The following is a 144,179-nucleotide window of genomic DNA, read 5'->3' on the forward strand; positions in this document are numbered from 1 at the left end:
CTGGGGGGCTAAATCTGGCCTGTCATTTCATTCTATGTGGCCGGCTGAATGGTTGACTCAAATTAAAAGCAGATTATTGTTCATGTTATTATGTCGACCTATAAAAATGCCAGTAATTAAGATAAGATAAGAAAGAGATATGATGTATGTCAACAATTATATAGAGACTTTCAATACAAGTAAAATTGTTGTTGAAGAGAAGGCAAATACAGTATAAAAATCACACTAGTATTTCTACTTTTGTATTAACACATTTTGTTCGTCCTGTAGGCTAAACAGCTAAAGGATTTTGGCCCCTTTTGTGATTGAGTTTAACACATGAAGATTATGAATGTAAGTTCAGGAGCCGACGACTGGTGAGAACGTGACATAAATACCTGATAGATTCCACTTTCTCACCACACATAATGATATTTAGATTCTATTCTCTGCATACAAAAGGTAGTCAGTGAAAGCCAGTCTCTGGAAATATGGGTATCCGTCTTAGTTTCAGCACCGGCATAAACATCCATTGGACCAGCAAGTCAAGAACATTTATTGTTTGAAACTCCAAGATAAGTCGTGTTGTCTAAAAGTGTCTGTTACATCACCTAAAGCTAGCTTCATCTGTGATCATCAGAGACATTTGATTCCAAGTAGAGACTCATTCCCGAGGCATTCCTTATCTTAAAAGTTGAGAACCATCCCATTAAATTATAAAGATCCCCGATCTACTGGAATTTTAAGACACAGTGAATTTCTGTTGTGAAACATTTTGATGATGAATCATTGTTTGAAAAAATAAACATCATTTCCAGAGTAATCTATTCACTAACTGACATTGAAATGCTTCCTTCAGCACACATGGAAACCACAGCAAATATAATAAACACATTGGTTGCTGTTTGTTCTAAGCGTGTTTCTTAAATGTAGCACACCTTTCATCTCCGACTCAGCGAGGCCGCCTTAGATGTGCGTTCAAATTTAGGTATGTAACTATTTATAAAACAGTCAGTCTGAGTGATCCGAGTTCCACAGTTACACAACCGTGAGCGCCTTTTGCTTCTTGACTTTTTGTCTTTCATTCACATGGATGTTTGTGTTAAGGGCTTGTTTGTATCAGCAACAACCCTCTCAGCTTCAAGTGTGCGATTTGTAAACCGACGAAAGAGTTTCGTCATTAATTAAGACAAATTCCGTGTTGATGTTAGTGTCTGGCGTGTGATGAGGACATGGTGGCAGGCGAGGCAATATTGAGGGTGTTGAAAAGTCCAAATAAACAGATATTTTCCAGCCAGTGGTTTACTGCTTGTGTCCCAGCTGTTTTAGCACATGTCAGCATATCACAGCAGCACTGCAGGGGATTTTAATGATAGCCTGCTGATGATTTAATGATCACGGTGTGGTTTCTGACAAATAGACAAAACATCTGAGTCTGATTCGTGAGTCTTTCTATAGGAGACTCAGTTGTGCGTTTTCTAACGGTGGAAAGAAAAGAAGTTAGCAGCAGCATATTTCAGGATTAATGTGCGCGGCGTGCGTCTGGTGGCGTGGGTTTATGATCAATGACAGCAGGTTTCCCCGAATATGCATCACAATTTCCTCTACGTGGCGGGGATGAGACCGACTTAAACCGATTCAGCTCCACATGATCCATTTCCGTGGCTCTCCGTACACTCAGGTACTCAGCATGGTGAGATTAGAAAACCTGCTTCAATAAAACCCGCGTGTGGTCCCCTCATCCCCACTAAATCATTGGACAAGCGTGTCAATATTGATCACGCTAAGCTACAAAGGCTAATTGATCCTCAAATAGTTTAAAAAGCTTGACTTGTTTTAGGCTTAAAATTATAAATATGATACTTAAATTGTACTATATCCACACAAGACACAAGACAGGAAGCAAAAAAATATGTTTGCTTTTTCAGATTAAGATTCAAAAGCATGTTTTCATTAGTCATAAAGTATCATGGCTAGGATTAGATTTGGTCAGGAGTTTGAGAAGTTCATAGTGTTGTAATGTTGTCAGTTTTTTTTATTTTTGGTCTCGACTTTCTATTGAAGTGGTGGGCAATGACATTTTCTCAGGGGCCTTATTTTATACAGTGAGTGGCCATCAAACAAAAATAGCTTGAAAAGTATAAAATCAAGTAATAAATTCAAGTTAAATATGCTTGAATTATAATAAGTTTATAACCACAATGGAAAAATCTGAAAAAAAATAAAATAATAATCCCCAAACAAAAACATAATTAATAAAAATAAAACAATTGTTTGTTTCTACATCATCTTCGATCTCATGAGGGCCATTTAAGACAAAGGTGACACATCCGGTCGTAATGTCAGTAAAACTGACTATTTTACAGACTACAGTTGCTTATAACACAGAGGAGGGTTGTTTACAATACACATAGGTCCCCAGGTAATACATATCCTGTGTGAATGCACTTAAAATAACACAGAGGAGGGGGTTTAATTCACAATACACCGAGGTCCCAAGGTAATAATTATCCCATGCGAATAGGGCTTTAGTCTTGTTTTGGTATTGACAGTCCATGGTCTTGGTCTTGTCTTGTCTCATAAGACATATGTCATGTTCGTCAAAGGTACACTTCAACTATCGAAAAAATCCTTAATTATCTTTAAACAAATGATTAGTATAATGGTGCAGAAATTAAGAAATGGATGAATAACATCCGGAAATACTATAACAGAGGAAAAGAAAAAGGTCATTAATATTTCCTTTTAACCAGGTTTGAAAACACTTTAGCTGGTGTTTGAGCCCATTCTTCCATGCAGGGTTTCTCAAGAGCTGTGATGTTTTTGGGGGCTGTTGCTGGGCAACCAGTACTTTCAACTCCACAAATCCTGTATTGGATTGAGGTCCGGAGAATAGGAAGACCACTCCAGAACCTTAAGATTCTTTTTACATGGCCACTCTTTGTCTCATTGTTGGGGCGGATGGTTTGAGATAATGTTCATGCTGGAAGATACAGCCTGGTTTCATGGTCAATCCTCTCTCTGATGGAAGGAGGTGTTTGTCCAAAATATCAGGACACATGGTCACATTCATTCTTTCATCCATAAGGATCAGTCGTTCTTTCCTCTTTGCAAAAAAATACCCCTCAAAGCATGATGTATCAACCCCCCACAAGGGTACTGGTGTTTATACAAACAAGTTCCATCTGACCAGTCCACCTCTGGATCATCCAGATGTTCTCTGGCAAACTCAGGATGGGCATTGCCAGGTTTTTAAATCATGACGACAGAGTGTGTTACTAATAGTAACCTCTGTTTATGTGGTCCCAGTTTTAGACCTTGGTCCGAACCCGGTCTGTCTTGGACTGGACACTCTCGGATCTTGGTAGTGTCTTGTTCTGAGGTGGTCTAGAAGTTTCCAAAGAGTGGTCTGAAAAAAAGTTGGGACAAATAACTGTGAGCTCAGTGGTTTTCATGAGTGATTATTACAATATTTAATATTATATAATCTGTGCTAAAGAATAAATGACATGCAGTGAAGTTAAGATAAATGAAGACTCGTGGACCAGACGACGTGTCCTTGCTTCTTTATTGCACCCGGAACGACAATCAATACGTGGCAGAACTGAAACCATTCATCTTTCTCGCTTCAAATAATTACATCCCCATATCTTTGAGCAATTTCAACAACTGAAATCGTTTTCCCTGGATCCTCGTGTTCCTTCTATTGTCAGTCGAGCAAGCATTTTTCCAAATCAGTAATTACACAGGGCTATATTTGGATACACTTAACCTTTTCCTGGAATGTGTTTTCTCATCATGCCTGAGACAAGGGAAGTCGTTAAATACAATTAGTTATAATGTAACCCGCTGTCAAACCCATTTTAGTGTACGGCTGTAGAAATGAGGGGCGGCACCGCTTAATAATTCTCATTCAAAAGGCGATTTTGTGTTTTCATCATATTTCTGCATCTTGTGTTTTTTAATGATACATTTGTGTTCTTAAAAAGAGAGAGTTAGTTGTTGCTCAGTCTACCACCAGTTACTATGAGTACTGTGTGTGTAATTATCTCTTAGTTCAAAAGACAGGCTGTTTAAGAATCTAAAAAAACTAGCATGGTGTCTCCTCTGGATCTTTTTAACTCTTGCTAGCAATGTCAGGGTCAGACCAAGATCCAAATATCACATCAGATCTCCTCTGATGCCTTGTCATCTCTCGTTCCAGTCACAACTGTCTGTAGTGGTTTGGTTTTCCTCACCAACACATGGCAATGAATGAATTTAAATCTGCCTCGTTTCATCGTACTGTCTGTCTGTCCGCCTGCTCCCTGTCCACCTGTCTGTCTGTTCAACCGTTCGCCTAGCCATCGGTCCACTTACTGTCTTCCCATCTGTCCGTCTGTCTACCTGTCTCTACATCTGTCAGTTCACCTGCTCTTCTGACCGTCTTTGTGTCTGTCTGCCATTCTGTCTGTCCATCTGTCTGTCTGTCCATCTGTCTGTCTGTTCACCTGTTTGCCTAGCCGCCTGTACTACTGTTCACCTGTCTGTCCGTCTGTTCGTCTGTCCACTTGCTCGCCTGGCCGTCTTTGCGTCTGTCTGTCTGTCCGTCTATCTCCCGTTCACCAGTCAGCCTGTCCTTCTGTTTACCTATCCGTCCATCCGACTGCCTATTCCTCTGCCCATCTGTTCGTTTGACCGCCTATCTGTCTGTCTGTTTTTGTTTTTCTCCCACACTCCAAAAACAAATTGTCTGTAGGGTGTATAAGTGTTTTTTTTGTTTCTGTGTGCCCTGTGAGAGGTTGTCAACCTTTTCAGGGTGTCCCTTATTCCATTCCCAAATGGTTCAATGTGACCCTGGTCTGGTCGTCCAACAAGATGCTCCATGCTTTATATCCTGAGCCTATATTCTTCTGCTACAGGATTTATAATCAGAGACCTTCCTCTTCCTATAATTGTTTGATGATTTAAATGGTTAACCCTTGGCCCGAGAACAAATGTGTTTGAGGTATCCCTTGTGCTGCTTCTGGGTCAAGGGGACCAACTTCCACAACTGGATATTTATTTATGGAAGCCAAGGGGTCAGGTCACCTTCGCCTTTAGATGACACAGAGTTAATAATTGAATTTACTTTGACACTGTTTTTCAAATTATATCCGTTTATTTCATCACATTTCTTGTATTTTATTTACATTGTAGGACGAGCATCATTTCTACCGATCATTTTCTTGTATAATGACTTTCTTCAACCCTTTTTTTTTCAAGGATCAATTCTTTCATTTCTTCTTTTTTTTCTTTGCTTTGACGTAGCATCTCGTTAATTTGTCTTAGCAGAGTTTCATTATGTTCTATTAAGCTCTGTATTAGTCATTATTTTTAATGATTTCTTTCTTAGCTCTCGTCTGGCTATTGGAGCGTAGATGCTTCCTGATGCGAATCAATCGACAACCCATTGTTTTTTCTTTCCTTTTTCCCTGGCTTTTAAAAGAAATGAGTTTGTGTTCAACACTATCGCAATTTCAAACAAATAGAAAATATAATTAATTAATTTTTATTCAATGATGAGGCATTATTTATAATTATGCGATAGTCATAGGAAGATAAATTATTTTCTCTTGTTTTTTTTTAATTTTTATTTAGTCATTATTTATATTCTTAAATAATAGATAGAGTTTATTCTGAAGAAAGTGAGTACGTCTAAGATGTATTAGACTAGAAGAGAGATAATAAACTATGTTTTTTATTTTAAAAAAGAACTTCAGACCATAATGTTTCGGAGGAGATTTTTTGCTGATCATTGTGTTGTGCAATGCTTTAAACAAATTAGCATTTGTATTTCTTTTACTAAATTATATTCTCAAGTAAATTACTTTTTTAGAATTCAAAATATGATTTTAAGGTGGTAGTTCACCCAAAATTAAAATTACACCTTAAAGTCAATCATCATTGAAACACATTGCAAATGTCAGTGCGCATGTGCAAGATCTACAACGATAACCTAGTAGCTTCCTATTAGCTAGTAATAAAAAAAATGTTGAGGCTTCAATACAAGATGGACATCACAGACGAGTACCATGGAGGTGTTTGGATATTTTTAAGTGTTTTTTTGGACAAGATGAAGAAGAAGACAACTGAGCTCCAGTCCTACAATAAAATAACCTTTTTTTTTTTTTTAATTTTTTTTAACTATAACTCTAAAAAGGAACGTATTACTCTGAAGATAATCCAAACCCTTAGTCGACTTAAGTGTGAGTAGAAAATTAAATTTAAATTTTTGGTGAACTCTCACTTTAAAAGCATATTCTGAATTCCTAAAAAGTCACTTAATGTGGCAACTTGGAGAAGAGTGGTTTGTCAAAAACAAAACAAACAAACAATAGGTTAGGTTAGGTAGAACTTTATTGAAAATTGTTTTTTTCCCAAATTATCCACAGCAAATACAGCAATTTTTCATAAAAAATAATCAAAATAAAATAAGAAATAAAATAAGAACAAGAACAAAGAGAAATAGAAATAAAGGTTAATTTATCTAAAGTATATCACAACACAATTATAAGCAAAAAAATATATTCGCAACTCGAACTGACTCGAAAAACCTTCAACAAATTTTGAAACAACCTTGGGAAGGTCAGAAAATGCTCAACCTACTTTTACCATGTTCTTAACAGCTACTATTACATTTTTGGTGGATTCCAATTTAAGAGAAGAAATATCTCCACTCTAATCACCAGAGAATATAAGGAAATAAATGTGTGATCTGAATTAAATAAAAATAAAAATTGTAAGTGTGGTAAAGTATGCTGAGATTGACGTATATTTATTCGGTTCAAACTGTGCGTAACGGGGTCGTGAGGGTCAAAAAGTGAGCGAGCGCGCGTGAGATCAGCATCTGTCTGAGAACACAGTCGTGTGACCGGAGCCAAAACAAAGAGCCGCTTCTGTCTGGATCTGGATCTCCTCTCCAGATCTGGTCCTCGGTCCTCCGGTCCAGCATCCACGTCACTCCCTGACGGCGGACCCACGCGACGGACGAACCGAGCGACACCGAGTCGCTCCCGGAACTCGGCGGAGGAACACGAAGACGGACCAGAGGACTATCCGAGGACAAAAAAACCTGCGTCTTTTCCGCGCCTCGATCTCCGGTAAATATGTTCACCCTTTGACTATTCGTTCTTTTATTATATTTTCCCCGCGATATTGCGAGTTGAAGTGTCAAATAAAAGCAGCGTGGGAACTAGTCCAGCGCAATGACTCGCTTCGAGCGGTGGTGCTCCGGTCATAAACTGTGTGTTGCTATGGCATTGCCAAGCAACATCCCACCTGCTGCCCATAAAATTATATCACATTATTTCCTCTCTTGTGTACTCATAAAGTCAGGATTTATACTCTACCTCAGTTAATAATTTCTGATATTAAAAAAACAAAAACAGTACACAATTCTATAACCACAATTACATTATATTTAAAGTGCACTTTTCCTTTTTTATTGAATGCCTACCTGCTTCATACTTTTGTCTTTTACGATCCACTTTCTATTCTAATCTGTCTCAAGCAAAGGTACAACATAACATTTCTCCTATTTTTCTTTCTTCTAGATAAACTTTTCAATCCCCGAGGTGCACATGATGGCGATCTCCGGGCTGCTCGGAAGAACATTCCTGGACTTGAAGGACAAATGTCACCAGTGAAGGTGCGTATCCATTGTGTTCTTTTCTCTTTTGTATCCGTGACAGCTCTTGTTATCGCAGCCATCAATGCATGCCAACGCCGGGATACAAAGAAATTCCATTATCCCTCATCTCTGTGTGCGCCGCCTGGGAGAGAAAAAAAGAAAATCACCACACCATGCCGTCCTCGGGACTGGAATTATGACTCAGGAATAAGGAGGGAAAAATGTCTGCCTACGAGCGTTCATTTTGAGATCATGTGTAGCCCCCTTGATGTCTCCTCAAGTAAACGTAATTCCTCTAATTGTGGATGATCACTGTACCCTCTCACTTCCACTCAGATTAATTTCAGGGAAGGCAGAGCAGAAAAGCTCTCGTGGGTGCATCCAAAACATGGTCCGTTCTTTGTGTTTTACTTAAACACCTCCTTATCTCAGCTGTCAGGAGGCAGGGGGGGGGGGATTCTTCACTACAGTAACTTATCCAGTCTAATAGAGATAGCGGTGGGAAAAAGGAGCGATGGGAGGAGTGAGAAGAAAGGAGATTGACTGAGAGAGGGAGCGTACTTAACCCCACCACTGAGTGACTCTTGTAACCAAGGGACAAAGGTAGCAATGCATCTAACGCCACTCTTCGCCCACGGACCGCTGTGAAGAAATGAGGCCGGCACTCAGCACGTATTCTGACTTCTTCCATCGCAGGCACCCTGGGGTGTCCTTCGCCCCGGCTCGGATGACTGTCTTCTCCGGCTTTAATGAGAATCTTCTGTGATTTTTTTCCTGTAAAAACAAAACATGTTTTTTTTATCTCAAGGGTGACATTGCACCTCAACTGGCGTTCATATGTCTGTGTTTTTGGCAGAGGAGAGACCCACGGAGGAGGTAGTAACAGGTGCGGCGAGTCAAGTTGGATTTAAAAGTGTGGCGTGACGCTAAAGATCATGGGGAAATCGAACAGCAAGCTCAAGCCGGAGGTGGTGGAGGAGCTGACAAGGAAAACATATTGTGAGTATTACTGATAATTATTCTTTCAACCAGCATGCTCACTCAACCATACTATTACCCGTCTCTCTTTAGCAAACATCCCTCTACCTCCTCTGGGTTCAGCAACAACTGAGCTGGAAACCCTTCCTCCACCCACTGTCATTTACATTCAAATTGTGATTATCTTGTGTTTGCCAAAGTTGTTGATCAGCATCTTTACCTCATGCAGAGACTACTCATGAATATGGAGATGCAATGCTCGCTAAGCTAGACGCACACATTTGTTTTCAGATATACTCAGTAATGTGTAATTATAGTGTGTACAAAAGATATATATCATTGTCCAAAACGTTATTTTACTTATTTATTGTGGTATGAAAAGTCATCAAATATGCATTAGTTTGTAGACTTATCACTGCATTTCATTGATGAAAAAAACACTAAGCGGATACAAATGGAATTAATTGCATCTTCCACTTAGTATGTCAGTAACATCATATTCCACCCGCTGAGTCTGCAACATTTTATTTTATTTTTCTCTATTATTATCGACTGGATAAGCCAAACAAGAATGACTGAATAAAATATGTTTTAAAATGCACCTCTTGCTTGTTTGGTTAGCCTTATGCAGTTTGTGGCCAGTGATGTGATTTTATTCGGCCCAACATCAAGTTCTTTCTGACTTAAAGACCCCAATATTTAAACATTATCAGATGGTCAAAGACGAAATCTCATTATAGCATATGGTTCCATGTATGTGTAATAATATTATGGTGGAAAAGATAAAAAATACAATGAAAAAATAGCTCAAATGGAGTAAAAAAAAAATCCATAAAACATTGATTAACAAAGTATAAATCTAATTTTGATCTTATAATTTGCATAAAACAACAACTATAAAACAATTTAAACAGGCTCCTCCACAATTTGTACTTGAAAGTCCTCAAAGCCTTGATTAATGTAAATCTCAGTTTAAGCTACGCATTGAATTTAAAACCTTTAAATGTTATTGTGGTCAATTTAGGACCTGATGAAAAACCTTTTATTTCATTACAGCAATAAACTCTTAAGTTTGGCTGTTTATCATTGCGTCGGCGCAATATGAGTCATTCCTTTATTAGTCCTGCACTGAATATTGTTATTGTGTTGAGCGTGCAGGTGTGAGGGGGTGTTAATGTCTCCTGACTGCCTAATGACAGTGTTATTTGAATAGTGGGGTTCTCCACAGTCCAAACCAAGGAAAGCAGTTGCAGCAGGAAATTGCTGAGGAGGAAGATTGGGCTACTGCTGGCTTCGTTTCCCTGCTCTCTCTTTCTTTCTCCTTCACCCTTTCAACCAGTATCTCCTTATCCTCTAATAGGGAATTGACTATTATAATTAGGATGTATTTCCTAAAGGCACACCAAGCTTACCGTCTCTCTGTGTGATTATTCTTCTAGTCTGCGGACGTACATCACTTCTACTTCATCCTGAGGTGTTTTTTTTCTTTTCGGTCTTTGCTGTCTGTCATTTCATCCCTCCCTTTCTTGGGCTCCTGACAGATTGGGGACTTTCTATGTCTGTTGGTTCTATGGCAGTAGATGAAAAGTCTTTTTTTAGAAATATGAAAGGGTGTCAACAAGTCGCTACATAGTGAGCTTGAATCAAAAAAGCAGATATATCCTCCAAAATGGCCTTTAATGCCAATTAAAAAGCTTAAGAAAAGTAAAGACTAAGATATAAATTATTCAACACGTATCTGACCATGCTGTACCATGTATGACTTTGAAGTATTTGCTCTACATTAAATAACTCGCTTTGTAGCTGATTCAAACATATTTTATAATTATTTTTTTTTCAGGAAATACTGTATTAGACAGCGAGATGTTCATTAGGGGCCTCTAATCTTCGGCAACCCCATATGGGACTGGACGAGTCAGTGTTCAGGAACATTCAATTATTTACTTTAACTATAAAAGAGAATGACAGAAGGGGCGCAAACATAAAAAAAGTAAAAGCGTAACTGTTTTCTTTCAGAGACACATCTAAAATACAGTATGTCAGTGTGTCAGCTCAGTGAGCTTTTATTTTGAAATTCTTATACGAATTAGTAAAATTCTTCCATTAAAAGCCCATTTACTTAAAACACAATATGCATATATTTGAGATGACTATACCAAGAAAACAACTTGGATATAGAACAAGAGCTACACAAGAATGCCTCACAGCCTTTTGTGAAAAAATTATTGACTAATTGAATCTTGTAATTGTGCCCAAAGTAACATGTTTCCTATTTAGGACTCCGCTTGTGGCGTCCCTCTGGTTACAGTGCATCATGTTTTCATTCTGTGAGAATATGCGTGACACCCTTATTCTTAGGGTTTGATTTTGGATTTTATATTTTGCACTCTGATAAACTGCCAGTACGATCAGGATGTCTTCCCCCCAATGTGGTCATGATAAACTTCCGTCCCCTCACGGCCAGTCAGTGAGGGGACGGAAGTTTATCATGAATATATAAAGAATAAAGATAGATGGATGAACACAATACCAATACTCAATATCAGTTTCAGTATTTCTTTACATTATATTAGCTCCATTTAGCAATGCAAAATCTCTTTGGCTGTTTGCTGGAGAAAATATAGTTTTTCCTTAGAGAGTCTGATAACTTTAAAATAAAAAATAAAAAATAGCTTCTTGATAAACAATGGTCACTGCCACTAACCCATATTTGGATTTTCGTAGCCCAAATTATATTGTTATTAATACTTAATTTTTCCAAAGAATCAAGCAAATTAAAATAATTAAAAAAAAAGATGTTGTTTTGGAGACAAAAGTAATGTATGATTTTGCTATTGCTGATGGAATTCCTTGTAAAATACATCCTTTAAAATGATTTTTCTTCCATGGAAAATCTTTTTTAGCTTTGGCTATTATTCCAAGATATATTTCCGTAATAATGCAACGGTATATCTGTGTTTGCATTGAAAGGATTCCACTGCATTGAGCTTTATTGCATAGTACATTTGTTACGACCCTCTTCCAGCCATTACAAACAAACTGTACTAGTACTTTACTTAGAGTGAGTTCATTCAAATAATTTTTATGATCCGCTTATGTCGTCTTCGTTGTACTCAGTATTTTATGATTAGTTTAAAATGACTAAATAGTCATTTCACAACACAGGTGGGGGTGGGTTGTGGGCGTGTTTTCTGGTGCAGAACCTCCCCATTTTGAGTGAAATCAGAGTTTTTAGAGCGTCAAACTGTGCTTCATCCCCGTCTCTTCGCGTCCCAGAAATGGTTTTCCAAACGAGTGCACTTGTATCACATGGAAACACCAGCACTCTTGCTGAAATGTCTGCAGGATGTAGGCTGCGCACGTGAATAGGAACGGTGCTTTTGTAAGATGTCAGAGCAATGAGGGCTCTCGCAGTGACAGAGTACAAGCTGGACGTGTTCGAGCAAAACCCTGGAGGGGAAAAAGCCATCCAGCACTCTCAGGATTATTATATTATTGCCTTTGTCCGGGCTATACAATGTATTTTTTCATTATCAAATCATTGCAAGGGAAAATGTCCACACTTTCCAACTGCACAGGGTCGGTGGCACAATAATGGTTGTCTGGCTGCTTTTATAAGATTGACCTTGTGTTTCTTTTTGTCAGAGTTATAATAAAACACAATTCCAGCAACATTTGAAAAGGTCCTGATATATCTAGAAGTGAAATTATTTGAAAAAGAAATGTATTTTGAAGTCAAGACAATGCATTCGGCATGTGTTCAGCCAACTGCAGATCCGTATGTATATGCTTCATCCATTTTGAACTGCGGTCAAGGCAATTATTGACTGACTATGTCACCAGCGCAGCCTTGGCCGTGGCGGCGTTGTACATTCAGAGTGTCCTTCATTCAATTAGAAAGTCTCTCAAAAGATCGACTGGTTAAAGATATTGATTTCCAGCCACTGGTTTCATTAACCGTCTCTGGAGGTGTGAATCTGGAGACTGCTCTGGTTATTCCAGAAGGAGAAAAGGAGATCCTCAATGGATCGGCCAATACCGTTCCGACAGGTAATTCGGCCTGTGTATGGGATGATAACACGAGTCCTTCCTGGTAAAGCCTTGGACCTAAAAATATGTCTGACCTTCATCGTTTCACTTCGGTATTTTCCAAACTTCTGCTTAATGCCATAATGACATAAGTGGTAATCATGTCGTCCTGAAGAAAACATTTTACTACTCATGCTTTCGGGTGTTGTTAGCCTTTATCTAGCTTGTAAACTTTGTAACTTGCTTTATTTATAAACAGAGATTTTAAGGCATTGCAGTTACATGTTTCTGTCACATAGCGTCGCCAGAAACTACATCTCTAAACCTACATATTGTTACTTTACAGCAATTTTGAATAGAATTGCTTTTTTAACATTATTTACATAAATAAAGTAGAGTAAAGCCAGGTGAAACTAACATAACAATACTAAAATGATATTGTATCAACCAATCCTGGACCATATATTAAAAAAATGTCATCTATTTCATAGTTATTCTCTTTTAAAAACGAACAAATGTGACAGATACTGTACGTTCCGCCAAGGTGTCAAAAGAAAAAAGGGGGTATTTAATAGAATAATCAAAGACAACTGAGTTTCACTATTTATTCCAACTGTATTCCATCTACACCTTCTAATGTATTGAGTTCTTCACAATACTTTGCAAATGCAAATATTCACAGCAGCGAGTGGTCAATCACATCCACCTGCCAGTGCCAACAATAAAACATACACACAGTTAATACAATGTCAATCAGGCATTGAAAACCAAGACACTTTGGAGTGTGTTGAGTGAAAGGAGAATAGAAAATAACACTTTTTTATAATGCATCTATTTTTCTGTCCTATTAGAGAAATGGCTGGGAAGATAATTGACACATGTTTTGGGTTAACAATGCTTCTTGATAATCTATAATTTGCTCTATTTTTTTTATTTTCTCTCTTGCAGTTACAGAGAAAGAGGTTCAACAGTGGTAAGTGTTTTTTTCCTTATTCTTTTATAGTCAAGGGATTTCATAAATTCTTGGATTTCTTCTTTACTTTGTTCATTCACTCAATTTTGCTAAAAGTGGCACAGAAAATGTAGAAAAAGAGATATGAGATAGCATATGAGGACATCATTTTACATTGTGTGTATTTATTTAACCATTGTGTTGTCTCTGGGTTAAGGTAGCCAGAAAAAAAATGTGTTTGAGGTATCCCTTGTGTTGTGTGTGGGTCAGGGGGAACGATAACACAAGGGTTAACTGTGTGACCATTTTAAATAACTGTTATTTTTGATCATTTAATTTGTCTGGACACCGCACATGGATTATCACCAGTGCAATTACAAGGTCAACAACAGGAATGAAAAAAAGCGGAGTGAAAAATAATACTCATTATTTATCCCCCGTTTACTTTCTTTTCCGAAATGGATAATTCTGCTTTTTCTCATTTGTTTAGAGTTATTTTCTCAAGGCATGACAAAAGAGATTTAATTATTTTTCTTTTCATTTTCTTTTTCCCCCTGTTATGGACAAGTATTGGCAAGAACCTCATAATACTATACGCGTCACGATACCTGTTTCACAATGAGGGAAATAATTGTTTTAATTACAATTTTTTTTAAGCATGCAGTGTAACACACGGACATTTTTTGTGCAATTTTTACTTTTTGTACTTACTTACAATTTTGAATACCGCTACAGGAAATGCATCGGTGACATATAGACGAGTAGGTATTTCGCGCCATCTACTGTAATGTTGGTGCAGAATTCGTATTTAAATTCCAACTGGGCTAAAATATAATCTTGTTTTTACAAAAAAAAAAAACAATATTAAAGGGCAACTAATATGCTGATTTAAGTGTGTCTTAAACAGTTCTTGGACCTGTATTGTGCTCATCAGTATGTGTCTGTTTGTACAAAACTCTCTTTTCATTGAAATATTTACATTACGTAGAAAATATGCTTAAAAACGCTTTGAATCTTGTTTACCATAATCACACCCACTCTGCTATGATTGGTCAAGCACAGAGGTTTGTCACCTCTTGTCATCTATCTTGGAAGTCTCCACCTTCAAGGGAAAGCAGGCCATGATTACAGCTGGCTGGAGGAGTGAAGCCATTATTGCATCATAATGGGCTCCTCTCTTGTAACCTCTCGTTCGCTGAGATTTCAGTCGGTGGAGAACTTTATAAAGTTATAAGTTCAAAACATGGTCATGATGAGAGACTTACTGCATCTTGGAGAAGAAGACTTCAACATTTGAAACATGATTATTTTCTGTATCAAAATTTATTTCCACGTCCATCTACTTCATATGAAGGAGTTTGTCATTTTAAATATCTACAAAATAGACTGAAAGAGCTAATAAAAAATGTTGCATTCATTTCTTTTATTTCAAGGGCACAAGCTTAAGATGACATACATAAGAGTGACTGTAACCAATGGAGATGGAAGCGTGGTGGTCGTGTTTTGACCTTTCAGGCAAAGTGAAGGCATAGACATTTGGAGCACTGAAACAAAGCAATCAGTCATCCATGTTCACACTTCAGTTGTCCTGCTTTGGTTTTGTGTTTCACATTTTAATTCTGCATGCATGAGGAGAGCTTTGTCTGGATGTGCTATTCACTGTCCAGTCCACAGTCAAAAAATGAAGAGATGAAAGGACACAGCAGCGAAAGGTGCACTTGAGTCTTCAATGGCAGGTCCAGAGCGTGGAAGCCTGGCTGTCAACAGCACCGCCTGAGTGCACTGGGGCGGACGGACACCCGCTGACCTCCATCTCTTGGTTCTGCAGCCCGCCTCTACTGTCGCTGTCGTTCACAGCAAAGTTTGCACGAGTCCTCTCTTGAAGATCACAGGCAATTGGCACCAGTGGGTGTGAGGGATAAGAGGGAATTTCACCAGGGGAAATGCCAGATGGCGTGTAATTAGATCACAAACACGGACACAGAAATTAGCTGGGTTAGATAAACGTGTCTCATTTTCCTCCATCTCCTCTAAAGGAATACCATTAGTATTCTCTGGCCTCACCTGAAATCAATATCAGAATGCCATAGTGCGGCCATTTCTCCTGCCAGCTTGGCAGGGACAACCGTGTCCCACACAACACTTTAGAAAGACACCATGGACGCTGCCAAGAAGCCGGAGTAAATGCCAGTAATAAATACTTCATCTAGCTGCTCTGGCTTGACTGTGTGGTCTGATGCTCAGTCTGCTATGGGAATGCAAGAACATATCCTGGTTTTACACATCCTCACGCACTTGATGGCTCTATTTGTGCTGGTGTTGGTTTCATTGGCTAAATTTGTTCCTGGAAAACGAGGGTGGAAGCTATTAAAACTGCTGGTTTTCTGACACTGATCTTTTGATTTGGAAAGAGCTCTTGTGGAAATTAAATGACTTAAATTAAATTATAACAATAATTAAATCTGGGTATTTTAACTACCAACAATTAAAGAGTAGAAGCGTGATCAGTGTCAACAACTGAAATCGAGTATTCATGTTCATGCATAATTCCCTAGACCCCTGGTGGGAAATAACATTTCTTCAGGGACCACTTCTATAGAGTGACTGTTGTGAGGGGTCATCAAACAAAAAATAATGAAATATGATGAATGATAACAAATCTAATTAAATCAAGCTAAATACGCAGAAAATCTAACTTTTGATCTGAATGTAAAAGCATTTTAAAGATATTTTTGAATAATTACTTCAATACTTTCGATTAGATAGAATTATAAATCCCTTTATTTAATTAGATTACCCAATTTACCCAATTTCCCGAAGGACATCCCCTTCTAATGAAGTCTATCTAATCTAAAATAATCTACATTTCCAGTACACAGTAGAGAATACTGTAGAAGGTACCAAAGTTTCATAAAAGCAAGAATAAGAACAAATTGCAAATAAAAAGAACAAAGTGCAAATATAAAGAGAATAAAATCAAAGGAAATAACACAAAGACATAAAAGCATAAAACATTTACATTTTAAATAGTTTTAGTCCTAAAACGCATATTTAGAGTTGAACAACAGATTAACTAAATATAAATAAATTCTAAATAAAATTGACATTTTATACAGTTTCTACATGATTTGTCTACTGAGTTTTCCTTCAGCTTCATGAGGTCATAAGGGCCACATAAATGTATTCAATAGGCCGCACGTGACCCCGGGCCGCACTTTGCCTATGCCTGCCCTAGACTAGTACACATTTAGTTTTAAGTGCACTTCTAAATTATGGCTGCCAGGCTTGCCAGTATGAGAGACAGAATGAACAAAAACATTGTATATTCATTCTGTGTTTATCTTATCTAACATAATGATTTTTTTCCCCAAAATGCATCTCATCTGAAATGTTAAAGCTGGTCAAAGCACATCACACTGTTCAAAATTAGAATCATAATTAAATATATATTCCAACACTGTAGTGTTATATAACTATATTCAGGCAGGACTAAAAATAGATGTTTCAACATTGGTTGATCTTACAGTAAGAGCAGAATAACCAGAGCCAAGAATACAGCTGTACATTTTAAATAAAGCTTCTTCTGTCATCTCCATTTCATCTGCCTCCTCCTCCTCCTCTCCCTTAAGGACTATTAGCAGCTTTTACTTTCCTAAAAGGGTCTCCATGCTTTGTTTTTCCCCATTAGGTTTGGCGATTCTTTCTGCATTTTATTTTGCTAAGGCATTGTCCTGCATGTCTAGCTGTCTGGGTTTATTATAACAGGGATCAAGCAAAGCAAGCGTCTGCACCTGTCGTTACAGACGAGTCCAAATGCATGCAGCGTGTTCCAGGACATTTTGAAGCATTTGTTCTGTATGTCAATACAATTTCTGCCTCCCACACCGGCTGTCGCCACTCAAAGCAAAACAAATCAGCCTCATTAAACTGTAAACATTAAAGTCTGTAGACGATTATGCAACGTTTTGTCATAGGTGAATATTTGATATATTATCTTTTCATAAATGTGAGGTTATTCTAAAAATGATTGCAGACAGGCTGACGGACGAGTCTCCATGAACGATGGAGTTTGCTGATGACATAGTGATTTCTACTGAGACTCGAGAGGAGGAGAAGTAGAAGAATAGATGTGTGAATTACAGTATCAGTATTCTTAGTACAGTGCGGTCAAAAATGAGAGATTTTAAGGCATTGCAGTTACATGTTTCTGTCACATAGGGTCGCCAGAAACTACATCTTTAAACCTACATATTGTTACTTTACAGCAATTTTGAATAGAATTCCTTTTTTAACATTATTTACATAAATAAAGTAGAGTAAAGCCAGATGAAACTAACATAACAATACTAAAATGATATTGTATCAACCAATCCTGGACAGTATATTGAAATCTTTTCATCTATTTCATAGTTATTCTGTTTTAAAAACGAACTTATTAAAAAATTGGCAGACTCTCAAGATAGATTAAGGTGGAAGAGGATGCTTTTGTTTTGACTCCAGGAAACAAGCAAGAATAACAGAAAACAAAGAAAGCAGATGGAGTGCATGAATGCTATTCCCTAGATGCAACAATAATAGATTCAGGGACTCATTCATTCCTCCTGCTATTAGACTTTATAATTCTGAATTTTTGGGCAGGCGCAGACAGAAGGGGTGATTCTATTCTATGCTAATCCTTGTATCCTTTTCTTTGTGTTATTTATTTTGATCTATTATCTTTATATTTGCACTTTGTCGTTCCTTTTAACTTTCATTTGTCCTTTGTGCTTTTTCTTGTTTTTTTGAAACCATCGTCTGCTGTGTACTGAAAACCCAATTTCCCAAAGGAGATCTCCAGAGGGATTAATAAAGTCTATCTAGGAAGTACACTGACTCCATTGTAATAAAGGACTAGTATTGTTTGGGTATTGTTTAATCCAACAACTGTGCCAAAGTGTTACTTTTGATATTGAGTTCGTGCTGAAAACGGTGCCTAAAATGAAGCTAAAAGAATGTAAAAATGCAATATTATTATTTTGTATTATTTAATTTCAAAATAAAACCAATGCTTATAAAATTACAGTTATGTGTTCTGCCAATGGTGTATGATGCAACTGTGTAAATAATATTATTAGGGTGAAAATTGGGACACTTTTGGAACATAATCCCTGAAATATATGACATACACAATATGGCTTAATGTTATCCAGACACAAGAAGCAGATGAAAAGGGTAATGATAGTAACATTTAAAAAGAAACATCAATTTTGACCAAGCATTTTGTCAGCAACGTTTGATCCATTATATAATTATTGTGCAAAATAATATTCTAATTGACTAAACTTGGGGCACTCGGAAGAAAACATGGAAATTTGCAACTTGGAATATCTTCATCTAGGTTCACTCCCTGGTGTGAAGCAACCCAAATAATTTGGTTCAGCTTCAATTTATTTGTTGTTCCTCTGTAGTTCTTTTAATAGTGAAGATGAATCATATGGTAAATTCCTCATTTGATGTCGAAACCCAAATTACGACTGCAGGCTGCTGTTGGTTTGGTCATTGACTCGATCTATCGTCACATTCCGTTAACTTCTCACCATAAATCCTGGTAATTTCAATGTGACATTTACAGTACATCCTCTCAATTCATTTGTCCTGTGAGGAACGTTTCCCTCTGATAGTTTTCTTTTTACGGCTGTATAGCCTGCCTATTATCTCCGAGGAAATATTAATCATAAAGCATTTAAGTTGAGCACTGTAGGCGAGAGGAGGCAGTAAAATGTCTGCCTTTTATTCTTCCATACCTCTAAATTATATGCTGCTCTCTTTTTTTTCATCACAATCTTTACTGATGAACATATGCTGTCATTTTACTGTTGATCACTTGCTCACACTTCACCTGCTAAAAAGCCGATGTGTTTCTAACATACAGCACTGGATGACGACCAGTAACGTGATCAGTTACCTAAAGACTTTGTGGGTTTATCACTGAGTGACTGAACTTGAAATTGCTTATGAAGTGTTTCTATATTTAGGCTAATAGAGCTGTTAAGGATCGCTCAAGATATGTCACTTCCTTGGGCGAGAGGAAGCTCTCCGACTTATCTTTGTGCCATGCATATTATCAGAAGAGAAGTGGAGTGTAATTTGATTAAAGTTAACCACCCCGAGCTGGCTATTGGATTAGGCTGATTGTCTTATCTTAAATGATACAAATAGCCTTGCACTTTACCTTTTTTTCATCTCTGTTAAACACACCACATCCATCAGTGACATGCACTTGGTTTCACCTTTAAGATTTAAAATGTGTTTCACTATATTGGTTGATATTTATTAATCGATGCCACAACTCTTTTCAGGTACAAAGGATTCATTAAAGACTGTCCAAGTGGGCAGCTCGATGCTTTGGGCTTTCAGAAGATTTACAAGCAATTCTTTCCTTTTGGAGATCCCACAAAGTTTGCATCCTTCGTCTTCAATGTGTTTGATGAAAATAAGGTTCGTAAATCCAGTTATCAAGGCAATCTTGTTCAGACAAAAAAAACATGTTTAGTTAAATAATTGTGCCATAATTTCTGGACTACAAGAGGTTACCTTCTGTGTGTATATGGTTTTAATGCTATGACCCAGATGCAACACTAATAGACTCAGGGACTCATTCATTCCTCACGCTATTAGACTTTCTTTTAAGCATTAACCTCCAAGAGGCGCTGTAGCAGGTAGCACAAGAACAAGACAGAAATAATAAATAATAATGTGCAGCCCAAAACTACAGTTGGTTATAAGTGAATTTGATGGAAAACACACAGAGAAAAATTAAAATAATGCAACTTTTAAAAATTTAAAGGTGATCAACCTTGTTAATGAAGAAGAAAATAGGGATGATGAATGTTTGAAATTCATATAAATAAACCGATGTTGAGACTTTGGAGAAGACAGTGTAAATAACTGACTCAATGGAAACAGGAAATAAAAGTTTATGTCCATAACCAAAGTTAATGTTCTGGTAGGTTGTTGATGTTTTTTCTAGAAAAGCACTGTATTTAAGAGACATTTAAAAAATGATTTAGGTGTAAATATTTGATGTCACAATGTGGACACCTGCAGATTATAGATAGGTCTGGCCTAGATATGAACAAATTATTTTTTATTTTCAATTTATTTGGTGATGCTTTTGTGATCAGATGCCCGACAGTAATAATATTTGAATAGAAAATGAATGTATTCATTAATTTATCTTTAAAGTTTACTTGTCATGATTCACCTTTGTTCCTTTCTGTCTTTGGTTGACATATACAAAAGTAATATCAAGATAATAAGTTTACTTTTGTTTGAGTTTTGTGTCTAGAATTCAGAGAATAGTGTGTAGAACACATACGAATCATACTAGCGATGGGTTTGTTGAGGCCTCACGATGCAGCATCAGTTGTTGGAGCTGAATCCTGATTCAGTCTCATCATTTTGAAAGGCAATATTTTTCACTTTCATATTACAACTTCGAGCTCAGGGCTGGCTATAGCAGAAAAACCAAGGTCTTTATAGATCTGCGAGACTGCCAGATTTAGCCAATAAAAACACAAATGTGGAACTGTGCTGTTTCTGAAGAATGTTTCTGAAGAATAATTGATGTAAAATGGGATGAAGATCACATGATGCCTATTGACACAATATTCATATCTTGAGACGGATCGATGTGAGACAATATGTTGAGGTTAATGGGATTATTTGATCAATAATGCATGAATGCAGCATTGTTAGCCAGATGTGATGTCTGGCTGAGATAAAGTCTCACCAGCCTAAAGCCATGGGCGACACTTGGCTATTCATTTGAAGGGAGAAATCTGGACTGAAAGGGCCCGCAGGTAAATGCAGGCAAATCTCTCAAGCAAGAAAGCTGCTGTTTTCTCTCATAGAAACACCACATAGAGTCACAAAGGGAATCTGTGTTAGTCTGAGGATGAGCAGTAGAATCAGGATCAAGGTTAAAAACATCCCGAGTAAATGAGAATTAGGTGAAACCGCTCACTGTGAGTCTATTCTCTATTAAGACCCTGCTGAGCAGATGTCTAATCTGCCGCCCAATGAAATCATTAGCATAATTATCCGTCCATGATGTCAAATAGTTGTGAAAGATTACGTCTCTGTCCAGTGAGAAATATGAGCCAGATGCATCCATCTCACTAATGACCAGAGGTGGCATATTTGAGCCTCGGGAGAGAGGTAGAAGCGGCCAGGTGTACGGCAAAAATAGCAGCCGACCTAGAGCCAACGTCTGGCCCTGTTTTCAAGGCAAGGACATCGTGGAGGGAAGAGTGAGTGTTGCAAAAGACAGAGTGTGAAGTCATGCTCTCCTTATTTCTGTCCTCCACTTTTCCTAAACCCTGCAGGATGGAAGAATTGAGTTCTCTGAGTTCATCCAGGCGTTGTCGGTGACGTCTCGAGGAACTTTGGACGAGAAGCTGAGATGTAAGACAACTATTGTGTTTTTCTCTTAACCATAAGTATCACACGTTATTCGATTAAAAAGTTATATGATTGGTTCTCAAATTTGAACCTACTCTCCAGTTTCCCAATGCTGAGTCGAAGGATTTAGCAAAGAGTAAGAGTTTGAAAAAGTCAAGGAATTTTGCTGACTGTAATCGGTTTTCACATTAAAAACATATATCAAAGCTTTTTTTTTTCATCTGCACAAATGTAAGATTCAATTAAATTTAAATTTCTGAGCTGAAGGAATCTTTTAGATCTCAGCATGTGTTCACTAAGATTTTTGTCAATGCAGGGGCTTTTAAATTATATGACCTTGACAACGATGGATACATCACCCGTGATGAGATGTTGAACATTGTTGATGCCATATATCAGATGGTGGTAAGTTTCATTGGCTATGTGTGGCTTTAAGAAACATTGTTTTAATGTTTAACGTTTTTTTTTTGTTCAAGGGGAACACAGTCGAACTACCAGAAGAAGAAAACACCCCGGAGAAAAGAGTGGACCGTATTTTTGCAATGATGGACAAGGTATGTGCTTTTAGATAATCACATTATCAATTAATATCAGTATTTTAATAAGTCTATTTTCTCAAATGAAATAGTCCATGACATGAACGGAAAAATCATAAATATTTGTTAGATAGAGCACAATACATTTACAGTGATGTAGGTGATTGCAATGTTCGGTTGTACTTAGTGAGTCAAACGATTATATTTTTTTTGTTATCTATTAAAGTATTTATTACAAATCTTGAGAATAGCTCAGTACAGTGAATTATAACATAAAATATCTGTGAAGATTTGAGCGATTTGATTATATTCCGAGGAAGAAGCAAAACATTCAGAAAGCGATAATGACATTTTATAGAGGATGATAAATCCAAGAGGGATACAACATACATCATATTATATATCATTCTAATCCTTCCAAATCAAATCTTAAATCAAAGAATGTGAGGTTTCACAGGTTAAAGAAAAGATATAGCAATGACAAAAAAAATAGAAAAATATTTCCATAATTAGATTCTTGTTTTAAGCTAAAGACGTCATCTATATGATGTGCACATGATAGCGGTGTGCTGATGAAGCTTCATGAAACAGTGCCCACTGATCAGTAGGTGGCGCCCTCAAGTTAAAAACGATGTGAGGTTTCAATATAATAGCTGTTCAAAAGCCATAGATTAGTGAATGGAGAGTGACATCTGGTGCTCTCTAAAAAAATAAACTTCTTCATACAGCTTCATCAATCTATCGCTGGCTATTGCATAACTTAATTTTAAATTAATTTCTCAAAACTTGTTTCAGTAACAACGTATTCAATTTCAAAATAAACAACTTTTTGGATAATATAAAATAATCATATACTAAGTCTTAATAATGATTAAGTTACTGATAAGATAGATACAATTTTATGAGGTCCATATTTACAATCAGTGAATATTTACTCAAAAGTTGTTGTGTCACGTACAATATACTCTAGGATACATGTTTTAAAGTGCTCTTTGTTCTCCCTAAACAAAAGGAGGCTCTGAATATGTTTGCTGCCACCCTTGTGACCTTGCAGTGAGTGGCACAGTGGCTGCCCTCCAAGTCAGTCTGGCCAAGATAATCGAGCAGCACCGAAGCAATTCTGCTCAAAACCCTCTTTTGCCCCCTGGTGGCGATCCTTTGGAGGCTTGTCATGTCTGTTATTTTGCCCTCGATTCCAGAATGCTGATGGGAAACTGACCCTGCAGGAGTTCCAGGAAGGTTCCAAAGCAGACCCGTCTATTGTCCAAGCACTGTCACTGTATGATGGACTTGTGTAGGATGTTGAGGTGAGTATAAAAAAAAGTGGTTTCTTGTACAAAAATAGAACATGTTTTTAAATGATATTTTTATAACACTATCTTAAAAGTGCCAGAGGAACATTTAAAAATGTGTTCGAGAGAGATCTGGTAGTAGGATAATACAAAACAAATTATGTGTGCTGGTAATGAAGCGCCTTTAGATCTCAGTTTGTTCTCATGAATTATTCACTCGCAATCAAAACATCTTGTGGAGCTGAAGGAGCGTAACAATCTCTCTCTAATGCGGTTCGTCGTTTACCACCAAATGTTGCCGACACGACGCCCAGTATTGTGTCAACTGTGAAGTCAGAATTGTCACTAAAAGAATCGCTTTTATTCTCAGCTGGTGGGTTATTTGTGCAGGCGTCACACTGACAGTCCAGATTTACCTGCTCAGTCGTGTTTGTTCTCCGAATTTCCCAGACGGATCCATCCACCCCTTCTGCGCCAAACTTGCTAATCGAGCACCATTTGCACCCGCGTCGAGAGGAAGCACTCTTGCCATCCACTCACTCACCCGGACTTGGACTGCCAACTTCAACCGCATGGCCGCCGCACAAGCACTTTTGTCAGTATTTGTCTGTCTGCCCTTTCACTCCAGGACTGTGAGGAACTGGTGTATTTATCACCTGACGTGACGGACTGGTGGCTCACTCCTGCTTCATCTCCACCTGGACTTAAGGATCTGGAAAGTTGTACATTGTATATAGGATTATTTATTTTCCACTCATGAATAATGGAATGAAGTTTTATTTTAAGTAGTACTGCACTGTTTTTTTTTTTCCGTTCTTACTGTGGGATTGCTTCGTCACGTTTCCTTATTTGTATTTGTCAAAGACTGTCGAAAAGGATCGGGGAATGACTTGTTTTACTATCTTTGCCGTCTGTTTGTCCTATTGTGTTTTTACCTCCCTGCAAGCATGAGTGACCACTGTCTGCAGTACTGCATGACTGCATCCTGAATGACACGAGCAAGTGGCAGGTCCCCCAGTTTTCTATAGAGAGCACCGTTCTCCACCCTCAGCAGACACAAAGACCTGAACGTCGAGAGACCCAAACATCAACTCTGGCTGTAAAACCTATTTTTTGTAAGCTCTGTGGTGATGATTGTCCACTTGTCCACAGCATGTGATGATGCCTCCCTTTTTTTCGCATAGTTTCTTTGGAATATTTAGAATGTTTTATTACATGATCTGATGCCTTATGCAAAGGATTGTTTGCTAAATGAGAAATGCCATTTTACCTGTACACCAACAGCATATGAGCACAGAATAAAATGCATTTAAAGCTGCCGTCGAACCCTTCACTACTTCTGAGTCCCTGCACTGAATTAGGATCTAAACTACAAATCCAAACTTGTTGTTTCAAAAAAGAAAGTTCACCTAGAACAAGCTGTTTTTATCACATTAACATATGACCTACAGTAAAAAATACATAAATGTCTATTAATATGATATTTTGTTACAGGTTTTCAAGCTGAGCTAGCTCGTATAGCATTAAGATTAAAAAATATTTTCCTTATTCTATAAAAAAAAAAAACTAATCGATACATTATCTCTTTTCTATGGGTTTCAAGTTGGTTAAGATAAAGCAAATAGATTATTTGGAATTACTTTATATATTTTCACCTTAGAACTAAGGCTCCCACAAAGTTCAAGTGAAGTCACATTATGTACGGTGGCCCAGATGTGCAAAAGAAATTTACAAACTCGGAAACATTATTTTCCTGTAACACATATACACACTGTGAAACAAAATTACACTTTCCTACAATCGTACATTTGTTTAAGCCTTGTGTTACCTCAGGGTCAAGGTGACCCGGAGGCCTGAAAAGAAATGTTCTTATGGTATCCCTTGATTTGTCTCTGGGTCAAGGTGAACGACCTCCCTGACTTCCATAAATACATATGCAGTGGTGGAGTTTGCTCACCTTGACCCAGAGACAACACAAGGGATACCACAAAAACATTTGTTTTCTGGACTTTGGGTCACTTTGACCCTGAGATAACACAAGGGTCTATGAGTTTTTTGTTTTGTTTCAGTGAATTCTAATTTGGTTTCAGTGTTTGAAAATGGGTTTCAGGAAAGGGCCACAATAGTTATCCCTTAAAGAAACGATGACATAAATAAACTGTAAGATTGGTATACATTTGGATATATTTTTTAATAATATATCCTTTTAACAGTATTTTAATGATATAAATAATGTTGTCTGTATCTATAATTGGCTAAAATGTGAATATGAAAATAATTCATTATGTAGTCGTCACTGTTTAACTTAAAACATGTTGATGCTTTCATGAACATGTTTGACGTTTAAACATGTTTTTTTTGTTGTTGTTGTTTTTAAGAGCTGGCAGAAATGAACTGGACCAAAAAAAGACACCAGTCGCGATATAATATTTATTAGTTCTGGAATAGAAGGTCATTTCCATTTTCAGCTTTGTCTTCCTTAAAATACCCCAGCAAATGAAAATAAATTCAACGTGAACGTCCTGATCAGTTACAACATCCGAGTGTGTGGCTGCTCCTCTTATTTATACATCTCTGGCTGTTTAAATTTAGATTGTTGCCGGCGGAACATAAACTGTCTATTTATACAAATCAGGCCAAAGACAATGTTGGGGTCAAGTCCAAACCCCCCGACTGTGTCGCTAATATGGGGGCAATTGCTGTTTGAATGGACCCTCAAAGGAGCGCAAATCGAATTGGGAGGGAATGTTGAATAGGGTTAATGTCTGGGAGTCACAGCGGGGTCGAGTTACACACACACTCACGGAGACAAACGCACACACACACACATTCAAATCAGGTTGGGGACCTTTTAATACCATCTCCGCCCCCGTCTGAAGCCCCAGACTAGCGTCTCTCCAGGGTCTCACAAGTCTCTCGAAACTTTTACGCACGGATGTTCCTTCTCACTCTGGATTTACTTTACGCCCGAACCGGATTAAGAGTTTGAAACTCTTGTATTGATTCAACTTTTTGAACAGATGCAGTGAAGATCCATGTCAGAAGCATGAGATCTTTCCTGTTGAAGTGGACGGTACTGGCGCTGTGGGTCAGCGCGCACACGCTGCTGGCTGCTCCCCCGGTTCCGGAGGAGGATGAGGCGGCTGACAGCGCCTCCACGCTCGCCTTCGTGTTCGATGTCACCGGTTCCATGTACGACGATCTGAAGCAGGTGATCGAGGGAGCCTCTCGGATCCTGGAGAAGACCCTCAGCAGGAGAACCAGACCCATCAAGAATTTTGTTCTGGTGCCGTTTCATGACCCAGGTACTTCCCATCAGAGAAAATACAATGACCAGAAAGGTTGGCCTTTCAGAGATAACTTTTAATCTAACATAAAAAGATGAAGTTTTAAAAAGTGAATAAAAGAAAAATAAAGTCACCATTTTCTTCTTAAATAGCCAAAAACAAAATATTGTTTCAATAACAGCTGGTTGTTTGAAATTATCCATAGATAATTATACGATAATGAACAAAATGATAATCATGGGAAATAAAGGAAAATTAATAAAATTTTGGAAGCATACCGATTTACCATCTGGATCGATTGATTTATCTGAAGTTTCACCACAATTTCTTGATGAGCCGCTCTTGCTGTTCTTGTGCAGTACATTGTGCAAGTGAGTTCCAGGACATTACTAGGTTCAACCTGTCGTTGATAAAAAGGGGAATCAAAATATGATGGTTAAATATATGAGGGCAACATAATTGTTGCAGATTTCTTTTCTTTCCCAAAGTTATTGAGAAGACCCAACAACAGGTTACAGGTTAACCTGTTTGTTAAACTGAATAAACTGTCTAAATTTCTTATCTGAAGAACACAATGACAAGCTAAAAATGTCAATGTTGGTCAGTAAAGTCAAGATGTTTAATTTTCTCAAAGCCAATATACAGCACATAATTTACTATTAGTGGGTCTTATTTGAACTATTTTGCATTATGTGATGTATAGATCAGTGTTTTCAACCACTGTGCCGTGGTGTGCCTTGAGAGATCGTCAGGTGTGCCGTGGAAAAATATCAAATTCACCTAATTTGTCAAAATTGATCTGCAAATAAAAGAGAAGAGAGCTAAGATTGGCTGCTCTGTATGTCAATCAAATGGCTATTGGATCGATTGGTTGATGTGCAGTCGTAAAAAAGAGATCAACATAGTACCATTTTTTAACATTTTGGGTGGTTGTGTGCCTCATGAAAAAGGTTGAAAAACACTGGTATAGATCATGGGTTAGAAACCTACTATGAAGTTGGTTGTCTTTAGTGGTCAACTATTTTTTATGTTAAAGTAGCACATCGTCAGCATCACAAGAAGCCTGATGGAGATTGTACTTGTAAGTATTACAAAACCCAAGTTTTGTTTCGGGGTATTATCAGCGATATTCAGTCAGCAGGTGAATTGTTTTATATCTTGCAAAACAATGAAACAAATGTTTCCTGTCAATTCAAATGCAACACGTTACCATTGAAGGAAGCCCAGGATTCATCCCAATCATTGAAAGTTAACATTTAATAAAAAAAAAAGATTTGTATTCATGAAGATTTTCACGGTGAGACTCGCTCTTAAAGGAGTCTTGAGAGGAGGAAAGAAAAGAGGGTCAAGAGAACCATTAAGGTCTCCACAGGGACAGGTAGCTCTTCTGTCAAACCTTATGAAAGGTTAAGCTTGAAAATAAAAGTGCTCTAATGGGGGAGGGTGTTGGGCACTGATGAGAAGCATATGCTGTCTGCTTGTGTGTAATTACCCCAATCACCCTGTCCGCCCCTCCCCTCTCCCCAATTCTAACCCCCGGAACACCCTCACAGCCCCCCGGTTTTTTTTTTTGGGCCAGCCATGGGGGTTGGTGAAGGTGGTGGTCTGAGCTCGCACCACACATTCTGTCTGTGTTTAATGCGCCCTGCCCCTGGGGACCTTGTAAACTTTCAGGATTGCAGAGAAGCTGTGTAAGAGGCGTGACGGTCCTGTCAGGGCTTTACAGGAAACCATGAGGAGATGAGGACATGAAAGACTGGAAAGATTGAAAGGAACCAGTCAATGAAATGTCAGCTCACCAGATGTTTCAATTCCCTGTTTTATTTCTCGAGAAAAGATGTTTAAATCAAGTGTTTGACATGTGAGAGATGTCTCCGCTCCCCCCCACCCTCCCGCCTGGTGGGGTCTCGTCATTTAATTGAGACGTCTGCGTTGACACTTCAACAATGTAATCTCATTTTTTTTGTTTTGGTCTTCACTGTCACAATGTTGGAATGTGAGACCCTTATCATTAAGACTTGCCTTTGCACTGTACCACTGCATTATTTTTCAAGATATTTATGTTTTAAGATCTGTCATTTAAGCTATTTAACAGGTGACAAATAAATGTGATATCTAAGTCATAATAAGCATTTGATTATACCATATTTCATTTACTCATTGATGGTTTCAATTAAGTATACACTCTTTAAAACTAATATAAACCCTAAACATGTTTTAAAGATGAATCCTTCCCAGGAACAATTTCTACTTTATGTAATGTCTCACTATTCATTCATTTCATTGAGCTTCTATTCATCTCCACTTCTCTCTTTGCAGAAATTGGTCCTGTCTCCATCACAACTGACCCGTTAAAGTTTCAGCAGGATCTTCAAGATCTTTTCGTCCAGGTTTGAATTGAAACACATGTGAACCAAAACACCCTAAACTTCTTCATTACTCCTTTATTATTGACATATTTTAATACCTTTGAGTAAAGCACTTGAACAATCGGAAGCAATACACAGGAGAAGAAAAAAATACATACAGATTTAAAAACTCTTAATGGCCAAGACAATATAAGACAAACACAGGAGTCCCAGAAAAAGCCTGCTCAAATAAAAATATTTTAAGATGCTTCTTTAAGGAGTCAGTGTCAGGAACATATAGACAAATACCTATTTTGCTTTGGTGTTTGTTGAAGTTCAAAGACATTTTTCAAGGGTCACCCGTGACCGTGAACTCTGGCTCTAAAAAGGAATCTCAAACTCATGGTCAGTGAGCCATTAGCGACCCCCCTGGGATGATCTCCAGTGATCCGCCCCTAGGAGTCTAAATATAGTTATTTGTAGGATGTCAGGAAACACAAATCATAAATATCTTTACATCACTTTCACTTCTGATTCAAAGAAAAACAATGTCATATTTAAACACCATAGAATCCTTGTTGCTGCTTTGATAAGACGTCATGGATACATTGGAATATTATTAGTTGACTCAACCCCTTCTTGGGAATCCCATACTGTTCCCATCAAGTCAAGCCCACTCTGTTCTCTGACACTCTCCTCAAGTCTAAATAAATCCTGACACCCCTGATGGCTCTACTTTTTTTCAGAGAAATATCAGTGACTCAAATGTTATTTCAAACTGTTTCCCTGATAGAAATATGCAACTGTGTCTCGCAGGGTGGCGGTGACTGCCCGGAGATGAGTATAGGCGCCATAAAGAAAGCCTTGGAAGTTTCTCTGCCTGGATCATTCATCTACGTCTTCACTGATGCCAGAGCCAAAGACTACCGCCTGAAGAGAGACGTTCTCCAGCTGGTGCAGCTCCGACAGTCACAGGTAAAGATCAAAATGAAAAGTCGTGCTGTTGTAACCGCCTGCTGAATCTCAATGTTGACATTTCCCGACACAGTCTTCAAATAAGAGAAATCACTTGTTGGAAGATTTCGATGGCAGGCAGAAACGTTAATTAAAGGGATATGTTAAAAATGACCTAAGTGATCAATGTCTTTCCGGGAAGGATTAACATTCAGTCTCACCTGTGTTTAGGAAAAGGTTTAGTCGTTTGTGACGATGACCATAACCACCTTAAAGCAAATAGTGTAGACAAAAGGATTCCTTTTAACGCTTCTGCACTGCTCATTCCTCAGGTGGTCTTTGTGTTGACGGGGGACTGTGGGGACCGCACTCAGCCTGGCTACAGAGCGTACGAGGAGATTGCAGCCACTTCATCAGGACAAATCTTTCACTTGGATAAGCAGCAAGTTAATGAGGTGAGTGATAGACATGGTTGTAGTTTCAGACTGTGAGGCAGGTAAGTAAGTAAGTATGTAATTATTTGCAAAGCGCCTTTTTAGACCAGGGTCACAAGTGCTTTGAAAATCAAAAACAATACACGGTTAAAATAAATGCTTTAAAAGGCCAAGATAACATAGAGACAAACACAACACCCCTAAGAAAATAAAGAAAATGCCTGCTCAAATAAAAAGGTCTTAAGGTGTTTCTTGAAGGAGTCAGTAGGAGGAAGATTGTTCCAAAGCTTCAGAGAAGCTGATGTAAGTTGGAGCCATGGATAGCTCTGAAAGTAAGAACCAGAATTTTAAAATGGATCCTGAAAGAAACTGGCGGCCAATGTAGAGTTTTAAGGATCGGGGAAATGTGAGTTCTTCTACTAGAGCAGGTCAGAATTCCAACAGCAGAGTTTTATATTAACTGCAGAAGAGACAGCTCCTTCTTGTTTAGACACGAAAATAAACTGTTACAATAGTCTAAACAAGAAGACACAAATACACAGATTATAAACTCCACATTGTGTTGTGACACCATTTTTCTAAATTTAGAGATCTTTCTCAGTTGAAGGTGAGTAAATGTATTAGTCCTTTGTTCCATGGAGCTAATACTGATCTCCTGATAACATACAGTCAAGAGATAGTTTCATACAGACATGTAAACACTAGCTCTGGCCAAGACGCAGAAGACAGCAGGGTTCTCGTCAGGCGGACGTACAAGAAGACATCGTTTCCTCTGGGAGAGACACTGGTATCCTGTATGTCAGCACAGGAGATTCCTGGGCAGTGCTGAGTCCAGAGCTCTGTGTACTGGTGGCCCACTGAACCTATGAACCCAAGTTTGTTGGTGTTAGGTCTGTTTCCTGTCAACCATGTGTAGCAAAATATTTAAAGACTGTTTGCCTAGTAACTTGCTTCATTATCACTCAATAATCCTGATGTATTTATGGAGTGTTTTTTAACTCTAATTATGAGCCTAAATTTAGCCTAAAGATTGACACGTTAACCCTGGGTGGTTTTCAGCAGTCAAGAATTCATTGTCTTAAGAGGTTGATACAGCTTTTGGGTGGCATTGCTTTTATAATGATTAATACAAATCATTTAATCCTTTAAAAACTTTTCAAAGTCCTTGCTATCTTGCTTAAATATACCCCCTAAATAGCAGTTTAATAAAGTCCTGCCAAATCAAATAAACAGTCTTATTTTGTTGTCTCCAGGGAGAGTGGACAGAAAACAGACCACTGATTTCACTCTCTAATCCCAGGATATGATCTGTCATGGTTTCCCTCCTTCCAACACAGCTGCCTGGTCTAGTTGGCTCCTTGTCCTCACACTGCAGTGAAACATTCACTATTATTTATGCGTCTCAAATGTGAGCGGTTGTAATGATGGATGGGATTTGCAAACATAATTGTGAAACAGAAAGAAATATTTTGATTATGATGTGTTTCAGACTTTGATGTGAAGAAACAATCTGCTGTAGAGAATTTTGCAACTAATGTCCTTGGAAAGTGCTGGAGAGAAAACAAAATGTCTAATATGCGGTTTTCTGTTCGGAGATTGAAGCGGATAGACATGTCATCGGTTCACTAAATCAAATTACGCTTGAAAAATATGGCATTTTTATCCTTTGACTTATCGCATTAATGTAAGTACATTTACAAAGTTATTGACACAACACGGTCTCAGAAGCTATTTTTGTGAAGGTCTAGCTGATGAGATCGGACATCTAAAAGTAAGAAAATTAACCAATGGAATGCTTTATTTGACATAACGTCCGCCTATTAAGTCGAAGCACCTACAGATTTTCTTTTCAATAGCTGATTTGGTGTTTCAAATCCAGGTATGAAGTAATGTTAAACCTTGTGTTACTTCAGGGTCAAGGTGACCCGAAGGCCTGAATAACACAAGGGATACCTCAAACACATTTGTTTTTGGGCATTCGGATCACGTTGACCCTTAGATAACACAAGGGGTTAAGAATTTCAAGCTTTATTTTACATCTTAACGTATATATATTTTTTAATTCCCTAGCTGAGAAAATAGGGCCTCTACTTCCCATTTGAGTCGTCTGTGGGATTCGCAATAGCTCTATTTTCCATGTGGCTAAAATAACACAAGGCCATGACCACTTTTAGTGTGAGTCTGGGGTCACATCTTGTCCTCCTATACTTTTTGTTTCCATTTGGTGAAAAGAGAGTCTGCAATGCTCAAATTACCTTTCTTTATGCACAGTAGCGGAAAGTTCTCTTACATACTGTTTAATAGCAAAATGACAGGTGCACCCTGCATCTTCACTGCTTCTATCATATCTCTAGAATGGCAATGATAGGTCTTTTTGGTATATATATTTGGTATATATTGGTATTGAGTCGGACACCAGACAAGTTTGAAGACTAAGAAGGAGCAATTAGGACACCGCTCTGCCCTACGAGCATTTACAAACAGAGGGTTAAGGGCTATGGGTGAAGGGGTAGTTTTGTTAGTTCTTGGACACAACCTTAGTGGCCAAAAAGAGTAGAAGCTAAAATGAACTGGCAAAAGATATGCAAAAATGTTCCATCACAACTTTTGCTTCTAGTATATTATTCATGCAGACTTGATTTTCCTTGGGTGAAAACACAAAGAGATTCTGCAAAGCTCACACACCCATTCCTCACAGTAGCAGTGCCTGTGGTAAACATTTTCTTTTGACATACTCAAAGAACAAAAGTACAAATATACCGTACATCTCCAATGTCTCTTATCTTCCGATATACCCAGCTATATGTCTCTGAGTAGATCTGCAAAAGCAGATTTGAAAAGATAATCAATCAGACATTGTTTTTCTGTCACCAGCCACATTTGTCCCCTACTGCATAAAATAAATTAACAAACTATCACCCATCGACCAAATTTGCGACACAGAAACTACCCTTTTTAACGCCCAACATTATCCTACAGATGTGGGTTGGAGGTGTTTATGCTTAAGGGGCGGATACCTAGTTGACCTCAACCCCATCCGAAGTACCTAGTTACGCAGTAAATTATCATTTTTTCCTAAAGAATAAGGAGTAGGTAATCAGCATCTGAAGGATGGAAATCACAGCCTCAGTTAACAGCTTGAATTTCGTCCATTTGACATACATCTTAGAATAGCAGAGGGGGGTCTTCCTGTTGCAGTTCTGTAAGCTCAATTCAACTGAAACACCCAGGATGATGTTTCACTTTAGGTCCTCAACATTCCCAGTATCTGAAACAGGGAGTGGCTGTTGAGCTCAGCAGGCTTCACAAGAGCCCTGTTGCTCAGACAGCAGTGGTCTCTTGACTCGCTTTCATCCAAGGTCCGGTGTCCTCTTCCCCCTCTCCTGTGTAGGCAGTAGACACTTATGTTGGCCAGAGAGGGTTAGCAGTGCAGACATTACAGCTGTTTCCAGTTGTAAAACGGCAAGAGAAACCAGCTGCTGTCAGCACCAAGTACACCGACAGACAGAAAGATGAGGTCTGATAACTGAATCATTGAAGGCTTTCGTCAAAAAGCTCTTTTTACCCGTCTTTTAATGTGTTGTTTTTGGCTTGATCACAACAATCTGTTTCTTAAATAACAAGCTAAAAAACGCCTAAAATTTGGTTATTAAAGCTTCAGTGGTGCTCTGTGGTAGTTGCAAAATTCTTTTGAAACATTTTTTGCTGTCTGCTCTGATCTGCGCCCCTTAAAATAAGCTTTGGTTGAATTATGAACATTTAAGTCAAATCAGAGATTGCTAATCTATTATTCATATTTTATAAACCATAGTTAAATCTGAAATCTTTTTTGTTGGTCTTTTCTCAATCTGTCTTTGAACAGCAAAACATTAACATCCATACATATCACGTTCGGTTCCCTCCTGCTCTTCTTAGATATGACATAAGACACAAGTATCATTGTGATTTAGGCCAATAATTCTACTTTTGTGTCCTCAGTGTCACAGCATTACTATAATATGAAACATTTGAGTCATATATTCTTTAAAGGCATAGCTCACCCAAAATTCAAACTTAAATCATTTTCTAAATTAAAAAATGTATGTACATGTTTGCATATAAATCTAAAAAGGAACAGATAACCCTGAAAATAATCCCTTAGTCGACATGAGGGTCAGTAGAAAATAATTGAAGTTTGAATTTTGTGTGAACCTTACTTACTTTGGTCAGATTGGTATCCCCTTTGACTATGTATATTTGTGTGAAATTATTATTATCATCTATTTATTCGTTTGAAAAAAATAAACAAGTAGCCATCCATGGATACAAAATGCAACAGCAGAAACCTTACAGAACATTCCCAGTTTTTGACTTAATAACCTTCAATGAAATTATTAAATTGTTAGTGTTTGTAGCGTCATTTACCTTGTGTGTTGTGCAAGCGCATTACCAAATGCTACTATCCAATTGAGAAGGGATATCCCCTTTGGCTATTAGTGATAATAATAATATTTAAAAAATACTGTAACAACGAATGAACAATTGCAAATCTCTAAGTACTTTTTATTTGCCTCATTTTATCTCAGCTGATTTGTAAGACTTGGTAGTTCAAACAAAGGTTGGCAGGAGAACATTAAATATAAACAAGATTTTGTTCAGGCCTGGCTATCGGAGGCTTAGAAGAAAGCCATTTCCGTCCTGGACTAATCCTGAATACATGCATGGTTGAGATTGTGTAATAAAAAGCTTAAGTGGTGTTCGGCAAGCAAATTAGATCCTACGTATCCTTTGCTCTTTAGATAGAAGGCTCAAGATTGTATAAAGCTGAGAAGCACAGCTTGTATCCTGACAGTCCTCCACTGTGCAGAGCACTCATGGGAAAACGTGCTTGAGAGTGCAGAAAACTGTATGTTATCAGTTTGACAGTAGAGCTGTTTCACCTTTCTTCTGTTTACCCAAATCCCTCCGAGAAATACTTATGTGATGAAAGGATATTCCAAATACAAAAAGCAGAATGTTGCCTTGGCAGGGAGGCAAAAAAAAGAAAGGTCACATCTTTTCTGTCTTCTTGAGTTGAAGGAGAATCCTAAAAACCATAAAAGTTTTTTATTTGACGTCTAATCTACTAACAAACATGTGACCTCTATCGTAAACTATCGGTGACAAAGTTTTTCCCCTTCTCTTGCTAGGTTTTAAAGTGGGTTGAGGAAACAGTTCAGGCCCTAAAAGTCCACCTGCTCTCCTCCAATCATGACGGCGCCCAAGAGAACAAGTGGGAAGTGCCCTTTGACCCCAGTCTGCGAGAGGTCACGGTGTCGCTAAGTGGAACAGCTCCAGAGATTGAGCTCAGTGATCCCCTTGGTACCCAATATCCTTGACTTAATGAAAACTCTTTACTTCGACAATGTGTCAAAACTCATTATTTACAACAACACTTCCCGCCAGGTCGCATAATGGGAGCAGAGCACGGCCTTAAGGAGCTTTTAAGCATTCCCAACTCGGCCCGTGTTGTCAATATGAAATTCCCCAGACCTGGAACTTGGACACTGAAGGTATTGCCATTTGGCACCGTGATTATTGAACCCTAATTGATATAATATACCTAATTAAGGCGAGCTGCAGTGGGCGCCACACTCTGAGAGTCACTGGGGTCAGCAACCTGGATTTCCGTGCTGGCTTTTCAAGTATTCCGGTTTCAGAGTTCAACCAAACCAGAGAGAGGCCAATTAAAGGTTTGCTTATTCCTTGTTTGTGTTAAGGATTCTTCTAATAAAACTTGTTTCAATTGAAGGTCAGCCATCGCATGTTTTGCTGAAATGCGCCGGCCTGAAGCCCCCTGGACAAATTAGCCATGTGGAGCTAGTATCCGGTTCCGGACGCTCTCTCCGGACGATCCCAGTACCCATGCCCTCTGATCTCGGACGACAGGGATTGTGGAGCCTCCCGGAGTTCCGCACTCCATCCCAGAGCTTCTTTATCAAGGTCACGGGCAAAGATGAAGACGGTTACCGCTTCCAGCGACTGTCCAGTGTCTCGTACACCAACATTGTTCCACGCAAGTCAAAATTCCTCTTCCGCAGCCCCCTGTGGTTTCTCTGACATGTCGTTCTCACTCCATAAATCTCCAGTTTGACCTTTAACCTTTGTTTTTCTCTCATGTACAGATCCCCCAGCTGTGAGCATGCCTGATGAAGTGAGGGGGTTCTATATGCAACCAACCGTCATTAGCTGCGCGGTCCAGAGCGACGTTCCCTATAGAGTCCGACTTGCTAGAAGTGGGATAACATTGGGAGACGAAAAGTTCTTTCAGTGAGTGCAAACCATGGATTTTTATTTTTAGATGCTTATTCACTAATTAGGTCATTCATTAGGAACTTCGCTCTCCGCAGGGAAAGTGTCTGTAAAGCATTACACTTTTATAGTTTCATGTCAGGAAGGAAATAAACAATCAATTATATGAAGATCACAGGATTGATTCTGTCATCCCGGAGCTTTTAAAGTGGCTAATCTTTTTAATATTAAGGCTCTGCTTTGAATTAAACTCATGATGTGTAGCTTACTTGTGATGAAAACTATTCCCGGAGCTTATGCAGTTAGGCGTTAATCGAATATGATGTAACCAAGTAGTTGCTATTTTTAATGCAGTGTAGCTAAACCAACTATTTCATTAACAGGAACTCTGCCAGATCATCATGGGGGATCGCTCATGCGTCAGCAGAGGACGAAGGCCTTTATGAGTGTATTGCACAGAGCAACGCCGGGCAGGGTCGAGCCATCACCCAATTGACTGTTCGAGGTGCGTCACACTCAAGTTATAACTGATTTAAATGATATATTATTAATATTTGACCACCAAAAACCCTTACCCTAACCCTAACCCTAACCCTAAACCTAGCCCTAGCCCTAGCCCTAACCCTAAACCTAACCCTAACCCTAACCCTAACCCTAACCCTAACCCTAACCCTAACCCTAACCCTAGCCCTAGCCCTAGCCCTTACCCTAATCCTAATCCTAACCCTAACCGTACTTCAATTTACTGTTCTTTATTGTCTTTCAAACAACAGAGCCTCCACCAGTCCTAAAGCCAGCAGTAAATGTGACTTCCCCTGTGGGTGATGTAGCTGTGCTCTCTTGCCATGTGGAAGGATCCATGCGCCATAACTTAACATGGCATCGGGGAGGTCAAGCCATCCGCGTGGGCAATAGCCATCTCCGGCTTTTGTCCGACTCGTCTCTGCAGATTAACGGTGTTAATCCCCAGGATGCGGGAGCGTACCACTGCACGGCCACCAACGCTCACGGCGACACCAGAATCACCGTCTGGCTTTTTGTTCCAGGTAGAACTTCTCTAGAAGTCCTCTGCTCAAGTACTTAACATGACGGGCCTCATCGGTTCACTTCCATCATCTGTTTTCCATTATTTGTTTAACCTCCCGACAGTCAGATTTAGCCACTTCCTCGTCAGTAGATGTTTCCTATCAGTTCCCAATTGATGCGTGTTAAGAATTCTGGCACAAGGCGTTTGTGATGAGATTCAAAAATAGCACGAACACGGTGGAAATTGTTGCTAATAATGTATCATCCATGATGTCAGCATCCCAGTGATTTTTAGTAAATTGTTTACTTCTGTCTCGATTGACATCACGCTGCAGTGACAAAGCACTGAGTCATTGTAAGCCTTCTACATGTGTTTGTTCTAATTCCAGAGGCTCCTTCTGTGGTACTACAAACCCATAGTCGGGCCTTTTCCCGAGGGGACACGGTCCGCCTCGTCTGCTCAGCGTCTGGATCCCCCCCTCCTCAGCTCTTCTGGAGCCATGGAAATGTGTTCCTCACTAATCGGCCGAGGTAAGAGCACTCTCAGCCCTCTCAACACCTCCGGAACAGACTACTCTGAGAGTCATTACGTCGCACTTAACCACATGCTGGAGTGGCTCTTCATTTCTGCATCATCACAAAACACACATTCGAACAACACATTTCTCCTCACAAAACTGATTTCATACATGAATAAAGACATTTCAGAGTTGCTGAGGTCTTTGGGGCATTTCTCAACCATTCTGTTTATTAATATATGTAGATTAAGCATCAGTCAAGATGGTGTTCTCACCATCCACGGTGCTCAACCAGAGGATGCTGGAAACTACACTTGTTTGGCAACCAACACAGCTGGGTCTGCTCTACAGTCAGTGGTGATCACTTATGCAGGTGAGTCAACGTGTTCTTGGACATTCTTTCTTTCTTCTTCTACTATTGAATGACCACAAATCCCACAACTACTGCTACTTCTACATCTACTACTACTACTGATAGTACTACTACTACTCCCACAGCTACTGCTACTTCTACATCTACTACAACTAGTGATAGTTCTACTACTGCTTTCGCAACCACTGCTACTTCCTATATAATGGCTAATACTACATCTACTACTACTACTGATAGTACTACTACTGCTTTCACAGCAATTACTATTTCCTATATTACTGCAACTACTAAAACTTCTTCTTCTTCTTCAACTACCGCTAGTGTAACTTTTGTTTATTAACATTTATTTTCACTACTGATACTACTATAACTACTGCTACTTCTACTACTACTTTCACTACTGATAGTATTTACTATCACTACCACTACTTTCACTACTAACAATGATTTTACTACTAGTTCTTTCACTACTTCTAATATTAATACCACTACTCACTATTCACTTCTAGTACTACAACTACTTCAACTACTATTATACCAAATATAACTATTACTACCACAGCTACTTTCAAATGTATTACTCTTACTTAATACTCTTAACAAAAGTAATCTTACTACCACTACTACTGCTGCTGCTATAACTGACAGTACAACTACTTCTACTTCCTACTTTACTGCTACTACTAACACTACTACTTCTTCATCTGCTGCTAGAACTACAACTGTTACTTCTACTTTCACAACTACTTTTTATTTCACTACTACTATCATTTCCTATCACTACTACTAATTTCACTATTTCTTCCGATATTAATACTACTTATTTTACCACTACTTTTTTAATATTCTACTATTGCTACTATTAACACCACTACACGCAATGCTTTTTGTGCGGCTACAGAAAAGTACGGGTAGAAGTACAGGTATTTAAATAAAATACGGAATAACCGTGAAACAAAAGAAAGAAAGTATTTATTGTTTTTGCAAGTTCGTTTGTCATCTTCAAAGTTAAATTAGTGTGGCATATACTCAAATCCTGACAACATCAGGTCCAAGTTTGTCCCACCATCTTGAGCTCTTTTATGAGGCTTTCGCGAGTCTTCAAATAATACCAAACAATACTTCCATATAATACTTTGTATGAAGAACCGGCAGCAAACAATTTAGGTTCATTCTCTCTGTGTCTGTGCTGACAGAAAATGTTCTTAAGTTTCAACTGAAGTTGTCAGTTAGTGGTCAGAGAATAACCCCATGTCTTGTGTGCAGTGAAGCAGCTTCTTCTTAGCTTGTGCCAATAACATATATTTTTTTTCTCTGGCTGTGATTTATATAAATAGTCATTCTATACTCTTTGGACAGACTTCTTACAAAACCTGCTCTGTTGGTTTGAAACGTGGGCGATCCATTTATGTGTTCAAGAGGTCTTTCTGTTGATTTTTCCAAAACATTTGACAGATTTTATGACAAGTATCTCCTGACTTTCTTGAAGGAGAATTCAAAGACTGATAAATGGTTTCTGTCCATAGAGGGACCTCGTGTAACTGTGCTGCAGCCTGTTGTGCTTGTGTCCCTCGGGGATGACGCTCTTCTGGAGTGCAAGGCCACCGGAACTCCAGCTCCCGTTGTACACTGGTTCAAAGGTAGAATTGCATAACATTAGAATGAAAGGTTAAGTTTTTAAATTTGACATTTTGTCTTCAGACGAACTTGAGGTCGGTTCAGCGCCGTTTGTGGAGCAGGATGTTCGGCAAGGCACTCTGAACATTAGAGGAGTGCAGGAGGTGGATTCCGGTCTGTACAGCTGTGTGGCCACCAGCTCAGCCGGAACTACGTCTGGAACTGTTCGTCTTCAGGTCGGAGGTGAGACGCTCTGCCAACGAAAATGTCAGACCTTTTCCACTTGAATATAAACTCCATAAACGTTGTCTATCCTCCTGCAACCACAGCCGGCCCGGTGTTTTCAGAAGAACCATTTGACGTGACGGCCAGCGTGGGGGAAAATGTCACCTTGCCTTGTGCTGCTCGTGGGTTTCCACAGCCGACAGTCACCTGGCACAGACAGGATGGCAGACAAGATTTTACCAAAGCAGACACCCACAGTAGCAAGAGGCAGCTGGAGAATGGATTTCTATTCATACAGAGTGAGTTCAAAGTTTTTTTTTTCACAATTTTATAACTGAATATTAAGTTTTCTTAAGGGAGCATTCTATAAAAAATGAAACGTTTATACTCAGAAACATCTAAAATGGAACCTAAAATCAAAGTAATACACTGAAAATGTCCTTTTTAAAATGATTTACTCATATTAGTGACCTGTCCAACTTTTTTTTTTCTTGCTTGCTTTTAAACACACAACTTAACTTGGATCTCAGGTGTGTGGCTGGACGACGAAGGCGTCTATGTTTGTGAGGCAAAGAACCAGTTCGGAATAATCAGAGCAGAAGCGCGAGTCGGTGTCACCGGACTGGGTAGGCATCTTACACATCGTGTTTATTTCCATCCATTGTCATGCTAGCATGTGTCTTGATTTGATTGATGTGTTATGCAGAGCCCCCTCTTCTGGCTCATGGTGCCCCAATAATCACTGCTGGTGTCGGTCAATCCCTGAGTATCCCGTGTATGCTGCTGGATGGAATTCCCCTCCCAGAAAGACACTGGTCACACAATGGCAAACCCGTGAGACCAATATTCCTGATATCCATCGTATATAGAAAAGAATAACATAAAAATATTACTACTGTTTTTTCTGTCAAGATTATTTTCAACACGCGTACTTTCGAGAGGAGTGATGGCAGTTTGTACATTGAAAGAGCTCTACCAGAGGATGCTGGGACGTACGTCTGCACAGCGGTGAATGTAGCTGGTTCCACGAACACCACAGTGAGCCTGGAGGTCAACGGTAAGAGAACGAGTGAACTCCCCGTCTTCGTCGTCCGACCCCGGGCAGGTTTTACACAGCTAAGGCAACAATGTGCTGACTCAGCGCGGCAATATGTCAGTGACTTGACCACCTGCTGTCATCGTAGTGAGAGGCTTGCATTCACTGCCGACTTTGATGAATGGGGTGGTTTTGTTCATGGGCGCGTAATGACAGACGGACCAGATTATAGTTCATCATGTTGGGTAATGAACAAATGCCTTGAGCGCCGATACAGTTAGGCGGGAGAGAAAGGACAGGGTGAGCTTTTTGTTTTGCATGGACACTCAGACAGCTGCGCATCTGACCTACTTATCTTCACAGTGCCCCCGGAGATCAATTCTGGGCCCTACAGATACATTGCCAATGAAGGAGTGCCCATCACGCTGACCTGTGAAGCGAAGGGAGTTCCTAAGCCGACTATTGTCTGGACCAAAGTAAGTCTGATCATATTTCAAATTACTTAAATAGGTATGCTTTATATCATTTCAAGATTAAAGAGTAGCTTTATTCGCCTGTACATTTTGGTATGTATACATTGAATTTTCATGGCTGCCTTTGGAATTGGTTGTAACAAAATTAGAAGAGGAAACCGACGTAGATTTGCTCTTTTGTATTTGTTAAGGGTCTAAAGAGAAGGGGAAATCATACTTTAACAGAAATGAGTACAATATAAATGACAAACGAGGATATTAAAATACATTTAACAAATAAATAAGAAAGTAAATTATGGGACTTACAATTGCCATAAGGATCTAAAATGCATGCTCTTTCATTGAATATGTATTAAATGTGGTATTAAATTCAATCGAAATTGGTCCCATTTGGATTTTCATGGGGTCTTCTGTCACCCTTTCGACCCCTTCCATTATCGAACTTAGCAAATCTGCAAATCTGCCTTACATAGTATGTGGTTTAAATTCCATCAAAATTGGACACATTTGAATTTCCAAAAGAGGTCTTCTGCCTCCTTTTTCTCCCTTTGCCTTAACTCCATTGAGTGTCCATGCTCTTTAAAACCTTCTATCAAGTCGGTAGTCTAAATGATAATTTCAAAGCAATTTTCTCAAGCAGTCGGGGGTCTATAAGACATTCAAATAAGGCTCTATCTCATTTTGGAGAAGGACTGTTTTATGCTGGTTCTTCCTCTTGCTCAGTATTTCTACGCACAGTTGTTGTTGTTGTTTTTTTAAATAATAATGCTTCTACCATGACTAATAGACTATTTAATCTACTTTATTAATAACATTTGTGATAAAAAAAAAATGTATTCCTTCAATATATCCTATAATCAGCGAGTCTGATTACCAGCTACATCAATCCACAACCCGTCCTCCCAGGCCGAATCATCTTTTTGTACTATTCTCCTGCGAGTTATATCTAAAGTCATGACCCCAAGGAATATCCACTCATCATGGAGCTCCTCAAATCATAGCCAACATCCCAGTGCTTTCTTTAATATTCCTTCTGATGTTTCATATAATGGAAAAATACAACTACTCATGATGACATCAATTTGAAAATGGAATCATGGAGCATGATTACGATACAAAGTGAAAAGTTCTGGCTCTTTTTTTTTTCCAAAATTCCTTTTAAGATAGCTGAAAAATGCTTCTAATTATTTTCCTGATTCAAGCCATTTTTATACTTGACCATGTTTTAATCCCCAAATTATTTTCATACCACTGAGTGGTTTAATGTCGGTATTATTGTCACACATGCTTTAAGATAAGAAGAGAACAAATAAAATAGCACAACTGGCAAAAACAACACCTCATGATAATGCTAAATAAGCAGGAGTTTTGGGATTCCCCACAACAAGAAAGTCCCCATGGAGTTCATGTTTTACTCATTTTTACTGGTTTACCTGCTTATTTTATTTTATTAGTAAACTAAACCAAAACAAGCATCTTAACATGCCATGATTCACAGGCTAATGGTGCTATTGAAAAAAATAAAATCCTGTCTTTTAGAAAGTTTTAATCCATCAAACCAATTATATAAAGATTCTGTCCCAGTCTTTGTTTCCTACATACCTGTAGAGAAAAAGGCATAAAAGAGGAGTAACAGTCAGTGAGTCGTTGAGAACCATTTAGCAAGTTTGGAATGTTTTCACAGGGAGGAAGAGCGTAATGACCAAAGCAAACAACATTGTGTTTGATGAGCCATTCTGTCAATTTCACACTTACAGTTTTACTGCTAGGATGTCTTTACTCCCCCACTATTTGCAAGGAACAAGTTACAATGGCCCCAAAGCATGTCTATTAACAAGCAGCGTTGGTGGCCGGTGAATACTCAATTTAATTATGTTATATGGGGATTATATGTGTTCAGCTGGTTAAGGGATAGACTTTATATTATATATTAGTTTAGTCAACATGATGATAGAATTTATGATTAGAAAAACTGCTCAATAATATTGATATAGTATTCCCCATTGAGCTTATTGTTGATACATTTTAATTCCAGTTTTTCTTGAAGGTTGATTGTTATGTCAAAATGTTGCGTTTTTTACTTAAACTGAGCCTCTAGAAGCAGCCATAACAATAATTGTAATAGTTTTAGTATCCATTATGTGTTACGGGTTGGTAAACTTATGCTTAAGGGAACCTTTCTAAATCCCACAAAGAGCAAATAAATCTATCAATCTGTGTGAACTTTCTTGCTTCAGGCCATGGCTCCTGCGAGAGTTTAAGTGATTTAACTATCTAGAAGAAAAAGTGTATTTGTTAAAGCCTCAACATGTAATTGTTATGGATGGTTCATTCCAGGTGAAAGTATATCTGTCTAAACATATATTGATATAAGGAATTATAATGTTATTTCCACATTATTATTTTTTCTACAAAAGGAATCATATTAATAAATATGTTATTTAAGTTTCATTGAAGGATCCAACAACCCTCAGCACACAAAGGCAACGATACAAATGATGTTACAAAAAGTATCCAGGCAGCTTTCACAGACAAAGCGGCATTTTTCGAGAGCATTGAACTTAACGCTCTTGCTGTAAAGGACGTATGTTATACAGTCCCATGGTCACTGGCACGAAAGACCATCGTAAATCTTCCAGTCTTATTAATGACCTGAGCAGGTCGTGATGCTCTCAGTTTTCTAAGTAAGTAAAGGTTTTTTGTAAAGCGCCAAGGTGAGTTAGAACCGCTCCTGGAGTTACAATAAAAGGACTTAAGAGCAGAGGTCCATTAAGGGCCTGAGGGCCATTTGCAGCATCTGACATGATATGCTGTGTACCTACATTTAATGTCCATGTTAAGTGAAATGTAACATTAACATTGAAGTCAGATTGTTAAAAGAATACAGATAATCAATTGTTGTCATTAATAATGTCATTCAACATTGAGTGCAAGATTCCTGCTTTAGAGAATCAATCTTGGAAGAGACTTCTCGCAAATAGCATCAATGTGATACAAGCAGTTCAGTTGACGGTTGGGGAGAACACCCGGCTCTTAAAAGGATCTTCTGCCTGATAGTGATGTGGGTTGGAGAACTACCAACTCCACCACAAGCTCAATGGTCTTACGCCAGCTGGTGATGCTCTCCTCAACTCCTCTGTCAGATGCAGCCCACATTCGGAGCCATCTGAGATTTTGCCAGAAATCAGAAGTGTAGGCAGTGAAACATAACGGAGCGAGAGCGGTGCCCTGATGCACCGTTTCATATGAAGGCAGCTTTAATCATTCAGTTGTTCATTGTCAAAGAAGAAAGACACACAAAATAGAGTAAACTCACTTTTAAAAGATGCTTAAGATTGTTATCAGGAACACCGTGTAAAACATTTTTATATAAAATCCTCAATAAAAAGGGTTTATGACCGTACAAGGAGTTAGAAAAATTCTTCAGAATTACATGTGGATCCAGTGGTCACGGTGCTGTGAGAGCTCCACATACGCTCGTGAAGCTGTCAGTCTCAAAAACATGCAAAATGTTCCCCATATAGGACGTTATAACTAATTACCAAGTCTGAACGAGTGAATGGTGATTAACTTTGCCGGCGAGGAATTTCTGGACAAAACCCCACTCCGGCCTGAATAAACATTTGAGTACATTGTCAGCACTCCTGACTTCGATCAGCAGGTTTCCTACCTTCTTTTTTATTTTTTTTCACATCCTAGATTTCCTCTGCTTTTTCCTGTTCTGTTTAACAGCCGTGCTCCAGGGTCATGTAAATTTATTTGTCATGTCAGATTAGAACAAATCTGTAAAAGCAATTGAACGTTCAAAGCAAGTGAATTGGAGATTGAAGTTGGGGATATAGAGAGAGCGAAGGTCTGTAATTATATTAAACATCAAAGGGTGGGGTTTTGTAAACCTGCTTCAGATCCTCTTTTGTGTGGGAAGCTTTTATCTACATTTTTGATTTCCTGCCCGGCGGTTCCACAGGGAAGGCGGCCTCTACCCAAGAACGATGCCTTTTTCCAGTCCGACACCGATGGACACCTTCACATCCCCTCCCCCTCGCCCGAAGACGCCGGCATCTACGTCTGCACGGCCAACAGCTCCGTGGGCTACGCCAGCCGGGAGATCCAGCTCAGTGTCAACAGTAAGACGCACACGTGGTTAACCACACGCACCCAAACACATCCTCTTTGAAGTCTACACACCATGTAAATAATCTGAGATCAAGGGAGGCTGTTTATGAAAACGTGTCGTGTGCTTGCATCTCCAGCTATGCCCAGAATTGTGGGCGTGAGCGGCCATGACAACACGGTGAAAATGGAAGCGGAGATTGGCACAGAGGTTGTTCTACCATGTGAGGTTCGGGGGAGTCCCTCCCCTCTCGTAACATGGAGCAGGAACGGATATCCCATCCCCCCCGTCACGTCTGGGTGAGTTGGAGAAGCCGACGAGTCCCATTTGACTTCAGAGCTAGTTATTATCTCGTCCGGTTACTTCCCTGAAACAAGCGCTCTGAGCAAAAGCTGCTGCACAATTATAAACAAACCCTTTAAATGCTAAGAAGTGATTCATATGTAATTAATTTTTAAAAGATCTCCAGAACCATTATGTAGAAGAGAATGAAAGACCATCTTAAAATGCCAGATATGATTTGATATCTTACCACTTACCATTTAATGACTTTAATGACATATTTTTGTTGATTTTTCGATTTATAAATTATAGTGTTTGGTTTTATATTCTTTAAAACTGTATAATAGGAAAAAGAAAAAGCAGAATTTAAATAAGTTGACTAGAAAAGCACTAAAATATCCCTGCCAAGTTTATGATTTACCATTTATTTCATCTAAATATTTACATACTTTTTCTAGCATTAAGAATGTTTTTTTTTATTATTTTTAATTTGAACAGTAAGAGGATTTAGTATTATGCACTTAACTTGAAAAACACAATGACTAAAAGGAAAAAAACATTATCATCCCTAGTGTAAAACAAGAGTGACGCTTTTTTTTAGAGAGAGATTGCTGGTAATTTCGGAACAACAACAAAACATAATAATTTGATCTGTTACAATCATCTTTTGTAGAAACTGACTGAGCAGCAAGTTTTAAGAGTTAAACTCGAGACCCTGGGGCCCACTATGATCAACCAAAGTCATTTTACATCTACTGTTGGATGATCTGCTAAAATCGAAGTAGATGAAAGGGTAACTCATGTAAAAACCCAACTTTCCTGACTCACTCACATGTTTCAAATGTTGAAGTCTTCCTCTCCATGATGCAGTAAGTCTCTCATCATCCCCTTGTCCATTATGACATAATGATGGTCTTCACTCCTGCTCCAGCCAGCTGTAATCCTGCCCCCTTTGTTTATACAACGAGTCCCTTGGAGGTGGAGACTTCCTTGATTGATTAATAAGGTGACAAACCTTTACCAGCAGAGCGGCTTTGGTTATGGGGATGCGTTTTCATTTCACATTTTTAATGTAAATATTTCAATAAAAACAGAGTTTTGTACAAACAGACACATGCTGATGAGTACAATAGAGGTCCAAGATCAATTTAAGAGACACTAAAATAAACAAGGAATGTAATAATGGAAGACAGTTTGGTAAATATCCATTTTGACAACCCTGGTTTAGACCCTCTCTGGAAAGACACGAATCTGTGAATCAACTTGAAGCATTAATGAGATTTAATGAAACGATATATATAGAAATAATGCAAGTTTTATCGTCAGCCTGAAACTGGTTCCAAGCAGACTATTGGCATAAACCTTCTAGCTTCTGTCTTGGCTGCGAAGTCAGACGTGGCCTAAGAAATTGAATTTCCGAGTCAAATGGAGTCCGTAAATCATTTCAAATTTTGCTTTGGTGCTGCTTCAAAAACATGCCAAATGTGTCACCACTGGCCACGTACTGGTCGCCTTTTTTTTTTGTCTTAGACTATGACTCACCCTCATGGCTGGCTGACACTTTTTTTTTTTGCTACAGCTAATGTTTGGAACTTGTTCAAACAGATAGTCAGCAGTGGAAAGCTGATTTTTTTGGTAGGAACATCTGGTCTCACCATGTGCCATCTGTGTGGTCACTTTTGGGTGCAGACGATGAAGAAAGACAACAGAGAAACTCCAGTCAGACACCGCACTTCTGGTTTCTGGTAGAGGGGGAATGACAGCGGGGATCAAAACTGGAACGGTGACTCAGGTTGTCTGGGGCGAGGAGGAGGAGGAGGTGAATGTAACTGACAGAGGAAGAGATACAAACTCCGTCTGCCCCGTTCCCCGAGGAGCCCCGGCAGTAAAACAACACTTTACTGGTGGTGTCTGATGAGTATAGCACATCCCTGTGAACAACCCCCACGTAAGTTTTTACATATGCAGCGACAAGCTGTGCGAGCGGGATCTCCAGCTCCACTTCCACAGTGGGTTCTTTCAACCCTCATGCCTGGAACTCAACATACACATCACCGATGCGATGTTGAGAGGAAACAGGTTGTTGGATCAGTTTAGCGATACAATGAAGAGCCGCTACGAGGGGCCGACCTCGGCAGAGACATCGTCTGTTCCGATGTTGAATGCTTCACCTCAGGCTGTTTGAGGAGGTGGGAGCTCCGCGTTACTCCATATGTGCAGCTGAAATAGAGAATCCTTTGTGCTTCCAGATCATTTGCACTCACACGAACATGTTTGGATTCATTTCCTAAACAGACTGGGTTATCTCACTCAAATAACTGGGGTGAGTTTTCATCGACTCAAATTGATGATTAACACATGAATAGCTGGAGGTTATTTCCTCCGTGCAGACAAACAAGAGGCAAGATGCGTCGTTTGAAGAAGATCTACGACGTGCTCGGGACAGATGTCAAATCAATAGTTACCGACTCCTTGGTGATAAACACACAGTAGTCATTGACGCAGGGTATCCGGGCCACGGCCTTTGCCAGGGTGACATCACCGTGTCAGACCTCATCTGCCCTTTCGCACAGAATAATTAACCCGGACAATGATAATTGCTGAAGCAACAACTCTCCGAGGAGGTTACTCAACTTAAGCAGAAGTTGGAGAGCTTTAATCCTTCCCAGATCCATTACGACAAAACATTTTTGTTCAATGAAACAGAATAGTTCTCTTTGGAAGACACATGGGTAGATCTTGAATGCAATCCAGCGAGTGATTTTCTCTGCCAAGGATGATGTTTTTGTGTGTCTGTTATCGTTCCATCCGCAAAACAACTCCAAAATTAATGATCGGTCTTTAATGACATTTTTGAGGATGCGTCGATCATAGAACAAAGACTTAATCTTTCAACTTATGAAGGTTTTTACGGGTTGTTTTCACGCCAAACTGCAGTAGGGTTTCTAAAGAAGATTCTTCAAGGCTACTAATTTGGTAACTTAAATATTGCCCTGGCATTCTGCAACTAACAATCCCATTGGAGGCCAATAGCCTATCAAAAATAAGCTTTAAATGTAAAACAATTGACTTTAAAATTATGAGTATAAAAAAGATGCTTGGGGGAGGTCTGCGCTCCCTGTAATTTTGAATTATTGTGAATGTTTTATACTTACTCCGCATTTATCGGCACACATTATCTTTATTTGTTAGTTGTATATTTTGTGTTTTTTCTTACCTTTTTAATACATTTTTTTAACCCTAATTTTATATTTTTACTTGAAAATCGTAATTTGCACCGTCAGGATGATGCACTTTAATTTTGTTGTACTATGTGCAATGACTGAATAAACATAAACAGTTTCTGATTCTGATTCTATAAACCACTTATTGATAACAAAATATAATGATATGCATCATATTGTGATGCTAAAAATGTATTATTTATAATTCCTAAAATATTTCTTCTAAAAGTGCAACTCATTTTAAAATGACATAAAAATCAGGTTTTATTCTTGTTTCTTGAGAAAAAAGTATATATTAATTACAATATTGTAAACATTTATTTAAATGAATCAAAGACTGGATGATTGGACGACACAAAGGATGTCATTGGTTATATATACTTCCGAACCAAAACAGCGTACTTCCTGGAACACTTAAGCCCAATATCTCCAGTGACTCATAAACCATTCTCTCCATTTCTCTGCTTTTTCTCCGTCACGACTCCCCAGGTTCACTATTTTGCCATCAGGCTCTCTGAAGATCACCGACGCCCGACTGATTGATAGCAAACTGTACACCTGCACGGCAGAGAACCCAGCAGGGAACGCGTCACTCAACTACAATCTACACATACAAGGTAACAGCGTGAGGCTTCTGCAACGTGATGATGAAACCTCCTGATTGTAAATGATCGGATGTTTTTTTTGTTCCTCAGCAAAGCCAAGAATCCAACCAGCGGCTCCACTGCTCAAAGCCCTCCTCGGCCAAACGGTGACGCTGCCTTGTGTGGTCCAGGGAGAGCCAAGCCCGGAGGTCAACTGGTTTCACAACGGACTTCCTGTGGGGGTCAAGAACACGTCACCCCTCAATATCCAAAAGGTCAGCCATGCTGACCGAGGCACCTACCAGTGTGTCGCCACAAACAGCGCCGGTCAAGAGACACTCGAGATCACGCTGGAAATCCTTGGTGAGAATTTAATTGACTAAGAACATTAAGCAGATATTGGTAAATAAAACAAAATGTGAAAAAAAACATGTCTTATCTCCACAGAGGCTCCATCCTTCACTGAAACAGGAGAAACCATCTTGGAGAGAATTGCAAACACCAAAGTTGTCATCCCCTGTCCTGCTCAAGGTAAAACCCACATTATATATATGAATAAAACGTTATTATTGCTTATATAATGCCCAATTTATCAATGTTTTAAATGAAATGCTTATCTGACGTCATGTGAACAACTAACTGTTGCTCTCTTAACCACTCATGGGAGTTTGAGGGAGATGGTTGAAGCTTTTAAATGTAGGATTAATATTAATATATTTCAATAATCATGAAACTACTGAGACTCTTTCCTTTTTGTTTTGTCAGCTGTATCTCTTGTTTTTGTAAGACTGGCACAATTGATCGAATTTTGCACCTTATTTAAGTCCCTTTAAAAAACTGTTTTAATATTTAGAATACAATATAGCAAGTTACTCATAAACACCACAATTCTATAACCATGAAGCAAGGCCATGGTGTGGAGATGGGAAAACCCCTAATTAACTGATAACATCTTAATTGAAAAACCAAACTGATAAAGGTCATTGAATCATGTATGTACAAGTTACGCTAATAGGTTCACATTTTCAGTTTATATTCATATTATTTACTGTAAAAGGACTGTTTTGTTAATTTCTTCAAATATAATTTACTTACTTACTTAAATTGAAGAAAAATTAATGTAGAAATGTGGGATTCATAGCTTATACAACATCACATCATCCACTGTACATTTATCGATCCAAATATTTACATACATATAATAACCTCTTATTAAAATCCTAAAGATATAAATCAGATGAATTGTATAGCAGGGCAGCATTGTATTTATGCAACTTGCTAGCATAACACATAAAACAAGGATGAAAGTAAGGGGAACTTGTGCTGTGGCTGTCTTGCTAGAGAGCAACAAATCCTTCAGAGGATTTATGGGTCCAGATTGCACAAAGTAGTTCCTCATGAAAGACCAACAGATAAACACTTGATCACGTAACCTCCTTGGTGGAAGTTATTATTATCGGCACACTCCACTAACACAATACATAATAAAAGCTTTCCAAAGTGTCACAGACGGTCTTGCTCGTCATGAAGTGCTTCGTAGCGATGAAGGCGCCGAGAGCTCCTCACCTTCTGTCCCCACATGTTTGACACGTGTGTGACGAGTTCCGGTTCCAGTGACAGCACAGTGTTTGTGTGGCTCGGTGCCATGGAAACCAGCTCACGCCGACAAGGTGAGGGCTGCGCCTAATGTGGAGCAACAGCTGGAACATCCGTCGGCGCCGCCTCAGCGTTGCCACATCTGCTTTCCCCTCAGTCTGGACCTGCTGGGAGAGGAATCCTAATTACAGGCTGCTGCGAGCAGATAAAGGACAGGGATGTCTGAGGTGCACCGTGACGCACAGGGAGATGAAGCCATGCTAGCTCCCCTCCTCCTCCTCCTCCTCCTCCTCCTCCTCCTCCTCCCCTCCTCCTCTTCCTCCTCTTGTCTAAGTCATGATGGCGGAAGCAGGTCCGGGATGACTCACGGAAATATTACATTCTCAAGACACCCTGGAGAGGGCGGTGAGGAAACAAGGAGATCCTCCGTGTTCTCCTGAGATAGGAGGCCGTGTCTTACGGCGGAGCGTCACGCGTGCTGGGGGTATTAATTGGGCAAACACATGGAGGATATGACAGACTCTGTCGACCCCCACAAATAAATTCAAAGCCAACTAATGAGATCTTTTAACGGCTAAAACAGAACATCTGCATGTACTTCCTGTCAGCAGTGAGATAATGAATATGCGTTAGAGTTGCTTAAGTATAAACATGTGTGGAGTTGAGCGGGAGATGATAGCATTGCTTTAGGTTCGGAATCCACGGATGTTTGATATCCGTGTGTGTATGTGAGGAGCTTTAGAGTTGACCCTCCAGGATCCACCTCCACCTTTTCTCCTAATTCCACCGTTGCGGCTCCGTCCAGCCCAGTAATCTACGGCGCACATCTGTTTCAAAGGAGAGTCCAGACTTTTCCCACCGCTCCAGACCTCTCTTTAGCAGTGAATATTGACGGATATTTGAATTGATTTATTGATGGACCTTTAATTTTCCCACATGGGGGGACATTTAAGTAGTCACAGCAGTTCACAAAAAAAACTAAACAAACATGCACATCATAATAAAACATATAGTATACCTATTAAAAATAATAATAGTAAAAAAAAATTACAGGAATAAATTGATAATTTTAGTATAATAATAATACAATAAAAATAAGATAAAATAAACAACATAATTAAAACAAATAATTATAAATATATTAGTAAAAGAAAATGTTCATAAAATGCACACACTACATAAATACAAAAATGTGGGGAGGGAGTTATAAACACTAAATAAAACATTTTTAAAATAAATAGATAATCCGACAAAAAGTGGGGGAATCTCTCCTTCCTGCAGTGCAGGTGAAAAAGTCTGGCTCCGAACATAATAATCCTACTTATTAAATCATATAAACTTTTGATTAGCTTGGTATTTCTAGCAGTTAATCCATAATTGGCTCAATTCCTTGTGCTGACCTTACGTTCAGAAGATAAATCAGAGCTTCCAGTCTGGGCCTGGAGCCCATTACGTTCCCCCTGTAGAGACGGAATGAACTTTTCTTTTTTTTTTTTTTTTGGACAGACAGAATCAATAAATTTCATTTTATATCCTTCTGTGAATGGTTTTCTTGTTGTGTCCCTGTAGGTTCACCACATCCCAAAGTACGCTGGTTCAAGAACGGCCTGGAGATATATCCGGAACAATCTGGGTTTTCCGTGAGCAGAGATGGCGCTCTTGAGATTAGTCAAGCGTCTGCGGGCCACAGCGGGGACTACAAGTGCGTGGCCACCAATCAGGCCGGTTCCGTGGACAGGAAGACCAGGCTCAAAGTGAATGGTGAGAACTTGTTAAATCATAGTTTCAGATCTTTATTTTTTCAAATATATCTTTGTCGACTACAGTTCCTCCTGAGATCCAAGACGACGGACAACCCCTGAACCTCACTGTCAGCCTGAGGCAGCCTCTCACTTTGGGCTGTGACTCCTTTGGTATCCCCTCTCCTACAATCACCTGGACTAAAGACGGTCATCATGTAAGTACAAATTACCTTATTACAGGGTACAGGCTAATATAGCTGTACAGTGCCCCCAAGCGGACAGCATGTTCACTACATAATTGGGTTCATGACTGGTCAGACTTGTGCTCACTCAGGTGGACACTCCTGGTGTGTATCTGCAAAATGGAAACCGACTGCTCAGAATCTACAGAGTGCAGCCGGAACATGCCGGACAGTTTTCTTGCTTTGCTCAAAACACGGCAGGAGAAGCCCGGAGGGATTATAACATAGTCGTTCAAGGTGAGTCCATCCATCTTCTGCTTATGTTAAATATAATCCAAGAACATGTCAATATGAAAATAAATATGAAAAATTATTAAAAAAAAAAAACGTTATAATAATGCACTGTATTATTATTAATATTATTGTTGTTTATTGTTTTTTGCACTATTTTATTGAATATATTGTATTTTTTATTTATTAAAAAATATATATAACAATACACTTTACAAATACGTGTAAAAGTATAAAATGAAAAAAGAACTGATAAATAAATAAACCACAATTAAAACATGAAAGATTGTTGAAAGAGTTTTTATGTAATAGTATAAATATCCCCCCGAAAAATGACGAAATTACTGGATATAGATCCTCTTCTTTATTTACCCATTTGGCAAGAAATGCTGCACTCCCAATATTGTGATTGAAAATCCCCAAATCAGAAATATTTTCGATAGTTTAAGTTTTGTTTGACATCTTTGACATCAAACCATAGTAATTGAATGATGTTCTTTTGGTTCTCCTAGTAGAACCCCCGGAACTTTTGGCTCTGTAGCTTTAATATAAATTGATGTGTGATAAAATGTGTAATATTAAAACTAATGTTTCACTACATTTCTCAGCACCACCAGTCATTTCTGGAGCTTCCAGAATGCAGGAGATGAGCGTAGTTTTGGGACAGGAGGTGGAGTTTCAGTGCCGGGTCAGTGGGAGTCCAGCACCGAGAGTGGAATGGAGCCGTGACGGAGAGTAAGATCCCCACTTATAATTTACTGACGTGACTCTGAGAGCCCCGAGCATGTCATCCATCGACATCATCTCTTGTTTCCCCTTCTTCATCTAGGGTTCTCTCCAGGGACGGAGATCCACATGTGGAGTTTTTGGAAGACGGTCAAGTGTTGAGGGTGAAGTCCGTCCGGCTGAGGGATCAGGGCGTTTACCAGTGCCTGGCCCGCAACAATGCTGGGACTCAGATGCGGCAGTTCAGGCTCACAGTTCAAGGTCATAATTCATCTTTTCCGGCTTTTCTTTCTCTCGCTCATCCCTGCCATGATCTAAGTACGATTTATGAAGGTGTTATCTCCTCATAGACACAGCAATGTTTGGCTCCCACTGTAGTGAATTCATGGGATAAATGGTGGACGACCGCCATGTAGATTATAGTCCCATCAAAAGTTGCCTGAGACGCTTAATAAATATATATTTTCTCATCTTTTCTTGCAGCCCCCCCGATCATCAAGGGGCCCAGTGACATATCGGAGGTTACCGTGGTTCTAGGGTTCCCCACAGTTCTCTCCTGTGATGTAGAGGGTTCCCCCGCCCCTACAATCACTTGGCTCAAGGACAACCAGCCCATAGTGTCCAGTCCCCAGCTGACCTACACCCGTGGGGGTCAGGCTCTGAGACTGGGCTCAGCACAAGGAGACAGCACCGGCCTTTACACCTGCAGGGCCTCCAATCCAGCCGGGACCGCCATCAAACAGTATTCTCTGGGGGTTCTTGGTAGGACATTAACTAGATGATGTTTTATTTCTCATTTTATTTTTTAACATTTCTTTCTGTTAACTTCTTATATGGGCCCTGAAATACCTTTTGATCCTTCATAAATCCTGTTTTTTCCCCCTGTAGTTCCACCACAGATAGAGGGTGATGCGACTTCCCTGATGTTTGGAACTCAAGAAGAGAAAGTTCGTATCAATGGAAGTTTAACTCTCTCATGCCTGGCTAAAGGATTTCCTGAGCCGAAAGTTTCATGGTTCAAAGATGGACAGGTCAGTGTTGTATGTATGTATGGCCCTTTTATTCCGCCAAACTCGATTGATACATTAATTCTAGACTCTGATTAAAAAGAAAAACACCTTTTTTAAATTTTGTGCAATTCCCCCCCCCCTCCCCCCGAGTCATTTATTGGTTTGTTGTTGGTTTTTTGTTGCTATGTTTGCTCGTAAAACAAAAATGATGAATAATGATGAATTTCCACAAATGTATAAACAAATCCTTTTGTTAGGCCCAAATAAAAATACCATCACATGAACTAGACAAATAAATACACCATGGTTTAGGATAGACCGCCACCATTAATAGGAAAATAAATATTTCATTACAGAATGCAGAATTGTGGCAAAAGTGTTGCTGGCACTTATACAAGTACTTTTCTAGTTTGTGATTGATATTCAAAAGCTAGATGCTAATGCTAAAGAAGCTAATGCTTGTAGCTTTAATGCTAATTACATTTGACCTATAATACTCCCCCAAATAACATCTATATTTCTGTCTCTGTGAAGCTAATCAAATTTACAATGTCAAAATTCATACAATTGCATACTGTTAAGGCATTCATTGATAAAAAACCATCATGTGCTGTTTGAATATGATGTAGCTGATGACTGGTAACCTCCACGCTGGCATCAAAGAAAGTGGTCACTACCTCCACATTGACAACGCTATGATGTCACACGAGGGCCAGTACACTTGTGTGGTCACCAACTCGGCTGGAGAGGACAAAAGAGACTTCCGTGTCACCTTACAAGGTGTGTTTGGTTCGATAAACAAGATGTTTCACCAGCCAGAAGGTAATTTATATTTCCTGTTTCAGTTCCTCCAGTCTTTCAGCGCGTGACTAACCGGGAGGCAGCGTGGGGTCTGGGACACGAGGACGACGAGGACAATGATGACATGGTGGAGAAGCGAGAGGTGATCCTGGGTCATCCCCTGAGTCTGTCGTGCGAGAGCAACGCCATCCCACCGCCCAAGCTCAACTGGTACAAAGACGGCAGGAAGCTGACCTCGGCTGATGGAGTGATGCTGCTGCCAGGTGGTTTACCAGAAAATTATCAGAGAAGAAGAGTTACGATTCTTTAACATATTCCTTCCTGTAGGTGGACAGGTGCTGCAGATACCTCGGGTACGCAAAGAGGATGCTGGGAAATACACATGTGAAGCTGTGAATGAAGCTGGAGAAGACCACATGCACTTTGAACTGGAGGTTTTGGGTAAATCATCTTCTAATATGCTTGAATACGTCCGAAAACTGCTTCTCACCGCTTCTGTTTTCGTTGTCACCAGTCTCTCCGGTCATCATGGGCGCCACTGAGGAGTTCATGGAGGAAATAGGAGCGGTGGTGAACAGCACCGTGGTCCTGCACTGCGACGTGAACGGGAACCCGCCGCCGCTGGTGACCTGGCTGCGAGACCGACAGCCGCTTCACAGGGACTCGCAGCATCTGATCAGTGAGGACGGGACACAACTCCAGGTGAGAGCTGCAAAACAACAAATCACCAACATGGTTTTAACCTAAAATCTTTCGTAACATCCCCTAGTTCCTCAGTGTTCAAGTATCAGACATGGCGGGGTACCGGTGCGTCGCCGAAAACAAAGTGGGGACGGTCGAGAAGCTCTTCAGTCTGACAGTTCAAGGTCAGTTATGGCAACCATTTTTTTTTCACATTTATGGTTTTTAATGGTTTATATAAATATGTTTATTTTTTAGTTCCTCCAAAAATACAAGGTCAGAAGGAGGAGGAACAGGTCAGCGTTATTGAGGGTCATATGGTGTCGATGCTGTGCGATGTCCAATCGTACCCTCCACCAGAGATCACCTGGACCAAGGATGGGCAGCTCCTACACTTTAGCACCGGGGTCCACATCCTTCCAGGTATGTCTATGGAAACTCAAATGTTGATGTTTTTATCCATTTCTTATACAACACAACTCTAATTTGGGTTGGCAAAAGTCATGTTCAAATGAAAAAAAAAAAGTTTCTGGTTTAAGTTAACTTTATTCTAACTTGTCAACTTTAGTTGCTTCATTCTGGTAATTCCAGTTAAGGGGTTAAACAATTGAATTCCCCTTGGGGCCACATGTTACACTTCGCCTGTTGTACGGGGGCCAAAATGACAGATTAAGATAAGTTATAAACATTTATATTTATACATTAATAAACATGTTTATTGATTTAAAAAAAACACTAATGCAGAAAGAAAAAAAGGGGAAAACGTGCGCTGTCATAAAACTAAAATGTAAATGTTTTTTAAATATATATAAAAATCCATTTAATAGAAAAACTGTAATAATACATATTTTTATATTTTTCAAGTTTATTTCATTAAAAAAAACATTTAATTTGAGTCAATTACATTTAATATATATATATATATTTAACATCAAATAAAACTCATGCATGTGTGAATATTTTCTTTTCAAGTTTTTCAATATAATTAATGAATAAGTGAATATTTTCTATTTGAGTGTTGAGTATCTTATGAAAAATATATATTTTTCTGTTTTTTTTATTCATCTTGAGGGAAAACATGATCAAATTAAGTTAAAGTTTTAGTTAATTAAAAAATAATTTAAATGTTAAAAGAAATGTGAAGAGAAGTAACAATTACCAAATATATTAGTACTCAGAAGTAGCAAGTGAAGCTGTAAAAAAATGTGTGATCATAATAAGTTTTATTCTATCAATCTGACTTTGTCAAGGCTACATAAATGGCTGAATGTGGCCCTTGGGGGCACACTTTAAGTGATTTTTGCTGCAAATGAAATTGTAAAGTATTTGTCCATAGAGTTACTATAACGTTCAGATTGACAGTAAGGGTAAGGGTTTCTTAAAGGAAAGATACGGAGTAAGTAAGTAAGTAATGCGTTGTGTTTCAGGTGGTCAGATGCTGCAGCTGCCTCGAGCACGACTGGATGACGCAGGACAGTATGTATGCACAGCTACTAACTCAGCAGGCCAGGACCAGAAGAGCATCCTCCTCAGTGTTTACGGTGAGACATCTGCACAGATCTCTTCCATAAACAGAACGAGCATAACACCGTGTCAGCAGTTTACAACGTTCCAGCTGCGACAGTGAATAGTTCCGAAGTGACTCGTGGCAACTGAATCACTCTGAGATCATTTCTTTTCCAAATACCCAACAGTGGTGCCCACCCTGAAGCCCCGTCTGGATGCTGAGTCAGACCCGGTCACCCCTCAGGTGGGATCGTCGGTCACGCTGCGATGCCAGGCCAATGGTGTTCCCGAGCCCGAGGTCACATGGTACAAAAACGGGCTGCAGCTGACAGAAGGGAACGGACTGAAGATAGATCGCCACCAGCTGGACATTGTTGGGGTCCAGGTCAGCCGAGTGGTTTTTACATTATTCATGTTCAGGGCTTTGATCCAAGACTCATGTAAGACGTTCACTCAAAATGTGTTATTGTTTAATGTTGTAATCATTCATACATGTCATAGAAGTTCTCTGACGTCAAACAGCTTTTATTTATTTCATTACCGGCGAAGAAACTTAACTAAAACAAGTCACTATCAAAGCTTATTGTCTTTTAAAGTTCGCTATTTTTTTTTGTTTTTAAACAAATATTTTATTCTTATAAACATAATTAGGAAATTGTATATAATTCAAATGTTAAGAAAAAAAAAACATTTAGATTATTTACATTAAAGCAGAAATACATATTTCTCTGATTATTTATTTATTTATATCATGTGTGAAGTACTGATAATGTTTAAAGGTTACAGGAAGAGAAAACCAACATAATAGGAGCTTTATCTTGTTAAATAAACACATGCACATGCTGTGTAAATGAAATGCCATTACGCTGTTTCTGTGGAGGGAGCCAGAAAAAAAACAATCTTCCAAAGTGCAAAATGTATTACTATTTGCGACTGTAGAGTTACATCTAAATAAGGTAGGGAGAAAAGATAAGAAGTCTTAAACTCATTCAAAACAACTGTTAATGGGGCGAGATTCAAGGGTCACCATTACAGGTCGCCAGCATGTCACATGACACACAAAAATAAAAACAACCAACCAATCACACACACTATCACAACTACCGAGAATTTAGAGAACCAAAGCAGTCTCTGTATGTTTTTGGACTAAGGGAGGGAACCAGAGTAAAACAAGGCAAGCACAGGGAGAACATACAAACTCAACAGCTTTGAACGCCTTTTCAATTGTCTTTAAATAAATACTCTAAGGTGAGGGTGCCATCTAGTGGGATTTAAAATAGGACTCTGCTTCATGACGCTTAATCAGAATATCATTACTACATCATGTAGTAATGGTCATGTAGGTTATCTTGACTTTCCTCAGTCATGTTAATGTAAATACTGTTGCATTTATCACTATAAAACGTCTTCCCGGATGTTTCCAGATGTCTGATGGTGGCTCCTACACTTGCAAAGTTTCCAATGTGGTGGGTCAAGTGGACCGGACTTTCAGACTTACTGTCTACGGTGAGTGCATGCATTCTTCGTAGTCAATTGAGTCGACCCTGGAAAATCATAAATTAACTGGCTTTCTACAGTCCCCCCAGTTTTGGACGGGCCCCTTGAGGAGTCTTTAAACGCCACTCTGGGGTCCCATATTGCCCTGCTCTGTGAGGCTTCAGGGGTCCCGATGCCCAGCATCACTTGGCTCAAAGATGGAACGCCGATAGGTAAGTTCTGATGCTGATTTTCCTTTGTTCATCTACTACATATGGTTGTGTTTGGTCTGTAGAGAGCAGCCTGCAGTGGCAGTGGTCAGTGAGAGGGAACCGTCTAGAGCTGGGACCACTCACGCTCATTCATGCTGGACGCTACACCTGTGTGGCTAAGAGCAGCGAAGGACAAACCCAGAAGGAGTACAAGCTCGTAGTGCAGGGTGAATACTTAAAATATTTATTAGTAATATTTTGTGCAAAAGTCTTACCGATCTCTACCAAACAGTCTCGCCCACGATCCTGGATTCTGTTCACCCGTCGGATCTGAGCGCACCCACTGGAGAGGATGTGACCCTGGAGTGCAAAGCAAATGGAATCCCAAAACCCAAGCTGAGCTGGTTGAAAGATGGACTCACAATAGAGAAATCTGACTCTCGTCACATCACGTAAGCATTATCCATTTTTCCGCCATAATTGCTGAAGCTAAGACTGTCCTAAGAGATAAACAATGAGCCCCAGGAATGGAAGAAAAAGAACAAGACAGTAGGCTAAATACTCAAATTCAATTTAATTAACAAAACACACCACGGTTCAAACGAAAATGTAATACTAAAAATTTACACAGGATGGCAAAATGCATACAGAGCGGGTTGGGGGAAAGCCGCTCACACCAGTAAAAGAGGGATGAAAGTTAAAGATATAATTTTCAAAATAAAAAATGACAATAAAACAAGTAACGTAATGTGCTGATGAAAAAGAGCCATCAATGGTAAAAGTGTTTAAAATCACGTATCCAGAAGGTAAATACATGTACGTCATACCTGGCAAAACTGGGAACGAGCTGACTCTGGTCTGTAGAAAGTCCAGCGTATATGAAGGCAGGATGATTGACAGATTGCCAACAACGTATGGAACTGACCCCGTCAACTGCTGACATATAAGGGAAACAAGGAAGATGACGGAAAGTACCTAACAAAATAACATGTAAAGATAGGGGATCATTACAAATACACTAGAAACACAACTTGTCTCTTGTTATTTGAAGAAGCAGTAGCTCAATTTTAGCATCTGTCAGATGACTTGCTTGAAATTTATGGAAGGGAACAAAAAGAGAACTAACGTAATCGGATTCTCAAACATTTACAACGTGATGTAATACAAACAACCGCTCAATGGATCTGTGATGATAATAAATTCTAAAGTATTTATTTAAGCAAAAATTTTCACATTACAAGTGGATTCTTGTGTTTGACAAATGATCTTATTTTAAGTCATTCCGCGGCGCTAAACATCATCTCCGGGAATCATCAGCATGACAGATCGATGAACAGACAAATGTTTCTGGTTCTGCTCCTCTGCCCTCATCATCGTGCACACAAGCAGCAGATGTTCCGCAGCTGTCACAGAATTCACGCTGAATTCCATCACTTCGACGGGTGATCGCAGGTTGAATACAAATCCTTGTTGCTGTGACTCGCAGGGTTTCTCCTGATGGCATCTCCCTGACATTACTGAGGCTGAGTCCTGCCGACTCCGGGACGTACACTTGTCTGGCTGTAAGCACCGCAGGCCAAGAGAGCAAGATCTACAACCTCCTGGTTCAGAGTAAGTCATCGTTTACACATCACATCCCTGATAAAGTGTGTATATGTTTGGGCTGCTAAGTCGATTACATGCAATTTTAGCTTCTAACTCTCTGGAATATCGTCGCAGTTAAAATCTCTGTTGGAGATGAGCGCGGTTAAAATCCTTGGACTACATTTTGGAAGCCTTGTGCTGTCTCTGGGTCAAGCTGACACAGTGGCTCAAAAACAAATGTGTTTGTGGTATCCCTTATATTGCCAAGGGTCTGGGTCAAGGTGAACGACCTCCACCACTGCATTTGTATTTCTGGAAGATAGGGAGGTCGTTCACTTTGACCCAGAGACAACGCAAGGGGTACCATAAACACATTTGTTTTAGGGCCTCTGGGACAGCTTGACTCTGAGATAACACAGGGGTTAAAATACTTCTAATTTACCCTGTTTATACTACTGAAGAGACTTTAACAGTGATGGCCTTTTTAGAGGCAGGAAACCTTAGAACAATTTAAACAAAAAAAAAAGTATTATTAAAAACAAAACTAAAATAATCTTCTCTTCAGTTCCACCCTCCATCTTCGGTGAGACCACTTTACCGCGAGAGGTTCAAGCCACACAGGACACCACTGTGACTCTGGAGTGTCAAGCCAAAGGAAACCCTCCTCCTCAGATCACCTGGCTGAGGAACGGTCATCCCCTTCTTTTGTCTCCTCGCACTCGTCTCCTCTCCGGAGACTCCCTCCTCCGGTCAGTTCACTGTCAGATCCAGGACTACGATCAATGGGATTTCAAATTTTATTTAAGAAAATTCGTTGTGTTTCAGGATATCTCCTGTTCAACTTTCTGACTCTGGAGTTTACACGTGTATCGCTCGGAGTCCTGCTGGTCTTGCTGAGCTCAGTTACGATGTCCAGGTCCAAGGTAGTGACAACAAAATTGGTTAAAAATGTCATATTTAATGATAACTCATGTCCTGCAGTGCCCCCTGGTGTTGACCACGTTGAACCAGTGGAGCCGGTTACAGTGGTCCAAGGGTCACTTGTGACTTTGACGTGTGAAGCCCGCGGTATTCCACCTCCAACACTGACCTGGATGAAGGACGGTCAGCCGCTGTCGCTGCACAGGAACCTGCTGCTGGACGGGCAGGAGACTCGACTGCAGCTGCCTGACGTCCGGACATCAGATGCTGGACTCTACAGCTGCGTGGCCAGTAACCAGGCGGGCAGCAGCACCAAGAGTTTTAACCTCACCATTCTCGGTATAAAAAAAAAAACAACATTTTATCACGTTTAGGAGTAAATTCAAAGTATAACAACCCCAAACAGAGCCGCCAAAGGTCACCAGTTCAAGTTCTCCTGAAGAGCTGACATTGGCCATCAACAGTCCACTTGAGCTGGAGTGCTCAGCAGAAGGAGTGCCTCCTCCCACCATCAGCTGGCTGAAGGACGGTCACCCCCTGGCCAAGAGTGACATCGTTCAGGATGATGGACACTTTGTCAGAATCAGCAAAATTCAGGTGATTTCAAGAAAAGAGTGTTGCTCCGAGAGAATAAAAAAAGGACGCTCAAGCAAATGATCATGATAATAAATTGGGGTTGATGAATTTACAGGTTGAGGATGCAGGTCTCTACACATGTCTGGCCAGCAGCCTCGCGGGAGAAGATGGTAGAAATCATTGGGTTAGAGTTCAAAGTAAGATCAACTTTTCTTTACTTCTGCCTCTAAATATAATGCTTGTTTTTGCAGATTCAACTGTTGACCTCCAATACTATTGCGTATTTTTAAAAGAAAAATAAATATGTACGTATATATGCCGCTTGTTTATCTTACAGAGGAGAGCTTGTAACATGGCAGTAAACAAGCAAGATAATAAATAATTAACCTACCAGAACAGTTATTGTCAAGTTCAGGTCGTCTGCTATCATTACCTCTGAAAATCTTCTTGTCTTTGTGCATTGAGTTACTTCTTTACACTGTCGTCTCCAATATCTCACTATGAAAATATTGCTGCAAGTTTAAGTTCAGTATCTCTATTTCCTTCTTCAACAGCCAGGTTTTGATCAAGGTGCTGTCTTGAAATGTTGGTAGTTGTGTACAGGTTTTTAACCAACGTTGTTTTGCTTCATTATTGTGGAGGTTGGTTGATAGTTGCAATGGGAAGTGGGGATTATAGGGTGGTTAAGAGGATGTGCTGTTCTGTCACAGCACCGTCATTAGTATACTGAGGAAAAAGGCATGTTTTGTGGATTAAGCTAAAGCGTTAAAACACGATCTTCAATAGAAGTATCTCCTCCTCCTCAAACAATAGGCCTTGAATCCAAACCTGGCGTGACAAACATCAAAACGAATTCATAAGCAAACCAAAAACTAGACCACCATCAACTAATGTTAATATTAGGACATACAAAGATTGCAGTGTTTAAACTTCAAGTGCCAGTATATCTACAATTTCTTTGGCCTGTGACTTGGACGGTGTACAACATTTTGGTCCAATGCATCATATGCGTTGACTTCATGCTTCAGCTGGAGAGTATACTAGCTGGGGCTTTAAAAGCAACAAATGACCTTTAATATAGGTATTTTCAATTCGTTTTGCGGTGAGAAAATCATGATGCAATTGATGAAGTCATTTTTTTCCCTTGATTATCTAAGCATCCCAAGTAATGAGTTTAATCTCTTTTTCAGTCCCACCTACTCTCATGGGCTCTGGTGACGTTAGGACTCTTATGGTGCCAGTAAATGGTCATCTGACCTTGGAGTGCCTGGCAGACAGTGACCCTCCTCCTGATATTCAATGGTATAAGGATGAGGTCAAGATGCAGGTGGGTACCCAAGGAAAACAAGGAAGACGTTTATAATAGAAAATGAGGGAAATATACCAAGAAGTGAAGAAAAGAATGTCATTTTAACTTAGTACACAGTTTTAAAATTGTCATGCTTGTTATCTATTTAGCTTGGTGGTCGTATCCAGAGGTTAGCTGGAGGTCAATACCTGGAGATTCAGGAAGTGAGAGCCGAGGACAGCGGTCACTACAGCTGTGTGGTCACCAACATGGCCGGCAGTAGCAGTCTCTTTTTCACTGTGGAGATCCTTTGTAAGTCTTTTTGTTTAGAGATCCTTTCTGTAGACACGTCTCCTCACTTTAAATTCTCTACAGTGCCCCCTGTGATAAAAGAGGGAAGTGCAGTGGTGACAACACATGTCGGCGAGGACGCAGTTCTACCTTGTCAGGTTGAAAGTGACGTTTCTACGACGGTCATGTGGAGAAAGGATGGCTTCCCGATTCCTCATGATAACATTAAGTATGCTTCCAGTTCTGGAAAATTCTTGTCTTTAAAAATCCCACGTTTAACCGACCTTACGTTTGGTAGATATAGCATTTTAGAAGAAGGTTCCCTACGTGTACACAACACCCAGCTGAGTGATGCTGGTCGATACTACTGCACTGTGTCAAACCAGGCCGGCTCGGATCACCGTGGGATGGACCTCCGTGTATTTGGTGTGATCTTTTATATTCGTACTGAAGTTTCACGCTGACATCTGACAGTGCATTTTCTTCCTCCCATCAGTCGCTCCATCAATCAGTCCCGGACCATTCAACGTGACAGTGACAACAGGCATCAGAGCTGCTCTGAGTTGTGAGACTGCAGGGATACCTCCTCCGAAAGTTTCCTGGAAAAGAAACGGTTCTCCTCTGGATTTGAACCAGCATGCTGGTGCCTACAGGTGACATTTGGGTTCACAAGTGAAGAGAATGTAACTTATGACTTCCTTGTAAAACCTCTCATCCTGTTCAGGTTACTTTCCTCTGGATCTCTAATCCTCCTGTCACCGTCCTCCGAAGACGAAGGTTATTTCGAGTGCACGGCTGTGAATGAGGTCGGAGAAGAGCGTAGAGTCATTGAGGTCCTTATACAAGGTAAATATAGGCAATAAATTACAGTTTCAATCGTTTAATTACCAAAATAAGGCAAGAAAAACATCAGTAGTCTAGGAGAGGATTGTGATATAAATTGACAATGCTATAGTAAAAAGAGGTTACATTCAGCTGGACAAGAAATATAGTCTTTATCTTGTGAAAAGAACGAAAAAAGATAATGTATCACTTCAGAAAGACAGAGACAAAATCTGTTGAGTATTTCTGGGCAACAGTTTCTTCTCAACAAATAGTAACGTTTTCTTTCTTCTCTTTGTCACAACAGTTCCACCATCCATAGAAGATGACGTAACGACAGTAACGGCAGTGAAGATGTCTCCTGTGGTGTTACCCTGTCATGTACAAGGACGCCCTCAACCCACCATCACCTGGACCAAAGGTGGGGTTAAGTTGGGAGCCAGAGGAGGAAGCTACCGTGTCCTGCCAACTGGTAAGACCATGTTTAGTCCTGATAATCACTATACAGTGATCCTCATTTATAACTGCTGTGAAACTGTGAATATCTACTTTTATTGAAGTACTACTGTGTATTTGTTGGTAATAAATAACAAACTTTTTTAACCCATGTAGGAGTTTTGGAGATCCCTTCAGTACTGCCAAGTCATGCTGGCCGCTATACCTGCTCAGCACGAAATCCTGCTGGATTGGCCCACAAACACATTATCCTCAGTGTCCAGGGTGAGTTCATGTACATCTAAGAGGAAAACACAAAGTTTAATTTTATATAAATGCTCTTTGATCTGTTTAGAACCCCCGGGTATTAAACCAATGGCAGAGGAAGTACAAGTGGTGTTAAACCATGGGACAATCCTTCCCTGTGATTCCCATGGACTCCCTAGACCATCGGTCTCCTGGCAAAGGGAAGGAGTTCCTATAGCATCAGGTAAACAGAGGAAAATAAACCATTTAATAACCGTAATATACAACCATTTAACCATTGAACTGGGTCTGCAGGTCATAGACTGGCGGTACTTTCCAACGGCGCCCTCAAGTTTTCTAGGGTAACACTTGGTGATGCAGGGCTGTACCAATGCCTGGCCAAAAATGAGGCCGGCGTGGCCGTGGGGAGGACCAAACTTGTGCTGCAAGGTAACAACATCCTCAATCTGCCTCGAGAGTCTTGTTCATGGAGGTAATTCCTCTCTGCAGTGCCTCCGGTGCTGAGTGTACCACGCGTGGAGAACACAGCCGTTCTGGGCCAGGCAGTCAGTCTGGAGTGCGTAGCCGACGGTCAGCCCCAACCAGAAGTGACTTGGCACAGAGAGAGGAGGCCCGTGACTGACGGCTCTCACCTGCATGTGTATTCCAACGGAACTTTGGTCATCCCGTCGACTCAGCGCAGCGACGCCGGCCTCTACACATGCACGGCCAAGAATGTGGCGGGCAGAGCCAGTCACGACATGAGACTGGTCATTCAAGGTGAATCCACGTTTCAACTATACCGAGCTAACGCTGCTCGTTTCACTTTAGTTTATCAAAACTCAAAATACAATTAAGTCAATAAAACAAGTTCAATAATTCAACATTTTTATTGGAAAAACAAACAAAATGAAACTTCTACGTCACTTGGTTGTTAGACCAGTTTTATTTCAGAACTGTGCCTTCCAACATTTAAACATTGTTTTAATCATTTAATCACCAAAGTAACCAAGTTTATTTATTTTATTTATTTATCCCATTATATGTTGTTCTTTATACAGTCAAGTTTCCGGTTTGGCCTTGTTCTTAACCCCTGTGTTATCTCAGGGTTAAGGTGATCCAAACGCCTGGAAACAAATGACCTTGACCCAGAGCCAACGCAAGGGGTATCAAATTTGTTTTCAGGCCTTCGGGTCATTTTGACCCTGAGATAGCACAGGGGTTAAAGCAAAGTTAACAGTTTGAAAAGGTTTTTTAATCATATTTTCTGTGATGATTGGTTTATTTAAAAAAAGACATGACTCAAACAACAGAATTATCTAGCTATTATAAACAATTATTTATACAATTTGATCCAGCATTGGTGGTTGCACTCATTTCCATAATGGTTAAAGTTCTGAGAAAGATTTTAGGAGAATAAAAAAAAAAACAGTCCAATAAGAGCCTTTTTCCAATTTTTGAACTAATGTCTCAACGTCCAAATTACAATATTTTAACACCAGAGCAGGGCAGAAAAGAGGGCACAGAGAAATCTTACATAGTGTTGCTTGAACAGAGTTTACCCCATGAGCAGCAGTTAGCAGAGTTATCAGCAGAAGCCATAAACAAAACACTGGAAACCTTTCTAAATCCAGATGAAACTCCACTAAACTTTAATCGTTTGGAACCAATCCTGATTTTTCAAATAAAAATAAATTGACAACTGTTTATGCTATTCTTTTAATAAAAGACAAACCAAAGCTGGCAAAAACAAATAGTCCTTGGCAGAGGCATGAACACAAAATGAATAAGTGTTGACAAATCTCCTCACTTGTTTTCACTCTGTCGTTAATCGCTTAATGATGTTCAGAAATAACAAACTCTAACATTGTTTCTCTAATCTTTGGCATGCTGCATTGCTAGAGCTGGATTGTGTTAAAAGGTATTTTTAACAAACATTATTTTGATATTTGGCTTGAAAACCCTATCGCTGAAGTAGATAACTGATATGATGGGGTTTTCTTTTAGTTCCACCAATGATTCCTCCAGTGCAGACGGAAATTTCCGTCATTCAAGGCTTCCAGGCGCTCCTGCCATGTTCTCCTCAAGGTTCTCCGGAGCCCAGGGTGTCGTGGAAGAAAGACGGGGCGATCGTCCCCAACATACCCGGCAAATTCACTGTCCTCAGATCAGGAGAGCTGATCATCGAGCGAGCCGAGGTGAGTGGCTGCTTTTCTTTTCTCTCCACGAGTCTTGAATACTTCATTGATTTGGGTTTGATTCATGGAAACAGTCAGGAGACTCTGGGATGTTCACTTGTGTGGCCACCAACGTGGCGGGGTCAGCGAGACAAGACATCCGCCTTTCCATCAACATGAGGCCCATTTTTAAGGAGATGCCCAGTGATGTCACTCTGAACCGAGGACAGAGTCTGGTGCTGTCCTGCCACGCACATGGAACTCCGCCCCCCGCCGTCTCCTGGACAGTCAACAACAGGCCGCACTCTGGTATGTTACGAATTACCCATCATCTAAATACTTATTTTAATATTTGTATTATTTGTTTGTCTGGTTTTAAATTGTAGGTGCAACTGTGGACGAAGCGGGCAGAAGCAGCGTGATCGTTGACAACATCACCATGAGTGATGCAGGGACGTACGTGTGTGTCGCTGAAAACAGCGTGGGATCGATCCGAGCGCTTTCGTTTGTCCGAATCAGAGGTGGGATGTTATTTAAGGCTGGTCTTAACATTGTTTGATTCAATTTAATTTAAAGTGTCTTATCGTAACAAAGTTATCTCAAGACACTTTACAGTTTAAGTAAGACTATAATGGAGAAAAGAAAAACAAATCCCAGCGACTCAACAATGAGTGAATCACAGTGAGGCGGTGGCGAGGAAAAACTTCCTTTTAGAAGGCAGAAACTTCGAGCAGAACCAGACTCAGCGTAAATCAACTTCTCTGGGCTTACAATATTGTCAGCTTAAGTTTTTTGAAAAACAATATAAGATTGGAGAATAAAAGTTAACATAGAAAATGATTAGCCTAAAGACAAAACACACAAAATACATATATTTAAGTAACATCCCTATTTTTGTTTTTACAGCCAATACTTGTTTTTTTCAGTTCTAAGCTCATAAACTTTATAATGTCTTCAGAGCCTCCCGTCCTCAAAGGTGAAGCCCACACGACGCAGACGGTCCTCCAAGGAAGTTCTGCGGTGCTTGACTGTCCGGTCCACGGAGACCCGAGCCCGGTCCTCCGATGGCTACGCAATGGAAAACCGTTTCTCCGATCTTTGCGGACTCAAGTTCTCCATAATGGCTCTTTAGTCATTTACAGCATGACTGTAAGTATGGGATTCCTTGAAGCGCTAACAAGTTCCATCTTGATCCAGGACCACAGAGAACAGTGCGGCGCTGTCCTGTCGCTTAATCGGATTTGAGGAGTCTCATTGAGGGAAGCTAACAACATTATCCTGAGAGGGAGACGGGAGTTTGATGTTCCCAGACTGCTGAGCTTTTCTTAGAATGTAACCTGGTTAGGTTCCCATCTGCTGCTGTAATTGCAAATCTCACAGCTGAGACTTTCTCACAGACTCAGAGCTGTTCATCCCCATCCTGACGCCAGCTGAAGCGTCTACTCCCTGATTCACAAGCATTGATGATTGTCCTTCATTAGCCGAGATATTCATTAAACACACAAACAAGACAACATCTTTCTTCTTTTGCATCCAGGGTGCAGACGAAGGCGAGTACCAGTGCGTGGCCGAGAGTGAAGCTGGAACAGCCGAGAGGACCATAACTCTCAAGGTTCAAAGTGAGTTTTAATTTATGACTATTTGCACATTTGTTTTGTACATGACAATGAAACTCTGAAACAATTTACCCAGTTGTTTGAAGATTTAATGAATCAAGGATTTTGCTTGTCATCCCAATACTTTCAAGATAAAGATTTGTTTATGAGGCCTGATCATGAATAATGAAAACAAATATTAATTTACAAATATTTATTAACCTCAGGGGGTAGACAACAAAGCAATTTCAATATTAAAGAGAAATACTTTTCTTAGCGAGGAGAACCAATGACACAGTAGCTAAGAAGTTGTTACCTAGTTTGGTAGTCCTGCTGATCTAGCAGTCTCTTACCAGAATCTCTAATATTATCTTAAACCTTATTTGTTCCATTTCCTGTTGCTAAAAACACTTAAAAACAGCATTACATTGTTTGTACGTAATCAAATTGCTATTTTTTCTAGCCATGCTATTAATATCTTTATCTTCACTACTGTACTTTTTAAAAGTTTAAAAAGAAGATATAAACTTTGTTAACTAGGTTATATAGTGTAAAGTTTATATAAGGATATAAACTGAATAAAAACACATAAAATCTGTTTATTTTTTTATACCTGCCCCATTGCTAGATGAAAATAAATACAAATTTACTGGAAAAAACAAACAAATTAACATCAATTAATAAAGATTTTCCTCTGAACATTGTTTCCCCTCTGCAGTAAATGGAGGGTACTCGAACTGGGAGGACTGGGGTCCCTGCAGCAGCACTTGTGGACCAGGATTCCAGGAGCGCATACGAGTCTGTAACCATCCAGAACCATCCAACGGTGGACGAGCCTGCAGTGGACCCAGCGTTGCCTCACGGAAGTGTCACGGAGGACTGTGTCCAGGTGAGAGATATAGTGTTCAGATGTGTTTAAAGAAGTATTAACCGTGATCCTGATGCAGGAGAGACTCCACGCAGAACCAGAGGAAGTCTGATCGGAATGGTGAACGACCGGGAGTTTGGCGTCTCTTACCTGGAGGCCAACATCACCGACAGAGTGGAGGACGGGTGCAGCACTGTGCAGGCCCGTCTGGACAACATCCCCCCAACTGTGGGTGAGTGTGGACACATTTGCACTCACCAAAAAAACAATAGATTGCCGAGTCAACATCATGCATCTCTCACTGATGTTCCAGGTCCTTTGCTGCGGGCCCTGGTGTCTGTGTTCGCTCCCATCTACTGGACCACGGTGCTGCAGAACCAAGCGACCAAAAATGGCTACTCCTTCACTCAGGGCCAGTTCAGACAGGAATCTCAGCTCGAGTTTGAAACAGGTATTTGAACATCAGCGTCATTACTGTAGAAATGATGATGAATGACTTGATTCAATATTAAACAAAAATGAGTTGCTGTAATGATTTTCTCAACCAGAAGGTGGCGAGCTACACCAACTGTAGATTCAGAAAACTTATTTTTTCATTGATCAGCCAAATGATCTCATCTTTTTTGTCTCTCCTCCAGGGGAGATTCTTCGTTTGACTCATGTGGCGAGAGGTCTGGATCCTGAAGGAGTTCTCCAAATTGACATAGTCATAAACGGATATGTCCCTCCTTCATTATCCACGTCCCATCTCAGCCTCCAGGTGAGTCCACATCTGCCGATGTTGATGTGTCTTCATAAACAATAACAAGTTTCCTTTGAAGACTTGGCACATCATGCTGCTTGAGCAACATATGGAAAACCTTCAGTCAGTTCTGCTAAACCAAATTACATTTACAATGCAATCCTTTTTTTTGTTATAGTGAACTCAGAATCTAAATGATCTCTTAAATCAAATGTAGAAACTCAGAACCAAAATATGCAAACTTTTGAAACAAATTGATAAACTCCAAGGACTCCACTGTCAACTGACTGTTTTAAAAAGTGTCTAAAAACCTTATTTTTTTTTAAATAAAATCATTTGATCTATGATTGTTTTTATTACCTTTAAGAAACATCTAAATACGTTTCTATTTGTTAAGGCTTTTCCTTGATTTTCTGGAACTCCTGTTGTGTTATCAGTTTTATCTTGATCTTTAAAGTATATACTTTATTGAGTATTGTTTTGATTGTTTAAGCGCTTTGTGACCCTGGTCTGGAAAAGCGCTATAAAATAAAAATTACTTACTTACTTACTTACTTATCTATCAACTGATATTGTTGCTGTTATATTTTAAACTCCATGCTTCCGTAGCACTTTGGGATTCTTTATTAGAATATAAAGTGCACTATAAATAAAATAATTTTTTTTTTTTTTTTTTTAGTTGAAAATACACGTACCCAACTCAGTGCTGTATAATTCCAAAAATAACTATCACAGTGTAAAAATCACTCACTAGTTTATCAAATAATACATTAAGAGACTCTTGACTGACTGATTAAATTTAATATTTAAGGATCCTTAATTTTTTTTTATATTGTAGTACCAAAGGTTTTCAAGTGATTAAGAAATAAATGTGCAGGTTTAATCATGTTTTCGTTTATTGGACAAGACAAAATTATTTTGAACCAACAAATCATTTCTATACAGCATCGCACATAGAAGAGATGCTTTAAGTTTGCTATAACTACAAAATACTGTATAAAACAATGTTAAGATTCTTCTGTCTTGCAGGATTACGAGGAATCCTATTTGCAAACGGGCCGAGGTCAGCTGTACTCGTGGTCATCCCAGAACCACCAGAGAGGAGGGGCCCCCATGGTGCTGCGCTGCAACCACACCATCATTTACGAGGGCCAGGAGAATCGCCAGGGACCTCTGCTGCAGCTGCTCAAAGTGTCAGGCACCGACAGTGCCTACAACATGTTCACTCTCACGCTGGACTTCCACATCACCGCCAACCTCCTCGTGCCAGGTCTGAGACCATTCCTCCCGTCCTCTCCTCACGACTTGACTGTAAACTTTACTATCTGCAGACGGTTATGAAGAGACGTGCCCTAAAGGTTTCGTCCTGGACGAGGCTTCATACTGCGCTGGTATGTTGCTCCACCTCATTTATCTCAAGCCCCCCAATTATCTCTTGAAACTTCCTCACTGTCGTGTTTTTTTTTAAGATGAAGACGAATGTGCTCTTGAGTCGCCCTGCTCTCACGCGTGCAACAACATCATGGGAGGATTTTCCTGCGCCTGTCCCTCTGGATTCACCATCACCACGGAGAGCAACACGTGCCAAGGTGAGGGGAAACAAGCCGGAGGTTTTTATGAGCAACGCTGGCCGTTGTCCGTGGAAAAAACGTGTCACAGATGCTGCCATTTCTTCTGCAGATATCGACGAGTGCGCTCAGGGCTCGCACATGTGCCACTACAACCAACAGTGCGTCAACACGTTGGGCACATACCGCTGCCAGGCCAAGTGTGGACCGGGATTCAAACCCAGCATCACGGGAACCAGCTGCGAAGGTACGCCGGCGACTATGCCGTGGTCACAAGAGAAAGAGCGATAACCTTGTACATAACATGGAACTTTTATGTTGCAGACGTGGACGAGTGCCAGGAGTCGGCTCTCTCTCCGTGCCAGCATCAGTGTCTGAACACCCTCGGCTCGTATCGCTGTGTGTGCCACCCCGGCTACCAGCTGTCTGGACATCGCTGCATCGGTCAGTCGGCCTCCAGATAGTCATGGAGAATTTAGATTATTCAAGTGAAACCAACATGATGAAAATTGGTCGATTTGAACAATTACATTGGAGTCACATCAACATTAAGTACTTTTATTTAAATAATGTAGCTCTGATTTCTATTAGTTTCTATTATTACTTAAAATAGTTTCATTCCTGAGGTGAAAAGTACTTAATATATTTACACATTAGTGCAAATAACCCACGTGTTATCTCAGTGTCAAATACATTTGTTTTCGGGCCTTCGGGGTTACCTTGACCCTGAGAAATCAAAGGGTTAAGCCAAAATTCAAATGGAATAGTGCACTTTAGTACATTTAAAAAAGATCTGCTACCAGTTTTTATAGGTAACCTTTTTTAACAAAATTGAAATGCTGCTCTGGTAAAGGATTGAAAGTAGAACAGGATATTTAACTGTTGTGTGACATGTTTTATTTTGTAATAGTTAAATTTGCTCTGCTATTTAATTCTTTAAAGGGCAAATAATGTGTTAATTTACTTATTATTTGAAATAGATCTTGAACCTCTATTGTATTTATGTGTCTGTTTGCACAAAACTCTCTTTTCATTTAAATATTTACATTAGAAAATGTGCTTAAGCCCCGCCCACTAAAATACTTCTGGAGATTATATCTTGTTTACCATAACCACACCCACTCTGTTATTGGTAAAGCATTGAGGGTTGTCACCGCGAGTTATCAATCCTGGAAGTCTCCCCCGCCAAGAGACTCTTTTTATAAACAAAGCAGGGTGTGCTTACAGCTGGCTGGAGGAGGAGTGAAACCATTATAATGTTATAATGGATTCTGCTCTCGTAACCTCTCATTTGCCAAGATTTCAGACGGGGGAGAACTTTTTTAAGAAATAAGTTCAACACATGGTCACTATGAGAGACTTACTGCATTTTGGAGAGGAAGACTTTAACATTGAAACATGAGTGAGTCAGGAGAGTTTTCACATTAGTTTCCCTTTAATACATACAAATTCACAAAGGAAAAAGTCCAAAACGTTCTCCACAAAGACAAAAAAAGAAATAAATATCATAAACTCAGGAACTACTGTGAGAATAACTTGTGTAAGGAAAAACTTCAGAGAACAGTCCAGAGAGAACTCAACGGAAAACATGGAACACGACTGCAATCAAAAAACTTGGCTGGTCTCTGGTCAGGAGTATCAATGATCTGGCGACTTCTTTCCTGTTTGCAGAGCTCCTTAAAAAGAGGGAAAAGTCGTTATTTAATCACTCCAGCCTTTCATACTTCTTGCCCAATTTACAAAAAGACCACAACATAATAAAAGAAAGCAAACAGGAAACATGAGATGTTTGTCACAATGGCTGTTGGAAAAAGTACATTTAATTGACTTTCTCTTTGATTTTATTTGAGTATATATGCAGTTATAACTTAAAAACTCTTCTACCTAATATTAGAAAAACTTATCAAGTATTGTATCATCTATACCTTTGGGTGAAAAGTAAAGAATATTTTGACTGACATGAGGATCTCCTCCCTTCCCATCCATTCTGGTAATTCTCAGTGTTCATGTTTTTAGAATTGGTTAGAAATTGGTTAAATAAGAAGTGATTTGTTTTTGCAAAATGTATAATTATGAGAATATAATTTTTCTGCAGGTAAATCTTTACCTCAGAATGACGATAGCACTGTGTTCACCTATCCTGGCTGGAAAATACAGTTTATAACTCAGGATCAATTTGTTCGTCTCCATATCAGAACATAACCATTATGATAAAGGTTTCTCTTTCTAGGAAGTGCTACAGGGTAGTGAGGTAAAGTTATCTGAACCCATCTCTAAATAGCGAATACAACTTTGTGGCAACTTGTCTGCTTGAGACCTTGGCTCCTTTAAGAGTGATGTCAAATGCTCTCTGTCCTTGTTACAGCCAGATCAATGGTAAGTGGGTTGTGTGTAAAACGCCTGGACAGGAATATATCATCTTTTTGATATATTCAATTATACTTTTGACAAAAATAGTACAAAATCTGAATTCTTATAGTCAAATTAATGTAAATTATCATTTTAAATGTTCAATATTATGGTTGGAAATGGACTAGAAGTTTAGGTCTGATTTTGAAATGGAAATGGTATTATTTAAAATTCATACAGAGAGTGACATCTAGGGGACTAGTGGAGAAATGATACAACTTCATGAAGCTTCATCCGTTAGAAATGGCTGAATTTGTTAAAATAGTTTTGCAGGAAACTCACCAAAGAAAGTTTTATATCACCACCTGGTGCTCATTTGTTATAATAAACACTCCATTATGGACAATTAAACACAATAATCTCTATTTTAATATGAATATAACGCTTGAGTGTTAAAAAGGATTTAACCTGATTAAAAAGAACATCTGCTGCACCCACAGACATCAACGAGTGCTTGAGAAGTGTGTGCCCGGCTCACCAGCAGTGCCGCAACACCGATGGAGGGTACCAGTGCTTCGACAGCTGCCCCGCCGGCATGACCAAGTCAGAGAGCGGATCCTGTGTGGGTGAGTGCTGCCTTCATTCCCTCTCACTTGTTTCTCATCACCGAATAGGTGGGAGTTTTGTCGGTCCGAGCACGAGTGTGTACTTTCACTGATGAGTTCCTGCCTGTGATAGCAAAGGTTTGTTTATGTAGGGGATACTCGTGTCGGCCTCCACCTCCTCGCCCACACTGCACTTTATGTTGAGGAACAACACGTTGGATTTCACAGGAAATCTGCTCGGATTGCTGAGAGGCACGGAGCAGCTCGGTGTGGTTGCTCTGAGCCAATGACTTTTACAACGGATTCATTAATTGGGTTAAGAGGGAAGAAATTTCACTGGTGTAACAAAGATGCTTTTATAGAGGAAGAAGGAGAGTTTATGGGAGAGTGTTCTTTATGTGCAGACAGCTGCTCACGTTTAATAGAAATGACACATTTATTTAGACTATTAATTACCTTCACTGCTGTCATTATTTATAATTGTCCTATTTTATACTTTGTCTGTTACATAATACGACCAAAGAATAGTTATTTCTTTATTACTGGGAAACTGAATGCATCTTGTTGGCTCAGGTGGGGCTGCTGGAGTTGCTGGTTCACTCTGGGTCCTTTGAGCAAGGGTTTATACTCTTTAAGGAGAAAAAAGTATACCGTTAGGGATATCCACTTGTGGAATAATGTAGGGTGTCAAATTATGCGATTACGGTAAGGTAAAACTTTATTTACCTTACCGTAATCGCATAATTTGACACCCTACATTATTCCACAAGTGGATATGTCAAATTATGCGATTAATTGTTATGTATTAATTAAGGTAATGTTTTTTTATTGTATTGCTTCGAATTAAAATGCTTGTTCTGTTTCTGTTGTCTTTTTGAGATCGTTTTTTACTTAATTAATTTATATAGACCTGTTTTTATTTTTTTTTAATTTTCTAATGATTTAGACAAAAGAACACAGCAATATTTAGCCCTGCTGGTGGAAACTAAACAACACAGCGACACTGTTGAAATAATTATAACAAGTCTGTTTAAAACCATAAATAACTTAAATAAAGAAAAACATTTAAATGGAAAAGAATACTCCTAACATTGTTTTTAATCTTTTTTAGATGAACGCAGATTCATTAGAGTATTTATTACCAGATATTAATTAATTCATATCTATTCTATTACTATTACATTCTATCTTTATTTTTAAAAAAGCCAAAAAATGTGACATAAAAGACTTTGAACACTGTCAATTGATGAATATTTCCTTGTAACAACATTGATTTATTTAGAGTTAAAGTAACTAGCAACCTAGTGACAAGCAAATCTGTTTGAATCTGCTGGTGAACCATAACAAGAGTAATCTGGACTGAGGATTGTGTGTTTTCAGATATTGACGAGTGTCAGGACGGGAGCCACATGTGCCGCTACACTCAAATCTGTCAGAACACAATCGGAGGTTACGGGTGTGTGTGCCCTCGAGGGTACCGCTCTCAGGGAGTCGGCCTCCCTTGTCTGGGTACGACTTTCTCTTCTTCCTTTTCCCACACAAGCCTCACAAGTGGAGACCACACACAGACAGCCGAGTCCTAATCCTGCTTTTGTTTCACTCGCTCAGACGTTGACGAATGTCAGCAGCTGCCGAGCCCTTGTGCCTTCCAGTGCCGCAACGTGCCAGGCAGCTTCAGGTGCCTTTGTCCGCCGGGCACCGTGCTGCTCGGGGACGGCCGCTCGTGTGCAGGGTTAGAGAGGGCGCAGACCTTCACCAACGGGACCAGAGTCAGAGCCAGACTTCGCCCACAGCTGGTGTCCTCCATCGGCCGGCCCATTCTGTCCCGCTCTCACGGAGTGTCTCGCATCACCAGGCAGAGCTGCCCCGCGGGATACACCAACAGAGACGGCACCTGTGTGGGTGAGTGGTCGGCAGAATGACAGAAGAATCATCACCTTTTCTATCCCCTTGACTCTCTTCGCTTCATGCCTAGATGTGGACGAGTGTCTGCACAGAAAGCCGTGCCAACACGAGTGTCGAAACACGCTCGGCAGCTACCAGTGTTCGTGTCCTGCAGGCTACCAGCTGTCGCCTAATGGCAGGAGCTGCAAAGGTAATCATTTTAATAATAATAGTCCCTTAACCCATCAGGAACTCTGACTCACTCCAGGATGGGTGGATGGATGGATGGATTGGTAGAAGGATAAATGGATACAGATGGGGATGAATGGTTGGATGGATAGATGGAAGAATGGATGGATGGATGGATTGATGGATGGATGGATGGATGGATGGATGGATGGATGGATGGATGGATGGATGGATGGATGGATGGATGGATGGATGGATGGATGGATGGATGGATGGATGGAGGGAGGGAGGGAGGGAGGGAGGGAGGGAGGGAGGGAGGGAGGGAGGGAGGGAGGGAGGGAGGGGATGGATGGATGGATGGATGGATGGATGGATGGATGGATGGATGGATGGATGGATGGATGGATGGATGGATGGATGGATGGATGGATGGATGGATGGATGGATGGATGGATGGATGGATGGATGGATGGATGGATGGATGGATGGATTGGTAGAAGGATAAATGGATACAGATGGGGATGAATGGTTGGATGGATAGATGGAAGAATGGATGGATGGATGGATTGATGGATGGATGGATGGATGGATGGATGGATGGATGGATGGATGGATGGATGGATGGATGGATGGATGGATGGATGGATGGATGGATGGAGGGAGGGAGGGAGGGAGGGATGGAGGGAGGGAGGGAGGGAGGGGATGGATGGATGGATGGATGGATGGATGGATGGATGGATGGATGGATGGATGGATGGATGGATGGATGGATGGATGGATGGATGGAGGGATGGATGATGGATGGATGGATGGATGGATGGATGGATGGATGGATGGATGGATGGATGGATGGATGGATGGATGGATGGATGGATGGATGGATGGATGGATGGATGGATGGATGGATGGATGGATGGTTGGTTGGTTGGTTGGTTGGTTGGTTGGTTGATTGGATGGATGGATGGATGTGTGTATTTGTAGATTGGTAGGTAGATGGATGGATGGATCCTGATGGAGATGGATGGAAAGGGAAAAGGAATAAAGAGAAAAGGAAAGAAGGCCAGAAAGAAAGCCAGAATAGAAATAAAGGGAGAGACAAAGAACAAAAGGAAAGAAAGATAAATTAGGAAATTAATAGAGAAAAAAAGGAAAGCAAGATGGAACAAAAGAAGGAATAAAAGGGAGATGAAAATGAAAAAAAAAATAGACTAAAAGGAACAAAGGAAAGAAAGGGATAGAGCTGGATAGTTGAGCAGCAATGTTGTAAGTCGTGTCAAAGCTGTGTGCGACTAGATATTGTTGTGGTCTGCAGCATTCTTATCTATTTCAACGAAGGAATGACATCAGACACTAAAGCTGGGAACCATTTTACTGTCACTCACACACACACATCTGGACAAGACCTTCTTGGACAACACAAAGAGTAACACAAAACACAGGAGCTTTTGTGTGGACTGATCCTCAATTAGTGTTTGGAGTTTTATGTTAAAATGATCCAGATGTTGGAAGAGAGCATCAGCAAACATAACCTTGAACCACCACAATAACTTCTCCTCCTCAGACGTTGACGAGTGCGTAGAGAAGAACGTCAAGTGTGGACACAACCAGATGTGCTTCAACACCAGAGGAGGCCACCAGTGCATGGACACGCCCTGTCCTCCCTCCTACCTGAGCGGCCGGACTCCAGGGTGAGTCTCCTGCAGCTGTGATGGACGTCTGCTCAAGTGACCTGCTCTCTCTCTCCTCCAGAACCTGCTACCGACCCTGTACCCGGGACTGTGCCAACAACGGAGGTTCCACTCAACTCCTGCAGTACAAGCTGCTCACCCTCCCCTCCGCCATCCCAGCCAATCACAACGTAGTGCGCCTCTCCGCGTTCTCCGAGTCCGGGGTCCTCCAACACCGGACCTCCTTCCACATCCTGGAGCAAGAGTCCGAGACAGGGACGCTGGGCAGGGTGTTCGGGATCAGAGACGAGGCCGGGCGGGGGATCATCTTCACCCTGAGGGCTCTGGACCGACCCGGGCTGGTGCGCCTCAAAGTCCAGGCGTCGACTGCCTCTCCTCAGGGACGAGCGTCCCACCAGAGCATCTTCATCATCTACGTCTCCATCGCTGCGTATCCATACTGAGACCCCAAAACCAATCCTGAGACCCCCGGACTCACAAGTCAAGAGACGATTCAAATCCTTCACCGGATAAACACGACTGTCTGTGGACAATATTCAATCCAAACTAAAACATGTCACACAAGCACTGAAGCTAACACCAAACTATATTTGTTTTTCTATGATTGGAAGAATTTGTTTCCTAATAACAACAGAAGGTTATTTTGTTTTTATTTATTTAAAAGAATGATGTCGCCTGACAATCCTGAAGATTTTCCATCATTCTACGATCTGTGTTTTTCTTTTTTTTTACTCTCATTATATTTCACCGTGTAAATACGTTTTGAATGTAAACAAGTGTCTTTGTGTGGAAACTGTTGACTTCACTGGTGCTTTTTTTTATATAATAAAAGGAAAATGTTTTCAGGCTGTTTGGACTCTGAGATCAGAGTTGGAGTGGACTCAGTGTTTTTACTGTCAAACTGGTGCTGTTGATGTGAAGTGAAGAAAGATGGATCTGCTATTTTAGATTTTGTTAAGAATTAAACAGTTTTAAAAAATAACTTTTTTTTTCTCTCTCCTCAAGATCCTCAGATGACTCAACAAACAAAGCAATGTGTCACACAAACAGACTAATACAAATATTCTTAACTTTAAGCCACACCAGTCACACAAAGCAACACACTCACACCAAACACACATGTTAATACAACAAATACACACAACAAAAACAAAAAAACCCACTACAACACATACTAACAATAAATAAAAACATCTAAATACAATTGTAAGGTTCTGAAATCAAAACTTAAAAACACATTAAAAAGAATACATTTCAATAAACAATGATATAAAAATAGAACACACTAATGAATACAATGCAACCCAATGGTTACTTTACAAAAACACATAGAAAAACCTTTTCATATACTTTTTATGTTACATATACACATAAAATACACAACCTTTAAAACAAACACTAGTGTCATAATAATACACAAAAACCTATCCAAAAAAGAACAACCACAGTACATCAGTACACTCTACAAACTGATGGATATCCAATGACACCAAAGCCAATAACAAATAAAACAACAACATACCTGTATTAAAACTTGAGGTATTGAGATCATTCACACAAATGGGGGGAAATACACTGACATACGCCGCACAGAAAGGTCACAAGTTGTCTCCCTCCCGAACCTGGAAGCCAACCTGCAACCTTCTTACTGTGAGGCGGTCACGCTAACCACCACCATGTGCCCTGTCAATCTTTACAAACATACAAAAACACACACGTATGTAACAGGAGCAGGCAATCAAATGAACACTAAAATAAAGTTTCATAATAAGTCTTAACATACAACTACGAAGAACAAAATAAACACCAGCACACTTGTATGTAAATACTTGATGTAAGATGAAGAAAACACACAATCAAGCACAAACAAATCATAATACACGTATATATACTAGTGTTGATGAAGCTTCATGTAACTAGATTTTTTTCTCAGAGGTCACTAGATGGCACTGTCTACTTTTTACTAAAAAAAGGAACTGTTTCATGATACTTTATCACAAGTATATACACAGTTCTATACATTCTTTTCTACACTATGACGCTAACATAAATAAACTCACACAGACCAACAAGTCTACACAATAAGCACATGCTCAGTATGATATTAACAAACATAAGAAGAGGATAAAACACATTTGTGTGATCACAAAATGACAGTGTGTTCCTGAAGTAATCTCAACAAACCACCAGATGACACACGATGAGTGTTCCTGGAGGATTTACCGTAACATTTTGCAGTAGAACACCAGAGGTTTGCACACTAACTCTACACATGGAAGTCATTCATAACTGGATGAGACGGTCGTGACTCACGAGCCAAACTGACCTCAAGATTCATTTTTTTGTTCAATAAGACTGAGACATAAAAGCAGTTAGTCACCAGTATTAGAACGATAAATTACTGGTTTCCTGGAGACGGTTGAAAGAGAAAACCAAGGTGACGCGGAGGTTTGTTGATTCGCCAGATGGTTTTTTGTTTGACAAGCTGTTGTTTGTATGATGCGGTCATAGCTCAGATGTTGCTCTTACCTGTCAACACCTCTGATCGACGATGAGTCGCCAGTTCCGATTAATGCGTCAGGATTCAAAACTTGCCAACCAGGAGACATAAAGCTCTCACTACTTTCTCACAATTGAAAAACCTTGAGAATAATCCGAAGCCCCTTCGACTCAAACCTTCTCTGACTCTGTGCATGAGACGTTGATTGAAACAACGTGAGGGAAGTCTTAAAAATAACCGGAGAAGGGTCATGAGGAAGCTATTTGGAAATACGAATGGAAAGAAACTTGCCGAAGCAGCAAAATGATGCAACCCTTCTCAGAAGACGCAGCAGGATGGCGTGTTAAGATTCAGCCACGTACAGTGTCTAACTGACCCGAGGCATGTTCCACTTCACTGTAAAAAACATTGATGTTACCACCGGGCGTATCCCTTATAGACTCACCCCACTGAGAGAAACACCCTGTTTGCTAATGAGCAACGTCCCGGTGGAAGTCTGACCAACAACATTATCAGGAAACATAAATGTTCTGTACATTTATCAAGCTTATTATTTGTAAGAGATTCAGAGTAGAGCTGCTGCCTCTATGAAATCTGGGCTAGTATAGCTAGCTTAAACAGCTTCATGAAGCACTGCCCTGTTTTTCAGAGTAGCAGGCACCCCCAAGTTAACATTTGACATACAGTCTCAACAGGATAGATGTTGGAAACTACTTATTTCAGAGCACAGAGAGTAGCTAGTGGAGTCCACTCATAGTGGACCCAACTGTAGGACTTCAGGTTGGTGGTACCATGATGTTGCCGCTGAGATTCAGTTCCATAATATTTACTACATGCACGTGTGGCCTGTTAGCAGTAGTTATGTAAACCTGGCCACAAACCTTTCATGTCATATCGATTACAAAACAGTATGTACATAAATATGGAAAACCTAAAACCTTTTGTTCTTTTCACCAAAACCCGAAGTCCATTACAAAATATGTTTAATTGCTCACATAATGTTTCCAAAGACAAATCCTCCACCTTTCGTCAACATCCTGAAGCAGTTTTCCACCTGTAAACTCATTCATGACGTACAACTACAGAAGTACAATTTATTAGTGAAGCTCAGGTGAAAGTTCTGGTCCAACCAAATAGGTAACACAATTTGTAACTTTGTCTGCTTTCTACTTCGGTCCTCTGAGAGTCTGTTTTAAGTTTCTAAGTACTCTTTTTACGACACAAAGAACTATGATGACAATAACAATAAGCAATACGGCTGCTTATTCATCTCCACCTTGACAACACTTAGTTATTTCCAGAAAACAGCTTTTTGCATTAGACATATCTTGAAGGTTACTGATACATAACACCATGAGGAAACAAGCTCTTCTGATCTACAATAGATCAAGCCCATTGTACCTCTAAGAACTGATTAAATGTTCTACTAGATTCTACCCTATCCTGTCAACTCTTATCAGCATCTGCCTCAAACATTGAGAACACCTCCCTCTACTGTCCTTCTGCACAAGTTAGTCACAACAGTTGCGGCAACAGTTGCCCAGGTACCAAGGTGGTAGCAAGTTCTAATGTAAGTAATGCAGTACTGCTGCTTGAAAACTCGCTCTGTACCATTCACTGTTGTAGTGGTTTTGAGCAAGACTTTTATCTACCTCGCCTTCCCTGGCTGTATATGAGTGATCTTGGTGGGAGTCATGGGGGATGTTTGGTATATTTGCATCCATGTTCCCAGCTGTGGCTGTAGATGTAGCAATCTGCTACATAGAATCCATAAAAAAAACGCATATGACCCGTTAAAAAAGAATGTTGTCCTCTAGTTGCTATTCCCTAAATCCAGTCTAAAAAACAATTATATATATATATATTTGAAGCAGAAACTTCTAGAGAATATGAATCTGGGTGTTATGTACTATGGAAGATGTTTAATTTCTTTGCTGTTACATTTGTGTCTTCTCGTCTTGACTATTGCAAATCAACTTTAAAATTCTGGTTCTTACTTTCAGATCTATTCACGGTCAGACTCCTCCTTAGTGGATCTGATCCAGCCCTACACCCCAGCTCGGGCTCTGAGGTCTGTGGATCAGAATCTGCTAATATAGAGTATTATTTTGATTGTTTAAGCGCCTTGTGACCCTGGTCTGGAAAAGCGCTCTACAAATATAAATTACTTACTAACTTACTTACAAACCCTGGCAGCACTGACCTTCACAACAAGCATCCAAGCCTCCTTAAAGGCCAAGACAGATGTTTGACATCCATTAGCGCACACCATCATCTATGCTGTCAGGAGAAAAGTTATTTCTTAAACAATGTTATGACGCCTCTTGTCGGCTAAAGGTTGTATTTTTTGTTTTCAGCTGTTGCCATAGGGATGTCACGTCCCAGGATCATTAATATGACACAGTGCCACAAAACCTGACACAAGTTCATTTGTTGTTTTCACTCAATAAAGAATTCCCGAGACATCTTTTTTTTCTCTCTCCACTGACAGCAGCGAAGGCGACGGTGAGAGAAAACACAAGTTTAAGAGCAAGTGAAGCCAGACAGTTGGAGACAGATGGAGACAAGAGCGTCTGTTCGGTCCAATACTGATCAAGGTGAGAGTCTACCTGGGGGGGTTTTAAGTGAGATTTTGGTCAGTAAGACCTTGAGTCTGAGGTCATGGCCTAAAGATAAGGAGTGTTGAGGAGTTTAGCAACAGCAGGAAGCAATCGAAGTGATAAGGAAGGGTCAGCAGGAAAGGAAGCAAATAATAGTAATTTAAGGTCCATACCTCTGCAGAACCGTCACCTTAGAAATAGGTCAATCCTTCTGTCAACTATCTCACTGACTCCACTGCCAGAAAGTGAAAGTGAAACATACCGTGACTGAGTGACCTTGAAGACGCTGGCAACCCATTGTGAAGCCTCTTGAATCCTGTAATGAAGTCAACATTTCTCTCGAGGGTGGAAACGGAGTCATAAAGCGCATTTCCAGACGACATATATACACTTTCCTTCCATACGTCCTCTGGCTGTAAATGTAATCACGGCGAGTATTTACCACGTAGGAAAAACACACGTGCACAGATGTGGTAATATTTACACGTCACCATGGCAACGCTGATATCTGCACGTATGTTGAGATGCAAGGGAAGTAGGCCAGTGCACGTGTGGATTATGGTTTTTTTTACATATGAAGTTACGACTACTTCCTTGGCTGTCTTTATCTGGGGCAGGAGTGTGACAAGTTCATTTTGACTGAAACTGATGAAAAAAAAAGAATATTACACAAGATTTTGTGTGGTTTGTTCTGCACATGTACGTGCTGGTCATCCAACAGTTATATCAACACATTTCAGATCACAGTTTATCAATAGAAAGACTTCAAATAAGTGATGTCATTGAGGTCAGCGCCAACCACCGATCGTGCTCCTGTTGTCACGACGCAGACAGGAAACACTATGTTTGCCCACAGACGCTTTGATGCGACCTGAACATGTTTGCCTGGAATGCAGCTGTTGTGTGAGCTGGAGCGCCTGCTCCAGTTTAAATGTTGGACAGACGATGACTTCATCCACCACAGTAGTTCATCCGTCCTACCTCCCTGACGCTCAGCCAACCGCTGTTTCCCACTAAAGCCCCACAAGCCGGCAGATTATGAGGCTGATGGTTGAGGATCGTTTTCTGACTCTAGTTAAGGGAAGCTCACTTATGCTGTGCAAGATTAATTATGAAACAAAAACTATAGAAAGCTGTGTATTTATTTTTGCAACAGAGAGATGTAATGCCTGTGAGAGAGCAAACTTACAGTAACAACATTCCAAAAAAAGGCCCCAGAACTTGATACTTTTGTTACTGCCTTTGTTGAGTTCTGTCAGTATTATTTTTTGGCATAATTCAGGTTGTTTTTTCAAACAATCTGGGAAACTGTTGCCCCGAATTTCTTGTGCACAATGTTCATTGAGATACAGACAGGTAAGATCAAATTTTTTTTTTTACTTGGAATTGTGTAAAAACGAAAACAAAGCAACACAATTCCATTGCTTTCCAGTCTTTCTGTCAGAACCAACAGCAAGTCTCTCTACACTAGGAACAATTAGATTAGGATCAGGGGCCGTATAGAAGAAGATCAAGGGATGCACTAGCCAAGGCAAAAAGATACTTAGACGAAAAGTCTGCAGTCCTGACTACACCACCAAATCTATCAAGAAAACGAACATTGAGTGGGGAAACACAGGAAATGTTGAAGTATAAATAAAGAGGGAAAATTAAATAATATTTATGATGACAGATGGGTATATGTTTTATTTATCAGTATACATTTATCATTATCACTTACAAAGTACACTTAAAGTCAAGTCAATGGAAAAGAGTACCAAGATAAATAGTTTATAGATCAATAAAAAATATTATAATACATAAAATGACCAAATAACGAAAGAATCAAACTTAAAAACTGAAGAAGTGTACCCAATAGTGATTGGTCACAACAAAGTAGTTTAGACCTTAGCAAAATTGTACATCAATGGAATGGCTTTGAAAATCTTCGGTCTAAAGTTTTTGACCAATGACAGGTCAATGAAGTTGTGTGAAATAGAGGCCGGGAATATGCTGCCCCCCTGTGGATACAATTCACCATTTTCCATTTACCAGCAAATCAAATACACACTTGGTAAAAAAGAAAACTGCCTTCTCTTGTTATCACCGGCTTTTTTAATTGTATGTGCACACATCAAGCAACGAGTTTGACTTAGCAAGAGAGACTTACTTCATCTAGGAGGCTTTTTTAATAGTAAATATTAGTTTAATTATTAGTTAATGTGTAATAATCGAAAATAATGATAAATGGCCAAGGATTGAGCCCTGTTGCTCCCCATCTTTGATGTAAACGTCTAATCATCAAGGTGTAAATATGAGGGGGTAATTATATTTAGAAATATGATATTTTGCAGCACAACACACACAACAAAAACATTATATTAATCTGCTTTGAGACTGTCCTTAGAATAAAAGTAGCAGTCACAGTAGGGTAAGAAATCATTCTTCCTTGGACACATTATCCTGTGGTTGGTTAGCGACAAGAGCTCCTGGCACAAACCAATATTCTGGCAGCAGCAGCAAGTTTCCGCCCCCTCAGGGTATTGAGTGTGAACCATTAGTGACGCGCAGCAGTTGTTCACTAATCGTTCAGGGGAGATTTACTGCTTTCGCCGACAGGTAATTGTCAATCCTTCTCCGGTTGTTACACAGAGTCCCAATCTATGTGTGGAGAACAGGCTGTAAAGGAGGACTTTCTCACGCCACAGATGCAGCCCACCACAGTTAGCGAAGCGCCCAAGGCCATTCTAGAAATAAACAGCCCCTCTGTTTCTGCTAAAGCAATAATACAAGATTGTTGTGTTACATGTTTAAACATTGTTTATAACAAAATATATGAGACGTGTAATTCCTTTGGTAGCCGCTGATGTTCTTGACGTCCAAACAAAAAGAGACGTCTCTCTACACTTCAGTGGTTCTACTTGAAGGCAGAGAACCGCACTCGCGTTCCTTGTTTTCAACCAGATGCCCAGGCTGCTCACGCCTGTAATCACAAAGTTGTAAAACGACCATTTCAACTTCAACTTGTTTTAAGTGTTTTTCACAGCTGTTTTGGGATCAGTGGACATATTTGCCAAAACGTGTGTTTGTGAACTTGCAGTTAGACCTCAATACATCGTCACCAGTGGTCGAGAGAGAAGGACAAACTTAAAAAAAAAGGTTTTTCACTAATATGAGTTGGTCAATAGTAGTAGGGTGTTATTTGTCTGTTAGCTAAACAACATGAAATGTTATTCTTCAATTAAAAAGAAACAGTGAGAAATGATGATAGGACAAAAATGATAGAGCGGTGTACTGTTCATCTGGATCCACGGAGACTTTGAAGGATGCATTTGCAAAAAACTAGAAAAAGCATGTTTGTGTGGTAAATGCTATCGCCTTGTTAGGTTGGGGTCTCTGTTTACTGGTGTGTTTACACACCTTTATTTTTTGTAAGTGACTTTTGTTGTCTCATTATTAGTAATAGCATTGTTAATTATTCTTAATAACAATATATTGATGAGTCTATATAGGTTCTCATTCATCCAGGTCATGGTTATCCAAATGGTTCGAAAGGGAGTCAACTGGACTGTGTAGAGATCTAGGAAGAAGTTCACTTCTTATCCGAGGTTTCACCTCAGGTCAACTTTTGAGAGGCCATTGGGTATGAACTAATTTCACAGTGTATCATGAGACGTCATCAGCTCTGTTTTTGTTCTTTGAATGTGTTTCTAGTTTAACCTTTTCCATGATAATTTTCTTTTCGATTTTTCTTCCATTTTATAGATACTCTAATTTAGTTTGCTCCTTTCAGTTTCCTTCAACTGAGGAAAATCTCTAAATTTAGGAAAATGTTGTCACAACACAATCTGGATCTTATAATCAGTGCTTTTGTGTCACTGCGTTTAGACTATTGTAACAGTTTATTTTTGTGTCTAAAAAAAAAAAAGAGCTGTCTCGACTGCAGTTAATACAAAAAAGTTCTGACCTGCTCTAGTAGAAGAACTCACATTTTTCCAATCCTTAAAACTCTGCTCCTAAGCTTTGGAAAGATCTTCCGCTCCCTCTGCTTTTGATGCTGTCTACTGACTCCATCAAGAAGCATCTTAAGGCCTATTTATTTGTGCAGGTTTTTTTTTAACTTTCTTGGGGCTGCTGTTTCTATCTCTACGTTATCTTAACCTTTTAAAAGTATGTATTTTAACTGTGTATTGTTTTTGATTGATTGAAGTGCTTTGTGACCCTGGTCTAAGAAAGGCACTTACTTTGCATTTTCCCTTAATTAATCCATCTTAAGGCAAAAATGCACGTATTTCCTTTCTCAGTCAGTGTTGAGGAAGGTAAGATCATCTCGCCTTGATTACAGGGGAAAATCCATTCTAACAAAAAAAAATCACTTGAAGTTCAACAGCCCTCTTCCATCAGTCAGCAACCTCTCCTCTCCAGTCACCCATGATCTGATGTTTGCACTGCTGCCCTCACTCTGAACTACGACTACTGAGTACCAAGAATATTTTTTTTCTTCCTCTGTTCGCCTCATCTACACTTATCTGAACCCCTTTAGTGACACTGACCCCTGCACCATCAGTCATTGCTAGATACATGTGTTTGCATGCATTTATTATTTGTATATATTCAATTAAAATCAAATTCAAATGAAACTGCTTGTATTATCTTTCCAGACAAACATTAATATCATCTGTTGCTTGAGGAAAATTAATTTCCTGAAACCATAATTGGATTTTTTTGGTCTTATAAAAACACAAAGTGACGTGTTGGATCGTCTCAATGGTCTATTGAAGAACTACTGTCACAGCTGCAACATCTTCTGATAAGGAGACACTAGACAGACCATCATGGATGAATCTCTGCCGCGGGAACATGCTGGATGACATCATGGCCTACACATCCCCTCCACGTAATTGCAAACACAGATTGACCTCGCAACAAAAGCGCTAGTGTTTTGATAGTAAAAGTTTAAAAAAGCAATAAAATACCACTTCTAAGACTGGAGGCTGCGTGTATTTTCTTTAGCAGAAGGACTCGAACAAAGACGCCCACGTCATGGGTTTGCTCTGGCAAGAGTTTCATTTTCCTGCGTCCAACATTCACACTCTGCTCTGTCTGACGGTTTATGAGGACTTTTTTTTTTTCTTCCTGGAACTTAAATGAGTGGTGGTGGACTTCCAGAAAGAGCTGGCCTCCAGCGGTGTCACCGTCGGAAAGTGCGTGTTGCTGAGGTCGCGGCGCGCGAGTCATCCATCACGGCTGCACAGACGGAGTCAGTGTTCTTGCCTGGACTCTCTCTCGGCACTGACCACTCCACACTGTTTGAAATCTTACACGCACTTTTATATTTAGCTTGTCCTCGCTGCTTTTTTACTGCAGGGACCGAGCCAAAAATGCACGGGGCTTTACTGTGAGATGCTACAACTGTCCATAGCAACAGACCAGCCTTGTTGCTGTTGCAAATAACCAAAAAAATCACAGCCAGGAATCAGGAGACGCCAGATAAATGGAGCTCAGCTGTAGATGATAAATCAGTCTGGAAATAAGGCTCGGAGCTTTGATGAGTCTCCGAACTGCAAAAATATGTATCCTGAAGGCCAAACTTAGTAGTACTTTGAAACTCAATAACTAACCTTCATGACATTTCTTGTATTCTAAATTATATAATCCGCCATCATAATGTTATTTCACATAATTTTCTCTTTTCTACCATTCCAAAAAAGGATTATACGATTCTCCTACCTTTAACCATGTTAAAAAAAAATTAGAATTTATTTATTTATTTTCCCTATTCACAACTTCTTAATTGTAATTGTAATGATAATGATGATAACATAAATACAACCAACATATATATATTCATATATTTTTCTGTTCCTTCAAAATGTAGAAAAATTGTTATAAAAATGCTGATAAAATACAGTATAATCTATATTTTATATTTATTAAAAAAAATAGATACTATAATAATAATAATAATATAATAAATAATAATATAATAATTATAATGGTATTTCTATGACAGACCTGAATAAAAGAAAAGTGTTCATTGATAATCAGTGTTAAAATGAAAACAATTGTATTGTATTAATGATGCTTTTATTACAAAACCAATGCTGAACAATCATGTAACGCAAAGTAAATATTCTCCATTAAATTAAAAACATCATTCTTTGATCCTTTAAATTCTCAGAAAAAAAAAAAAAGTTGTTTGGTCATAACAAAAAAAATTAATAATAATAATAAATTGTGGTTGTTGTCGTTCATCTGTTAGTAAAATGACTTGATACGTACTTCAATTAGATTTACAAGAGCAGTTGATTATAAGACAAGCAACATATGATCACATTTTTGTGGTATGTTGGAGTTCCATCTGGATCCAGAGATGTTTTAAAGGGTTGTCAAGGACTCGTAACTGAAGATTGGCCAATACATCTTATTAGTTATTATTATTATTTATTTACTATTATTTTCAAAGTTGAAGTGATCCTTCAAATCTCAATATGATTAAGGTAAAATATTTGCTACCAAAAAAAATGTATATATATTCCGACAGAACCAACATCTTCAAAAACAAAAACTACTGCTGGTATTCTGGTCCTCGATCTGTATCTACCCTGTCATATTGACAGGATGATTTGGTGAACCAAGAATTAAGTCGGATTAACCCTCAAATCTTATTGACAATTTTGCTATTTCTAATGTGAAAGATGAACACGAAGGTTAACACTTATGTGCACTTTATTCACTATTTAATTCAACTCAGCGACCAAAACTGAACTTGACCACTGGTTGATTTAATATTCCGTGCAGACAATTTGGATAATATTCCCAAATTAAATTTTCACTCTGTATGTAGACCAAGAAATAAACAAAACAAGGTGTAATGTCGTGCGTCAGGGATGTCCATAACCTGAAAAATCACAATCAGACTTGGTTGAGAAAATCTAGTCGGACATTTTCAGCTGCGAGCGAAGCCAACCTGGCAGAATCACCGGCTGTCTGACCCACCATCTTGAACTTCTGATGTCGTTCCAGAGGATTCTTGGGAGAAGTCTGCTCGAAAAAAAAAGGAATTCCAAAGAAACAACACAAAACAATCTGGATCCAATCATGAGATATTTCCACTTCCTTAACTGACCTGCCTTCAACAAGCTGCAACATTTGAATAATCTTCTTCCCCTAATTGTATCAGGCTCACTGTTTGTTCTTCTCTCTCTCAGACTTTTATTAAAAATAACTTCTTCGGACGACGCTGACAGATTTGTGTGTGGAGGTCGAGCCAAAACCTTCTGCGATCATCTGTCCAGTAAAAGTGATTTCAGCACCACTACCAGTTTTTCAATCTGAGTTGTAAATTATATATTATTAGAGCCAACTACATTCTCTTCGGGCCAAGTTTACTGAGGTGTCATAAATTACTCCAATCTAGGTTTGCAGTTTTTCATCCAAAACCCACACTTCCATCATCTCTGAGTCTATGACTAATTTTTTTTTTCCTGCCCACCCGGCTTCTAGTCCCACTCTGGCGACAAGGAGGTGAAGTTACAAAACCGATGATTTGGTGTAGTGACGTCTTCGTGGTTAGTTAGAAAGAATTGTTGGCGGGAAAGTGAGCATCAGTCTTTCTGAACTACAGAAAACTACTATTTTATGTAACAAAAGAGAGAAAAGCGGCCTTCAATTCCTCACCATACGTTTGTGATTATCGAGTCAAAATCAGTTTATTGCATTAATACTTTTAACCTGCTTCCGATGACCCAGTTTGAAAAATTTTAACATGATTTTTAAGATTTATTTCAGGAGGTAAAAATGTTTTCTGGTGTTTTTATTTAGAAACCCTTTCAGCAGAATTGTAAATACAAATACAAATTCTAATATGAACTTTCATACTTTTAGGTAAACATATACCCTCTGACCTTTTGTGGGGACCAACCAACCAACTCAGAAAATGGTGTTTTGACAGCGATGAACATTTTTTGGTTGACGTTTTTTCGGTGCTGACCAGCTGCCAAAAAAAAAGTGTAAACTTAAATTACAATTAAGCAATGTCTGTGATGTGAAATATGGTTTAATAAAATATGAAGATAGTATCTGTGATGTCACACATCTGTCATTGAACCACGAATTGAAGCAAATCTGTGACCACCATTATGTAAATACAGAATTTTGGTTTAGCAAAACTCCCCGTTGTCTGACACTGCCTGAATTATCATTGGACGGCGGCTAACAGGTCCTCAACGTGACCTCCCCTCTTTTTGCAACCAGCCTCAAGTGGTCATTTGATGAACTTCTGCATTGGTTTCAACTTTTAAAAAAAACGGATTTTGCCCCATGAATGTCAAATTGTATTTATTTTTGATTTATTTTCATTTTATTTATTATTTTGTACTTTATTGAATATTGTTTTGATTGTTTAAGCGCTTTGTGACCCTGGTCTGGAAAAGCGCTATATAAATACAAATTACTTACATACTTACTTACATGGTATTTTCACCATGTCTGCATTTTCCACTCAGGCGCACCAACATTCATAGGAGGCTAAATATCAGTAAAGTTCTTGCATTTCTTCACACAGGCGGTCATTTACAGGGGGTTAACACGTTTTTACAATTTGTATACAATTAAACTGTAAACTTTCAGGTCGCCACACATTAAAATGCTACTCATTTTTGTACAATTTCTCTGAAATACCTCGAACCAATTAATATTTAAATAGTATTAATATAGCTTTTTGCATTTGGTTTCACATTTTATTCATCTATTTTAATGTTCCTCATTGGAAATCCCAATTTTTGAGTAATAAATGGGGAATAAAATCGGTTGTGGTTCTTGACCCCAAAAGTGGGTCACAAAGTTTGCTTTAGAGTGACCTTTTCCTAATATCTGGGTTCATTATAAAATCGTTTTTTCCCTTTGATTTTTAATTTGGTTAAATCTTTCTTGAGTTCCTGATCTGTGTCACAAGGCAAGACCTGTCGACCTGTTATAGTGTTTTTCAAATATCCTTTGGATACATATTCAAATATTTAACTAAAATTTTGAAAACAATAAAACGTTTTAAAAAATGAATCATGGCAAGCTTGGTTACAATTATGTATATTTTTTAATTCTATCAGTCATATAATAAGTCTATCTAAACGCAGCATGTAAATGGTGATAAATCGAATGGAAAGAACATATCATTTCTTCAGCTGCTTCAAAAGAGATGATTGTGGCTCTTCTGTCGTGTTAAATCAGATTATACTTGTTCACATGGACGTGTCAACTTTCAAAACTTGGTTCAAAACAAGCAGAGAGGAATGACTGAATGGAAATGTTTTCCAATAAAAAGTAACTCTGGTGTGTAAAAGAATCAAGTTACATTATGCAGACGTCTTCCAATTTTGACTTTGCGATCAATCAGATGGCCAAACTGATTCATAAAAATCTCTCTTGCTCTTTATTCTTAACCGCATTTCGTCATTTATGTCCACTTTTTTTTATGAATGTTACCTGGCATTTCTCCTATTGGTTATTACAGATCTCTGAGGCTTTAACATTTTAACACTTGAAACATGGTTTCCAATTCTTAACGATCATCCGAGCCTGTTCTACTGTTGGGGACATTCCTCTAATGTGAGCTCATGGGCGGCAGCAGAGAAGGAAAGCTGCTAAATGTGTCTGACTGATGACTTTTCCATCAGTTTCATTGTTCAAAGCTGAAGGCTGATGGACTTTCCTGCTTCATCTCCCGGGTCGAGAGCGAAGTTGTAAAACTTGTAAGAAACAGAGTCTCACATCTTGTTCTTGTTTTCATGTTGTGGTCCAAACATGAGACTATAAAGTCAGCAACAGGTAGAACACAATTGTAAAGACAACTGGTTCACTGGCGGAACTTTACGTTAAATGCCAAATGGAACAAATATGGAAGAGATTTATAATTCCAGTCTGAGTCTTAATTCAATTGAGTTGGTAATATTAGGATAAGGAACAGACTATTACGACTTTGTTGTTCTGGAGTTTCATCTGGATCCAAGAAGGTTTTAAAGCCAAGAACACTGACTTGTATGGCTTCTCACCAATGCTGCACACACATCCTACCTAATTCAATACAGGAAAAAAAAAGAAAATGTTTCAAGGTCAGCAGATAAGACTGTTTAAGTTTCAACAATTTGGAAATGTTACAAAGCAAACATCACTGGTTCTTCTGTTGCTACATTTTCTGCACTTTCACTCATGTAGCAATCGGTTTTATAAACATAAATAGACTTTATGATTCCATCTGGAGGTCTCCTTTGGGAAATGTGGTTAATCTCTCAATAACAATCCAAATCAATACAATTTACATAGACATACAATGGTATTTGTTCTCTTTTAAGTATTGTTACACCCCTAAAACGTTTGTGAATTCAAAGTTTTATTTCTAATTGTTTTTCTTGTGTATGTTTTTTTTATTTTATTTTTTTCCAAAATCTAAGAAGTTTGTCTTCATGTCAAGTCTTGACATAAAAAACTATATAAAAAGAGATCCACTACAGTAGTTAATACTATTACAGTTACATATTTATTATTCCTACTACATTTTAAATGTACATCATCAGTATGATTATTTAAATATACAATTACATTGGTCACTATTCACTATATCACTCTTAAAGATCATAAATACTTTGTTTGTATAATCAAAGGCACCATTTGTCACCGAGAGGTAAGAATGCTGGTCTTGACCTGGCCTCGAACTTTTGCCTTCTGAGGAAAGTTCTGTGAAAGGTTTGACATCTAGAGTCATCAATTAACCGAGCTGTCACATGGAGGGTGGAAACTTGAGTTTTAAATATTTTTGTAGTTATTTAATTGGAATATAGCTTGAACAAGATCTGGCTTTCTTACAAGACCTCATATTTTAATGCATTTTTTCTTTAGGCATAACTATTTTGTCCCAACTGTAATGTTTTACTTGTCAATCAAGCTCCAACTAAGTTTCTTTAAAAGCTCCACGTTGATTCAAAGTTTTCATTTCCTGTATGGACCTCAGGATCACCAAGCTAAATAAAATTAATTATAGAAAACGGTTAACATTAAATGGAACTAACGTAGCAACACATTTTCAGTTCACTACGATGGCTGGATGGTAAAAAAAACAAAATTTCAAAGTCTTATAAATGATAAAATTCGGAAACTTTATATATTTGGTTCAGTTAGAAGATTTGTTTCACTATTTGTGTTTATCCTTCTTGTCAAAGTGACGTGGATCAAATTTCATTTTCAAACACTCTTGAACTGCACTTAGAATAATCACACTGCCAAGTAAAGTGAACCTCCTGTGGACAAGCACCCGTGTTAACGCGACCTTCAACACTCACACTTTACATCATTCAGTTGCTGACACAGTGACTTGAGAAGTCGAGAGCGTCTGGACTTCCAATAACTGATGATATGCTCTGAGATTAAACAAGCAAATTGCGTGTTCCGCTTCTAAAAAAAAATGATGTCATCAGGAACCGCTCCGGCCAATAACGCGGGCTCAGGTACGATTCCGTGACTCGAGCACAGCTATAAACATCTGCAGACAATAGGGCTTTTGAGCAAATTGCAGCCTAAAGATCGTCTGGAGGCTTTTAGAACGTGCGTTTGCCAAATGACTTTGAATGAAACGGTAAAGCTTTAAATAGATACGTATGGTTGACAGACGCTCGGTGTTCTATAAATGGAGCTGGCACCCGATCGTGGGAGGTAAACCAGACAACATGTTGGTGACTGCAGCGTTTGTCAAGTCCTCGCTAATGGATGCTGACGTTTACGAGCGTCAGTCAAACGGATGGACGGTGATTACGTTGGACGGCATGAACCACTTGACACTTTTAATTGTGCCTCCACTTGTATTAGGCCAAAGGCAACGGCTCGTAATGGCTTCAGATTGAGAGTTGGCCTTTAGTGAGATCCATCTCTCCGTCAGTGAGACGAGTGGGACCAGCAACAGGAGTTGATGGTAACCTTTCTCAAATGAACACAATGGATGGTTATGCTTTAATGTAAAAGAAATGGTATGTACAACAAAGTAAACACGATCAAATGCATATTTAACGTATAATGTGTTACAACTCAAAACAAAAATAGTTCACAAATTCGTACATTAAGCTTTGGTGTTGCTGCTGCACAAGTCATACATTGTTGCAGTGCATTATGGGATTTGCAGCAAGACTGGTAGGATCCATGGTGTTGCTAAAAATAGTGTAAATTACCATAGATATAGTTATTCTGAATATAAACATCTGAAAATAAAGATTCACCAATTACATTTAAAAATAAAACATCATTTTTAGTTCCATAGGTTACACCTGTCTATAAGACACGTCTTGTAACTTTGTTCCAGATTTGGATTATTATTTCCTAATTTAAAAAATGCCCATTAGCCAACAGTGCTTGTAACAGAGCAGTAAAAAAAGCTAGTTAAAAAAAAATAAAACATAATTTTTAGTTCCGTAGGTTACACCTGTCTATAAGACCCGTCTTGTAACTTTGTACCAGATTTCGATTGTTATTTCCTAATTGAAAAAATGCCCATTACCCAACAGTGCTTGTAACAGAGCAGTAAAATAGCTAGTTAAAAAAAACAGTCATTCTCAAGTTCAGCTTGTATTAGCTCTAAATATTTGATTGTCTTTTTGCATTGAGTAAGTTCTTTACGCTGCCGTCTCCAACAGCAGAGCAGAGTTTAATATGAAAACATGTTAAACAATAAAATAAAATGAAAGAATGACATGGGAAAGATTTAAGTTTTGCTTTATAGAATATATTTCAGATGTTCTGCTAATGGTGTACACTAGTAAGAATCCTTCATGTGTAACTATAGCAGAACATTCCGATTTTATAGACCGTTTTGATCATGTCAAATGAAGGTATTGAAGAAAAGAATAAATCAATGTTTACTGTTTCTTCTTACATGTGCCATTGTCCTCGTTTAAATAAGCCAATTAAAATGTGCCACTTTAAAAGAGATTATATTTGTGACTTCTGATGCTTTTAATCTCAACTAAATTGTGGACCATGTTGAGAGAATATCCCAGAGTTCTTAACGCTGGGGTGTGAACAAGCTCCAACACCATCCCTCCTGGGAATATTAGTATAAATAAAGTGGAATGATTGCTCAATTACTAAATATGATGTCATGCTTTTCTTTCATCCTCTCCCTTCATTATGTGCACCAGCATTAGAACCCGAGCACTTCAATCCTTACATCTAATATAAGGTTTCCAAGGTACATTTCCAAACACAAATTGCTGGTGTCCTTAAAGGGGAGTGTGGCGCAACTTTTTTCTCCTCTTGTAGTCTGCACAGAGCCTGCAGACACTCAGCCAAATTATGAGCTCACCCTGCAGCAGCCTGCAGTGACAGGAAACTAAGTGTGCACATGTGTTTGTGCAGAAGTGTGGGGCTATTAAGCCTGTCGACTTTTCTGATGTGGTCCAGGAAATGCCTCACTGCTCCATTTACGCCATGTTTAAGTTAAAGCCGTAAACATTTTGTAGCCAGATTCTGTCTCTGTGTGAGACGCGCAGATTACGAGGAATTTTCTGAGGCCATCTTTCCACTGGTTTTTCACCGTAAATCATTGCGTCACTTTTGGTCGCTAATAAAGTGGTTTGAGGCGGCTTGAATCCACTCTTTACATCACTTCTATATCATGATATTTCAGCAGAAAAAAAAACCCTGTTCCCTGTGGTTCCTCTCTGTGCTTTTGTCTTCGGAATATGTGGGTTTTTAATCTGGAAAATATTACTGCGGATGGAAGAACATGGGAAACAATAACACAAGGAGGGCTCCTCTTCCATCCGCCGGGCTTACTGAGACACAGATTTGCTTTCGTCTGCAGTTTTGTTTCACCGCTACCACCCGCTCCATCCACATCCCCACTTTTTCCATCTTCTTTTCAACTGTGGTTTTTGTAAAAAAAAATGGTTCAAGAGCAGCGCAGGAAGAGCTTAAATCCCTCAGGTGAAACAGCTATTCCTGCACTTCAATAAATTGGCTCTAGTCCAGCATTTAAAAAAAAAAAAAAATTACGATGGACGAGTGTGTGGCTCCTCAGGTGACTCGTCCGCTGCACTTCTAGGAGAGTTGAAATAAATGACAAGACTCTTTGTTGGCCTCTGTGGAAAGCTTACCGTGTTCTGTCAAGGGCTTCCTCTTCACACATGGAAAAGCAATTGGAGCAGAAATACAAATGAAGCAAGCAACTCTGCCTTTTAAGAACACTCTGGTTTGGACATTAAGTCGGCCAAAAGGCTTCCGGCAGCAGATTAACTACTGTTTTCACAGAGGCAACGACTGCTGATGATTTAAACACTGTTGTCTGACAAGCATCTCAGCAGGGAGTGTCAAATGAAAATAAAATCACAATCCGCTGCCTGTTGAGATGAAGAGAAACTCGATCTTATAAACAGGAGAAGCTACTTAATGTGGGGATGTGGAAAACAACTCAACAGTTTGAAACACAATGTCCTTAAAACAACAACTTGTTTATGATTCCCTTATGTAAGTACTGAGGAGTCATGACGTCCACAGTTCTCGGACTGAGCTGTTCATTTGGCAGGTATTGAAGATCTCATATTCTCTGGCCGATGGAAACCGTCTACAACTAAAAACTCTTTTTAGGACAATTTATTTGACAAGCCCTTATATGGTCATGTGCTGTTTTCACTTGTGTTTTTATTAAAGGGAAACTAATGTGTTGATTTAAGTGTGTCTTAAATTGATTTTTGACTTCTATTATTCTCATCAGTATGTGTCTGTTTGTACAAAACTCTCTTTTCATTTAAATATTTACATTAAAAAATGTGCTTAATCCCCGCCCACTAAAAAAAACACACCCACTCTGCTGTGATTGGTCAAGCATTGAGGTTTGTCACACTGGTTTGTTTTTTAATATATTAACATGAACTATTATCACTTCATTTTGGTATGTTTGCTGTTCTTCTTTCTTATATTGCTGCAAAACAAAAGAAAACATGGATAGTCTAAAAAGAGTTGAATGTCTTGGGTGACTACAACAATATTTTGACAGTTGATGTGATAAATCTAAACATGATTACTGCTCGCTTATTAGATCACTATCACCATAAGGTTATTTTTCCTGACTGTTTAACCAAAAATAAAAGTCGCAGTTAACCCAAACTTGCACCTAATCCATCTGGGGTACGATCCACTTGTTTTTGTATTGTCTTGTGAAACCCATCTGAACTCATAGCAAAGAAAGCAAGCTATTGGTCCTAAATTTACGAATGGAATAAAATGCTTCATTCAAAGCAAAAAGGACAGAAATGCCAGTTTTTACAAGTGTGAAATGAGGTGTAACACCTCATCATTTTCTGGTGTTGGATTACACAGTTTACTCAGACAGGCCTCAAATTGCTGCCCGCTGACTTTTTCCTTGACAGCATGTCCTTTGGTAATACTAATCCAATCCCAACAGTGCTTTAGTCGCACATCATGATGCTGACTCATTAAGTTCACATTAAAATCTCCTATCAGCAGTGAATAAGGGTTTGAGGACATCTAATGTGTTTTGACAAAACATGTCATGTTATATACATATATTTCTTGGCTGCAACAGAAATCTGAAAGAGAAATAAACAAAACTTCAAGATTGAACTTTAAGATTATATCGGTGACAGTGATATCCTGAGGATCCGTTTAAATTAAAACATATGACGTTACTTTCGTTATCATTCTAGGAACACTCACGAATAGGGCCGATTAATCAGTTGTTTTGTGGCACTGGTCGAAATTCCGATCAAGTATTGAAACAGGCTTTGTTTTTTGGCTTCAAGTTTCGATATGTGTGGAATTTTTCTGTAGTAAAAATGATAAGTAAGAAAGCCAGTGAAAATCAGATCAATTTGTGATATTTTGCATTGAAAGTGTCTACGTGTAAATCTAGTAGAGGGAATTTACCAAAGCTGAAATATTAAGACTATTAAGACTTGTACTATGTGTAATCTAATTTTCTTTTTGTTAGAATTCTCAAAAGGGAGAAAGGGACCAAGTGCTGTGGATGTTGTTCTACCACATACTCAGGTCAACATACATGCTTTGCAATTGTTATCCGTGGGTTCAGGTGAACTGAAGCAGACATGTTTTGTCCAGTCCAGCGTGGATTGGCCGCTTCTTTCGCTGTTAATTACCGATTCTAAAACACATCTGGAGCTGCAAACCACAACATCAAAGATCAGAGTTTATAAAGACCTAAGTTGCAGGGAAGCAACACAAGACTGAACGAAGCCAAAACACGTTTGGATACAACAGTTTTTGATGCCGTCACTTTCCTACTTCGTCCGTCAAACTGGTGATTCAGTTGGATTGGCGGAACACATCCTTGAATCCGTATGGAGGGTTTAGGTTCAAAGAAGTTCAGGAAAACTCAAAAAACCTTGAGTGCTGTCCATCTTGGACCGAGTTGTTCAATCCATGATGGTTTATTTCCAAAGATGTTCGGTGCTGTATGCAGCAACTAAAGGCACTCAGCCCAAAAAAACACATTTGTTTGACTTTTCCTTGAAGTAAATATTGATCTTAGAACCAAGATTAAAGTGATGGTTTACAGAAAATTCTATCTTCACTCATTTTCTACTCACCCTCATGTCAACTAAGTGTTGAAATTATTTTCAGAGTAAACTGTTAATAATTCGTTCCTTTTTAGAGTTATAGGTAAAAAATGTAAGTCAATTTTAATGAAGTGACTGGAGCTCAGGTATCTTCATCATCATCTTCTTCCGAAATTATGCACTTAAAAACATCCAAATACCTCCATGGTGCTCGTCTGTAACTACCATATTGTATTGAAGTCTCAACATGAGGAATTGTTCCGGAAAAACATTAACAAGTTTTGTTGAAGCTTGTTTGTAGCAGACGATGCTAGGGATCAGCCTACATTAAAAACAAGTACTCCGGGTAAATATCACCATCACTTCCAGTCTACTGTCCACACAGGAAGTGCTCTCGATATTTAACTGGAGTACTTCCTGTCAGTGTAGGATGTTGGGCTAGCTGCGAAAAAAGCTTAAAATACAGACTTTTTTTACATGTCGAGGCTTCAATACAGGATAGAGAAGAGCAGTACAGAGGTATTTGTATGTTGTGTTTTTATGAAGTGTGTCTTCTTACAAAAGATGAAGACAAAGACAACTAAGCTCCAGTCGCAACGTTAAAATTAAATTACATTTTTGCCTATAACTCTGAAAATGAATGGATTACTATGAAAATAATTTCAACCCTTAGATGAGGGCAAGTAGAAAATGAGTGAAGTTTCAATTAAATCACTTCAAGCAAGGAAAAAAAACGTAAAGCAAATTATTTAAGGTAAATGTAGGTCAGTGTGACAAGTATATATTTGGTTTCTTGTGAGAGATAGCTTTGTGATGTTTTCACTGATCATTCTGTAAACAGTGGGGTGATGGGCATTGCTCCCCCGAGTGTCCTCTAACGTAGACATCTGTCATCAAAGCTAACAGACGTGAACCAAAATACTCAGAGAATGCACCCTGTTGTCCCCAGCTAAAACCAGCTCCTACTTCCCACAATGACTTCATTTTACACATCACTTGGAGACAAACTCGCTCACCTAAAACCGAGAAGATCAACTGAAAAACATGTTTTTAAAAATGGGAAGAAAAGTTTAACCACATATTTTTCAAACATAGTTGAGTGAATGAATTAATGTTGTGATATAACTCAACTTAACATAGTTCAAGTGATAAAGTTTGTGTAAACATTCATTCATCAGACATATATTTTTGTTTTGCTCATTCTTGGAAAAGCATTTCAGATTAAAACCAGATTAATGTGATTTCAATCATGCAATGTATGATCTAATGCGAAGAAAAAGGGAAAACAATTTCTGAGAAAAGGAAAGAGGGAGTATTTGTTCTAGTCAAATGTATTACACATATTTATTACGTATCATAATTTTTAACAGTACTATGGAGACATATTTTGTATTTCGAGGCGCAGTGGTCATTGGGAAGGGAAAGTAGGTCAAATATGCTGCTGACAAAATCCACACCGGGAGTCACAAACTTGACTGTGAGTTCAGTGAAACCTGAACCGGACTTCTGAAGCCGGAGCTGATGATTGAGCCACAAAGTTATTTACTATGAAGCATTCTCAGTTTCATATTTCATCATTCTTCTTCTATATTCGGAAGTGTATATGATAAATCGTTGTAAATTTCCTCATAGTTGTTAGTGGTTCAGAATTTAAATATGATGTTGTTCTTTCTTCTGGTCACAGAGCATGTGAACAAATATAGAGCTTTTGTCTCAGATCTCTATTCATAAAAATAGACTTTAGAGGTTTAGTGTCTGACAATCTCTTATATATAAGACCTTTTCTTGGTGAAGCTTCATGAAGTAGTGTTGGTTTTTTTCAGAGGCTTCTGGATGTCATCCTTCACTATTCTATTTAAACCTCACATCATGTTTTAAATGAGTGCGACACCTACTCAGCTCTGAAGAATATGACACTGCTTCATGAAGCTTCAACCCTGAAATGAACTCTCCCTTCAGGAGCAGGGATTGGAACTGTGGTCTTTAAACACACACAAGGCAAACTCATTTGTAAACCAGTATAAATTACATCACCAAATAGTCAAACTTTACAAATATCAAAAATAAACAGAAATAAAATAAAATAATTTTACATCAATAAAAAGACTTTGTGAATGCAATGTGTCTCCAGCTACAGGCGAAACACCAGCTGACTCTGTACTTGGTTTGTGTTTTCAAGATAGTTTCAATTTGTCGACCGTATCAGGAAATGTGTTCATTTAATTACGAATGCAGTTTAAATCTCTTTTCCATTGAAATATTTGAAATGGTGTCAGATAAATGATCACTAGCTTTTGTGTTGCGCACAGATATCTTATTATAGTAGCCCTGCAACATCGGATCAATCTTTTTGTCTGTGATTCATTTGTATGTTTTTAATCATCATCAAGCAAATCATGCCTTCTTTTTATGTAGCTAACCAAACTTGGTATCATGTGGAGTCAGAGATGGGGCTCTGGTCTGCAACTTGGACTTAAGTATTACTTAAGTCGCACCTATAAACGACTTGCGACTCAACTTGTGATTTGTGACTTGAGACTTGACCACCAGGAATTCACAACAATGGTTTTGCCGCCGACTGCTGGAGTTCCTTTTGTCGTCTGATTTGGATTCTGTAACTACAAACAAGTGGAGAATGCAAGAATGGCCAATTGCAACGTCAGTAGAACTAAAGATGGTGAAACGAAACAACCACTTCAAACTTCATTAGACACCGGTCAGACATGTCAGTGACGTAAAAGAGTGCAACTAGTAACAAGTAAGCTTGTTACTATGTTTCTATTAAATGGAGTAACTGGATAAGACTGGTGTTTAGTAAATTGTTTTATAAAGTTAAGCAGTTTGACTATTTTGAACTTCTTCCTACTAACAACCAAAGTGTCTTACTATTTTTTAAATCATAAAACATATAAAAGGCAATATGACCTGACTGGAGTTTTAATCCATCATTTTTTTATTCAATTTATTTTATATACAATTTCTTTTTTCACCAACTGCAAGTCCATATTATGTAATCCTGTTCAATTTAAAAACACTGCATAAAGCAGGCACTCCTGTGTTGCTGTTTTTTAAATGTCAAATCCGTTGTATTTTAAAGTACAACATGAAAAAGAAATCAATACTTTTCCTGATTATGATGTTCATAATCCATGTTCATGCTTGTTATGATTTATTTAGAAATAGCAATGTCGTCTATGTAGGCTTAATATTGGCAGCTACTCATGGGAATCTGTTTGCAATCAAAGGACTACAGACTTGGACTCATGATTTAAGACTTGAGACTTGACTTAAACTTGCAAAAAAAAGTATTTTTAGCATCTCTATGTGGAGTAGTGTTTATTGATGAAGCCTCACAGCTAGTAGATTGAAGGTACAATACCAAGATGAGGAAACCAATATGTCAAAACCCAACTCTCCAGACTTGATTCAGATGTTAAAGTCTTCCTCTCCAAGATGCAGTAAGTCTCTAATCATGTTTGTTGATGTTGTCATGATGTTTTTAAGTTATAACTTTATAAAGTTCTTCCCTGTTGAAACCTTGGCGAACGAGAGGTTACGAGAGCAAAGCCCATTGTGATGTAATAATGGTCTTCACTCCTCTTCCAGCCAGTTGTAATCACGCCCCGCTTTGATTATACAACGTGTCCCTTGGAAGAGGCGACTTCAAAGATTGATGACACGCTGTGATGAATGTCAATGTTTGACCAATCACAGCAGATTGGATTATGGTTATGGTAAAGAAGAGTTAATCTACAGAAAAACGTATTTGTACATTAATGTTAAGCACTTCAATATAATAGTGATAGACATCGCGTTAAGAAATCAGAGCCTGAATGTTATACCGACGTATGAAGAAAGCTGAAAGCTCGGGAGGAACCTGGTGGACCCAAAAGAAGACAATAATAATAGTAATAGTAATCTTAAACCCTTATCTTAAATGATGTCAAATTATTGACATCATTTTTAGTTGCTACTTGATAGATGGTGTAAGAAGTATTGTCAAATCTTTGAGTTCAGTCTAGATGCAGTCAACTTTATCAGTGGAGTTCGTAGGTTCTTGAGTAAGTTTCCCCATTGAACTCTGATTTCCTCCCAAAATCACTAGCTGAGTGTGTATCTAAATGGTCCTTGGTGAGAATGTGTGCATTAATGGTTGTTTGTCTATATGTGATCACCGCCTTCACCCCGGGTAGCTGGGATCAGGAACTCAAGCGACTAATTTGAAGAAAAAAAAAGAAGAAATAAATGAAAATGAGATCAAAATAAATATTTTACTACTAAAACAAATTTTCACCACCTCTTATCAAACAGCATTTTAACTGTATTCAGATGCCCATGTATTATAAAGCAGACAATAATGAGAGTATCACAAGAACAAATAAAACTTTTGCATCTTTTGATATTGAATATGAGTGTAAATGATGGAGTAAACATGCAAAATACATAGATTTCCACTCTGATAAGTATTCTCGAGCGAGTAAGTGTCCCAGGGCTTTTGTTTGTTGCTCTCCTGTTCCCTTGGCTCCCAGGTCACAGATTCTAAGAAGCCTCACTGAAAGGGTTCCTCTTGGATTCCTTCCAAATGATGTAAAGCTGGCTTTCTTGTTAAAAAAAAAAAAAAATGGAAAACATATGTTAAACCTTTGGCCCCTTTGACACCCGGGTATCATAACCCTGATCTCTTCCCAGCGTGATGCGGCAGGTCAAGGCTGCAGCTGGATGATGAACAATATAATATTGTGTGGAGGGAATTCTACCTGCTGTTGTCGAACACTCGTCGGACCAGGAGTTACTCTGGGGCCACACAAGCCGCTTTTCAACATCAGACTATTAAGTCCTGAACGGAATCCTCTCCCTCTGTCTTCTCACACATTCCATATTAACTGCTCTCATTCGGTGGTTTTTCTGCAACAGTTGGGGTGAGCTCCACAGTCCCATTCTTTCCACTCGGATCATAAAACTCTCAATTTCCCCTCCCAACAGAACAACCCTTGTGGGTGGAGGTGGGGGCCCTGCGGTTTACTGACGGCGAGTAATTACAAAAACTCTTTCCATGCTGCATTACGGAGGAAAATATTATTCTTATTAATTCTGCAATCAGAAGCTGAAGGATATTGACACGAGTGATTTGACATCGGCGAAGAGGCCTGTCAATCAAAAACGGCGCACTACAAACAGCCGGCAACGGTGGGCGAGAGGTGACGGGGTCAGTGCGGGTCACTGCAGAACCATCCATCACCACTGACAGACGGGGAGCCACGCCGCCCCCCAACACGACCTTGTCTAAACAACGGTCGCACACTCTGAGGGACGAAACAACAAACGTATTGTCGTGAAAACAAAGATAGAAGTGATTAATGTTGGAACGTAAATACCTGAAACTGCAATAAATAGACAGGAAACTAACACAGCGCTCGGTAATGACTCACGTCTACGTCTGGGCCTGGAGTCGTGAATCCGACCTTCTGAGCACTCTCAGAGCTAATGCTCCTCTCATCAGCCCTGAAGCATGTCTTCCTTCTTGGCTTGGACATGTGATAATGCTTCTCCGGCGAGTTGCCATTAAAAACCGAAACAGGGGTGTCGACAAGCTGCTGGCGGTGAGTGTTGTTAAATACTGTGATGTGTGAAGTAGGTGTGAAAAAGTGTCTTTGTCGTACATTTGAGAATGACTTCCAGGCTTGAGAGTAAACGATTATTCAAATATTATTCTGTGTTTTGATTTCTAGAAGGGCAAAAAATGTGAAAACTTGCCTGACTCCTTACACATGTTTCAAATATTGAAGTCTTCTTCTCCAAGATGCAGTAAGTCTCTCATCATGACCATGTTTAATAGTTATTACTTTACAAAGTCTGAAATCTCGGCGAACGAGAGGTTACGAGAGCGGAGTCCATTATGACATATTAATGGGCTTCACTCCCTCTCCAGCCAACGGTAATCAAGCCCCGCTTTGTTTATACAACAAGACCTTTGGAGGTGGCGACTTCCGGGATTTATGACGCAGTGACAAACCTTGATGTTTGACCAATCACAGCAGAGTGAGTGTGGTTAAGGTAAACAAGATTTTTGTGCAGACTGGATCATAGGCTGGGGGGCGGGGGGAGGGTCTTTCATCTGTTTTGTTCTTAATTTCTTGGACAAATCTGATTCACATTTTGTTGATAAAATGTTTTATAGTTTTTTTTGTGGTTTCACTGTTATTTTTTTGTCCAATTGTATGTGTGATTTTCTTTAGAAATCTGTTCCATGTTAACTATTTAATAAAATCTTTATATTTAAATAATTGTATATGATTACGTTTAATTCTTAACAACAGAATAACATGTCAAGTTTGAGGCCCATGCATTGAATTATTCAAGGGAAACTAATGTGATAACCCAACCCTTCCGACTGTATTGTTAATATAATTGTAAAAAAAACAACAGAAAATTCTGAATGGGTTTGCTCACAAAGTTTTGAAGAACACCATGCCCTCCTTCAAGAGGGCCCAGTAGCAGTCCTTTGAGAGCAGCATTTTCCGCTGACACGTATTTGATCCTCCACCTGCTGAGGATTAGGGATGGAAACAGAACTAATCACTGCACCAACACCGCGGTTTGGACAAGACTCAAGAGCCACTCACTCTGAGTGGCAGTCACCAGCCAGCTGTGAAGCTGCCTTTCTCATTTTTGGGAAGAAGGAGGGAGGGGGAAGAGGACGAGAATGCCAGGTTCAGTTGAACATGTGACACTCATTCCCCTTTGATCTCGAATGTGTCCTTTAGGGATTAACCTGTCAAAGGAGAATAACCTGTTCTCCGTCTTGGCTCCACTCTGGTTGTTATGAAATGATTTTCGTCCACCTCTTCTCTGCCGTGAATCCTCTGCCAGGAACGTTGTATCTCGGAGCCAGCAGTTGACTCTTTGTGTCATCAAGGGAGAGGGCTTTGGAAGAGTAATCATCCGTGGAAAAAACTCAGCGGCCGTCTGCCCTCAAATGTTTTAGCAAATGTAAAATGAATAAATTCCTTGATGCCTTCGACTATAACGTTCCCTCGGGACCTATTCACACGTCTTTCCTCTCCCGTCGTACAAACACTGACTTTACCACGCAATTACTCCAAACCGCTGAATGTAAATTCATATTAAACGCTGGATGGACGTATATAGAACTCTGGAAACATCTCATTTGATTGTAAAAGTTTCACGTATAATGACGTAAACTGTCAAAGCTAATAAGTCAGTTTCACTCCTCGTCTATCATGTACCTTTAACAACCTTAATTTTTTTTTTTTTTAAATGTTAAGATTCCCTTAATTCTTTATTTGTGTTTTTATTTAACTGACAAAGCTTATGTTTTTACATTGATGTAAAATCACTTTGGGTTTATTCTTATTCTAGTCTGCATTATAATGTATGCATTATAATTTAATTTATTATTTTTTATTCATTTAGAAAAAACAAAACTGTATATTTATTTTCTCTTGGAAAACGGCTTTAATAAATACATGTTATAGGAGACATAAATAAGGGCACTTTTAAATAAAAATGAAATTACATAAAAGAACATTTTATATCGTTTTAAAAAAAAAGCAAGACACCATCTTATTGCAGCAATGATTTTTATTTTTCTTAGAGAATGGTTTCCTTGAAATCCCTTTCCAAGATTAATGCCAATTAAGTAACACAAAACCTGTGTAACCTACAGTACTGTAAAAAAATCATCCAATTATTTAAAGTGGTCATTCATGATTGTTATATGTCAATCAAACCAAATTGCTTTTTTCACGGCTCATGGCCAGCCATGTTCTATAAAGATCTTTCACTTACATCAAAACGCCACAAAAAAATGTTGCACATTGACACATAACATGGAGGTTTTATATATATATTTTTTAACATTTTAAACAAAGCAGGTCTGTTTTAGATTAAAACACTGCTTGAAAAGTTTTGAAAAACACCTACCCCACTATGAAAAACGTTAGTTTTAAAGTAAATAAGCAAAATAATGCTTTTTAATAGTTAAATATTGACCGCAGTAGCTGTTGTATTTTAATGATTTACCAACTCAATGATGGGATGATGGTGGCAGACCTGGAAACAAAGATGACCAACAACCGTCCCATGAACTTGAATTTTCAAGGACTAATCAATCTGCACATTATGTCCTCACTTCCACAACCTTGTAGAGGGACAAGTGTTCCTCACTTTGATGCGTTTTCCAGCTGTGCAGATTGTTTTTCAGCTTCCTCTGTTGATCCACATCTGAATGGAAAAAACTGTGACAGAGTGTCTGGTGTCCTTTGGTCACTATAGCAGTACAAGATTAAAGTGCCTGAGGAAATGCTTAGAGTGGTCGGTTTGCATGAATTCGTATGTAAAAAATGACTGAAAAACCCCACAAATGTTGTGCGTCACTTCCAGCGAAACCATTAAAAGTCTAGGTTAAAATATTGTTCTCATCGCTTCTTATCATTCTCTGTGGTTACAATTGAAGTTTCACGTTCTCAGCGATGTTTTCCTTCACATCGCACTAAATAAGTCTCTTAGACAGCGGTGGATAATTTCATTTCCGTGGGGCCAAGTTCACTACCGGTACTGTGACAAGGGGCCGGTGGACGAATGTTGACAGTTTGTTGACGAATAAATGAAATAAAACAAAAGTCTTAAAATGTATATACATTTTTTTTTTATACATAATTTCATGAAAGAGTAAATAAATTGAAATAAAATGCATTACTTGTTCAACTGATATAGTTTAATAAGCAATAATTAATATATATGATATAAAATTCCCAAAACAAATAAGATAGAGTTAAAAAAGATGACTTATTAAACACAAAATTAAATTGTATGATCAATAAAACACGTAAATCTCTGCATAATTTTCACTACATAACAAACTTTAATGAAACTATATTTTAAGTTCAGAGTATGGTGGCTGACAAGGGCAGAAATAAAATAAAATGAAGAACTTTGAATACAAATAATTAAAAAAAAAAGTTTAAAATCATGAAAAAAAGTGGAAAACTGTGAAAAGGAATTACAAACTGCAGAAACGTTGCAAATGTGTTTAAGGACGTTTTTATTTTTGTTTCAGTGTATGAAAATTTGGCTTATTTGAGGTTACAATTATTCACCACAGTGGACAAATCTGAAAGAATTTAAGATAAATTATTAATAATTAAGGGACATTTACAGATAACATGGACAATACAGGATTTTTCAAACAAAAATAATTAAAACAAAAAAAAGATCGATTTGCCTTTACTTTTAAGAATCTCTACTATTTTATTTAGATAAAATACACTATTAGTAAGATATTAAATGCACTTCTGACAGAATATTGGACATTGTTTGACACGTTGCTCAGTGTTGTGTAAGCTAGTATCTAACTTTCACTGCAACAAACTACTGCAGACACATGATCTCACCGCAACATGTTTTCAGAGTTATGTGTTTATAAAACATTTTATTCCAACCTGATGTTGCACTTGTCAAGCGCCAAACATTACCGAGTCCAAGAGAACGATTCTGTAGATAATTGACGTTACAGGTGGTTTAATATATCACCGTTGACTGTCTCCAGACCTGACGGAACCCTGAAGTAAACGTGTCAGACCAACCCTATAAACCGGGGGTCAGGGGTCAATCACAGAGACCTGGTTTGACTCAAACACCTGGATCTACTTCCTCTGCAACAAGTCGGACTCATTTTCGAGCCTAATTTGGGACCTGATCCTCCTCATGTCCGGCAGCAAACGGGATCCAGAAATAGTGGACGAGTGACCAGAGGGCAGGGGCTTGGAAACTTGATGCTGGTGGATCTTTTGTGCCGGGCAGAGGAGGAGTGGAGACGGAACGCAGTTGCTTTTGGACAAGAATGTGTTCATTTTAGGGAAGAGGAGGAGGAGGAAGAAGAGAGGAGGGGGGGAGGCTTCTCTCTCAACTTGTCTGAAACACTGCGAGAGGGGTTTTCATCATTTAAGAGCACTTGAGGAGTGGGAGAGAGAGAGAGAGAGAGAAAGAGAGAGAGAGAGAGGTGGAGTGGAGAGAGACAACCCTCCTCGAAGCTGTGAGGCAGAAGTGATGGATTCAGCGCACAAAAAAAGTGACAGTCTCTCCTAACGTGCCACTGGGAGTACACACCTTGACCGTATCAACTGCCTGTCCAGTTAGCTTTTAATAAATCTGCTGGCCGGTTTGTGTGAAGCTAATGACAGACTTTTAATAAGAGAGCTGCTTCAAACCTCTGCAGGACTAAGAGGGTTAAAATAAGAGAAGGACACCTGGACCATGTTTGGGATGAGTTTCCACCTGGACGGAACTCGGCGAGGACACTGAGGGACGTCTCATTCTTCCACAATACCTGTAAGAATCTCTTATTTTTGCTCATGGATGCAACAGAACGGATGTTTGTGCAGCATGTGTGCGGTGACTCAGTGTCGACTCACTGATGAGTGATGGAGGTTCACAGAGGGATGCAAGAGCTTCTTAACTATTCCTAAAAACAGTGTGTCATCACGTCGCAAAACCCTTGATGCTTGTGTTTATGTGCAGCTTTGTGTTGTCAACACCCAAAATCAAAGGAAGCAAAACATGTCAAGTTGACAGCAAAGTGGGGGGTTGAATTCCTATTAAATAAGTGGGCTCTTTTTTCAGGCTGGAATCCATCAGGACCCCCTGCCTTCCTCACTGACTCGCCTCCCTTCAAATGCAGCGCAAAGTGGAGGTGTAAAAAATTTACAGATGCAATCAGCTGAGAGTAAAGTTTAAGAGCGGGGCAGCAAGGGTTAACGGTGTTCTGAACGATCGCGAGGAAAGAATGAGGTCACTCACGGAGTACAAATTGAACTTGACTCAGATCCAACTCATGTGTGAGTACCTGCGAAGGGTCTCCTACTTGTTCCTGCTACTGATAGAATCAGTGGTGCCGGGGAAACCTCCTTGTTGCAGATGTGGTTTTACACGGAAAGTAGGACACCGGGCGAAAAAAGTGGGTCAGTGGTCCCTCGGTGGGGATGAAGCAGGTCCTGCTAGATCCCGCCGTCCACCGCCGGGCCGCCACCACCGACTAACTGAAGTGTGTGTGGCGGCTCTGCTCTAATGAGGTGACAGAGAATGTGAGGAATGCCATGTCCAGATGAGAGGGGCTGAGGTGGGAGACATCAGCCGGTTGGAAAGACAGAGAGGGGCGGCCCGCCAACTAATTAATAAGTGCTGAGCATTAGCAGAGGTCTGGCGCATGGCAGTGGTCAGGGGCAGGGTGACCTGATGACCTTTTTTTTCAGCTCAAAGGGGTAAAGACTTGATATATCAAGGGCTGAAATATGAATATATTTCCTCAACAAAGCACTCCAGGGATTTAATTTACAGTATTTTCTGGACTATAAGACACACTTCATATTTTAAATTGTTTTTTTAATAAAACAATTTGTACCTTATTTATATTCTATATATTCTTACTAACCTGGAACTGATTTTACGTGGCTCATTGTGCTCAAATCCAAAAATGTTAGCTATGAAATCTATGAAGCACGAATGGGAGATGCTGTAATATTTCCCTGTGAGGCTCTGTGGTATTACTTAAGAAAGAGCTGCAGTACTGCTCTAGGAGGAGCAGTGGTATTACTCCAAGAGATTCTGCGGTTTAACCCTAAGAGGAGCTGCGGTATTACTCCAGGAGGAGCTGTGGTATTACTCCAGGTGGAGCCACGGTATTACTCCAGGAGGAGCTGTGGTATTACTCCAGGTGGAGCCACGGTATTACTCCAGGAGGAGCTGTGGTATTACTCCAGGAGGAGCTGTGGTATTACTACAGTATAATAATAATCTCTATTTATATAGCGCCTTTCTAGACCAGGGTCACAAAGCGCTTTGACAGCCATTCACACATACTGATGGGAGTAGGCTGCACCACATTGCGCCAAATCTGCCCTCAGGAGCAATCAGGGTAAAGTGTCTTGCTCAGGGACACAACGACACAACATGTCTGGAGCTGGGATTGAACCTGCAACCTTTTGGACTGCAGGCAACCACTCTACCATCTAGAGCTATGACGCCCCTGTATAAGTATAAGCCATCCATGGTATAACTAAAGGAGGGGCAGTGGTATTACTCCAAGAGATGCTGCGGTAACCCTAGGAGGAGCTGCGGTATTACTCCAGGTGGAGCCGCGGTATTACTCCAGGTGGAGCCGCGGTATTACTCCAGGCGGAGCCGCGGTATTACTCCAGGAGGAGCCGTGGTATTACTCCAGGAGGAGCCGTGGTATTACTCCAGGAGGAGCCGTGGTATTACTCCAGGAGGAGCTGCGGTATTAATCCAAGAGTAGCCAGGGTATTACTCCAGGAGGAGCTGTGGTATTACTCCAGGAGTAGCCACGGTATTACTCCAGGAGGAGCTGTGGTATTACTCCAGGAGTAGCCACGGTATTACTCCAGGAGGAGCTGTGGTATTACTCTAGGAGGAGCCATGGTATTACTCCAGGAGAAGCAGTGGTATTACTTTGTGAGGCCAAGTAAAATTACTCCAGGATGCACCATGGTACCGTAGTAGTACTCTACTAGAACCATGGTATTACCCTGGGAAGCCCCCCTGGTATTACTCCTAGAAAATCTTGTTTCGCTTGAGTCAAACAACCATGACATTGTAGTTTTATGTTGGAGGCCATTCAACAGCCAATAGAAGCTTGTAAAAAAAGACGTTGGGACAATAATGAGCACTGGGTCTGTTAACAGCCTGGAAGGAGGTATTGTGTCGACCCCTCCGGCAGACTGTGGACGAGTTAATGACAGGCTGTCTCGTTTTGGGGCAGAAGGGACTCTCTCCGGTCCCAAGAACACTCAACCAGGCAAGTGTGGTTCTTTACAAACATGCATAGTAAAAAAAAACGCTCACAGACATCATGTACATCTGCACAGCGGGGGGCAGAAATCACACGGCTTCACAGACAACACTTGTGTACTTGTGGGGAGAAACCACAGGAGCCAGCAGCTAAATTTAGTCATCAGCACATTGTTGAGGATTCTGTTGAGCTCTATGTTCACGTGGGAACGCTCTGACGCTGAATTTACGAGCCATGAACCACTACAGTTTTGTATTAGTCAGCAAAGTAACAGCAGCTCCAGTGGATTGCAGGGTTATATAATAATTAGAAAGGACTTTTTGGAACCACAATTTATTTTTGTGACTTAAAACAAACTATAACTCCTGTATAAAACAAATCTTTTGGGGCTTTTTAGCATTAGCTTGAATTCCATGACCCTTACAATGCTCAATGAAACACCACATTTAAAAAAAACTCTCATATAAAAAGTAATTTGGTGAAGGATACAGGGCCAATTTTTTTTTTTTTTTTTTAGCTTAAGCTCTTACAAGAGTATTAAAAGTCAAATACAGGATTGGGCAAAGACAATAAATAGTGATAAAACATACAAAATTAAAAATATTATCAGCAACACAGGTTAGCCAAGTTTATAGCATTCAAAAAAGAACATTAAACATGCCTAATGTTTATATCTGTTATCTCTTATAACACAATAACATCTCTAAATGCTACTTTTACCAGATGTATCCTGAGAGCACTGACCTTTATTTCTCCATGTTTCCTATTGAACATTCCAAGATTAACAAACACTTTCACTTCCTCATTCTATTTCCAGCAGATCATTGCTTTGGTTCAAAACAAGAACAAACGATCGAAAAATGAGGGAGGAGAGGCTTATTAAACAGTCCGTTGTCAAAGTATGGTGAGCGAACGCCTTCTACAGTGTTCGCTAACTGGATGGTTTCGCTCTGACGCACAGAATGAGCTCCGAAACCATCCGATGTAGGCAGCAGCGGCTTTCAATTACGGTGCCCCAGGAGTTCAAGGCCACGTTGTTCACACACAGAAGTCACATTCTCCTCACACTCTCTTCAGTGGCATCACTTCCAGTCCTAATAAAAGTGCCTCTTTTCTTCCAAAAATCTGCCTGCACTTAATTTAATACGCTTTGGATTTAATCAAGGATAAATACTTGAGCGCTCTCTTTCCTCTCGTAAACTTCCAGACATTACAGACATCCATCAAATTCAGTTTGTGTCAAACATTTCTTAAGCATGATTAATCGTGGGTATTCTTTTTTTTTCTGAGTACTGAGGCTGAGGACAGCACTAATGTAACATCTTAAAAACAGCCCCGTGAACAATGGACAGCATCATCTGGTCTGGTCTCATGGTTTCCATAAGCAAAATCTGTCCAGACTCCAGGCCCACAATGGGAAACAAAATGAAGACCCAAATGAATCTCTGCCAGCAAAGAAAAGCTTCAGATTTAATTTTCAGATTGGAAGGTTTGAAGAGACCTTTTATCTGGTTTTAATTCAAAAGACAGAGAAAACACAGTAATAATTGTTTCCACACCTCTTTTGTTGAACAAATGCAAACCTGCCCAAATATTAAGTGGATCAACTCTATGATGATATTTAACACAATAAAGGGCAACTCAAGGTCAGCTAAGCAAACATCTGTTTCACGAAAATAAAACTATCCTGCACGACATGTCCCTTTTGGATTTCAACACCACTTTCATTGCATAGAAAAAAAAAAAAGTTTCCGAGAAGAGAAGTCGGACTCAAGTTATCATCTGAGTTTTATTCTTTTTTTTTTAATCTGTAAAAACTGTTCCCAGAGAATTATTAAATGCTTGAAACTTTCCTAAAACATTATTAAATCACTTCTATGCTCTAGACCTGGACAGTCATGGTTCTACCAATAGGAAGGTTTGTGACTGATGAGTAGCTTTTCATTGGTCAGCAACCCTGAAATAAAAGATGTGTCAAGAATAACTCATGCTGATAGTAGAAGACTTTTTTTAGTTGCTATGTATATGTTAAGATTCAGACCTGGCTTGCTGGATGAATGGATGGATGGATGGATGGATGGATGGATGGATGGATGGATGGATGGATGGATGATGGAGAGATTGGTGGAGAGATTGGTGGATGGATGAATAGATAAACAGATTGATGGATTGCAGACTGGATGGATGAATGTATGGGTCCATGGATTGATGGATGGATATATGGGTGGATGGATAAATGGATTGATGGATGAATAGAAAGATGGGTGGATGGATGGATGGATGGATGGATGGATGGATGACACATACATGTAACAAAAAGATTATATGATTCTATTGTGATAATTATATTCTTTATCTTCCTTTCTAGGGTAGTTGGAGTTGGAATGACACAAATGGAGCACTCTTCAACCACCCTTCTTGCCCTCCTCATAGTGTATGGACTGGTCTCTTGCACTCAGCAGACTCCTGGCAGCCCAGAGAACAACCAGCACAAACAAGGAGCCCAAGAATTTGAAAGTAGCGACGATGGGCTCGAGAGAGAATTTCTATACGCAGGACGGAGCAAACGTGCTCCACCTGACATACCTCAGGACAAGTGCTCCTACACTTTTATTGTCCCTCAACAGAAAGTGACGGGAGCGATCTGTGTGAACTCAAAGGAGCCCGGGGCCATAGCGGAGAGCCGGGTGAACAAGCAGGAGTTAGAACTGCTGAACTCTGAGCTTACGAAACAAAAGAGACAGATTGAGACGCTTCAACAGCTGGTGGAGGTAGACGGTGGAATCGTCAACGAGGTTAAGCTTCTGAGGAAGGAGAGTCGCAACATGAACTCCAGAGTGACGCAGCTGTACATGCAACTGCTCCACGAGATCATCAGGAAGAGAGACAATGCCCTGGAGCTCGCTCAGATGGAGAACAAGATCCTAAACCAAACCTCTGAGATGCAACTGCTCACCAGTCGGTACAAAGACCTGGAGCACAAGTACCAGCACTTGGCGAACCTGGCGACCAACCAGTCGACCCTCATCGTTCAGCTGGAGGAGCAGTGTCAGAGTCGGCCTCCTCCTCGTCGCGTTCCTCAACCTCGACCGCAGCCTCCTCCTGCTGCTGCGCCTCCCAACAAACCTCCGCCTCTGGCCCCATTACCCCGACCCAGCAAACCCCTCAGCAATGAAATCCAAAGTGACCAGAAATCTCCACCTGTCCTTCCAACGATGCCCAGTGGAACCCAGAGCAACTCCACCACCGACAAGCCCTCTGGTGAGTCCAAGTTCCTGAGTCTATCTTTAACAGAAGTACATTTCTATTTGTGGTGCATTCTTTTTTGAACCTGCAAGCTTTGAACTCATGAGGATCACCATTAGTTTTACTACCATTAAGATACTTCAATCATTTTCCACCGAATCAAATTCTTCTTTTGTTGGATTCCAGACTGCAGAAATAAAAATAAAAAAGATTAAGCACATTTTGTAACAAAGACATTTTTAAACCTGAAACAAAAAGATACAATGGTGGTTCTTATTTCAAGTACTTGAAGAAATGTTTGAACGTCCACCACCAAAGGTTTTGAAAAACAATTTAAATTTAAATAAATAAACAAAAAAAGCTTAACAAATTCCCCCAAAAAATATATTCAACAAATGAATGTGGATTCATATTCCAAAGAATGGTGAAAAACTAGTCATAAAAGACTAAAACTGAAGGTTTATTTCTAGCAACTAAGCTTCTTTATCCAACACTAAAACTAAACAAATCCAGGATTGGCAGTTTTTTTTTGATTTTCCATAATGCAAGATAAAATCCTATTTTTAAAGAAAAATGGTGTGTGGAACCTTCCAGCCGCTGATTAACTAGCGAACTCATAACCGCAAAAAAAAATCCTTACTGTCAGCAACAAATTGTGAACAGTGTCTGAAGATTCGTATCAGTTAGCTCGCCACCACAATACAACACGACGATTATCTTTGTGGCGTCTGTGGAAGTCCATTATGGTTCCCATTCATTTCAGAACTTCTTTTTCCAAATGATGCAGAAAAAGCCTTTCAAGCTTTTTCCATTGACATTTAGCGGCTGGTCCAAACAAGGCTGCCTGTGAACACTGGTCTTTGTGGAGGCAGAAAAAGGGAGGAACCAACACCTCAGCTGTTACATAAACCTTCAACACGGACAGAGATCCCTCCTAATCCAGAAGCTGTAGAGGAGCGAGCCAAAGACATGGGGAGGAGAGTGGGAGATACTGGAAGTCAGTGATGTCATTTTTTCCGTTCGGTCCGGACAAGCATGGGTTTATCAGGCGGGGCAGGGTAGGGCAGATCTCTGGCTCACATCGGCTAGACCAGAGACATTCCTGAGATTAAATGGATGGCACGGAGCGTGCTGTGTTAAATATCATCCAGAAGTTTTTTGTAGAACTGAAAGTGACTGTGGTATGAACCTGCTTCTGCCTCACAAATATGTGTGTATTGGCCACGCAGAAAGGGACAACGACTTCCCAATTTCTTTTGACTTAGTCCCATTTTGTCTTACCTCCACAACTCTATCTGACCCCTAAATCTTTCTTCCTCCTTATTTAAACGTCCTTTGTAAGCCGAGCCAGTTGGCAGTCAAGGCACTGTAAAGCACTTTCACGGCCAATTGAGGGAGAGGAGCCAGTCGTGGCACAAGTGTTTTTTCCATATTTACTCCCACCACGCTTAGTAACATCCTTTCATTTCTTCCCCCGTTATCATGTGTTGAAAGGATAGTGTGAGACGTCTAGTTTGACAGCAGGACAGTCTATCATTGACCTCAATATCTTCAGGATAACAGATTCGTTCAAACTTACAACATAACACCATTAAGTGCGGATGTGATTAAAGAATTTGAACTTTAAAGGCGTCCAGGGAACTTTCTCTTCCATCTGCGCTCCTTAGGAAACACAATAAATTACTGTGGAAGACGAACAAGCGCTGTTTTTATTGCTTTTTGTCTCCAGTTGCAGTAGCAATAAAAATGTCCGACCATCAATAATGCAGAATTTCCTAGTCCAAATGAGGCCCCTTTCAAAAAGAACAAATCTATAAATTAAAATTATTTTTAATATCATTTATCTTTAATTATTTATAAAGTTGTTACCTTTATGAAGCATAAAAGCCATCCATCCATCCATTTGTCATCCATTCATCCACAAGAATGTACATATGAAATTTATATGTTCTAGTATTCCTGAAAAATATGTTTTTCAAAGACAATAATAATTCCTTTATTTTCCTATTGTTTCCTTTTCACCTTTATCTCACATTTATACTCACAAAACCTAATTATTTTTGTGTAAGGTACATTTTTGGACAAATGTCTTTATTTGGTTTATTAGATGTTAAATTGTTTTAAAACAGGGATATTCCCCTAGTTTGACCCTTTTATATCGACCTCTGATTTCATCAATTTTAGCAGCAATTAATTTAAAGAGTTTAAATACAGTTTAAAACCCTTAAATTCTGCGGTGTAGTATTCCTAACTAATTTCAGTCATGAACATAAATAACAAGTCGTTTATTCTCTGGAAATCTGAGCTGACACTTGAAAAAGTAAGTGGAAATGATATAATATCGTTGAGCTGAAGAAAAGTGCACATGAGTGGAAAAGCGACTGCTACTGTTTCATCATTCAGTAGTCGGGATCCAGGATTCCGTCTGCCCTCATGCCAGTGTTTCTCTTGGCCGTGTCGCCGGCAGACATTTCCCCTCAGACAGAAGCCGCCAAAATCAATCTTAGTATTACAATCAGAGCTGATCCTGTTGAAAAATGGAACTCCCTGGATAGACTTTAACTCTATTCGTCATTCAATTTTTGCTTTGTTCGTTTGTTTGCGTAACATTGAATGTTTAAACAGATCCCTGGAAATTAAATCGGATTTTTTTTTCTCTTTCTTTCAGGGCCATTCAAGGATTGTCTGAAGGCTCTGGAAGAAGGTCACGCTTCCAGCGGGATGTTCCTGGTGAAGCCGGAGAACACCAACCGACTCATGCAAGTCTGGTGCGACCAGAGACACGATCCCGGCGGCTGGACGGTGATCCAGAAGAGGGTGGACGGATCCGTCAACTTTTTCCGGAATTGGGAGACGTACAAGGTGCGACATTTGTCATCAATGTTGTAAACAGACTACAAAGCTTCTAAAGACTTGAATTGTCTTCACAAAGAAATCACATTTATTTACAAAATAATGTTTTCCTAGAAGATAGAAACATATTTAATTTAAAAAAAAGTTTTACCAACTGAAAGTGGATGATATACTGTAGTATTTTATAATGGGTTAGAGCCAAAAAGTCACATCTTTAGTAACCAATAAAGCATTAGAACATGTATAACATTTAAAACTCTTAAATTTAACTTAAAAAAACAAACAGATTGTGATAGAAAATATTGGTTTTAATCAGCATGATATTACAATTTTAGTTTGTAGTCCTGGTATGATATCAACAGAAATATCTATAGATGAAAAAACAGTTAATTCAGACTTAATATATGATAATATTGTTTTAAAAATGTTACAATTAATAGCATACTTTATAATTATCTGTTAGACTTTATTCATCCAACATGTATCTGATGTAAAATATATATTTTTTGAGGCATCTTGAGGTGTCTCTTCTTTTATTCTAGTGTTTTTACTGAGTCCGCAACACAATAAACATCATAAATTACATGCATTTATTGTCTTTAAATTGATGATCCTTTCCCTTAAAATAGTTTTTTAAAAGCACAAACACCAAAATAACTGTTAATATTATTTACTTCTAAATAATTGGTGTAAATGTGAGATTATCCTGACATTAACTGCAAGAAAAGCATTTGCAAACTCATCTTAAGTGTCCCGGTGATATAAAAAACACATAGGGAACAGAAAAAAACACAAGATAGACATGTGACAGTGATACATAAGAATCAACACAGACAGTAAACTGTGCACAGAGTCTTGCAGTGACTTCCAAATCGCAGAATTATAAACGGAAAACTGGACCATCGATGCTCGTGAAAAGCTCGCCTCAAGGGCCCTTTATTACAATGTTCCTTGACGATCAACAATAACTTGGACCAGAAGCTTGTAATTACCTCCGATCGTGACCCTGAATCATTCAACAGACGTGCTCAAGATCATGAGGGGGATAATACTGATAGTGTTTCCTTTGCCGCCGCACATTACAGCAAGGTTTTGGCAACATCGACGGAGAGTACTGGCTGGGACTGGAAAACATCTACTGGTTGACCAACCAAGGAAACTACAAGCTGCTGGTCACCCTGGAGGACTGGTCAGGAAGGAAGGTGTTTGCCGAGTACGCCAGTTTCCGAGTGGAGAACGAGGCGGACTTCTACAAGCTGAGGGTGGGCCGTTACCACGGGAATGCCGGAGACTCCCTCACGTGGCACAACGGGAAACAGTTCACGACTTTGGACAGAGATCACGACTCCTACACAGGTGAAGATGGTTGGATTCACACTGGGATGAGCTGACGAGCTAATGGCTACTTTTATAATCTTGCAGGTAATTGCGCCCACTACCAGAAGGGAGGCTGGTGGTACAACTCCTGCGCTCATTCGAACCTGAACGGCGTCTGGTACAGAGGAGGACACTACAGGAGCCGCTACCAGGACGGCGTGTACTGGGCCGAGTTCAGAGGAGGAGCCTACTCGCTGAAGAAAGTGACGATGATGATCCGTCCGAACCCGAACACTTTCCATTGATAATAAAGAAGAAATACGCAAAGACTTGTCAATCAATGATTCTTTGTTGACCCATGAAGTTATCAAGCTTCTCATTGGTTCTGCTCTAGGTTGTAAACCAGAATAAAAGACACAGGAAATATATCCGGTGATTATTTCAGGAAGTTGAAACGTTATATAAAATTGGTATTTTGTCAGATTATTTATCATACAACTCACAAAATAACCAGAAGAATCTATGTTTGTGATTAAAATCATCAACTGAGAGGATCTGGGATCGTTGTGCTGGTCTGGACAGGTTTCCTTCTTCCGCTTGTATATATCAAGTTTTGTATTTACTGTAAAATATTCACTAGTTTTGTGATGTCCTATATTGCGTCTGTACATAAGATATTTGTAATATAATGTATTAAAACTATCTAATTTTTATTTGCAATAAAACATGTACAGCTTGTCGGTTGTTTTTTTTTGTGTCATATATAGAAGCATCATGTGACCCTCATGACGAGAAGGAACCAGATGTGCTTGTGTTTACTTGCTTATTCTACATTGGGGACAAACTAATGAGTGACACAACAGTCCATGTTGTGCAAGAAAAATTATTGCAATATCTTGTTGGCATTGTATTTGTATTTCAAATTTCAGATAAACCTCATTTTTTTCTTAATATTTTGTTTTCAAATTAGCTATTTTTATTATTGAATTCTTTATTGAAATAAGGAGATATTTTAATAAACTAAAGCCCCAATGGTTGAAAGATATTTATGTTTATATACAGTACCTTATGGAAAAATCATTCAGAAAACCAATATTTAAAAAACATGTAGATGATTTGCAAACTATTTAAGTGGTTATGAATTGAAAAGATCTTTATAAACATAAATGACTCTTTGTTGAAGTGTGCTCACAGTTTGCAAGGATGAATGAACCTCCCATAATGTGTGATTTAATTAGATTCTGTGTTTAGTTTTGAGTAGATACACAACTTTTTGCATCAGAGATTGTGTGGGATTTGTCGAGAAACAAAAGCATATGAAGCACCCTCAGAAATACAAATTATTCCGCTGCTACCGGATTGTATTTTCATGAATCTTTTTTTTTTAACTGCCAAAGATTCAGTCCTTCAATCATCCATCCTCACTACAACGTCTATCAGTTGAAAAATTACATCTTCATAACCAACAAAGAGACAGTGTCTTGCTGGTTCTGTTTTAAAACGTCATATTCCGTCTATGGTAATAAATGACCTATGATAACCTATGTATCACTTTTAAGGTGCATCCCATTTCTATCCGGCCAAATGACCCTCATTCCTTAGATTTGAGGGCCGGTTTTGAGGATTTACCTTGAGGACGGAGGAAGCCTTTTAGCCTGTTAGACGGACAGTTCAGGACTCAGGTGGCAGTAGAATGTGCTGGTACTTTTGTCTACTTAAAAGTGTTAAAAGTGTAAAACACATAATATATATAAACAATATATAGATTTTCTGATTTTCTACCAAAATGTGACATGCCATAACAATGCAAAATTAATTTTTGTTTAATGTGTATTTAGAACATGCTAAATAAAGAAGCAGTTTCTTAACGTGATAGTTTGCCCAAAATTCAATTTTCACTCGTTTTCTACTCACCCTCATGTCGACTAAGGGGTGGAATAATTTGTTGCTTTTTAGATCCATTGGCAAAAATGAACATTAAATTAAATAAGTTTATAGTTTACACTTGTTTGTAGCAGACGTTTAAAGAACAATAGCGGTATAAACAGGAAGTACCCCAGAAGTACTCTGGGTAAATATCACGAGCACTTCCAGTGTAGACAGTAGACTGTATGCGCTCTGGAAGCACTTACAGTACTTTGGAGTACTTCTGGTGTTATTCCTCAAACCTCTGCCATAAAAGTATAGAGGTGTTTGGGCTCAATCGTTGGGGCTCGATAAAAAAACAAGTTTTTTCCTTTAACTCTAAAAAGGAAAAGATTACCCTCAAAATAATTACAACGCTTAGTCAACATGAGTGAAGTTTTGGGGGAACTAACCCTTAAACACTGAAGAATAAGGTACTAAAGACATGTACCTTTATGAGGGTCACACTTTTGACTGATACATTTGTTGTGGGCCTCTTTTAGTTTGTATGCAACTAGTATCTAAATTGCATTTCAAGCTTATTTCTTTGAAGTTTTAGAATGTAACCCGAGTTGCTCGTCAGTTCATGAAAGATTCTGCATTATAGACACACAAGTCTTCAATTTTATTCCCCATGGCCGCAACTTAGTAAGAGCAATACTCTATGTAACAGAGCTACATTTTAATCATGCAGGAATTTAATGATCCGCAGAGTCAACCTCACCAGACTGAGGAAGAGATTTCAATTTCACCACAAGGATTTTCCTCCGTGACATCTCCCATCAGGGACATATTTAAAAAGGGTTCACAAACAGCAGTAAGACGATGTCATACAACAATAATGAAATGCTATCCTTTTCAGTCCTAGACATTTTATTAGTGTTTACTCGAGGAACTGCCCTGATGGTTGTGGGATTACAATAATTACCTTAAAGTTCACTGTGGAAACTCTCTTAAATGCAACGTTTGCTTGAGTGCTGCATCAAGGAAGTGAACTAATCCAACCCTAAATGCAATTTCATCCCCTAACAAGCCTTGACTTCAGGGGGAAAAAAAACCCACGAAAACTGATAGGAATGTGAATCAAGCTCTGTGGGTGTTTACGACGTTGTCTATACCTAAAGAATGCAGCAGTAAATTGCACTGTACACATAATTGATGGATGCGTGCGACTCACAACTGGTATTTAAACTGTTTTTTAAATATTTTTTTACGAAAAAGCTGAGTTGAATGATCAAAATATCAGTCAACACTGATTGTTACATGGGAACAACAGTGTTGTAACACATCTGTTGTCTGTAGAACAGTTAATCCTCTTAAATTGTTCTGATATTTAAGACAAATCTTTTAGTTGCTTTTACCTGACTCTCTTTTTGGAACAAACTCTGTGAGTTTGTTCAGCAGCAGTGGCTCAACACTGTAGTGGATGACGCAGGTCCATCACTACTGTGTTTGGCAGCGACACACATTAGGTAAATGTTTAACTCTCAGTTTGATAAATTACGCTAGACTGTTTCAAAATAGTTAGGCCTCCGTGAAAGTCGCCAATCTAGTTTACTTTGTGAAAGAGACAAGTCAAGAAACTATAAACTACTAGTAGTGGTGGACTGATGAAGCAGTGTGATGTTTCTTAGAGCTCAGTAGGTGGCGCCATATTAAAATTAATTAAAAGTATTAAAATGAGGTTTCATTGGAAGCAGAGGCTAAGAGCCAAAGATTATAGAGAAGATAGTGCCGTCTAGAAGAAGGATACTGTATCATGACACCTCACTGTAGATATTATTAATGCTTATTTTGCTATTAACATTATCCTTTGCAGTGATGCCACGGTACTTAGGAAAGTCTTCCTCTTGTATAACTACTTTTATCAGTAACACGTTTCTATATGACAACCAGTACTGAAATCGAAGTAACTTTTCGAAAGTAACGTTATTATTTTGGACCTAGTAAAAAGCTGTTATTGTCTTGCATTTAGAGGAATAACAAGTACTCACGTGTCAAGAATGTCAACAACACCAGGGAGAAGAAATATGAGGGTTTGAAAGGTTCTTTGCCGTTGACAAGGTGATAGTAAAATTGACTTGATATTGTCACATTCGATACCAATTGGTATAGGGTATCGATAGGTTTTGCAAGTTTAATTTAAAAAGATATTGTGTCAGGTCAGGATTTTTTTTATTTTTTTTAAATGTCTTTAATAATTAAGTAAGAGTTATAGCTTTTATAAAAAAGAAAAAATAGTATGAATTTTCAACTTACATAAAGGACCTGTCTCGTCTGCAGTTATTACAAAACTCTCCAGCGAGAATTCTTATTGCTCTAGTAGAAGAACTCACATTTCCCCGTTCCTTAAAAACTCTGCACTGGCTGCCAGTTTCTTTCAGGATCCATTTTAAAATTCTGGTTCTTACTTTCAGATCTATTCATGGTCAGGCTCCTCCTTACATCAGTGATCTGATCCAGCCTTACACCCCAGCTCGGGCTCTGAGGTCTGTGGATCAGAATCTACTGATGGTTCCTGAACACGCTCCCAGACCAGAGAAGAGAAATCCTTCCAGACTGTTGCTCCTAAGCTTTGGAATGATCTTCCTCTCTCTGCGTTTGATGGATCTACTGACTCCTTAAAGAAACATCTTAAGACATTCTCATTTTTATGGAGGCTTTTCCCTGATTTTATTGGGGCTGCTGTGTTTGTCTGTATGTTGTCTTGGCTTTTTTAAAAGTATGTTTTTTAACTGTGTTTTGTTTTTGATTGTTAAAGCGCTTTGTGACCCTGGTATGAGAAAGGCGCTTTACAAATAATTACTTACTTACTTACATTGTTGATGTTGCCATTATAGTGAGTGTTAATAAGTTCCAACTAAGTAACTTTAAAATAAAAAAATCAGTAAGGTAAGTAAAATACCATTTAAGTTATTATAAGTAATCAGATTACTTTTTCAGCATGATTGAAGCAAATTAATACATTTTTTCTTTGATTAATGTAACATAATTTATTCATCTTCAAACTATTCCAAGAAAAAAATGACTTCTTGACTTGAAGATGTATGTATATGTTCCAACCTAAAGTGCAGATTCCAGTCTCTCTTTCACACTTAAAGCAAGGCCTGTCTTGACAATGAGTGGAGCACATGATCTGGAAACATTTGAAACAATCCTGAGGTCTACAAACCACACAGCCCTGGACCCCAGGACTGCACTTCAAATTCTCATCTTGTACAACAATGATTCTTATCAAGGGGCCCTCTGGATGCGCGGACATATAGATGCTTCAATTTTGCATGCTCTTCTTTTCAATGCGGGGGTCTTAAACTCAATTGGTCGGGAGTCAATTCCTATCGAGACTATGTCATAAACTGGAAGCTCTTTAAGCTTTTTTTTGGTCTTTGAAAAGTTTGATTTATATTTTTTTGTTCAATAGTTGATGGATTTTTATGTGATTTTGTTGTGAAAGTTGCTGTTCTAAAAAGTAAGTAAGTAAGTAAAGTTTATTTGTAAAGCGCCTTTTTAGACCAGGGTCACAAGCGCTTTAACAATAGAAAAAATAATACACAAATTAAAATATATACTAAAAGATCAAGAAACATAAGACAAACACAGAGTTCCAGAAAATTAGGGAAAAGTCTGCACAAATAAGAATAAGCCTGCTTCTTGAAGGAGTCAGTAAACTCCAATATCTTTAAAAAAAAATCTCTCTTTGTTTTGTGTACGTGCATTATCGGTCTATAAATATGGCACGAGCGATCTGTTCCATTGTTGTGAGAGAAATGAAGAGCATACAAGGTCCAGGGATGCTTCTGCCTCAGCAGTGGAGACGTTATAAATAGGCTTGTGTCTGGTAGCGAACATACATCTAATGGAAACACGGAGAATGTCTATTGCAGTAGCTCTGTATCGTCTCAAGATGGTGATTGGAAGATGGTAAATGGGGTCATAATAGTTTGTCTCTCTTCTGTTTGTGCTGAGAACTGCAGTACTTGGAGACGTCCACAGTTAATGAACCAGAGATGTGAGTGTCCATCAATACAGTTTACTGCTTCAGTTGACTGCAGCGTCACCAGGAGTTCATCAGAAGAATAATTGGAAAAAGGAAACTGCTGCACATTTCTACAGCTTAAAACACCTTTCATGGAGACTCTTTTTAACTAAGTTGAAGGTGCCAAAATGAGATATTAATCTCATAGGATGGATGGATGGATGGATGGATGGATGGATGGATGGATGGATGGATGGATGGATGGATGGATGGATGGATGGATGGATGGATGGATAGATGGATAGATGGATAGATAGATAGATAGATAGATAGATAGATAGATAGATAGATAGATAGATAGATAGATAGATAGATAGATAGATAGATAGATAGATAGATAGATAGATAGATAGATAGATAGATAGATAGATAGATAGATAGATAGATAGAGCCATGGACATTTTGAAATAATAGGAATACTAGCTACCTTATCAAACAGGGGGGAGTGCTTGTTGCAGTCAATCTCATTTTAAATGTTGTACCGTGTAAAAGGGTTTTATCACCATTTTGAAAATATGTAGTTATCTAACAAATTATAATTTAAAAATAATAAATTGAAGATATTTATATTAAAGGATGTTTTTTTCCCTTTTTTGCAATATAAAAAAAGGATGTATCTTTCCTGTTTTGGAGGGGTGAATATGAATTGATCTACGTTGTGAAAAATATGATAAAATAATAATAATTATGTTTATTGAAGTTTTATTTGAAGCTTCCATTATATCAATTTCTTTGAAAAAGTCTTATAATGATGGTAAAAACACAATTCACTCAAGAAAAAGAGAAGTCAATGTCACACTTCATTACACCAAACATAATATATGATATTATATATGAAGTGCAAACATAATATGCAAACATGAATTTGAGTTGAGCTCATGATTAATTAATCCCACCTCGGAACTGAAAATGAAATAAACTCTAATGTGTCAGTCGATGTCAAACATCAGCAGACCTCACAGAACTAAATGTTGCTCTGAGTGATGATATAGATTTCACACCATTGAGGAAAAATAAATGGTATTTGACAAGCTTGTTAAACTAATGCGTCCAGCAGCCGCTTCAACTGACAAGTAAAACCTGCTTTACTTCCTCGAGTGTCGCTGAAGGTTCCAAGAAAACCGTTGGAAATCGTCTTGAGTGGAAACTGAATTTGTGGGAGTTTCTCCGATAAGATAAGAACAACATCTGACTTGTCTCTTTCAAAATCCACCACATAAGACAGATGTGTCGGACAGTATCTAATCTCGTCCCACATTACATGAACTAACACTGGATACCAGCAGCCGCTCATGAATCAGAAGCTGTCGGGACACAAAGAGTCTTTCATGGGTCAAAGGAAGACATTCATCAGCGATGCAGCGACTCTTCCTGTCTGTTGGTTTAACTGAAGATGGATGAGCCAGTGAGGCGCTCTTTTCACCGGATCCATCACAGAAATGTCAATTTTTATGGTGATTTCTTCTTTTAAGTTGAAAATCTGTTTTGCCGCTCAACCACGTCTTGGGGGGAATAAGAAAAAAACTCCGCAAATGTTTCATCGTCTCCATAAACACTCTCTCTGGATGCTGCTTGTGTCTCGCCACGATGGAAAACCTTCAGCGACGGCGGCTCCTTGCCCCGCTAGTCCACCAAACCAAGAGCTGACATGTTGCAAACTCAGCAAAACGGAACCTGAGCCCTTTAACTGCCCCGTGTTGTTGCTTGACATCTGTAAAAGTTATTGAAGCCTCTTAAATTTCCCTCGTTGAAGGGATACATTCCTGGACTTGGATCTCCAGAAATCATTCATCGACACGTACATCCATGAGTTATTGTCATTAGTGAATTCAATGTTGGGATCATATTTTATTAATCCTTTTTTGTTTTGACACATAATTAGTGATTTGAATCCTGATCATCCTGCATCAATTTTTCAGATTTTCATGTCAGTTTGGATGTCCTGAAACCCCGCAAGTAGCAGTGAAGGTCACCTGAGGGACCTCCGATGTCTCTACGATTAAAGAAGGCTCTTCTTCAGCAGGAACCTGAAGTGTTCCTGGGAAATGTGGCAGCCAAACAGGAGCTTCCCTGCGGGGAAGTAGGAAGCTTCTGGAGTCCATAGGGCGACCTCAACTCAGAAAAGAGGTTTTCCATCTGCGTCAAAGCACATTTTCCAGACCTTTGTTGACCCGTGGACCAGTTTGATCTCATGTTGACCAGTGCTTCGGGACCACAGTCTTAAAGGAACCTGAATAAATGAGGGTTCTTGTCGTATTTCCTGTGTGGTTTACCTTATTTTGTCGTGTCTAATCTTTGTTTGTGTTATTACTTTTTGACCGTGAGGCCATTTCTTCCTCTTCTTAAGGAGCTCCCAAGCAAGAATATTTAGTTTCCTGAAGTCTGGCAGGTAATTCTGAACCTTCATTTCTTTCCAAACTGTTTCCTGATGTTGTCTGCGCCTTTTGTTACATACTTATTTTTTTTACTATTTTTATTTTAGTCCCATCTCCAGTCGTGCCCCTTCCTCCTGTTTCTCTGACTATTGTTTCGTTTTTGTCCAAGTTCTGGATTTATCTTTGAGGATTATTATTTAGTAAAGACTGTAACTGTTATGTTTTCCTTTTATTGTGGTTTTATTTTGGTTGGCAACTTCCTGTTTTCTCCCTTTCTCCGGCCCCTGGGGTTTGACTGATGGCACACGGCTGGAGTTGATCACTCACGGTAAACCACCTTCCTCTCGATCAGTGTGCCGAACCAAAAATTTCCAAATGGCTCTTCTGTTGTCTCTCCTTCTATTGGAATTTGCTATTTTGCACTAGTGCCTGAGTATTTCTAGTTGATGGTCTAAGAGTGTTTTGACATCTATTTTTTTTGTTTTCAGATTCCCTGTACTGTTTTTTTCTTTCCTATTTATTTCTTGAGTTGGTGGACGTTTTTGTTTTTGGACCTATATTTTACTGCGACATTAGGTTCCGTTCACTTCTGGATTAAACTCAAAAGAAATGTGCAAACTTAAAAAAAAATACTATTTGGTTTGAGGGTTTATACATTTGTTTTGCACTTCTGGTGTCACCGTACATCCGACTTCTTGCACGTGTGACAATTCTGGCTTTTAGGAATAATTTAAAAACTGTAAAACTTTTTCAAAACTGTTGAACAGACGTCTAAGCAGTTGCAGAATTGAGGACCCCACTTACTAAAGAGCTCTAAATTGGAGGAAAAGACTGCCTGGGTTCATCTGGGTTCACAAAAGTAAACGCACTTTGACCACAATGACAGTTCTCAGCGGAGCCGCTGACTTCTTCACTGAATCCAGTGGAACAACAACCACAGTGATTAATTGGCTTTCAAAGCTGAATGCATTTCAAACCAAAATCTTTCCTCAAAGTCCAAAAAGTATTTGGGGATTAAACGGTATTCAAGCGAATTAAATCTTCCTATTCTCCAGTGTGACGATCGTCGTAGCAACACTCACATGTCACGACACCAAAAAACTTCTGAGCAAACATTCGCCATTAAAACCAAATAAAAAAAAAGGTTTTTGTTTGATTAAAATCAAAAACACTTGGATGTCTAATCCAGGGTATTTAATTCTGAAATAAAGAATGAAGTGATTAAGAGATAATGAAGGTAAAGTGTTGATGGAAAATCTCAGATAATCATTGTTCATTCCTGGAAACATTCAATCTATGTTTTTTGCATCTGATTTTCCACACACTCGGCAGTAAAGCAGATTTCCAACTGATGCACGGATTTACTCTAAAGCCACACAGCATGACCGCGCTGTAATCCCTTTTTGCCAAAGAAAAAAGAAACCTACTGGGATCCTGCAGGAAATCTCCACCAAGGGTGGACAGAGACAGTTTTCCCAGACACAATGGAATTGAATTTAAAAGCAAATTCAGCATTGCCACATAATGAGGCCAGAATTTAACTGCTGATGTCAGAAATAACTTTAAGATTTAAGATTTATGTCTCATTGTTTCATTCTTTTCACAAGTGGCCACCCATCTGTTGAGAGAAAAAACATACTTCAGAAACAAAACTGCATTGTCTGACTGCCCTGAAGCAAAACTACTATATGCTAAAATAAAAGGGGGGATTCTTTGAAGCCAAATTTAAGATTGAGTCTTTATCTTGGTTGTCTGTTTTACCTCCTTTTTTCGAAGTATCCAGATGATGTCATTAAAAAGTTGCCAAACAATTTACTTTATTTGCAGTGAAGTGATACATACATTGATTTGTTGAGGGTAAAAAGGAGTTTAATATCCAATAAGTGTGTTTGATGATGATGACTTATGTCAGTTTGGCAGTTAACATGCATTTTCCGTGTGCAGGGAGGTGAAACATTCTTTCAAGAGCACGCAAATCAGTTCATCAATATGGCGGACAGTGAAGTATCGACGTATGAAACACCGGCCTGGCTGCCAAACATTTGTTGCAGAATCACGGTAGTACAAGTGCTGGAAATACTGCATTTTTAACCGAATCTACAGTTTGTCCTACTGGCAGTTAGTCGTGATGTGTTCATGAAGCTTCATGAAGCATTATCATGCTCTATGTTCTTACTTTGAAACGTGATTTTATTAAAACACATCATTTTTAAGTGGAGGGCGCCACCTACTGAGCTCTGCAGTTTTAAGAAGAATAAAAAACGAACGAGCTTCAACAAGCCATCACTAGCATTAGCTTGTCATATTGTTTTTTTTACACATGATCTTGATGATTTGAAAAATATCCATGTCATTTATCTTTAGCTAGCTTTAGAAAACACATCTGTATTTCCAAGTTTAACATCTAATGCATTAATTCAACATTTATTAATGCTGTAGAAACCCCAATCTCAACTCTCACATGACTTTCAGGAGTGCTGCTGGATGTGAGCCAACGTTTGCATTAAATTCATGTTTATATTCACATTTCAAAACAAAAATAATGTAAATTTTAACAATAAACATGCAATCAGTTGACTTGAGTTTTTTTTTGCTCAACCTTGACCTTGACAGGAATACCTCAAATATATTTTTTTTCAGGCTCTTGCGTCACCTTCAAACTGAGATAACACGAGGGTTAAAACAAATGAATTTGGATTTTAATGGCTGTAGACTCGTTGGAGCCTCACCGGCCCCTGATGGAGGCAATGCATCGATAAAGACATCAAGAGTGCAGTTTCAATCCTTAAAAAACAGTATTGCAATGAATGAGTGATACATAAATTTGGCTTTTCAAGAGCAGCAGCTTGTGTAAAAGAAATTCCAAGTTTTCCAGAAGGGCTCTCCAAGGTCCTAAATTCTGGGAATCAATATTTTTTCTTCAAACTATGATTAAAATGCACGTCTTAACATTGCTAACACTGAACTGGAAACAGTAATAATGAATGAACAACCTACTTTATTCAAAAACATTTGCCACTAAACTGAACAGAACCTATAATAGAGCAAAACACGTACCAGGGAAATCTAAGGACACAGACTGACAGGGTTTTTAAACAATTAAGGGGAATTTGGATCAGGTGAGATGAAGACACAGGTGACTACGAATCAGGGCGATCAGGTCAGGAGCACATAAGGAAGTTGAGAAGAAGCTGTGTCTCAAATCCCATACTTGCGTACCTAAACCTTTTTTAGTGCATGAGTGCGTCTCAATTCATGGTATGTGAAATGTAGTGATTCATGCACACTAAACTGGCGTAATAAAACACCCAAAAAACTGAGTATGGATCGTTGGAAACTTTCTACCATAAACAGCTGCCATCTTAGTGACGTCGACGTTGTAAACGGAAGTTACGTCATATATGTATATGCATATACTTACAGGTGCATTTTCAGCCAGCAGTAGAAGGATGACATGTCTTCGGTGCCGATACCGGCGTAAATATCTTGCAAATATTTAGTTTCTCCTATTTCTTGATCCAAACTTGCAAAAACGTGCCGCCAGCAGGTGTCAGCGAGTTAAATAGTCCACAAACCTCAGGCTTAAATAAAAGTCTTAATTATTATAATTATTAGCATCACAAGTCACAGAAACGCCTGAAACCTTCTCATTATGTGGTGCTATTATCATCAGAATTAGAATCTATATTGTGTAGAGGCAAAATAAACCCGTGCAGGCAAGACGTTCACAGAAAATCAACGAAAAAACATAGACTAAGAGTCGCCTTTTAATGAAATATGAGCATAAATCAATTATAATTTCAAATGGTTTGCTTTGGAGATGATTCTCAAATAGACGTAGGTTAACATTCTAGAAACATCATCGCCTCATAAAAACAAATTGTTAAATAGAAGTAGAAGAAGAAGCTGTCGCATCATTTCCTGTTAATGCGTAGCAGCAGCGTTTGATTTGAGACATACCATCTGTGGAGAATGTGCGTACTAGTTAGTACGTACACTATCCTAATGCATACTAGCCGCCAGTGCACTAAGAGAAGTATGCGAACTGAGACACAGCAAAGGAAGTCAAGTCATTCATCAACCACTTATATGCAGGCGTAAAATCTATATGGTTAAAAAGGCTTGAGTTACAGGCGCAGAAGCCAACAAATTCCAGATAACGTCATCGCCAAACACGAGCTGGTGAGCCAAGAGATAATTACTCGAGCCAAACATCCAGCAGTAAAAGAGAGAAGTGATATTACATTTCCTGCTTCTCCCTCATTCGCTGTGTTTTCCATCCTGTCACGGCGGTAATGGTCTTCACATGTGGGGCACACCTGCCAGCAGCGGCAGCCGTCATCCCAGCTGATGATGTGTCGGGCCCCGGGGTCAGAGGTCAGCTTCCCCAACACGCTGCTACACTTGTTAGTTTGTTGTATTATTATTGTTTATTAATGATCACTCGTTTTTTTGTATTTGAACCACCTCATCCTCTACTGGACGTTAAGGGACGACTTAAACACACACGCTTTGCGACAACAATGAGGTCTTATGATATTTTCTGCAGACTCTTATTCACTTGAGCTTCCAATAACACTGCGGCTGAACTGGGTCAGGTTTAATGGAGAAACCATTTGAGATGTGTGGACAAGAATGAAGTCTCTTTAACGTCAGCTTAAACCTTTTTTTTACAACGTGTAGCGCAGCACAATTTGTTTTTTTATGAGGCGATGATGTTTCGAGAATGTTAACCTACGTCTATTTGAGAATCATCCCCAAAGCAAGCCATTTGAAATTATAAGTGATTTATGCTCATATTTCATTAAAAGGCGACTCATAGTCTATGTTTTTTCGTTGATTTTCCGTGAACGCCTTTTCTGCACGGGTTTATTTTCCAACACACACACAATGTAGATTCTAATTCTGATGATAATAGCGCCACATAATGAGAGTGTTTCAGGCGTTTCTGTGACTTGTTATGCTAATAATTACCACTGGGATCATTTTTTTTACTGTAGTTTAAGACTTTCATTTAAGCCTGAGGTTTGTGGACTCATCAACTCTGAAGAAAAAGACTTGTTAAGCTGAATGGAGCATATTTACTGGCTCATCGCTGTCAATATAACCTTCAAATTGCATTTAATTAAACAGATATTGTATCTACTAAGGACTGAAGTAAGTACATTAACCAAAATAGTCACTGACTTCTTTGTGTACTTTGTGTACTGTACAAATTTTTGGAGTTTTCATGAAAGCTTTCTGCCCTCAATGCAGAGCTTATTTGATAACGTTTGTCAAGTGATATGATACGCTGCTAAACTGGTTGGTTGATAATGAGTCAGGAGACCAAAGACAAGAACAAGAAGCAGAGACCAGAACAATAGGATTAGCATCAGAACGACACAGACCGGCCAATGATTAAGTTGATCCTTGTTTTTAATTTGCATCAGTCAAATAATTGAAGTTAACAAAGTCACACTAAGTTGGGTCATATGGTGCCAGCTTAAATGAGCAATGAATGGTCAAAATTAAATGAAAATTCGCATTGAAAAATCAACAGCAAAAATAAAAATATTATGATCTTTATTGTCATTTCCTATTAGTATTATCATGTTTTTTTTCTTTCTGAATATGAAAATAGAGGTTATTTGAAGACTTATTGAAAAAAGTGACCAGAAACTGTTTCCTTCAACTGAGAAAAATCTCTAAACTTAGGAAAATGTTGTCGGAACATGATCTGGAGCTTGTAATCCATGCATTTGTTTCTTCTCGTCTGGACTATTGTAACAGTTTGTTTTCATGTCTTAACAAGAAGGAGCTGTCTCGTCTGCAGTTGATTCAGAACTCTGCAGCGAGAATTCTGGCCCGCTCAAGTAGGAGAACTCACATTTCTCCGATCCTTAAAACTCTTCACTGGCTTCCAGTTTCTTTCAGGATCAACTTTAAAATTCTGGTTCTTACTTTCAGAGCTATTCATGGTCAGGCTCCTCCTTACATCACTGATCTGATCCAGCCTTACACCCCAGCTCGGGCTCTGAGGTCTGTGGATCAGAATCTACTTATGGTTCCACGCACACGGCTCAGGACCAGAGGAGAGAAATCTTTTCAGGCTGTTGCTCCTAAGCTTTGGAACGATCTTCCTCTCTCTTTGCACTTGATGGATCTACTGACTCCTTTAAGAAACATCTTAAGACATTTCTATTTGTTCAGGCTTTTCCTTGAATTTCTCGAACTCCTGTGTTGTTCTCAGTATTATCTTGATCTTTAAAGTATGTACTTTTTTGAGTATTGTTTTGATTGTCTAAGCGCTTTGTGACCCTGGTCTCGAAAAGCGCTATATAATTAAAATATTACTTACTTACTTACTTACTTACTTACTTATATAGGCTTTTTTTACATTACAAAATATATTATTTATATAATATTTAAAATATAATATATATATTTCATTCACTGAATATTTTCTTTTACAGTATTTGAATGTTCATCTTTTGACTTCTTTAACCCTTATGTTATCTCAGGGTCAATGTGACCTGAAGGCCCAAAATCAAATGTGTTTTTTGGTATCCCTTGTGGTGTCTCTGGGTCAATGTGAAAGACCTTCACCTCTACATATGTATTTCTGGAAGCCAGATAACACAAGGGATACCAAAAAACATATTTGATTTTAGGCCTTCGGGTCACATTGACCCTAAGATAACACAAGGGTTAAAAGGGGGTACTTTGTTAGTGTGAAGAGAGGAAGAAAGGGGAAGGGTCTGCTCTGTATTTGTTCCTTTTTTTCGCGGTGAGCAAATTGTCGAATTCAACTACAACCTCCGAACCTCAAGTTGTTTTTTATACCTTTGTTTCACCTTTACACAAGATGAAAACAAACAAAGTGCAGTCCCTAGACTGTATGTTGCCAAGGTCTGGGCACAACTATCACATCAGTCTTGCAGGATGTCTTGAAAACTGTTTGGTACAGTTTGGTATCGATCAATATGTGTGTGTTTCAGAGAAAAACTTACAAGTTGCTTAAACAGTACCAGAAGAAAATGTAATTTAGAAATGTAATTACTACCATTAATGTCACAGTATTGTTTATATATTACTATATTACTGGTCAAGCAGAGGCATGATAACATAGGAGTCACACAACTTTCCTGGTAGATTTGATTATTTTCTATTGCAGCAGTAGTAACCAATAATATGAAAACTGAACTTAACCACAGAAACATAAATTTAAAAACGTGTCAAGCCTTTCAAAACTTGGTTGAGCATTATTATTGTAAGTGACTTCATACTTCACTTAAGAATAAATGCACCCTCAGCAAAACTAGAAGACATTGACACGAGCAACTCCAGTCTGCAGATGAAGTTCTGCTTCTCACTGGTGTGAGTTACAGAATAAAACCCCCCCCCCAAAAAAAATGAAAGGCCAGACAACCCAAAGTGTGACAGTTGTTTACACCCGGGCCAAGTTGCGGAATCCGTCTCACAAACCCACAATGCATCACTTCCCTTGAAAGCGGTTCAAGCCTCCGTGTGGAAACAGGCCTACCTCAGGTCTCCTGGACTTATGTTCCGTGGCTCTGGCTGCACTCTCAGATTCCACTGAGCAGAGCACTTCACGTGTTATTGTAGGACCACACGTCAGCTGAACGATGATCCCATGATTCTCATTTCACCTTGCAACGTGCAGGAAAGTGATGAGGTTGTGCTTTGATTTTGGTATTTTATTGCATTAACACAAGTTCATTTTCAACTTTTTTTCGGTTTAGTTGATCGGACTAGACTTCTAAAGGTTAGAAAGGGAACCAATGGGTCGCTTTGTTTGTCATAAGCTCCGCCTATTTAGTGGGAGTGCGAAAAGATTGTATTAGCCAGCTGTCAATTAAACACTAAACACCACCCCTTTAGTCCACTGGGGTCGCTCGACTAAAAATCGCGTAGAGCTGCTTTAAAATAATAAAATAATTTACGATTAAAATGATAAGAACTGCATTACTAGGTCAAGATTTTTCTGTTCTTAGAATATTTGCAAAATTAAACAAGAAAAAGTTTTTTTGAAATAAAAGGTTAAGCGTGAACGAAAGTTGCATTTAGCGCCCACAAAATACCAATTATTGTTCTATAGCTCCCTCTGCAGGAAGAAAACTGCCAATACATCAACTATCATCAGTTTATCATGAAGGGATATTTTCATTGGAAGCCATTTTCTCTTTCTATACATTTAAATAAAAGTTGTTGGGTCCCAAAGTCCGACAATTTAAGAAACATTTAATAAAAAAAATATAAACTTTGTTTACAAAAACCTGTTCCATTGTTGTCTGGTCCGTTTAATGAGGTCTCGAAAACAAAAAAATATATACATATATACTTCTAAAGAAAAAAGGGAACACTACTTAAACAACACAATGTAACTCCAAGTCAATCACACTTCTGTGGACTCAAACTGTCCACTTAGAAAGTAACATTGATTGACGGTCTATTTCACACACTGTTATGCAAATAGAATAGACAACAGGTTGAAACTATAGCCTGTTAGAAAGACACCCCCAATAAAGGAATGGTTCTGCAGGTGGTGACCACAGACCACATCTCACTTCCTATTCTTTCTGGCTGATGTTTCGGTCACTTTTGACTGCTGCCGGTGCTTTCACTCCAGTGGTAGCATGAGTCTTCACCCCGCACAAGTGGCTCAGGTAGTGCAGCTCATCCAGGATGACACATCAATTTGATTGGCACTTCACAGGTGAAAGCAGATTCAAACTGAGCACATGTGACATATGTGATAGAATCTGGAGACGCCGTGGAGAACGTTCTGCTGCCTGCAACATCCTCCTGCATGACCGGTTTGGCAGTGGGTCAGTAATGGTGTGGGATGGCATTTCTTTGGAGGACCGCATAGACCTCCATGTGCTCGCCAGAGGTACCCTGGCTGCCATTAGGAACCAAGATGAGATCCTCAGACCCCTTGTGAGACTACAGTGCCTTGCGAAAGTATTCGGCCCCCTTGAACCTTTCAACATTCCGCCACATTTCAGGCTTCAAACATAAAGATATAAAATTTTAATTTTTTGTCAAGAATCAACAACAAGTGGGACACAATCGTGAAGTGGAACGAAATTTCTTCAGCTCTTTCCACAGATTCTCGATTGGATTCAGGTCTGGACTTTGACTTGGCCATTCTAACACCTGGATACGTCTATTTGTGAACCATTCCATTGTAGATTTGGCTTTATGTTTTGGATCATTGTCCTGTTGGAAGATAAATCTCCGTCCCAGTCTCAGGTCTTTTGCAGACTCCAACAGGTTTTCTTCCAGAATGGTCCTGTATTTGGCTCCATCCATCTTCCCATCAATTTTAGCCATCTTCCCTGTCCTTGCTGAAGAAAAGCAGGCCCAAACCATGATGCTGCCACCACCATGTTTGACAGTGGGGATGGTGTGTTCAGGGTGATGAGCTGTGTTGCTTTTACGCCAAACATATCGTTTTGCATTGTGGCCAAAAAGTTAGATTTTGGTTTCATCTGACCAGAGCACCTTCTTCCACATGTTTGGTGTGTCTCCCAGGTGGCTTGTGGCAAACTTTAAACAAGACTTTTTATGGATATCTTTGAGAAATGGCTTTCTTCTTGCCACTCTTCCATAAAGGCCAGATTTGTGCAGTGCACGACTGATTGTTGTCCTATGGACAGACTCTCCCACCTCAGCTGTAGTTATCTGCAGTTCATCCAGAGTGATCATGGGCCTCTTGGCTGCATCTCTGATCAGTCTTCTCCTTGTTTGAGATGAAAGTTTGGAGGGACGGCCGGGTCTTGGTAGATTTGCAGTGGTCTGATACTCCTTCCATTTCAATATAATTGCTTGCACAGTGCTCCTTGAGATGTTTAAAGCTTGGGAAATCTTTTTGTATCCAAATCCGGCTTTAAACTTCTCCACAACAGTATCTCGGACCTGCCTGGTGTGTTCCTTTGTCTTCATGGTTCTCTCTGCGCTTTAAACAGAACCCTGAGACTATCAAAGAGCAGGTGCATTTATACGGAGACTTGATTACACACAGGTGCATTCTATTTATCATCATCAGTCATTTAGGACAACATTGGATCATTCAAAGATCCTCACTGAACTTCTGGAGTGAGTTTGCTGCACTGAAAGTAAAGGGGCCGAATAATATTGCACGCCCCACTTTTCAGTTTTTTATTTGTTAAAAAAGTTTAAATTATCCAATAAATTTCGTTCCATCGATGCTATGGACTGGCCCGCCGGTTCCCCAGACCATAATCCTATTGAGCACATCTGGGACATCATGTCTCGTCATCCTCTGACCTCATGTTGCAGCACAAACTGTCCAAGAGTTGGCGGATGCTTCGGTCCAGGTCTGGGTGGAGATCCCTCAACAGCCTCATCAGGAGCACGCCCAGGCAATGTAGGGAGGTCCGCGCAGGTCACACACATTCACAACCCTCGTTTTGTTTTAAGGACATTACATGAAAGTTGAATCAGCCTGGGTTAATACATTTGATTTCCATAAATTCCACTGATTATTTTTGTGTGATTTTGTTGTCAGTATATTCAACTACGTAAAGAAAAAAGTCTTCAATAAGTATATTTCATTTATTCAGATCTAGGATATGTTGTTTTAGTGTTCCCTTTATTTTGTTTTTGGAATACACATTTCCAATTATTAAGATAATACAAACCTATGGTTACCCTGCATTTTATTGTTTAAATACATTTCTTATTTATTCTATAGAAATCCTGTTTTAAACCTCTTCCTCATTTAAGAAGAGAAAAGTTTTTTGGAAAAAAACCCATAAAAGAAATGTTTTGGGGGGGGGGGAAATTGGATGTTCTAAAAATATATACAATACATTATTTGATCAGTTTTGGCAGTTAGGCATGATTTCATTAATCCTTCTAAACAAAATTTAGATGGTTTTCCTTTGTCATTCCATCATGAGCAGAGGATGAAATAGAGTAAAACAAAGATGGAATAAAAAAAGCAAGATTATTTCAGAAAATATTAAACAGAATGTCTCTTTTTAGTTAAGATTTATCTAAGCATTAAGTTTCAGCTCACACAATTAATTTTCATAAATACTTTTCCCTGAACACACTGGAGTTTTCATCATCTACAATTTGTGTCCAGCATTCGAAACAACCAGAGTAAACAGTGCCATCTGCTGACAAACACAAACGCACACACAAAACAAAACAAAAACAACATTTACAAATTCTACAAACAAATGACAAAAAAGACAAATGACTTCGAAATCAGCGCATTTATTTTACAAACGCATTATTCTGTTGACATTGTCATTATATAATAAAAAAGCAATTTACAAGCTTAAGAACCAAAATGAAGCTGCACAGAATGATTATGAGTAAAATATATAATTTGAATAAATATATTTTTTTTATTTCATGCTATAAAATAAACTCATAAATGGCAATAGATACATCAGCTCTAGCTAGCTTCATTTACTTCATAGTTGTACAAAACAGTAGAGTTCTGAGGTTCACAGTTGGGTTGTGAGGTTGTGTGTAGAAGTGGACAAAAAGAAAAAGAGAGAGTTCAGGGTAAGCTGCTGTCGTGGGTCAGTTTGTGGCAAGTGCTTCTCAAAGCTTTAGCACTGGGGGATATATTGGCTCATTGAGACCTTGAGGCAGAATGTTTGGAAACTACTGACTGAGGACGTTTCCCCACCTGAAGAGAAGTGCATGATTAGACTAGTTTGGACATTACATGTCCAGTGAGACCATTTCAACACGAGATACCCTGAGATCTAGGTTGTTGTTGTTGTTTTTTTGCCGTGTCACCAAATATATCAGCTTGAGACTGGTAGTGAAGGAGTGAGTTGTAACAGAAAAAGGAAGAATACAAAACCCCTTTTCTTTTGATCCTGAAGAGCTACAGTCTCTGAACTCAAGAAGACCAGCAAACGGCATCACGACAGCAGGCTGCCCAGGTAACCTCCCCCTCCTTAAAAATAAACAAAAAAAAAACAGTGGCTGAACAGCCCAACGAAAAATCCCTTTCGATATTCTGCGACAGCTGGAGGTGCAACTTGTGAACGGCGCTGCCGAGTTAAGAACTGAACCACACGCTCAGTTGTTGTGCTGCATTTCGTCTACTACCACTGGTTTGTGTTGATCATCTCAAAAGCAAAAAGATTTAAAAGGTTGTTGTTGTTTTTTTTAATCTGAGGAGGAAACTGCTCAAAGTTTCAGAAAAAAAACGTATCAAATCATCCTGGGTTTTTTCGATTCAGCTCCCTGACGTTCAGTTTGAAGGACATAGATTTAAACATACCACAGGCCGATATTTCAATAAAACTATCAATTCCAATAATAAAAAAAAAAAGTTATTGCTTTTTAAAATACACAGTGGGTAGAAACTGTCAGACAGGCTATGGAAGACTTAAGATTTTACCGAAGTCTTTATCAGTGTTCGTGAACTACCTGAAATGCGGAGGAAAAAGGGCGAGCTGCAATTCACAAAGTAGTCTGACAGCTTTCCCTGTAAACACGGCAGGTGGGTTGGAGTTCGCCTGGATGGATTTCCACTAAAAGCACATTGTTGCAAAGCTTCGAAGCGACCTCGTTTGTCGGTGTCAGAAGGTTGCCCACCATTTACGAGAGGTCTTCTAGTAAACCAACAGCTCACGCGTGTAGATTGAAGAGAAGAGTTTCATAACATTATGACTTCTCCGTAAATCACTTTTATTTTTGAAATAGTCAATGTCTCCACTTCACTGCCAGGTGTGAAAAGTAAAAAAAAAATAAAAATCAACAAACATCTCTTGATCGGTTTTCAAAACCTGCCCTAATTATCCTCTTTGGGAAGTTATGGTTTCACCATTAGGGGGTTTAAAAATCAATTCTTGTCCGTCATTATTCTGTACATGTTCCTCTAAGAAGCGTGAAGTGTGGTTGCTTAAATGTGTTATATAATTAACTACTAGCTTCATGAAAAGCTTACCCTCCCCCCCACTCCCGCCAACGTAATATGGATTTTAAATTCCGAGATATCAGGGAAAATAAAATCAAACTTAAACAGCACCATTTATGAGGAAAAAACATCCTTAATATAAGTGAGGTGAGGCCTTAAGTGAATCCCTTAAGAACGATTAGAGAGCAAACGATACATTTTTGGATGGAATTGTTATCGACATAAACTGTAAATGCACAAACAACGAGACAAAATGAAGAGAACTCAAGTTTTAAAAACTATCCGTTGGCAACTTAATCAATTTTATGCTTGAAATACGTGCAATTTAGCTTCACTATGTGGCCTGTATTCTCCCCCACTTTCTCTTCGCG

At 39.2% G+C, this 144,179-nt stretch overlaps 4 protein-coding genes across 6 annotated transcripts in view; 3 read left to right on the plus strand and 1 right to left on the minus strand.

Moving 5' to 3' along the window:
- The first annotated feature begins 6,862 nt into the window (after positions 1-6,862).
- On the plus strand, positions 6,863-25,178 carry LOC148088285 (neuronal calcium sensor 1). 2 transcript variants are annotated; one of them, XM_087795970.1, is made up of 10 exons: positions 6,863-7,100; positions 7,554-7,648; positions 8,487-8,629; positions 13,586-13,610; positions 19,928-20,066; positions 21,956-22,034; positions 22,348-22,436; positions 22,508-22,585; positions 23,767-23,874; positions 24,310-25,178. In XM_087795970.1, the coding sequence occupies exons 3-9, from the start codon at positions 8,566-8,568 to the stop codon at positions 23,863-23,865; spliced, it is 573 nt and encodes a 190-aa protein (XP_087652096.1). In that variant the 5' UTR covers positions 6,863-7,100; positions 7,554-7,648; positions 8,487-8,565; the 3' UTR covers positions 23,866-23,874; positions 24,310-25,178. The 2 variants fall into 2 exon arrangements, with proteins under 2 accessions (XP_087652096.1, XP_087652103.1); XM_087795977.1 differs by lacking the exons at positions 6,863-7,100; positions 7,554-7,648 and adding an exon at positions 8,142-8,406.
- A 1,327-nt stretch (positions 25,179-26,505) lies between these two features.
- On the plus strand, positions 26,506-81,520 carry hmcn2 (hemicentin 2). The gene is made up of 81 exons (XM_087795990.1): positions 26,506-27,164; positions 29,466-29,536; positions 30,311-30,469; positions 30,781-30,903; positions 36,051-36,222; positions 36,307-36,413; positions 36,473-36,593; positions 36,653-36,916; positions 37,026-37,170; positions 37,536-37,657; positions 37,926-38,198; positions 38,568-38,709; positions 38,942-39,069; positions 40,596-40,709; positions 40,771-40,929; positions 41,016-41,210; positions 41,442-41,537; positions 41,618-41,745; positions 41,824-41,968; positions 42,311-42,423; positions 46,388-46,547; positions 46,674-46,833; positions 50,530-50,657; positions 50,736-50,987; positions 51,072-51,155; positions 53,790-53,981; positions 54,047-54,177; positions 54,297-54,441; positions 55,044-55,170; positions 55,265-55,422; positions 55,645-55,923; positions 56,050-56,192; positions 56,801-56,951; positions 57,017-57,235; positions 57,300-57,413; positions 57,487-57,674; positions 57,742-57,838; positions 57,912-58,076; positions 59,081-59,194; positions 59,348-59,544; positions 60,584-60,665; positions 60,737-60,868; positions 60,931-61,074; positions 61,140-61,299; positions 62,334-62,458; positions 62,997-63,180; positions 63,257-63,354; positions 63,413-63,691; positions 63,759-63,949; positions 64,044-64,125; positions 65,119-65,255; positions 65,387-65,528; positions 65,592-65,736; positions 65,806-65,933; positions 66,004-66,160; positions 66,232-66,353; positions 66,637-66,801; positions 66,942-67,049; positions 67,120-67,254; positions 67,326-67,460; positions 67,521-67,790; positions 69,018-69,208; positions 69,283-69,496; positions 69,574-69,708; positions 70,146-70,336; positions 70,725-70,806; positions 71,501-71,671; positions 71,730-71,882; positions 71,964-72,101; positions 72,289-72,410; positions 73,422-73,662; positions 73,724-73,783; positions 73,862-73,981; positions 74,073-74,207; positions 74,285-74,404; positions 76,810-76,935; positions 78,295-78,423; positions 78,523-78,816; positions 78,890-79,009; positions 80,549-80,675; positions 80,737-81,520. The coding sequence occupies exons 1-81, from the start codon at positions 26,906-26,908 to the stop codon at positions 81,116-81,118; spliced, it is 12,612 nt and encodes a 4,203-aa protein (XP_087652116.1). The 5' UTR covers positions 26,506-26,905; the 3' UTR covers positions 81,119-81,520.
- Positions 81,521-112,385: 30,865 nt separating this feature from the next.
- angptl2b (angiopoietin like 2b) lies at positions 112,386-123,308 on the plus strand. 2 transcript variants are annotated; one of them, XM_087796003.1, is made up of 5 exons: positions 112,386-112,678; positions 117,523-118,415; positions 121,069-121,262; positions 122,339-122,609; positions 122,676-123,308. In XM_087796003.1, the coding sequence occupies exons 2-5, from the start codon at positions 117,539-117,541 to the stop codon at positions 122,873-122,875; spliced, it is 1,542 nt and encodes a 513-aa protein (XP_087652129.1). In that variant the 5' UTR covers positions 112,386-112,678; positions 117,523-117,538; the 3' UTR covers positions 122,876-123,308. The 2 variants fall into 2 exon arrangements, with proteins under 2 accessions (XP_087652129.1, XP_087652137.1); XM_087796011.1 differs by lacking the exon at positions 112,386-112,678 and adding an exon at positions 113,169-113,184.
- Positions 123,309-142,123: 18,815 nt separating this feature from the next.
- zbtb34 (zinc finger and BTB domain containing 34) overlaps positions 142,124-144,179 on the minus strand; it is an 11,345-nt gene continuing 9,289 nt past the window's right edge. Inside the window, exon 2 of the mRNA XM_087796023.1 lies at positions 142,124-144,179. This exon is cut by the window's right edge and continues 4,489 nt beyond it. The gene's annotated coding sequence lies outside the window, so the exon portion shown is untranslated.

Source organism: Callionymus lyra, chromosome 1 (genome assembly GCF_982586985.1).
Source record: "Callionymus lyra chromosome 1, fCalLyr1.hap1.1, whole genome shotgun sequence".
Classification (NCBI taxonomy): Eukaryota; Metazoa; Chordata; class Actinopteri; order Syngnathiformes; family Callionymidae; genus Callionymus; species Callionymus lyra.

What these genes read in the sequence shown, in the direction of transcription:
- LOC148088285 (XM_087795970.1), top strand. Translation starts at nt 8,566, where the DNA reads ATGGGGAAATCGAACAGCAAGCTCAAGCCGGAGGTGGTGGAGGAGCTG. An exon ending in GCTGACAAGGAAAACATATT is followed by an intron (nt 8,630 to 13,585) that starts GTGAGTATTACT and finishes TCTCTCTTGCAG; the next exon opens with TTACAGAGAAAGAGGTTCAA. An exon ending in ATGTGTTTGATGAAAATAAG is followed by an intron (nt 20,067 to 21,955) that starts GTTCGTAAATCC and finishes TAAACCCTGCAG; the next exon opens with GATGGAAGAATTGAGTTCTC.
- hmcn2 (XM_087795990.1), top strand. Translation starts at nt 26,906, where the DNA reads ATGAGATCTTTCCTGTTGAAGTGGACGGTACTGGCGCTGTGGGTCAGC. An exon ending in AGGACGGGACACAACTCCAG is followed by an intron (nt 57,675 to 57,741) that starts GTGAGAGCTGCA and finishes AACATCCCCTAG; the next exon opens with TTCCTCAGTGTTCAAGTATC. An exon ending in GGAGAGCAACACGTGCCAAG is followed by an intron (nt 73,982 to 74,072) that starts GTGAGGGGAAAC and finishes TTTCTTCTGCAG; the next exon opens with ATATCGACGAGTGCGCTCAG.
- angptl2b (XM_087796003.1), top strand. Translation starts at nt 117,539, where the DNA reads ATGACACAAATGGAGCACTCTTCAACCACCCTTCTTGCCCTCCTCATA. An exon ending in CACCACCGACAAGCCCTCTG is followed by an intron (nt 118,416 to 121,068) that starts GTGAGTCCAAGT and finishes TCTTTCTTTCAG; the next exon opens with GGCCATTCAAGGATTGTCTG. An exon ending in GGAATTGGGAGACGTACAAG is followed by an intron (nt 121,263 to 122,338) that starts GTGCGACATTTG and finishes CGCACATTACAG; the next exon opens with CAAGGTTTTGGCAACATCGA.